General features: G+C 38.5%; 1 pseudogene; it reads right to left on the bottom strand.

Moving 5' to 3' along the window:
• Nucleotides 1-35,671: 35,671 nt before the first annotated feature.
• On the bottom strand, nt 35,672-117,690 carry LOC112413904 (uncharacterized; annotated as a pseudogene).
• Between the last annotated feature and the right edge of the window lie 26,489 nt (nt 117,691-144,179).

The raw sequence follows: 144,179 nt of genomic DNA, 5'->3' as shown, positions 1-144,179 counted from the left end.
ACTCTTAAGGCTTTCTTACGGTTGAAACGCTCATCATTTTGAGTACAGGGATGGTGGTAACTGCCCTACAAGTCCTAACGGAGTACTTAGAGTGCATTATGGCATCCGAAACAAATGAAGAGAAATTTATTCTCACCCAGTCAAACTTCAAAGACAAGTCATCTTGACTACCAGGAACTTGAAATCTCAGAAAATTCCTTTTCTAAGTCATGCCGGGTGTTTCCCCCACGTAGAAGCACAAAAGCCCTGGATTCTCATAACCATTTCTTCCTTTTAAACAAAAGGATCTTACTTTTGCATTAAAAAAAAAAAAAAAAAGGTTGCTCCTAACCTCTCTCTGCACTTACAGATTCTAAGAGGTACAAACACCACACCAGTCTGTCCTTTTCCCTGAAGCTGCCGTCTTTCCACTGCCTCAGCCACCGGCTTAGGCATCACGTTACTGCCAGGCCATTGGCACCAACGGCTCATTAAGTGTCAGCTGATGGGAGGATGGGGGACACCTGGTGACTGTGAAGTCGGCCCAAGACACTGAAGGAAATCAGCAAAGTGCTAAAAAGGCACAAAGTAAAACAGACATTGGGAATCCAGAGGGTTGAGTTTCAGAGGAAGGAGGCCCGAGCCAAGCAGGTGGAGCGTCTGAGGCCCCTGGGCAGCCTTTTCATTTCCTGACCTTTTGCTCTGTGAGCACCGCGCTGTGCAGGGAGAGAGAGTCCTAAGGAAGCAAAGGTACATACATTTTCTGCTGAACAGCTCCTTCCTGCAAAGCCAGTGGGACCTGGTGAGCCTTCTGCAGGTACCTGTTGGAGAGAAGACTGTTAAATTTCTGAAAGGGCACGTGTGTGTCCAAGTTGTGAGCTGGATCATAGCTTCTAATTCTGTGAAGCATCTGTAGTCAACTGTTTATCATTTCTGAAAGCAGATTCAGACTGAAAGACCTAGTATAACCTGCAGACATATGGCCAGAGGGCTGTGCTCTGGAAGACTGGGCCTCAGAGAAGCCCATGAAGGGCCCCAGGCCAAAGTGAGGACATAAAATCCTAGACATGCTCCAAAGAGCCTCAACGGTCAGTCAGATGTCCTCTTCTCAGCCCAGAGTTACTGAAAACCAGCTGCCACATGTTTAGGTCATGGTTTCAATTCCCAACAGAAAGAGTTTGTGTTCTGTTACACCTCAGCCGGCAATACGCAAGTGCATTGAAAGCATTAGTAGTGGTGGTCTGTGAACCTTCGCAGAGTCACTTCAGAATTTATTGTGAATAGTTAATTAGAGCCATTTGTACAGAAGTAGTGTGCAGTTATTAAGAGAATCATCTCCGGGACAGAATCCTGATTTCATAACTTACTTGTGTGACTATGGGCAAATTAATGTTTTTCTGCCTCAGTTTCCTTATCTATAAAATGGGATAATGATAGCAATCTATCTAATAGGGTTGTGGTAAAGACTACCTGTACCATATAAAAAAATAAAGTCTGGCATAGAGTTAACTGCTATACAAGGCCTTGCTATTATTATTGGAGAAGTAAGATTGTTTTGAAACTTGCTTTCTTTTTTTACCCACAGAACATAGAAAGCTAATTAAAGAAACTGTTAGGATCAGCATTCTGCATGGATTCCAGGACCCAGGGATAGAGGTCTTCTATCTTTCCACTTCCTGCCAGGTCTTCTTTCCCATTACCTTATTATTTGACTCCTAGCTTCTGTCAGAGAAAATGAGAAAAAAGAAATCTATCTAATGATTCTTTCCTATAGTGTCTTCCTTGTCAGCACCCGCTCTATCACGAGTAGATATTGATGTATTGAAGGTTCCCTCAAGTTTGTTCAAACAGGGAATTAACTTTAATTCTCAGCTATGAGAGGGGGCTTAGTTGGAGCCAAACTAACTTGTTGCCCTTAAAACTAAGTCCGGACCCTCACAAATGGGATAAGTCAAGAGTCTCAAACCCAAGGGTCCACAGGGGCCAGATAGGTAACCTGAAGGGGCCAAGGGCTATCAGCCTCTCTTCTACTCCTCACGTTGGATAAAGGTGTGGCTACAGGCATATATTGTCCTACTTGTAGGCAAATAACCGTGCAAGTGCAGTGACTAACAGCCATTCACACCAGATCTCAGGTTGGGAGAAGATGACAAGTGGTGGAGAACTGGCAGCCCTATGATCTCCAGGGGAGCTGCTACTCAGCAGCCATGAATTCCTGCCAGATGAGCCCAACGTTGCCTGATTTTCTAACATTTGAAGAGGCCCCCAATATGGATTTTTTTTTAAAGTGAAATCTCCAGATTTTAAAAAATATCAGGTGAAAATTTCATAGGTCAAAACATGGAGGGGGACAAATATAACAACATGTTTACCAGTTGAATCTGGTTCATAGACTTCAATTTGGTGTTGTCACCTGCACTTCGATCAGTCTCTAGAGCAGCCAGTAAGATATTCAGAAACCTGCATGTGCATGGTGGAGGGCTAGGGGCTGAGGGAAGAGAGAAAAACCTTTACGTCTTGTTCGAGAGAGATGAATCTCAGGCAGGAGGACTTTTTCACTTGTTTCTTTTAAGTTTTTATTTTGAAATAACTCCAGATATACGAAAACGTTGCAAAAGCAGTACAAAGATTTCCCACATACCATTCACCTAGATTCTCCAAATATGGTTAATATTTTACCATATTTGCTTTCTTATTCTTTCTCTTGTTCTTTTTCTGTCTTCTATGTATTGTGTACGTGTGTGTGTCTTCTTCCTGAAACATTTGAAAGTTGAAGAATCAGTGTCCGTTTACTTCTAAATAGTTTAGTGTATTTACTAAAGGCAAGGATAGCCTCTTACATTCCACAGTGTAATGGCCAAATCAGGAAATTAATATGAATATAATCTTATGATATGATCTGTAAAGATTACTCAAATTTTACACCTCAATTTCTTTATAGCAAAAGAAAACATTTCAGGTCCAAGATCCAACAGGGTGTCACAAGTTGCATTTAGTCTTCTGTTTTGCTGGGGGTGGGATGAGGTGGGGGAACAGTTTCTCTTTGTTTGTCATAAGAAAAGACAAATGTCAGGACTTCCCCGGTGGTCCAGTAGTTAAGACTCCGTGCTTCTACTGCAGGGGGCACGGGTTTGATCCCTGATCCCTGGTAGGGGAATTAAGATCCTGCATGAAGCATGGCCAAAAAGAAAACAAGAAAAAGAAAGGACAAATCTCTTGTGTCTCTTATAACATTCATATTTTAGAAAAGAACAGACTAGCTTTTTTTTTTTTTCTGGTACGCGGGCACCTCACTGCTGTGGCCTCTCCCGTTGCGGAGCACAGGCTCCGGACGCGCAGGCGCAGTGACCATGGCTCACGGGCCCAGCCGCTCCGCAGCATGTGGGATCTTCCCGGACGGGGGCACAAACCCGTGTCCCCTGCATCGGCAAGCGGACTCTCAACCACTGCACCACCAGGGAAGCCCAGACTAGCTTTTAATTTGGGTTTGTTTCATACTTCCTAATGATTAGATTCAGGTCACAATTTTTGGCAGGAATACCGAGAAGTGATGTTGAGTCCTTCTCGATGTGAGAAAAACACAGTGGGAATATTTGAGGAAGGCCATCAGTTTGCTTTGGGAAGGGAAGCATTCACTGTACAAGTATTTGCCCTCCAAACTGGCATTTTGCTATTGTTTTTTTGTTATTTTAGCCTCATTATTAAAGATCCTATTCAAATTCTTTCCATCTTTATGAGGGTTTCTCTCCTTGCTTCTCTTCTTTCACCCATTTTTGTTTTCATAATGGGTTTTCTGGGTTTTCATAAACCCAGACTCTTTGGATCCATTTGGTATTAAGATTGTATGCAGGCCTGTGAGGTTTTTGTTAGCTGAAATGACAGCAAAATAAAGCAGACGGGACTCACTACTGAATTTGGTAATAAGAACATGTCCCCCTCCTCAGTCCCTCAGAAGCTCTAAATATAAAGCAAGAAGTAGACCATGGATTATAAACAGAGTGTAGAGACGCCTAATTACATCATCTTCATTTTAATAGAAGGAATGAGTCCTTGAATTTATAAAATTTTGAAAAATCCTCAAAGCTCTATCGTATTTATTTTTCTCCTTTTTAGAAGAGAAAAGAGCACACAGGCAAAGATTTTAAAATTTTAGCACAAGATTGTCTTGCATTGGAATCCTAGTTTTGTCCCTTAGGACAGTCACTGTGGAGATGCTTTATGAACCCCTGAAGTTTGAGCGGCATCAGAGAGCAGCAGCAAAGCACGGGCTTTTGAATTAGCAGGTCCTAGCTGGAGCCCCAGATTTATCATCCAATATTTGTGGAGTCTTGGACAATTTGATCTCTGGAGCTCAGTTTCCTCATTTATAAAATGGAGGATTATCTTGCCAGACTCTCATGAGGTTTAACAAGATAAACAAAAGAAAAACATTTCACTCAGTGTACCTGGTAGACAAAGTCCAATAAATGTGGCTTTTCTTTCATATTCCTTTTTATCTTTGTGTGTTCAAGGGTTTACTAATTCTCTCCTTTTTATAAAGTCCATTGGGGCGAATTTCAGTATCTAGAAATACTGAAAATTTCGGAAGATAAAAAAGAGGCACAGGACATTTAAAATAATTTTAACCATTTGACATATTGGACACTCTCCTTACTGTCCTAAAATTGTGAAAGCAAATATCAGTGATTGGGAAGATTTTACATGAGCATGAGTCATTAAACCAAAATATTTGCAGGATCAATTAGGCAATTTCAAATGGGAAGCCACTGGGTCTTACTTCTGTGTAGAAATTCCCTCTTGGTAATTAATCGCTCAGTACAATTGGAGCTCAAGATGACTGTGACAAAGTCTTTCAAGTATTGAAAGGAGATTGTCAGGGACTGAAGGAACATGGTTCTCTGTAGAGGAAATTGTTACTCTTAAGTTGTCCTGACTGCCTGGTGGGTGCTAGTGGACGTTTAAGCTCTGGCTCCAAACTCAGTGGCACACACATCCACTTTTGTTCACTTTTGATTTTCACAGGCACATGACATCATAGTCTAGGTAAAGCTGAAACAGCCCTGAGTTCCTATTTTCTAATCTCTATAGGAAGAGTTCCCTTGTATGTACAGACATTTCTGTTTTTCTCCTATATTTGTAAGGCAGTTAGTCATCGGAAATGGGGTGGGGAGCAGAGAAGTTACAGATTGGATGACTAGAGACTTCTTTCTTAAGGAAAGAGAACTATAGCCTCATTGTCACTTTTTTAAAAAACACTGCTTATTAAAGGATGACTTATCATCCAAACCAGGGCACTTTTGAGAGAGCAAGAGGGAATTATTAGTAATTATACTGAGACAGAAGGAGTAGACTGAGAGGGACTTAGGCAATCAAGGCATATGGTCATGCTGTCTTTCAGGGCTTGGGTCAGAAATTAAAATTACTGTGAAGGTTAGACTTGACTACAGTGGTTAAATAGGTTATACTCTCAATGTCTGTAATTCCCTTTCTCCTTTCAGTGTCTTTCTCTTCCAGGCTGTCTGGGCTTCTCCCTTACCATGATTCAGGCTTTGATTTTTCCTTAAGAACATACCTAGCCAGCCAGGGCCCCATTTTCTCATGACTCAATTCAGAGAACTGAAGTTTCATTTTACAAACTCCTTTATGATAAGGTGGCTTTTCTAACGATCTTAGTATGGTAGTGTTCTTGGGCGAAGGAATTCATGGTCATGAACAGCATGGAGAATCTAGAGCTAAGATATTTGGAGAGGGGCTATTTTTGTTTTAGGAAGAAGGTTTTGGTTTTTTGGTTTTGGGGTGTTTTTAACCATGTGGGTAGAAGGCTTCTTCCCCTCTGCTTCACAAGGTCTTTTACTTGTGAACGATAAGGGGGCATTTCAGACTATTTATGCGCTTAGGTCAATTGTCCCTCTGAAACCAAGCAAGACCCTGTGGGGCTCCTGGGCACAAAAGCCTCTCTGTGTCCACTTCTCTGAGTTCCAAAAGGCAGGTTCAAACAGTTGCTAATCAGGGAAGGGAAGGGATGCAGAGACAAGGGAAGAGCGGTCAAGAAACAATAGTGCAGCCTTGGGGCAGGGTCCTGCTTGCTCCTTAAGGGATACACATAACGTTATCTTTGAGCTCTTCTGCAGAACTAAAACCCCACCCAATGGAAGAGGTTAACTACTTGATGAAGCATTCTTCGTTCCAGAGGTCACAGTTTGCCCATCATCACCTGAGGCCAGATGATCTCTGGATTGAAGGGATGTGGGCCCTGCACGGCACCCTGATCCTTATCAGCAAACTGCCCCTGGACTATAAGACTCCTCACAGGCTCCCCTGGGTACCCCACACCCACTGGGTTGGGACAAACAATTTTGAGGTTTCATTAGCCCATTGTGGCCCCCTTTGCCTGGTAAAGTAGTAAAGAAATTCTTTTCTACTTCACCCAAAACTCTGTCTCTGAGATTTAATTCAGTGTCTGTGTACAGAGGCCGGACTCCCATTGTGGCCCCCTTTGCCTGGTAAAGTAGTAAAGCCATTCTTTTCTACTTCACCCAAAACTCTGCCTCTGAGATTTAATTCAGTGTCTGTGTACAGAGGCCAGATTTGGCTTTACCTCCCCACAGAAGGAGCAGATGGTCTCTGTAGGGTGGCTTAGTCATGGAGCACAGGCTTTCCATTTTAAAGACTAGAACAAATGAGATCTGGAGAAACAAAGTGAGATGCTCATTGTCACAGTAAAAATTAATGTATACATTCTGGTTTATCCCAGGATATTGAATGTAGGTCCCTATGCCATGCAGTAGGACCTTGTACAGCAAAAATTAAAACAACACTGTAAATCAATTATACTTCAATAAAATAAATGTAAAAAAATCAATGTATACATAGGCTAGAATTTGAGATTCTTGAATCCTGGTCAAGTACCCTTTTCCCCATACAACTTTTCTGAGCTAAATAAATTTGGATCCAGTCAATGGAGTAATCACAGGCTTTTCTGAATTAATAATAGGGATAATATAATAATAACAATAACTAATCCTATATTGCTTACCATGTACAAGGCACTGTTCTAAGTGCCTAATATGTACTAACACATTTAACATTTTAATCAATGTTTAAAATTGAATCAACATTTAAAATTTTCCCTAGTGGTGAATGCAAAATTTAGGGATTTTTTTTTTTCTTTTCGCGGGAAACAGAATTAATTATTTGTAACACATTAGCCATGTTTTGTTTTATTTGCCTAGAAAGCTCTGGGTAGAGTTCCCTCGTATAACTTAGTGCCTTTAACTCTTCCATTGTACATTAGAGGAGTATTTTTCAGGATGTATCTTGCAGCTTTTAGTTCAAGGCTGAATGCGGCTTTTTCTCGCAATGTTTATATTTGTGCTAAAGTGGTATGGACTCATATGATTAGGTAAGGTTTGTTGCTAGAGGCAATATTACTCAATTGCTTAAAATCTAACTCAGTTCAGATGGGTAACAGTCTTCAGTGGCATTTAACTCCTGCTTTGTGTTCATTTGTACTCAAGTACTTCAAGACAGGAGTTTAGCTAGCTTCCTGGGGTGACTTTCTGCCTGATATTGTTTAAGCTACATTTCAAATATAGGGGGAAAAAGAAAGAAAAAGGAAAAGAAATAGCATATAGGACACATTGTCATTCATTACCCATTAAATGTCTAGGAGGGTTTTTTTCCCCTAAATATGAACCAGAGATACAATTAGCCTGAAGGGCATTGCTTTCTGGGTAATCCAGAGTGGGCCTCCCTTGTGAGTGCCGGATACTGAGTGTGTTTGGCTATATCATCTCACTCCTCATAGATGATCTTTCTTGGAGTCCCAGCACCGTACTTGGCACTTAGTTAATGCTCCATATATAATGAAATGAAGGGATCAAAATTTAAGGCAAGAACAGAAATACGAGAGAGTTTTAGGAAAGGTATTTTTTTTTGGCAGTGCTGGGCAGCATGCGGGATCCTAGTTCCCCGATCAGGGATCAAATGCAGGCCCTTGGCAGTGAGAGCGTCCTAACGCATGGAGTCCTAACCACTGGCTCACCAGGGTATTTCCAGGAAGAGGTTGTTCTGTGGGTGAGGACGTGTTTCATCTCAGGAGATGCCGGGGTGGGCTCTGCTATGGATTTTGTTTTTTTAAAGGACTGATAATTATTTATGGTAGCTATGGCGCAGGAGGATCCAGCTACCAACCCCAAGTGAGAACTTCTACAGCATGGAGGACAGCGCATTTCACAACAGCCAACTCCCAGAAGTAAGAACCCACAGACCTCCCCCATCTGCATCTTCTACGGGTTTAGAGTCGCCGAGTAGGACTCAACACTCAAGGCGTTAGTCTGAACAAAGCTTTATTCACAGAAAAGAGAAGAAACGTAGCAAGATCAGCGTCTGCAGAAAGGTCATCGGGTCCCTCCATATAGTCAACTCAGGGTGGTGGGCTGCAGGCAAAGACCCAGTTCTCCTCCCAATGAGGGCAGATGGACTGGGCTGGGGGACTGGGGTTAGGTGTCATATACCGCACAGGCTTAAGCAATGCCGTGACCACTCACTACATACACAGCATAGAGGAAAGATTTCTCCTAATGAGGAAGAAGAATCTAGGAGTGTGTGACAGCTTGCTCCCAGTTCCGCATAGGGGAATGTTCCAGGCCCAGAACACAGACTGGGCAATCCCAAAGTGGCAGATGGAGTGGTAGCTGCTTCTACAACAGTAGGGAAGGGACAGAGGAGAGTGAAGGGTCAAAATGGAAATTTCTGTCCTGAAAATAAGAACTGAATGTGACTTTCTTCATCCCTCCCCTCCGTTTTATGAATGGTAGGCATTGCTAGTCAATCGTGGAAGTCTTCACAAATGAGTTAGGTTTCAGAGTCAGAATTACTTTTCTTTTTGCCCTCAGAATCCTTTCCAACAAATTGTTTTCAAGTGGCCACTTCCAGCTAGATGGAGTTAATGTATGATTTGATATTGATGTATTACAAGACTAAAGATACTGTGAAATTAAAGACATGTCAACTTTGAGGTAAGAAGGGAGTGGAGGAGGGGTATATTTATTGAAGCAGACCTGTGAAGTGCAGCCAGCTACCAGAGGAAGAAGAGAGGATCCCAGCAGGGGAGAAATGGATCTCATAAACTCAACTGGGTTGGCATGGATGGATGAATGAATGAATAAATAATGAGAGGTACATTTGAATTAGTCAGAATGTCTGTATTCCCCTCATGGCATTTCCTTCATTTTAAAACAACCTTGGGCAAGCCCCATATGTCAGATATTTCCTAGCAAAGCAAAGATGGGAAGTGTGGCAATATCCTGATAATTCAGGCAAAACCTCCACTTCTGTTTAGGGTACAGAAAATACCATTGGGAAAGAGAAGTCTAAATAAAAACGTGTTTTTCTTTTATAACAGCATGTCATTATCATCTTTATGAATTTATATGACATCTTTTACTTAGGAAAGTCAATGGAATTCAATTAATGTTTATAAACTATTACAGAAAGAACCATGCAGTGTAGGCTAGCGTTAAAATCCAAAGCACATGTAAGAAAACTTGAGTTCTTGTTCCTCAGTCATTGGGCCAAACTCCTTATCAGTTATATTTAGACTTACTAAAGCATTCCAATAAAAAGTACAAACTTTCCTAAATGTATATGGAAGAACAAAATATGCAACCAGCAGAGAAGGCCTTCATTTTGTATTTTCCTAAAGTTATTAGGGGTTATGTTCACACAGTTTCAAACCAGATATCTTGGTGTCCCTCATGATGTGGGGCTCACGATTTCACTTCTCTGCTCCTTGCTTCAGCTTATCTGTACATCATCATTTTCTTTTGAACTCTTGAATATAATTTTAAAAGAAATTATATTGTATGTATTTTAGTTGTCAAAAACTTGAAAATCTGTAAAATTCTACAACCCAAATTCACCCCTGTTAACATTTTGGTAACATATACTCTTTTAAAAAACACAGAAGAGATTGTTTTTATGGACTCTTTTGTAAATGTCTTTGTTTTTCCCCCAGTATGTTGTGCGAGACATATCTTCTTTCTATATCAATAAATTTTTTTTATATAAAACATATAGATATATCATTTTTCATAGTTTCATAATGTTCTATTACATGGGTTTAACACATGTTAATTACCACTTCTTATTTTTGGATATAACATTCGTTTCCAAATTTTTGCAGTGTTGTGAATACGTGAGATAATATCCTTGAAGCTAAATCTTTGCCTTCATCTTTAATAGTTTATTTGGAATAAACGTTGGAAGTGCTATTACGGGAACAAATTTCAGCTGTAGCTTGACGAATTGCCTTTTAGAAAGGTCACAGATGTTTCCCCTCTGAATAGCTATGTGTGGAAGCCCCGGAACCCTTGGTGATATTCTTTTTCTTTCTTCGTTTTTCATCTTTGCCAATTTGATAAAAGTGTATATCACTTTAATTTGATATTTTAAATTGTATTAGTGAGTTTGAACATATGTTTATTGGCCGTTCGTATTACTTGATTTGTGCATATTCTGAGTTTTACCATTTTTTTATATTAGTATTTTCTATTTCTCATTGATTAAAAAATAGCTGTTTATTAAATATACAAACCCATGGGACTGGATGGATTTCATAATTTTAGTACATTTCAACATCCTCTATATCAGGATTTTGAATTGTAAATAAGAACCCACACTGATTCCTGCTTTCTTAAAGTGTTCTCACTGCAATGAGCGCTAGCAAAAATATAATATTGACCATGGCAGAAAGTGGTCTGAATCACCTTCTCAATGGTCTTTAATGGTAATGAACTAAATTGTGCCTGAGTAGAGAACAAAACAGCCCGTCCCAAAGTAAAATTAAAAATTGACTCAATTATTTATACTTTGCAGCTAATAGTAAGGTCATTTTTTCTTCATGACCTAAATATTCTGGACTAAAGTTAGGTTTGCCTCCTGGACTTTCTTTTTCCTTCTGATTTTCCAAATGACTTCTTCCATTCTTCAATGCTTCATAATGCTAGTGTGGACATAACTAGAGTATTAATGATCTGAGGAGTCAATTTCAGATGAAACAGCTGTCACAGATCAAAGTAATTTTGCCTTATGGGGACTCGAATCCAGGGTCAAATGCAGGCTCTCGGTAAGCACTTCATGAGGGATGGTCTGAGGAGGAGATAGGGTGGCCGAGTCTTCACCAGCCTTGCAGAAAAGCATTGAGTCTGACGCCCATGCTTAAGAATCATCACAGTACATCGTGCTTCTCCACCAAGCTTAAATCTCAGAGCCTCATCTTTGATTCAGCTGGTACAGTGGGGATGGATATTCATATCTTTATAGACATGTCGCTTTTCCACACTTAATTTTTTTCTTTGTGGTGTTTGGTATTAGGGTGAAGGGCGAAGGTCACATTTGAACATAAGTCAGGTTTTTTTTTTATTTTATGTGGGGGAAAGCCGGGGGCATTTGCAGAACTTAAAACAGAAATCAAACCTTTAAAAGTCGACTGTATGTGTCCTGCCACTCATATTCTCTTCTGGCTTCTAACTTTCCTTAGGCTTAAAATATATCTGCAGCTGTTGGTTCCTTTGTTCTTTGGAGAGTTCATTTCTTATGCTTTCAAAAAAAAAAACCCAAAAAACAAATTTAAAAAACCCAACAAAAACTCCACTGTTGGTTTTTTTTTTTTTTTTTTAAGGATAACAAAGTTTTCATTGATCATAATTTCAGAGCCTGGTTGCTTACAACTCTGCAGAGTAAAACAGGGCCTGCTGTTATTTCAGGAGTGTCATGCTGCACTCTAAGTGGCTGGGATTCTCAGTGGGTGGATATTCCTGGGCTCAGTGGTTTACTGACTGTGAAATTAGGAGAAATTGGGGTAGGAGAGGAGGCCACCTCACTTTGAAATGAAGACAGATGAGTAAATCCATCTGGAAAAAATGCTAATGTAATATTTCCCAATATCTTCTTTAATAAACCCAGCTGCAAAGTTTGGCATCAAACCTTCTTTTAGTCTTGTACCTCTTAGTAATTATATCAGTATACATATTATAGACTGGATGTTTATAGTTCATTAAAGCAATTGGTTGAATGCCAGGAATGCTGTTTAGGAATTTCTGCCACCTCTTGTACCTCTTAGTAATTATATCAGTACACATATTATAGACTGGATGTTTATAGTTCATTAAAGCAGTTGGTTGAATGCCAGGAATGCTGTTTAGGAATTTCTGCCACATTCAGAATGTATCATTAAAAGATAAGAATAAATAAATTATTGACTTATTATTCTACAACATGCATATAGACTAATTCTTTTTTCACCATTGTTTTAGTTAAATGTGTAAGTAAGAGCTGTCCCAGGCTACTGTGAGGAAAAAAAAAACTGTAACAAGGTGACTACATTTTCTGTATTAAATAGGTTTTCAACTTTCATTTTCGATGGTAAATTTTAATTAAGTGAACACGTCTGTTCTCTTCAGTTCTTAGGAGAAATAAGTATTTCTTATACATGCACATTTATCAGGCTTCCCACCTCTGCTTAGAGATTCGCATCTCTCTCTCTTCCTCTCCACCCCACATTCCTAATTCTGCTCATTGAAATCTCTGCCTTTCTCATTAATTCATTCTCAACGGCTACACGCTGGGGAAAGAATATAAGCCCAAGCAAACCAGCCCCCTGTCATCCTTGAGTTTACAATCTAAAGAAATCTGCCTTGATTTTCTTCTGCTGCAATTTCTTGTGCCCTGATTAGAAATACTTGTTTTCCTTTCTGTAGTTCTCTTAACACTTCAAACCTTACCATCGTTCTTTCTCCCCTTTATTGGAAGTTGGGTGCTGATCAATGAAATAGTACCCTTCTTCTCACCCAAGTTTTGAACCGAGACAAACAGTAAGTTGAGTGGGATATAAAATATCATATTTATTTTTATAAACTCCAAGTGGGCAGTAGGCAGATGGGCTCCTAATTCTGAACTCCAAAATTAGACAGTTACCCCCTAAAAAGTACCCTGAAAATGTAAACTGCACCATGCCCAACACTATCAGGTGTGGAAGACCATTAGAATGAAGTTTCAACAACCCCTAAAACTCCCAAGGGGGAGCAGCTTGGTCCCAGGAAAAAGGGTCAAGAGAGGGAGAGGCTATCCATGCCCAGTTTGTCCTTTCAAGCTGGACATGAGTGAATGAGAGGCGTAGAGTTGAGCTAGATATGGGCTCCCTCCACATATAGAGGGGGAAGAAGTGTTCCTATCCCAACACACTCTGTTTATTTCCCTTACCAGTTGAGCCCTTTTGAATTTATTTTTTTAATCCTATAGAGTAGCTGGAATACAATAAGTAGCTGGAATACAATAAGCATTTTCTAAATATTTATTAAATAAATTTATTAGGAGATAAACTCATTTCAGGAATTTATTCCAAAACAAAGAAATGAACAAACAAACATTCTTAGACTGGGTAAATTCCAGGACTTACTGCTTTGTTCTGTCTCACGCATATTTTGACAATATTTACAATGTCAAGATGAAAGTCTCGATCATTTAGATTCAACTATATCCAGTCTTTTTTTTTTTTTTTTTTTTTTTTTTTTTGCGGTACACGAACCTCTCACTGTTGTGGCCTCACCCCTTGCAGAGAACAGGCTCCAGACGCTCAGGCTCAGCGGCCATGGCTCACGGGCCCAGCCGCTCCGCAGCATGTGGGATCTTCCCGGGCCGGGGCACGAAGCCGTATTGTTCGTCCGCATTAGCAGGCGAACTCTCAACCACCTCAGGCTCAGCGGCCATGGCTCACGGGCCCAGCACTGAGTGAGATAAAAACATGAATGTGAGTATCTTTTTTTTTTTTTTTGCGGTACACGACCCTCTCGCTGCTGTGGCCTCCCCCCTTGCAGAGAACAGGCTCCAGACGCTCAGGCTCAGCGGCCATAGGCTCACGGGGCCAGCCGCTCCGCAGCAGGTGGGATCTTCCCGGGCCGGGGCACGAACCCGGATATAACGTCCGCATTAGCAGGCGGACTCTCAACCATTGCGCCACCAGGGAAGCCCGAATGTGAGTATCTTTAAAAAATTCTCTGCGGCATGTGGGATCTTCCCGGACCGGGGCACAAAACCGTGTCCCCTGCATCGGCAGGCGGACTCTCAACCACTGCGCCACCAGGGAAGCCCGAATGTGAGTATCTTAAAAAAATTCTCAATAAATATGGTGCAGTAAAAATCACTGTAGGCTAAATTATGTTAGGAAGGTCTGAGAAGATATGGTGACTGTAAGAGGTTTTTAGAAATCTTAAAACTTTTTATAGCATCATGAACTGAAATCTGGGATGTGGTAGAAGGGAGGAACTATATGAGGAGAAATTCAGGAGATAGGGAAACTTTGGTGACTTAGCTTAAGAAAGTCTGATGCTCTTTCACCCTTACATTTTAAATATTCTTAATTATCTATGTCCCCATCTACCAAGCATGTGATGTCAGTCTTTGCTGATGGTAGAACATCTGCTGACTTGGTCAGGGAAACAGCCCTTCATTTAATCAGGGATATGGCTTGATTTCCTTAACAACAAAGTTTGCCTTAGGGTTTACCATTAATTAATTGCGTCTAAATATTAACTGACATCCAATCTAGGGTTTGAGCAAAACTCCCCTCCAGGTAGTTTCCCCTCTTTGGAAAATTTACCATTTCCATTATGAAAGCCAAGGGAATGAAATACTCTTAGAAATGTGGCAGTTGAGAGCAAATAGCTCCTACAAATTGAGGACGGAGAAGAGAAAGACTAAGAGAAATGACTCTAGGGAAGGGGATAGCTAGAGAGCTGATTAATGCCAGCTTTCAAAGTAATTGAATCAAAAAGAAGGAGGAATGGCAGGTTTGCTGAGGAGTCTTCTTGTATTAGAGCTGTAGAGACCAAGGAGCTATGGAGTAGTGATGGACTGGAAGAACTCTTATGAGAACTTCACCTTGGAAATGCTTTTCCCCCATAGGGAAGAGGTTTGTCTGCAAGAATAACTAAAATCTCATGGTCTCAGGCCATAGAGAAGAGTTATATCATCTGTTTTCCTTTTATTTCTAGAGAACTGATTCTAGCTTGAGATTAAATTACAAAGTAAGGGAAACCGTTTGCCTCATGTTCAAGAACTAAATAATGTGCTAGATTTGATGCTACAATTTCTCATCCCTCACAAGGAGTGATTTTGTTCTGGGGAAATCTTCAATCAGAATCTTTTCTCCTTTTGGTCATCTCTGTGACAACTGAGACTGTCTATGTCAACATAACTGTTGGCTCTTTAAAATCCTTACCCAGGGGCTTCCCTGGTGGCGCAGTGGTTGAGAGTCCGCCTGCCGATGCAGGGGACACGGGTTCATGCCCCGGGTCCGGGAAGATCCCACATGCCGCGGAGCGGCTGGGCCCGTGAGCCATGGCCGCCGAGCCTGCGCGTCCGGAGCCTGTGCTCCGCAACGGGAGAGGCTACAACAGTGAGAGGCCCGCGTGTCGCAAAAAAAAAAAATCTTACCCAGGGAGATCAAACTGTAAACCAATAGTAAGTTCACTTTTGCTTCAGGTTATTCTTGTACACCAATTTAGTCAGGCAAATATTGTGCTCACCTGGGAAAATAGCTAAATAAACAGGAAAATAGATTACTCACCTGGACTGAGTTTATTTATCAGGACAACAATCAGCTCATCAACACTTGCTTTAAGACCCTTGCCTTGCTGTGTCTACCAACAGAAAACTACCATGTCACACACTGCCCAGTCCTAACAAGCAACATCTTGAAAGACCCATCTTAAATCACTTGAGTCAAGATCCCCACATCTTAAGAAAACCCTCCAATTTCTTTCCTCTTTGGGGATGCTATTTGGACTCTACCAAGATAGTGATTCCCCATGCTGTGATAAGTTTAATAAACTCATCTTTGTTTGACCAATAAGATTTAGTGGTCTTATTGGGGAATAGAAGTTTTAAGTAACTGAGGGTCTGGTGTGTAGGTAGAAACATCTATCCACATGGATACTTAACACTTTCAGGGTGTTGTCCAGATTTTAGTGTAGAGGAACTTAGGCTTTGGAGCTGTCAGTGAAATTGGAGAGTAGGGCGACTAGATTGAGGAGACAAAGGAGGTGCTATAGTTGAATAACAAGAGCCTCAGGAGAGCAGATCTGGGCTTATTAGAAGAAAAGTAAAGGTCTGGGTGCAGGACTAAACACCAGTAATCAATGTCCTTTCTTGACTTTGACATCTGTGCTTTGTGGGAGAATGAGGTTCCTCTTCAGATTCAGATAGTATTCCATAGGGATCAGGGCCCACGGAAACTATTTGAGAAGAGAATAATACATGGTAAGAGAAGTTTGTTATCATTCATCTGCCACTGTGTTTCAAACTAGGTGACTCAGGCTTACCTATGCTTATGGCATCAGTAGCAGAAGAGCAAAGTCATGGGCAGTTTAGGTAAAGGAAGTATAGGAATACTCTTTTTTGAGTTTGAGGCTGGCTAGAAATTTCAGTGGAAATCCAGAAAGGCATTTGAAGATTTAGGACTAGCTCTGAGGAGAGGACAATGTAGACATGCAGATTAGAGATTTTGTTTTGGAGAAGTGAATGTTGAAGTTTTGATCAAGATCTCTGTCGAGCCAAGCAATTCTCCCCAAGACAGCCCCTTCTTTCCTTTCTATTTGCATTTTTAAAAAAGAAATTTTAATTTTAAATTATTCTTTTAGTGCTCAGAGAACTCCTTGCCATGCAAAGTTTGTAAAGTTCCATTTTATTGTACATTTAAAACTGTCATGCATAGATGGTACTATTTTTGTTATACCGATAGGTCCTTTTGTGACTGGTGGGTAAGGCACATTTTTCCTTTTTGACAGTTGGCTTGCAATTTTTTCCTATATATGCTGAATTGCTTTCTTGCTGTTGCAAATATATTCAACATCACTGTTCTTCCACATGACAGACAGAGAAGGCCCTGGCAAATTCCAACCTCAGGAAGAAATTATGTCTATTTCCATAGTACTATCCAGAGAGTCATGTGTGTCTGTCAGGGGACACCTCTGAGTTCTTAGTGCACTTCCATTAAAAGAAGGGCATGTGATGTGATATACTTTGATGTCATTTTGCTCTATTGAATAATTGTGTTTTTAATTAATTTTTAGAGTGTTGACTACAAATTGGATTCTGACTGTTTTTTATGATTCCACAGATATATTTTAAAGTAAAATGTAAGGGTTGATGATGATTGGATTCGATGATTACTTGTGAAATTTGGGATATATAAGCAGAAAATTGTATAGTTCAAAATATTAATGAAATATCAAGTTTCTGGTGATGTAGATATGCAAGTAGATAAAAACTTCTAGAATGTGTGAAACAGTATACAAATGCTGCAACAGTTTCTAATCTATTTTTGTTGCATTTTACTCAGAGAGTCTCATCCTCCTTTGGTACACTATGACATTGTCGATTAAAATTCATTATGACTACTCTATGGCAGGGGTCCCCAGCCCACCGGGCCACGGACCAGTACCAGTCCATGGCCTGTTAGGAACTGGGCTGCACAGTAGGAGGGGAGCGGCAGGCGAACAAGTGAAAGCGAGAGCGAAGCTTCATCTGTATTTACAGCCGCTCCCCATCGCTCATATTACCGCCTGAGCTCCGCCTCCTGTCAGATCAGCAGTGGCATTGGGTTCTCACAGGAGCGCGAACCCTACTGTGAACTACACATGCGAGGGATCTAGGTTGCGCGCTCCTTATCAGAATCTAACGCCTGATGATCTGACGTGGAGCTGAGGCAGTGATGCTAACGCTGGGGAGCGGCTGCAAATACAGATCATCGTTAGCAGAGAGGTTTGACTGCACAGAGACCATAATCAATCAATTGCTTGCCAACTAGAGCAAAAACCCTATCAGTGAGTGGCAAGTGAAAACAAGCTCAGGGCTCCCACTGATTCTGCATTATGGTGAGCTGTATAATTATGTCATTATATGTGACCATGTAATAATAATAGAAATGAAATGCACAATAAATGCAATGCGCTTGAATCATCCCCAAACAATTGCCCCCCCGCCCCCGGTCTGTGGAAAAATTGTCTTCCACGAAACTGGTCCCTGGTATCAAAAAGGTTGGGGACCACTGTGCTATGAGACTTCTCTGGCAGTCCAGTGGTTAAGACTCTGTGCTTCCCATGCAAGGGGCACAGGTTCAATGGGGAACTAAGATTCTACATACTGGCCAAAAAAAAAAAAAAAATCATTATGACTACTCTACAGAATGCAAGATTTGCCTGTTGTTTCTTTCTGAGACTGTTGTATTTGTTAAAACCCTTTTGATGTTTCTTCTGAGAAACTTATTTAAATTTGCTCAATGTAACATGTCTGTACATACATACACACACACACAAACATCATGAATATACATAATATTATATTCAGCATCTATTTAATATCCTTAATTATTGCAAGCTCCCTGAGGCATTTCTCCCCTCTGTACCACATGCAGTCATTTCTATATAGTTGTTATATGACAATTGCTTTTTGTATTGTTTCTATTCCAGTGGAGCTCAGTTGCCCTTATTTAATCCCTCATCTCTATCATCTCTTGATGACCATTTCTGTGTATATATCTCTATTTGCTAAATTCCATTCCTAGACTTTGGATAATCAATATTATCACTTTATAACTGTTATAATATTATTTCAATTTTGGGGGGAAAAAGTCAACTAAATGATGTCACCTTTATTTGCAACCAGAAAAATTCTAATAATACACAGTACTTAAAGTCCAAGAAGTTTTTACATTGGGATGGGAAACCGAGGATTTACAGCTCTTAGCAATTATTTCAGAATAGACCCATCATACATGTCTAGTGAAGTACACTTTGGTATCTGAGTAGATATATTGCTCTAGCTATAGCTATGTGATCATAGACCCTTATCATGTTGTTTCAGATCATATGTTCTTTCTGGAGTGTAATGCCCAGGAATTTCCAGGCAGGGTCCGTTTTGTCGTGAGAGAAAATTTACTTGAGTGGGATGGATATTAGACTAGTTGGTCTAGAGCCATTGTTTGTAGAGCGTGTTCCCACACAAGCAGCATTGGTATCACCAGGGAACTTCTCAAAATATAAGTCCTCTGGTTTCATCCCCGACCTATGGTATGGGAATGTCTGGGGGTAGAGCCAGCACTCTGTGTTTTAATATGCCTTCAGGTGATTCTGACGCACAGAAAAGTTTGGGAACTGTTGGGCTAGAGAGTGGCTGATGTCTTGAAGAAGTCATCCAACACTGAGACAGTATGAATTAGAGGACTTGGTCATATGCACAGCTTTGGGTCTCAGCTTTCCCATTTATCAGATGAGAGGTTTGTACAAGGTAACAGTTAATCTATTTTACTAAACTCTGGCAGTATGGTTGCCTCTCCAAACACAACTGTTGAGAAGGTTTTCTCAGGTTAGTCTTGTGGCTGCTGTGTAGTAAATCATTTCTTGTTTCCCTTCTGGTAATTTGCCTTGGTATTCAAAGATTAACTTAGATGAAACAAAGTAACTTTACAACTTTATGCCTGATTTATTCTTACACTTCAGTAGCCTTTTGCAGTGGGAGGCTTACGGTACTTCTTGACTTCATATCAACACACCTATTGTGTGACACTATGGGACCAGTTCCTGGCTTCAACCTGCCAGTCCAATACATTCTGGCAGAAAGGATCACTGGGTACCAATGGTTTCATGAAATTCATCTCTATTGTCCTTCCTCCTATACCTTAGAGAAAAATGGTGGAAGTCTATGGAATGAGACAGGCATTTGATATCCTGTGAAGTTAGTATATTGGATATTAAAGTTTTTAGTCTATAGATGTGGGTGTCTAAAACGAGTTCTAAAAGCTAAATTCAAACTTTTATATAAGCTCTAAAACAAATACAGTTATTCTTCTAGTCGCCTAGGTACAAAAACATGGAATCTTCGAATAATTCATTTCTCTTCTTTATCCCAATGGTCATTGCATATTGTCCTATCAATTAATTTTTCACTTACAATGTTTTGAATTAATCATTTCCTCTGTATTCTCCTAATTACTGCCCTTGACCTCAGAGTCCATGCATGAGGTTTTTGTAACCTATATCTCTACCATGACAATAGCTTCTTAACGGTGTTTGGGCTACATTCTCCTCAAATCTAAATAAGGGACAAAAACTTAGCCCTCAAGAAGAGACACTTCCTATAAGCCATTTTTGCCATGAAATTTAGGGCTCAATAAATTAATGTCATTACACTTTATTGAACAAAGAAAGAAATAGTTAATTCTTCTTTAGGTGCTGCCTCTGCAAGATGAATCTAATTCGGGGAGGTCAGTTTAGTGGAGATTTTAATTGATGCTCTTCACATTGTGCTAATAGCATATAGGAATATATAACTTGACTGTCCCAGACTGTCTGTCAGTCTGGCACTTTCTCCAAACAAAATATTATCTTTAGGAAAAAAAGATCTGAGGCCAAAAATAAAACAGGAATAAAATTGTGTTACAGTTTGTGTAAATGATCTAACCTCCTTTTAGTCACCTGAGTCTGGAATGGCTGCTTTAGCAAATTTCCTACTCCATCACCTTGTTAAAAATACAGACAGTTGTATAACTTTGTCTAGGCTCATGCATTATTGAGCTGATAAATCATAGTGGCTTTGAAAGAGCCAATATGCTCCAGCTGCCTCTTATGCAAATTAACTGCATGTGCTAAACTCCTTATGGAAATTTCAATTGCTAAAAATATTATGCATAATCAAAATCCAATGTGATTTTTGCTTTTTCCCTACAATATTTCCCCAGTTAGCAGACATTTTAAGAGGTTTTCAATTTTGATGACTTCTTAATTTTGTTTTATTTTAAAGAAATAACTCCCCCCAAAACACACATATATACACACCCACACACATACATATATACATACACAATCAATTCTCATTATTAGCAGTGATTATGTTCTGTGAAATCACCACAAATACTAAATTAGCAAATACTAACCCATTGCTCCTAGGGGAAATACAGGGTTAGGTTCCTGTGAGCCTCTGGTCTCATTTCGGTTAACTGACCAATACATAGCTTTGTTTCATGAGTGCTTCTGTTTAAAGACATTTCTTAAAATATATACTGTAGATTCATCAACATTGGATATGACCAACAACACTGTAACTTGTGTCTAAATAAAGCTTATCTCATACACATATTTTCTCCATAAGGCACATCACAGCCTTCTTGTGCTTGGGAACTATGGACCACTCTTCATTATCACAGCTGAGGCCCATTTGAAACAGTGAAATCCTTAACAAAAAGCACAAAAGTAAAAAATCCTTGGCAGTAAATATACTATGAGCAGGACACTTGTTTACAGCACAAGAACTAAAACAAGAAGGCAGACTGGGAATGTGTACGTCACAAAAGTCAAAATTTTTGCCATTGTACACATGTACACTAATGACCATGAGAGCTACCACGAGTACTGATTGATTGGAGGATTACAAATACATTTTAGCACTTAGGCAAATTTATAAACATGGGATAAAAAGAGGATCAGCTGTGTGATAATTAGATGCAAGTAAAATGTGTCAAAAATTTAGAACCCTAAACCCAAAATAAAACAAGTCTAGGGAACCTTAAATACGGTGGAGGAGTAAGATGTGGAGATCACCTTCCTCCCCACAAATACATCAGAAATACATCTACATGTGGAACAACTCCTACAGAACACCTACTGAATGCTGGCAGAAGACCTCAGACTTCCCAAAAGGCAAGACACTCCCCCATGAACCTGGGTAGGGCAAAAGAAAAAAGGAAAAACAGGGACAAAAGAATAGGGATGGGACCTGCACCTCTGGGAGGGAACTGTGAAGGACGAAAAGTTTCCACACACTAGGAAGCCCCTTCGCTGGTGGACACAGGGGGTGGGCGAGAGGGAAGCTTCGGAGCCATGGAGGAGAGCGCAGCAACAGGGGTGCAGAGGGCAAAGCGGAGAGATTCCTGCACAGAGGATTGGTGCCAACCAGCACTCAACAGCCTGAGAGGCTTGTCTGCTCAACCGCTGGGGCTGGTGGGGGCTGGAAGCTGAGGCTTGGGCTTCAGAAGTCAGATCCCAAGGAGAGGACTGGGGTTGGCTGTGTGAACACAGCCTGAAGGGGGCTAGTTCACCACAGCTAGCTGGGAAGGAGTCCAGGAAAAAGTCTGGACCTGCCTAAGAGGCAAGCGACCATTGTTTCAGGGTGCGTGAGGAGAGGGGATTCCTTCCCTGACTGCCCACAGAAGGCAGAGCACCGCCTAAATGAGCTCCAGAGATGGGAGCAAGCTGCAGCTATCAGCTTGGACCCCAGAGACGGGCATGAAACATTAACGCTGCTGCTGCAGCCACCAAGAATCCTGTGTGCAAGCACAGGTAACTATCTACAGCCCCCAGGGGTCTGTGCAGCCCACCATTGCCAGGGACCCGTGATCCAGGGACAACATCCCTGGGAGAATACACGGTGCACCTCAGGCTGTTGCAATGTCATGCTGACCTCTGCCACCACAGGCTTGCCCCACATTCCAATGATAACTAGCCTACCCATCTCTTCCCCTGGCCTGAATAAGCCAGAGCCCCATAATCAGCCACTGCTTAAACCCCATCCTGTCTGGGTGGGAACATATGCCTGAGGGTGATCTACAGGCAGAGGTGGGGACAAAAATAAGGTGAACCCCAGAAGATGTTCTCTTCTTTGTGCGAACAAAGAAGAGAAAGGGAATTCTCCATGCAGCCCCAGGAGCAGTGGACTAAATCCTCACAATCAACTTGATGTACCCTGTATCTGTGGGATACCTGAATAGAAAATGAATCATCCCAAAACTGAGGCGGTGGACTTTGGGAGCAACTGTAGACTTGGGGTTTGCTGTCTGCAACTGAGTTGTTTCTGATTTTTATGTTTATCTTAGTATAGTTTTTAGCACTTGTTATCATTGGTGGATTTGTTTATTGGTTTGGTTGCTCTCTTCTTTTTTTAAATTATTATTTTAAAAATTTTAATAATTATTTTAATTTTTAATTTATTTTCTTTCTTGTTTTCTCCCCTTTCTTCTGAGCTGAGTAGCTGACAGGGTTTTGGTGCTCTGGCCTGAGTCAGCCCTGAGCCTCTGAGGTGGGAGAGCTGAGTTCAGGACATTGGACAGCCAGAGACCTCCCAGGCCCACATAATATCAATTGGCAAGAGTTCTCCCAGAGATCTCTGTATCAACACTAAGACCCAGGGCCACCCAACGGCCAGCAGACTCCAGCGCTGGATGTCCCATGGCAAAAAACTAGCAAGATAGGAACACAAACCCACCCATTAGCAGAGAGGTTGCCTAAACTCATACTAAGTTCACAGACACCCCAAAACTTACCACTGGATGCAACTCTGGCAATAAGAAAGACAAGATACAGCCTCACCCACCAGAACACAGGCACCAGTCCCCTCTACAAGGAAGCATACACAAACCAGTAAACCAAACTTATCCAATGGGGCCAGACACCAAAAACAATGGGAACTATGAAGCTGCAGCCTGCAAAACAGAGACCCCAAACACAGTAAGTTAAGCAAAATGAGAAGACAGAGGAATATGGAACAGATGAAGGAGCAAGGTAAAAACCCACAAGACCAAACAAATGAAGAGAAAATAGACAGTCAACCTGAAAAAGAATTCAGAGTAATGATAGTAAAGATGATCCAAAATCTTGGAAATAGAATGGAGAAAATACAAGAAACGTTTAACAAGGACCCAGAAGAACTAAAGAGCAAACAAACAATGGTGAACAATACAAATGAAATTAAAAATTCTCTAGAAGGAATCGATAGCCGAATAACTGAGGCAGAAGAATGGATAAGTAACCTGGAAGATAAAATAATGGAAATAACTGCTGCAGAGCAGAATACAGAAAGAAGAATGAAAAGAATTGGGGACAGTCTCAGGGACCTCTGGGACAACAGTAAACACATCAATATTCAAATTACAGGGGTCCCAGAAGAAGAAGAGAAAAAGAAAGGGACTGAGAAAATATTTTAAGAGATTATATTTGAAAACTTTCTTAACATGAGAAGGGAAATAGTGAATCAAGTCCAGGAAGTGCAGAGGGTCCCACACAGGATAAATCCAAGGAGAAACATGCCAAGACACATATTAATCAAAATATCAAAAATTAAATACAAAGAACAAATATTAAAAGCAGCAAGGGAAAAACAACAAAAAACATACAAGAGAATCCCCATAAGGTTAACAGCTTATCTTTCAGCAGAAATTCTGCAAGCCAGGAGGGAGAGGCAGAACATATTTAAACTTATGAAAGGGAAAAACCTACAACCAAGATTACTCTACCCAGCAAGGATGTCATTCAGATTTGACAGAGAAATTAAGACCTTTACAGAGAAGCAAAAGTTAAGAGAATTACGCACCACCAAACCAGCTTTAAAACAAATGCTAAAGGAACTTCTCTAGGCAAGAAACACAAGGGAAGGGAAATATCTACAGTAACAAACCCAAAATAATTAAGAAAATGGTAAGAGGAACATATGTATTGATAATTACCATAAATGTAAATGGATTAAATGCTCCAGCCAAAAGACATGAACCGGCTGAATGGATACAAAAACAAGGCCAGTATATGTGCTGTCTACAAGAGATCCACTTCAGACCTAGGGACACACACAGACTGAAAGTGAGGGGATGGAAAAAGATATTCCATGAAAATGGAAATCAAAAGAAGGCTGGAATAGCAATTCTCATATCAGACAAAATAGACTTTAAAATAAAGACTATTACAAGAGAGAAAGAAGGACACTACGTAATGATCAAGAGACCAAGAAGAAGATATAACAATTGTAAATATTTATGCACCCAACATAGGAGCACCTCAATACATAAGGCAAATGTTAACAGCCGTAAAAGGGGAAATCGACGGTAACACAGTAATAGTAGGGGACTTAACACCTCACTTTCACCAATGAACAGATCATCCAAAATGAAAATAAAAGGAAACACAAGCTTTAAATGACACATTAAACACGATGGACTTAGTTGATATTTATAGGACATTCCATCCCAAAACAACAGAATACACTTTCTTCTCAAGTGCTTATGGAACATTCTCTAGGATAGATCATATCTTGGATCACAAATCAAGCTTTGTAAATTTAAGAAAACTGAAATCATATCAAGTATCTTTTCTGACCCCAAAGCTATAAGATTAGATATCAATTACAGGAAAAAAAACTATAAAAAATACAAACACATGGAGGCTAAACAATATGCTACTAAATAACCAAGAGATCACTGAAGAAATCAAAGAGGAACTCAGAAAATACTTAGAAACAAATGACAGTGAAAACACAATGACCCAAAACCTATGGGATGCAGCAAAAACACATCCAAGAGGGAAGATTATAGCGATACAATCCTACCTCAAGAAACAAGAAAAATCTCAAATAAACAACCTAAACTTACACCTAATGAAAATATGAACAGACCAATCACAAGCACTGAAATTGAAACTGTGATTAAAAATCTTCCAACAAACAAAAGCCCAGGACCAGATGACTTCACAGGCGAATTCTACCAAACATTTAGAGAAGAGCTAACACCTATCCTTCTCAAACTATTCCAAAATATGGCAGAGGGAGGAACACTCCCAAACTCATTCTACAAGGCCACCATCACCCTGATACCAAAACCAGACAAAGACGTCACAAAAAAGAAAACCACAGGCCAATATCACTGAGGAACATAGATGCAGAAAATCCTCAACAAAATACTAGCAAACAGAATCCAACAGCACATTAAAAGGATCATACACCATGATCAAGTGGGGTTTATCCCAGGAATGCAAGGATTCTTCAATATATGCAAATCAATCAATGTGATACACCATATTAACAAATTGAAGGAGAAAAACCATATGATCATCTCAATAGATGCAGAAAAACTTTCAACAAATTTCAACTCCCATGTATTATAAAAACTTCAGAAAGTAGGCATAGAGGGAACTTACCTCAACATAATAAAGGCCATATATGACAAGCCTACAGCCAACATTGTTCTCAATGGTGAAAATTTGAAACCATTTCCTCTAGGATCAGGAACAAGACAAGACTGCCCACTCTCACAGCTTTTATTCAACATGATTTTTGAAGTTTTAGCCACAGCAATCAGAGAAGAAAAAGAAAAGGAATCCAAATCAGAAAAGAAGTAAAACTGTCACTGTTTGCAGATGACATGATACTATACATAGAGAATCATAAAGATGCTACCAAAAAACTGCTAGAACTGATCCATGAATTTGGTAAAGTAACAGGATACAAAATTAATGTACAGAAATCTCTTACATTCCTATACACTAACAACGAGAAATCTGAAAAGGAAATTAAGGAAACACTCCCATTTACCACTGCAACAAAAAGAATAAAATACCTAGGAATAAACCTACCTAAGGAGACAAAAGACCTGTATGCCAAAAACCATAATATAAAACAAAAGTAAACAAATGGGATGTAATGAAACTTAAAAGGTTTTGCACAGCAAAGGAAACCATAAACAAGAAGAAAAGATAACCATCTGAATGAGAGAAAATATTTGCAAACAAAGCAAGTGACAAAGGATTAATCTTCAAATTTTACAAACAGCTCATGCAGCTCAATATCAAAAAACAAACAACCCAATCCAAAAATGGACAGAAAACCTAAATCAACATTTCTCCAAAGAAGGTATACAGATTGCCAACAAACACATGCAAGGATGCTCAACATCACTAATTATTAGTGAAATGCAAATCAAAACTACAATGAGGTATCACCTCACACCAGTCAGAATGGCCATCATCAAAATATCTACAAACAGTAAATGCTGGAGTGGGTGTGGAGAAAAGGGAACCTTCTTGCACTGTTGGTGGGAATGTAAATTGATACAGCCACTCTGTAGAACAGTATAGAGGTTCCTTAAAAAACTAAAAATAGAACTACTATATGATTCAGCAGTCCCACTACTGGGCATATACCTGAAGAAAACCATAATTCAAAAAGAGACATGAACCACACTGTTCAATGCTGCACTATTTACAATAGCCAGGACATGGAAGCAACCTAAGTCTCCATTGACGGATGAATGGATAAAGAAGATGTGGCACATATATACAATGGAATATTACTCAGCCATAAAAAGAAATGAAATTGAGTTATTTGCAGTGAGATGGATGGACCTAGAGTCTGTCATACAGAGTGAAGTGAGAAATAGAAAAACAAGTACCGTATGCTAACACATATAGATGGTGGACTTGAGGACACTGGGAGGGGGAAGGGTAAGCTGAGACAAAGTGAGAGGGTACCATTGGCATATATATACTACCAAATATAAAGTAGATAGCTAGTGAGAAGCAGCTGCATTGCACAGGGAGATCAGCTCGGTGCTTTGTGACCACCTAGAGGGGTGGGATAGGGAGGGTGGAAGGGAGACGCAAGAGGGAGAGGATATGAGGATATATGTATACATATAGCTGATTCACTTTGTTATACAGCAGAAACTAACAGAACATTGTAAAGCAGTTTTACTCCAATAAAGATGTTTAAAAAAATTAAAAACCCCCAAGAAACCAAGTCTACAAGAACACATTAAGTCTCAAAGATCCCATTTTGAGAATTCCTATTCAATGAAATTTATTTTCAAGTCTTCATTTCTCATACATTTAGGTTTTAATAAACAAACACCATTACATTTTATTGAATAATGTAATAAAATTTCATTTTATTAAATTTTAATTTGTTTTAGCTTTTTTGGTATCTTTTATGTAGTATACGCAGCATTTGGTCAACCACTTGTAGTCGCACTGTTAATCCACATTCTCTCCAGAACTGTGGCTATGCCAAATCATCTAGTATATGACTCTCTAAGCAGAACATTCTCGAAAAAAATGTACACTGAATTATTGATGGAATGTTTTCTTTCTCAATCCAATGTAGTTCTCTTAAATGTAGTTCTCTTAAATAAACTTCCATGCATTGAAAAAGGCTTGCTGTGGTCTTCTTAGACAGCAGAACTCCCTATCATTTGTTACCTCCTCATCCTAAACAAGTTTTCAGTCACTTTGAAAATAATAAAGGTTTTGACGTGTAGGAGTAGATTTTATTAGAAAAATGAGATTATTATAAATCAATGATTGAGTTGCAGAGCACTGAACCTTTTAAAAAATTATGATTGAATTATTTACATGGCTGTAGAATGAACTACTTTGATGCAAAAATAGTAGCTTTATAGATAATTAGATGCATGTGAAATATGTTAAGTATTTGGAAATCTAACCCCAAATAATACAATACATCTACAAGTATGTTCTTAAAAGTTTCAAAGTGCCCCATTAGAGTACTTTGTTCTGTTCAATGAGCTTGAATTTATCTTCAAGTATAGTTTTTTCTCATATATTTTTACCATATTTTGTTCCTGCTAGTTTTTGCTTCTGTATACATTGCCTATTATTTTGATTATCAAAACTGGTTATTTTCCCATGGTTCTTTGTTTCTTTGCTATTGATGTGACTAATTAGTTATATCTGTTTAGACAATTCCAACATTCAAATGACATTGCATGATCTCACTGAGATACAGTTTATGAGTTGCCCATGATCTTTACATGAATTGAATTTCTATAATTTATAAGTAGATTTCCTTTTTTTCCCCTCTTGAATCCATTTCTCAATATAATGTTCTTTTAAAACAAAGTTCCTTCTTGTCTGCTTTGAGCATCCCTTCTTTGACTCTAATTGCAGCCTTTAAGAGAATATAAACTAGAAAAATCAAATAACTTTCCAATTCCTTTTCTTCATAAGCTGGGTCCCTTTAGATGATTACTTACGATAATAACTCTTTTTAATCAAAAGTGTTACCTCTTTTTTTGAAGCTCTCCAGGTTTAATATGGAAGGATGAAACCTTTGATCTCTATGTGATATTATTCTAATTTATTGTGGTGAAAGTATACAGACATGTTATTTTAAATTTTAATTTCATATCTTCAAATAAGAATTCAAGAATAAGAATACACATAAATCTAACCATTAGTGAATTATTTAGGTATTGAATATCACATACCTCTTTTTTTTTTCCCCATTTGACATTTTCCAAGTGGATAAAATGTTTACATATACTAAGAAATCACCAGCATTTCATAACAGAATATGTATTTCAAGATTGGTTGAAACTAGTTAAGTTGTTATGGAAGACTAATTTTTGTTGTTTTCTTCAGAGGAAGTTAGATTTTGTTGTAGATGTACATTTTTCATTGGCATGTTCAGTATCTAGAGTGTAACCTATTTAAGAATGTTCTGTGTGAATTTGAAGCGAGCATTTTCTGAGCTCCATAGACCAAGCTGAGTATTAACAATGCAGTACTCATGGTGTCATGTTTGTTAATGGCTCAGTAGGAGGGAGAGACATGAAACAAGCATAGATGTAATTCACTCTTCATACTATCTTGGTCTTGTAACAAACCAAAAAGATGAAAATATTTGTACAAATGATGTGCCTTCTGCGATGTGTAACTTCAACCTGCCTTGGAAGTCTCCAGATTTTTAGAATATTTGTTTTGGTTATGTTTTAAGTCAGACAAACCCCTTTTCTATGTTTATGTGATAAACTAGCCCTATGTTTGCCTAGACCTAGATTTACATGTCAGTAGGAAAGCCAAATAATAGTATTTATGAACCAATGAGCTCCTCAAGGACAAAAGAACCACAGAGAAATCATAATAATTATGAGACAACTAGAAGGAAATTAGGGGACATTTTTGCCTACCCCATTTATTTCTCAAATGAAGAAGAGGTCATTTTTAGCCAGAAACTAGAAAGAACTTGTACACTGTCAAAAATAATTGTCTCCTCCTGTTCCAATTTTTGTTTAGATCGAAACCAATTCTTTCATAGTCACATAAGGTAACATCATAACAACGGTGGTACATCTAGCCCCTTCTGAGTATTCATGGTACTCCAGAGGTGGGAGAGGAAGAATGGTATTTCTGATGAGAGAAGCCAGGAAGTGAGCCTCTGGGGTTTCTGAGTCCAACATGAGCAGGTTAACATTCTAGAGAAGAAAGTGGTTACGTGGTTCACACAGCAAGAGTACATACTTGGCTCTGAGGCTACAGCCAGGGAGAGAGAGAGAGAGAGAGAGACGGCATACATTTTAGGAATAACAACACCGTTTTCATAAATACGTTCTTTTAGTTTCAGCAAAATGACATAATTTTTAAAACTTATTTTATAGTCTTTACTGTATACCACTGAAGTTCACAGTAAAACTCTGGGTATATTCCATTTTTCCCATGATTGCCTATATTCATTTTAAGGATTTGAATTCAGAAAGACACAAAGCAACTTGCCCCCAGTCCTGTGAAATAAGATCATTTATCAGCTCTCTTTATTTGCAAAAGAAGTTTCAGTTGCCCTTTATATTATTGTTAGAGCTCAAGACAATGTTTCTTTACTTATGAGCAGATGTTTGAAATCCTCCAGGAGGCTTCTATAAGACTATGGAAATGAACTTGGCATGGGTACTGGGCTCCCAGGTGGAGCAGTGCACATGAGCCTTCTTAGAAGTGTTAGATCAAGGCTAGTCAGGGAGAGCAACAGAACCTAGCCACCAAAAGCCGAATGCTTTGGTGAGTGACAGGTACAGGCTCCTTCTGAAGCATGAAAAGGAATGCTAAATGATCTCCCTGACAGAATAAATCTTCTGTTTGTTTGGTCTGGACCAGATGTGCTACAGGCTGATGTGGAAATGTCTGCTCATGCCAATTTCACTTTAAATCACAATTTGGCAGGCCTGTTAGTTTTGAAAGTTGCAGCCCATTTAGCACTTTAAACAGAAATGTTTTCTAATGGTCTTTTCAGTTAATTTGCAAATCCATACCAGGGCCTAAATAGGGCTGTAAGAAGCTGTTCTCCAGAGACGTGGGTCACTAGATCAAAGCATTCTGTCTTGAGACTGAACAGGAAATATGGCTTTATTTCCTGAGCTCCACAGAGGGATCTCTATGTATAGATAGAGGAGCTCTGTGTGTCTAGCCCTGTGCTAAGTGCAGTACACAGATTTATTTCTTAATGCTATTTTACATACAAATTGCTTTCATAGTTGAAAAACAGGAGAAAAATGCTGGTTACCATGTTTTGATTATTCTGAGTAGTTCTCAAAATCTTGACTCAGGAAAGATCTAAAAAGACTCACCCTTCTGAACATGTATTACGGACTTTAAATCTAGGGACAGTCTTAAGAATCATCACAGATATGGTCTCTATAGAAATCTATGGGAAATATAGAATTTTAGGAATATAAAAGATTCTCCTTTGAGAAGTTCCTTCTTGAAGTACTTGAAAATATAATTGTCTTGTCTTCAGTTTTCTTTATAGAAGTGATCTTTATAAGCTCAGGGATTAATGAATAGAAATTTTCACTAATACTCTTATTCCTGATTCTGTGAGGATAGGAATCTTGATCTTTTTATTAATTTCTATATCCTAAGTGCCTAGAAAGAAGCCTGGTACATAGTAACTGTTCAATAAACCTTTATTGAATAAGTTAATTTGGATAACAGAATGCACTTTTATCATTCATTTGGTGATTAGAGGAAGAGTTTGTTGCTGAAATTCCAGAAAGAATATTCATTTCTGTGGAATTAGTTGTAACAATTGAACTCTTATAGTTCTTCATGCAAACGTCTCCAAAGACTTCCCATCAATAATGGGAAATGAACATGATATTTGCCAGTGAGATCTGGGACAATGAATCTATTGCTCCATTTAAAAATTTTAATTTGGACTCAGCCTTATGAAGAATTATATTAAAAAGTTACCATTTGTTTTTATCAAGCTCCACTCCACCACCTCTATGAAAAGTACTACCAGAATACTAAAGTAAATTAAACATTTTGCTATAAAAACACTATCTAGATATAAAGACATCCTCACTTAGGATATGGAAATTAATAAAAAGATCAAGATTCCTATCCTCATGGAATCAGGAATAAGAGTATTAGTGAAAATTTCTGTTCATGAATCCCTGAGCTTATAAAGATCACTTCTATAAAGAAAAATGTAGACAAGACAATTATATTTTCAAGTACTTCAAGAAAGAACTTTCAGAAGAAAATACAGGAGAAGCCTTTTACTTTGGGATTTGGTTTTAATATTTATCTCAAATGAAAATACCTTACTAAGCAAGACCCAAAACTCAGAGGCCATATAAGAAAAAAATTTTAATTTAAATGCAGATATAATAGTTTCTTCCAGGTTAAAAAAAAAAAAACATAAACCAAGTCAAAATACTAATTGCAAAGTAGGAAAAAAGTTGCCACATATTTGAAAGCTGAGGGCCAGTTTCTTTAATATATAAAATCATCTCAAATTAAATTAATAAAAAATATAAAGCATAAGGTACATGAGCTCAAATTTAATGAGAGGAAGGTTAATTTAAACTCTGTCAAAATATCATATTTTTACCTGACAGACTGACAAATACCGAAATAAGTTTGATAATACACCAAATATAGAAGAGTGAAGAAAGAGGCACTCTCACACATTATTGCTGTGAGTATAAATTGCTGTATCCGGTCTCAGGGCAATTTTGGAATACTCCTTAAAATCAAAATCAAAATCACATGCCCCTTGACCTAACAATTCCACATATAGGAATTTATCTTATGTACACATGTATAAAAGTGTATTTTCAAGGATAATCAAGAAAATTTTGTGTGATATTGCTTGTAGTCGCCCAAAACTGAAAATAATCTAATGGTCTATTGGTTGGAGACTAGTTAAGTATGTTATGGTACACCCATATAATGGGATGCTAGGAAACCATTAAAAAATGAAACAGCTCCATATGTTCTAAAATGAACTAATTAATTTAAAAATGAAATGAATGAATAGCATTTAAAATAAAATGCCAGTTTCTATTATTAGCTCCACATATTTAAAATATATTTTTAATATACTTATGGTATCTAGAAATATCTGATAATACATGTGTGATGTCAACATATATCATGGAGAAGTTAGTGATGGCTAAGTAAACCTCACTTAACTGTCTCATAAAGCAATCTGTAATATAGCCCTAACTTTTAGTCATATTTACAGACATTGGTATTTATCTAGAGATTTTCACTGATAGGGTGTTTTATTTTCAGACCGTAAAGAGAATATGTAAAAGTTTTTCCCATATGCGGAACTTCTGGGGCCATTAAAGTGTCATTTTGTAAAATGACGGTTCTGGTGCAATAAATGTTGCCCTGGGAACCTGAAAAAGCTTGTTATCCTCCTAAAAAAAGGGATATTTTAGTTTTTAGTCACTGCAAGAATGAACTTCATAAACTGAAGGAGTTTAATGGGCTCACAGTGAGCTTAAATGGTGGAGTCCACCTTTTCAGTGCCTTTTACCTGCTGCATTGGAGGGGCAGCTCCCACGTGACTCTCCACAACCCTGAACTCCACTAACTGTTTGGCTGCTACAGTTACTGGCTGAAGGAGAAGAAGGTACCTGTGGAGGGTAGGTGGAAAAGCGGAGGCACCACTGGATACCTTAACAATTGTGTCCTAATGTTACAATAGTAAGTTATTCTCAATCATGTAAGCTAAGCACAAATGTTGAAAATGAAATTTCAGATGAAAGGAAATGCAGTTCTGGAAGACTTTTTTCTCCGTTTTGGTATAACCTAAACCTGCACACGGATGCTGGGAAAGGGTTATGTTGCTGGCTGTAATTCAGCTCTACAAGAGGTCTCTGTGGCTAATGAGCATGGTATGACAGTCACCTTGGGTGCGTTAGTAAATTAATGCATATGGATTGGCAACCTGGTGCAGGAAGTGCCAGGTTTCTCCTTGTTTTGGGTCATGTGGGAAGGAAGGAAGTTAGAAGGAATGGATGAGGGTTGAGCCTGAAGTGTTACCTGTGGAAATTAACAGAACATTTTGTGATGGGTGAGTGGAAAGAGATGGTTTAGAAAACAGGTTGTGTAAATGTATTTAAAATATCTGTCTGTGTTTAGTGTTACCTTTGGCATAAATAGGCAGTGAGATTTTACTCAGTTACTCATCTTCATTGTTTCTCAACCTAGATTTCCAGGATCCTACAAGAATTCAGGATGTCTGTGAACCTTCTGGAATTGAATGGCAGGTTTTTCTTGTAAGTTTATTTTGCCCCCATTGCAGAACCCATAGTATTCACCAGATTCTCAAGGAGATGAATGTAACTGATGCATATAGGTCTAGCTTGTTGACCTGCACACAAACATTCAAGCTAGTATATATCCTGGCAACTCTTCAAAGGAGTCTAAAAAGTCTGTATAGAGTGCATATTTATAGCGGGGGTGGGAAGAAAGGCTCAGAAGTCTTTAGAAAGCCTCCAAAGCTGTGCTTACATGGTTTCTGGGTTATATAGACAAAGGTGATGCTTACCAGTGGAACAAGACACAGATGAATACAGACACACATTACAGAGTACACCTGAATATATGTAACATGTTTACCCTGAGGACAATTCCATCGAGGACTTCCTGGTCTGGAAACTTTATTTACAGGAACGCTTTATTAAGCTACCCCTAAATGTATGATCATAAAATGTTAAAACATTTTCTAGAGTTAAAGCTTCCATCTTCGTTACCTTTCTGACTTTGTCAGTAAAAGCTAGGGATTGAATATCTGATACCTCAAATTCACATCTCAATCATTTCCTTGAAAATAATAAGAAAAACAAATGGGAATTTAGTGCACATAGGATTTATTTTCTATTTGTTCAGCAAGCATTTGTAGAACACGTAGCATTTTCTAGCAACTGAGTTTGTGGCTGGGAGTACAAAGGGGGACACGACACAATCTCTGTCTTTATGGAGCTCCTAGATTAATGAGTCTGGGGGTTGAAGGACACAGTGTCTACTGTTTTATATCAAACTCTCTTATCAACCCATGTTCGAGATTGGAATGTAAACAAGTCTGTTTACAGTGGAAGGTAAACACGTCTGACAGTGTTCAATCGGTGGGTATTTTAGTGATTTGCAGCCTTTGGTGCCCACTAAATTACCCTGTAGCATTTTAAATATACAATTGCCTGGGGCTGCATGTAGACCTAATGAATCAATAGTCCTGGGGATGGGGTCCTGGTGTGTACATTTTGAAGAGCTCCACAGTGTTTCTGATGTGCCCTAGATTGAGATCCTCTGAAGTTTTATGAAGTGTTTATTATTTGATCAGAAATATGCATCCATCACATCAGTATTTAACAAGTCAGCCCAGTTACTGCGAGCCACAAGCCAGTTAGACTTTTGTCCTCTCCCAGTATCCTGCATATTGTTATGTGTATTAAACCTTAGATCAGGAACAGACATGCATTTATGGTAGTTTTGTAGCTAAACTTTGTTTATCTGAGCTGATTATATTGTACCCGGTTACCAGAATCCCGTTTACTCTAAAGGGAAGATAAACTGTGTCAACTGTTAGAAAGTCATTAAAATATACCTCGAGGAATAAAGTCCTCACAGAAAACTGACACCTGTTTTGTACAGCAATCCCAAGTCGAACTCATTCATTTTCTTTATTTTTTTTCTCTCTTGTTCTTGGAAGATGATTTCTATGAAAATGAGATCTTTACTTCTTGAGAGTTCATCTGTTCCTGTTGCTCAGAGGGAAAAAAAATGCTTAAAATTTAAGCTCGATGAGTTGAATTAGAATGCTTCTCGGCATTTTCCACAAGGATCCGTAGCTTTTTGTGGTCTACCCGGAATTCAAGCCTCCTGCTTACCAGCTGCTGTTGGGATGTAGGCTTGCTGGTGCTGTTTTCTTGTGGACGTGTTGGTCTCAAGAAGCTCCTATGACTGCAATTGGGGAAAAGCTTATACTCCCTTCAGTCTCTGTCCTTAAACTTTACCCTCATTCCATAATCGGGTGATACGTGCGTCTGATAAAAGCTTTACCCTAGCATTAAGTTCCAGGTGATGGACATAAGTTTATAAGCTTGAGCTTCTTTTGATAATTCTTTTTATGTCACTTTCCCCTTTATTTTGTATCCCTTTCTAACTACAAAGTAAGTACAATTGCAAGGAAAAGGAACAGAACTTTTATAATTAGTCACTGTCCTAGTTTGGCATTCGCACAGGTACTGACTAACATTTAACTGTTTTCTTCTTGGATTCAGTATACGAATGGCTGAAAAAGCCATGCACTACTTGCTCTGACATTCTAAGTTCACTTAGTATGTGACAGGAGGGACGAAAAGGGCTATGCTTATGTAAATTGTAATTCATCCCTTGGGATTTGAATGGAATTGGTGATACATAGATTAATTTCTTTAACAAAGGCACGTGAGATTCTAGAAACCACATGTAATGGTTGTATTTTAATAGAATTATTATTTTAAAAGAATTTCAAGTACCAGAGAAGTTATGGAACACAGCAAAAAAATGAAGGATAATATAGTCCTATCTTTAACATCTCCCACGTACTTAATCATTATCTTCGCCCATGTGGAATTTATAATAAAGTATTATCAAAAATGGAACTCATCGTTCAAGTTACGTTATGAATTTTCTTTAGTTAATAAAATAATATAATGAAGATATATGTTCTGTTTTACAATTTTATTAGTGAGGAGAAAATCCATTTTTCTAATTTATATAGCTAAGGTCCTGAGACAAGTTGGAGAGAAACTTGTAAAAAAGCACCTGATCTTTGGAACCCTCCTGAATCTCCATCTTGCATTATTTATTCCTTTGCTATAGCTGACACTGATGGTTACATGCCCCAAAGCCCTTCTTCTCTGTCTTTTCCCATTGGCCAAACACAACTACTAGGAGAGAAGATGAAAATACCAGATATTTACTATCCTGATTTCCTTCCAGCTAAGGAATACCATGTGACCTAGAACTGGTCAATGACACATGAAGGGAATTATGCTGGGAGCTTCTGGTAGAATACTACTCCTTGATAAAAGGAGAAAAGTAGGATGTATGAATGGTAGGCCCTGTCTTCCCTTAATGACTTTGCAAATGCATTGTGTGAAGATGTAATATTTGGAGTTGCTGCAACCATTCTGGAACCATGAGGAGACATCACTGACTTCTTGAGGATGGCAGAGCAGAAGGACGAGAGGATCCTGGGTATTTGATGACATAATGGAGCCACGAAATCGACCCTGAACTGTCTACCTCAGCATTTTTGTCATGTGAAATGGTAATAAGTACCTAATGCCTGAGTCGTGTTCACTTAGATATGCTATCCCTTTCAGTCAAAAGTATCTTAACTGATAACTGGCAAATGCTGCAAGACTTACAAAGGAGGTTAGATCTGTACATTTAAGAGAAGACTCAAGATTTGAAAATCCTCTGGTTTTATTGAATCTATTAATAATAAAACTAGATAAACCATGAAGGAAAACTCAGATGATAGCTGGAAATTCTGCAACCAACAATTGCAGTACCTAAAATAGGTTAGAAGACCATATCAGTCAAATTTGAATAAGAATAAATATTACATCAAGTGTGGTAGTTCACCCCTGGTATAAATACTTGTAGTCAGAAAAGCCAGAATCTCATAATGTGAAAGATCAAGGGGAAATGGCATGTTAGACACTTAATGGAAAAGATAAATTGAGGATTATGTGCTTTATTAGGAAATTAATTCAGCCAGTATTTGTTTTCCAGCTTATTGGAATGGAAGAAGAATGAAAACCTGGTAAGGACAAAGGACACTTGATAGATTACACAGGTGGGCAATGCAGTTCAGTTTGAAAAAGTTTGAAAATTTGCAACTTTTTAAAGCCAGGATTAAAGTACATTCAATGTGATGTAAAATGTGATTTTTCAAAGGCATGATGCTTTTACATGAGTAGGGAAGCCAGGGAACACACTTGACCAAAATTGAACTGGAAACCTACATAACAATACACGTATTTGAAACTACAAGTAAATCTGTGGATTCTGATAGAATTATATGTTGTTGTCAATAGACAAGAAGAACTTGACACTAGACAGAGTCATTCAAGTAATTTAGAAAAGAAAAACCTATACAAACTGAATGAAATATGAGGCCAGAAGTGAAGCTGAGAGGCATTATTTAGGGTATAGTCCAAGTTACTATAAGGGAGATACACAAATATAGTGGCTTAAACAATTTAGAAGCATTATTTCTCTCTCACATAACAGAACAGTTAGGTAGTCTAAGCCCGGCAAAGTCTTTGTCAATCTCACAATATGTCTTCTATCCCAGGATCCAATTCTTGCAAAGGTAGATAGAGAGGACAGAGGAAGTTCATTCTTTTTAAGGGCACAACGTGGAAGTGATAAACATCAATTCTCTTCCTATCTCCCAGACAGAAGTAAATCACATGGCCACATCTAATTGCAGTGGGTGCTGGGAAATGTACCCTGTAGCTGAGGGGCATGTGCCTTTGTAAAACTCAAGAGCGCTCTTTTTAAAGGGATGGAGAATGAGTATTGGGGGACAATAGTCGTCTCTGATCCAGGAGGAGTCACAGGGTTGGAAAGGATAGTGGGGCTGTAAAGCCTTAGCTTTTAACCCTGATGTTCACCTTCCCTTTGGGGAAATCTTCCTGATTACATCTGTGGTTTTAGAATTGGTCTTAATTGTGCCTCATTTTTAATGCTCTGGTGCCAATGTAGACCCTGAAGATACCAGATTGGGACACTTTTGTCTTTATTTTAGTAATTTTAAAAGCTATCAAAGTAGTACAAAAATAATTCTTACACATGGTTAAAAAAGATCATAGAAGACAGATGGACTTATAGGGAAAATTGTAAGTCTCTTGCTCCACGGTGCCATTCAGAAAAGGGGACACCTATTAAAATTCCTGTAACTGTGTCTTCTAACTATAATTCCTATCCAAAACACTATCATGTCTATGTGCTTATGTTATTAATTTTAGACATGGTCTGTTGAGTTTTATCTCACTTACTAGTAATGGCATACCTCTCAATATAATTATATTAAAATTTTAGTTCCTCTACTCAGTGTCTCTATAATTTTAAGTAATATGTTTACATATTCATTTCTTATTTGGTCAATTATAGACAGTATTCCTTGATTCTCTACTTTGAAGGTGAAGATATTAGCACTTCTAACATTTCTTTCAGCTTTCATCTTCCATTCTAACCCAAACTTTTGTCTTCTTTATTTTTCTAAGTCAAACTTGATAACATTACATTGTATTCATTAACCATAATTATTTTATAATTTGTTAGAGGATGTTTCTAACCACTGAAAAATTAACAAATATTGTTTATATTATTGTGGGTAGTTCAGGAAATAGATTAGCACTGGTTTGTATGCTATCCTTCCTACCCTGGGGACACTGTGGTGGGGGAGGGAATTGAGGGAAGGAAGGAAGAAGTAAAGCATTTTGATGGAAAACTTGGAATTTACAGATTTATGAACCAAGGCCTGTTGGAAAATTCAGTGTCAGCTATGTCACAGTTAGAGTATGAAAAGAGAGACATTTTATGATGGAAAGGGCTCCCTTTGAGTAGGTGACGCATTACTTTGAGACCCCATATGTTAAATCCAAGCCAGGATATTTCCTAATGTTGCAGGGAAGGAACCAGGCCGAGTTTTTGGTGGTCCCAGACTTCTTCGTGTAGCTCTGTGTTTCATAGTTATCAATATTCTTAGAATTAATACTAAAATTTGATACTAGGTAAGTTAAGATGTCTGTTCCTTGAGAGTCTCATCTGACAACCCAACAATGTTTACTCTCATCTATTTCTTTTTTTTTTTTTAATTTATTTATTTTTGGCTGCATTGGGTCTTCATTGCTGTGCACGGGCTTTCTCTAGGTGCGGCGAGAGGGGGCTACTCTTCGTTGCGGTGCGCAGGCTTCTCTTTGCGGTAGCTTCTCTTGTTGAGGAGCATAGGCTCTAGGTGCGCGGGCTTCAGTAGTTGTGGCTCGTGGACTCTACAGCGCAGGCTCAGTAGTTGTGGTGCACGGGCTTAGTTGCTCCATGGCATGTGGGATCTTCCCAGACAAGGACTCGAACCCATGTCCCCTGCATTGGCAAGCGGATTCTTCACTGCGCCACCAGGGAAGTCCCTACTCTCATCTATTTCTTACAGATCATTACAAAAACAGACAGTATGCCGTGAATTTTTTTCTTTTTTTTGGCTGGCCATATAGCATGTGGGATCTTAGTTCCCCAACCAGGGATTAACCAGTGCCCCCTGCAGTGGAAGCATCGAGTCTTAACCACTGGACCACCAGGGAAGTTCCAATATATTTTCTTTTTCATTGAGACTTTTTTTCCCTTGGAGTTTCTATGTGCCTACTTTTTCATTCTATATATTATATATATTATTAATTTCAAAATATCATTATATTTTTTAAATCATATACTCATTTCTCTGCAGTATGCCTTCTTAAGAAATGTTGAACGGAAAGTACATTTTTTTGGGTCCTCGGATACCTAAAAGGATCTGTATTGATTTCTCACATTTGATTGATCAATTGTCTGCTGTAGAATTCTAGCAAAAACAAGAACTTTCCCTTAGAACTATGAAGGCATTATCGCACATTTTAATATTTGATATCAAGTCTGAGGCCACATCCTGTATCACTTTGCCAAAGGTCAGTAGTACATCTCCTTAGTACATTTCACAAATGACTTTATTTTAGAAACTTGATTTCCATTAGCTCTTTCTGAATGAGGTCAAGAATTGCCTGGGAGTCATCTGAAATTATGCAAATCCCCACACCTTTTCGTATCTCAGTTTTCTCATCTAAAATTGGGGACTGGAAAACTCTTTACGTTTCCTTCCAGTTCTATCAATGATAATAATAACAAATACTACTTTTTCAAAGAGATTTTGTATCTATTTTTTATTGTCCTAATTTGTTGTCACAGATATCTGAATAGTAGATAGGGTCATTTTATTATTCCATTTTCTTGCTGGAAAAAAACCATAACAAAGTACAAAGACATTAACCTGCTAAAGGTAGAAACAGCTTTGTTTTATTTAAAATATTATTTTAAATGTTGTTTAAAAGATGCTTAAAATACAACTTTGTTTAAAATGAAGTGTCCTGTGTTAGTATTTTGCCAAAAATATTTTCTTATGAACATAGTCCTCTAAGGATTTTTCTCTCATATCATAAAACAGTAATTGTGCCCTGTATCCACTGAGGAGGTTTTTAAAATTGTAAGCCACTGATGGATTTATGAGGATGAACTATGTGATCAAAACACATACACACACACTCACACACCACCAAGGATCATGGTTTAATGCTGTAGAATAAAGCAGAGGTTTTGACAAGATTTTACTGAGAAATACAGAAAAAGGAAAGATCAACATTTTGTATCTTTGGTGCCTGATAGTGGGCTTTCAAATTATACTTAAATCAGATTTTTGTTGTAATGATTTCATGTCATAGAATATTTGAAGTGTATTTGTTTGTGTTTACCTATCACAGGTATATGCAAAGCAATAGAAGGCTAGTTACTTGGTGCATAGCAAAGAAAAGAGATCCTGTAAGATGGGAGTTTTTATTTTTGTTTTTTAAATGAGCTAAAATTTAATTAGATTTCAACATGTACTAGGCATTGAAGAGATGATGGAGTTACATTTAATCCCTGTGTGAGGCTTAAAGGTGGAAGTAAGCCTGTAGAGAGGTAAAATGAGAATCATCTTCCTCTTTCTGTTAATAATAAATTTTTCCTGATTCTTATGGTAAATTCATGTGTATTATAGAAAATTTTAAATTACAAAAAAGAAGAAGACAATATATCACCCAGAGATGTAGTTAATATATGTCACATTTACTTTTTTCTTTCGTCAAACTTCATTTTTATTGACAGAAAATAAACACTTATTCCAGTTTCAAAGTTGTTAAAGTTGTTAATAAAAAATGAAGGTAAAATAGCCACTTAATAAGAATAATAAAAATGTTTAATTCAATAATGAAATTTAAAGTAACCACTTAATAACATCCTGTTTTGACTAATACCATGAAACTGTGGCTTAAACAAAGGTATTCAGTACCACTGACTCATACATAGGTCTTTCAGAATTTTTTCTTAAAAGTTTCGAGAACTTTCCTGTCTGCAAAGTACAGGAATCGCTGGGCTACATGTCCCCTCTCTGGGACAATCCATGAGAAGTGAAGCAGTCATTTATAAAGGGAGTCCGTGTGCATTCAGCATGGTACCTTGGAGATACACCCATCCCATCCTCTCCCCTGTAGGAACATGCTTCTAAGGTATGAAGTCAGGCTGTTATTTGCTGTTAGAATTGTTCTTTCCAGCTACTAGTAAATCTCTGGCATAGATGCTAGTGATCCTTTATGTCCTGTGATTTTAGGAAATTCTGTAAATAGTTTGGATTTCATTCAATCTATTCAGAAATCAAACACGTTTAGTTCACTACTCTGCCAGTGTAAATGTCTGCTGGTTCAGTATACTTGTAAGAGCTATAGATAACATATGTAGGTGAACCATAGTCTGAAACCATCCTTAGAAGACTGCATTGTTTAACCCCAAATCTATTTTAACAAAATGTCTATAGTTAGAAGCAGCTGATGAAACTATATCCAAAGTTATGACAAGGAAGACTCACTTTCACTAGAGCTGGTTTACTTAGAGAACTTAAAAAAGCATGGGCTCATCCAGCTGTTCAAGGAGAGGTAAGGAAGATCATCACCTCACTCTTCGATTCCAGCTGGGGTTGGCCAGCTATTAGCATTTCTAGATATTTCAGAAAAGTCCAAAGAAGTGTTAAATTAAAAAGTCTTTTATGCAAAAGAATGTCTACATCAGTGGGCAATAGTGTGCTTCAGAATTTCCTACAACGCAAGGACAAAGGCAAGTCCATGCACTTGATCAGCTGTCAAAGGAACGAGAGGTGGACCATTAGGTCAACCCTTAGTCGGAGCTTCTGCTATCTTTTTTACTGTATATACTGTTCAACAATGTGAGTAAAGTGTACATTGGGAGAGAACAGTGTTTGGTGGCCAGGACCTCTTTTGGGCATTTCTTCTTAAGTAGAATACACAACAGATAAGGGAATAGGGGAGGTAACACAGGGATACTACTTGTTCCAGCTCAGAAAGTGTTGATGAAGCCCATATATGTGTTCACGAAGCCCATGGGATCCTCTAGCTGTGGGCCGTGGCTAATGTGGTCTTTCAGAATGGACACTATGGACTGCAGCTATGCAGTCCTGTACAGCTCCAAAAACTCTGGATAGGGATTTCTGGGATCCCTTTTCTAGGTAAGTATACACTTTCACCTCCCAAGTTGAATTCTTATTTTATACTTTTTTTTTTTTTTTTTGCATTACGCGGGCCTCTCACTGCTGTGGCCTCTCCCGTTGCGGAGCACAGGCTCCAGACGCGCAGGCTCAGAGGCCGTGGCTCACGGGCACGGCCGCTCCGCGGCATGTGTGATCTTCCCGGACCGGGGCACAAACCCGTGTCCCCTGCATCAGCAGGCGGACTCTCAGCCACTGCGCCACCAGGGGAGCCCTATACTTTGTTTTTTGAATATAATATTATACAGTGAATACTTTCCAATGTTACTAAATGTTCTTTAGAAACATGATTTAATGGATTATATACTATTTTATTATATGGAATAAAAAACTTCTTCATTGTTTACATTTAGTTTGTTTCTAAATCTTTATTGTAACTAATGCTATAACAAATAACTTCACCCAGAATAAATCTTTGCACTCATCTCAGGTCATTTTGTCAGGTATTTTATGTAAAAGCAGAATTACTGTTCTAAAAGTATTGACATTTAAGAACTTTGATATTGCCGGAGAGACTTTCAGGAAAGCTATTAGCATGTTTTTTTTATGAGAGGGTCCAACAGTGTGTGGCCAGCTCTGTGTTGCTGTATCACCACCAGCATCAAGCGCTGTGATTTCAGTAAGAATTTGTCAACTTGTCAACCAGTAATTTGTCTATGTTTCTTTGGTTATTGATTGAGCTTCCATTTTTCACATGTATTTACCGATTGATTTATTTTTATCTGTGAGCTGTTACTTCACATTTTTTCTCTACTTTTTTCAGTGAGGGTGATTTTAGAACAACTCTTCACACATTTAGGAAAAGATTACTTATATTTGTGATATAAAGTTTTCTAGAATGTCATTTGCCTTTCATTTATTTATGGTGTCTTTTGACATATGGAAGTTTTAAATTGTTAGGTAATCATATCTGAGGATATTTTCCATTGTGGTTTCTTCCATTGCTTTTACGTGTAATGATCTTTATCCCTAGAACAAGACTGCTAGACTGTAAAGATTGTGGACACAGCATATTAAATAAGGTGTCCTTGGTGTACTTGGTGTCTTCTTGATCTTACAGGTAGAGGGATCTTTAAAATGCAACAGTGAGCATGTTATTGCCCTGCTTACAACCCTTGAATGGCTTCCCGTTGCTGTAAATTTAAGTTATAACATCCTTCCCTAATTCTCTACAGTCCCATAGTGATAGATTCCATTCCACCATGGATGAGAGATGATCTGTTGGAGTCTGTTGTAGCATCGCTGGTGAGAAATGACTGGTCTGCAGCAGCTTTTGCAAGAGATGCTTACTCCGTATCTCCTGTAACCGGTAAGCACTGGAGAGAAGAATGAGGAAGTGGGTGTGGATGCAGTGAGGTTTGCAGATTCCAAGGTAGAAAATAAAGGGGTTTCCATCTAGTAGTTGCTTCCCCCCCACCCCTGCTTTTATCTAGTCAAGGATCCAGCAAGCTCAGCTTTTCTTTTCTCCTACATAATGGTGTCTTTCACTCTCCCAGATCATTGCCATCAACCTGTAAAGCTACTCTAAACAAAAAAAAAGATGCAACTTAAAAACTTTCTACTACATTTTTCATTTTACAAAGCAAAAAATGCTACTTTACAAAAACAAAAATTTTACATAAAAATGCTACTTAAAAATTTCTACTATATTTTTTCATTTTTTGAGATTTTATTTGGTTCTTTTAAATATCAGTCTATTTTCTTAATTATCTCTCTTTGAGATTTTATTCTCTCCTGTAGCTCTTTGAACAGTTTAAACACCCTTATTTTAAAGGACCTTTTAGACTGTTCTGATTATACAAGATCATTTATGTGGTTATTCAAGTTCCTTTGCCTGACCAAGCCCTGCATCATTACCCAGTTCTGAATTGGTTTTACTTATGTCTGTGTCTCTGCTCAGGGTTTCAAGCTCTGCACTGTGTGGGGAGTGCAAATTTGGACCCCGTGTCTATTTGTGGTTGAATTCCAGATTCTCATCCTTCCACTCTTTATTTGGGCAAAGCAGTAAGATGCTGTAGTCCTATGCCAGGGAGTAAAGATTTGTCCTGGTGCTTATTCTTTAGACTATGATTTCCTAGTAGAAAATTACCTCTTACAAAGCAAAACAAAGCAAAGCAAAACAAAACAAAACAGGCTATAGTCTGAGTCTCCCGGGTTGGGGCCATATTCACGGCAGAAGCAAAGCAAGGATCAGACTTAGTTTTGTTTATCTATAATTTGCCCATAATGGAAAGAAAACCACTTCTGTGTTTTTTTTTTTTAATTAAAAAAAAATCTTTTTTAACATCTTTATTGGAGTATAATTGCTTTACAATGTTGTGTTAGTTGCTGCTGTATAACAAAGCGAATCAGCTATACGTGTACATATATCCCCATATCCCCTCCCTCTTGCAGTCTCCCTCCCATCCTCCTTATCCCACCCCTCTAGGTGGTCACAAAGTACCAAGCTGATCTCCCTGTGCTATGTGGCTGCTTCCCACTAGCTATCTATTTTACATTTGAAAACCACTTCTTTAAGGTTTTAGTTTTCAGTGTCGTCCCTGGAGCAGCATAGGAGGGACCTATACCAGGCCGACTGGCTAAGAACCTACATTTCAACAACATCCCCTTGGTAATTTGTATGTACTTTCAAGCTTGAGAGGCACTGCTTTGAGGCCTCTGAGACTAAGTTCCAAGAAACCCATTTAAAAATTTTAAATTTCTTGCTCTATTCATCCATTTTTAAGTAAAAACAAGCTATGCAACAGTCATGTCATGGTCAAAGCAAGAGATAACAATGCACTTTCTTCCTGATCTAGAATACATAAATTAAGATGAGGAATCTTAATTAAGATGAACTATAACGTAGTTCTGACCCCAAGAATAAAATCACCCTTTGGTATTGCCATGTTCTGTTTAATAATACTCTATTCCTCTTGTATTTTCATGTTGCTTTTGAAGTTTCCTTACCTCTAGAAGAGTGGTCTGTGAGAGGACATCCTTTTTCCCTCAGTGGGTTCATGTAGGTCTTCATTGTTTCCATGGTAGATTCTATTCTTCACATCTTTAGAGATGATTATCTCTACTATGGGATATATATATATCTGGTAAAATACCATCAACATGTGACTAGTCACCCAGGCAAACAATGTGCCCTTTTAGAAAAGGATACATCTCTTGAGGCAAATGCTAGCTCATGTTACAAATGCCAAACCAAGTTGAATCTTCTCATGGGGAGGAAACTGGGTGACTGAGCCCCATGGCCCTTCCAATGATTTACAAGCAATGTTTTCCTTGAAGAGAGAAAAAGAGAGGCTAAACTGTTTCAAAATCTTAAGTAGGAGAAAAAGTTTTCTTTAAATCTAGCTCTTTTTAAAGGCATATAATATTAAAACATATGAAAAGTCGATACATTAAGGTTTTTAACTTTAGGATTCCATAGGCTTACCATGCAATATTATTAATAGTAATTAAGGACTAGCATTTACTGAGGTTGTCCTAAGCACTGAGTATGGGATCTGGCTTGATTCTTACGTGGGAGGCAGACACTATTTTTTTCATCATTATACAAAGTAGGAAGCAGAGGCCCAGGACTAACTCCTTCACAGTCTCCCGGCTGGGAAGGAGTTTTCAGTGAGGCCTGAACCCAGGCAGTATGGTTTCAGAGCTCTGGATTGGAGCCACCGTGTCATACCAGAGAGGTTTTTGGTCCTGAGGACACAACTTGAAAGTCTTCCTCCGGCCAAACATGGGACAATTTGAACGTCAGTAAGGATAATAACATCAATAGATTTAAGCACATTAAGTGTTTTTAAATCAATTGTGTTTAAATCCATGTGTTGTTTGTATATACCAGAAAAATTTGTCATCATTAGAGGGTGTAGTATTTTAAGAGTTGATAAAGGATAGAACTGAGCATTTATTTTGCCTATTCTATACTGAGCAAGTGAATGGTAGATGAAGGGATATTTCTCTTTATAGAAGTATGTTACCTAATAAATGAAGAAGGAATAATAAAATTAAAATATCAATATTTTGTAACGTCAATGAATTCATGGATCTAGTGGTTGAATTCATGGTATGTTAGTGGTTACTAACATCAGAAAAAGAGAGACAACCAGATATCACAAGACCCTTAATAGAGAGAAGCATCATCTACTAGGAAATATCCTTGCCAAAGATATCCTTCCTAAATCTAATCAAACCTTGAGTTTTAACTACAAATTTGCAAGAAATGTAGAAGTCAGGGGGACAATTTTTAAGAAAAAGAAAACAAAACCAGAATTTCACGGGGATGCAATCAGAAAACTCCAGACTCTGGGAAAATCTACAGAACAAGTACCTCATTTTGTCAGCAGATGGATATAAATGAGATGGAGAAGGAAAGCTATAGACTAAAGGAAACTCAAGAGGCATATTATCCAATTGTTTTATGTGGATCTTATTTAAACGCCAATTCAAAGAAGTAATTAAAAAAAGAAACTTTTATAACACGATGGGACATTTGAGCATTAACTGGGTATTTAAAAATATTAATGCATTATTGTTTTTAGGTATTATAATATTTTGGTGGTTATGTGGTTTTATTTTTGAGCAGCATTAAAAATTTTTTTTTTATTTTAATTTTTATTGAAGTATAGTTGATTTACAATGTTGTGTTGATTTCTGCTGTACTGCAAAGTGATTCAGTTATACATATATATACATCCTTTTTTATATTCTTTTCCATTATGGTTATCACAGGATATTGAATATAGTTCCCTGTTCTATACAGTAGCACCTTGTTGTTTATCCATTCTCTATACAATAGTTTGCGTCTACTAATCTCAAACTCCCAGTCTATCCTTCCCCCATCCACCTCCCCCTTGTTTTCAAAAAAAATTTTTTTGAGGAGCATTTTTATCTTTTGGAGATACATGCTAAAATAACTGCAGGTGAAGTGATATATTGTCTGGGATATGCCCCATAATAATATGAGAGAGAGAGGAAGTGTATGAAACAAGACTTTCCATGAATTGATAATATTTGAATCTAGGTGATGGGCAAATTTTCTTTTTAAAAATATAAATTGTACTGATATTCTGTCTACTTTTATACTGAGCAATTAAGACTTAGCTTAGAATGAGAAAGCAAAAATCTTCCTGGCTGTTCATTTTGTTGAGGTAACAGACCCAGGTAATGCCAGCTGTACGGTTATCAAGAAACAATTTTTCTCCCAAGGACATGCTGCAGCTCTTCTTTAAAAAAAAGCCTATGAAGTTGTTACCATTACTACCTCAGAGGAGGAAACTCCCTAAGACAGAGGGAGATAAAGTGAATTGCCCAAGATCATACACTATGGTTTGCCATAGAGATGGCTTCCATATTCAGGCACTCTGGATTAAAGGGTCTATACATGAAAATGTATATCCCTGGGCTGAGGTTTTCACTGGGGTGTTGTGACCCAACATAATTGGCAAAGTTTTCTTCATATGGAACTTACAAGTAACTCTGTGGCTCATCTGAAGTGTGCAGATTCAAAATTAGGTCTAGGCCAAAAAATAAGGCCATGTGAAAGCCAAGAATCAAGACCGTGTGACAGTGCCGATGCCTTGTGTCTCCAGATTCCCAGTACTTACGAGTTGAACTTTTTTGGTATATGGAAACATGTAGGAATGATTACAACTCTTCCATAGGGAGTGAGAGTAGGAATTTTGGAGATGGTAGGTATGGTAATCATTTTATTGTTCCTTTCATCAATATGCAAAATAGGGAATGAAAATATTTCCTTTAGTGGTTGAGAAATGCTCTCTGTTTCTAAGAGTGAGAATTGAGAAAATATTTTTTCCATTGCCTTGGCTATAGTAAAATTATTCAATAGTTTCAAGCAAGATAACTGACTCATAAGAATGAATATAAAAAGAACCCCAGCATATTAAAAATCTTCCCTATGCTAATGTGTTCGGATATTAGAAACAAATTGATTACATCTGTACAATAAAGAAAGAAAGGAAAAAAATGATACCCTCCAGGATGCAACAGGGAGAATTTAATAAGCTGCCTTAAATCACTCAACCTACAACACATCTAAAAGGTTAATTAAGCATCTTTTTTTTTTTTTTTTATCCTCACCTCTGCTCTGCTGGCTTTAGTAAAATCCTGTCTGCCAGCATTACTCTCTACAGGTACCTCCAATTCTGTTTGAAGTTGATGATCTGGGCTTGGCTCATAACATTCACAGTAGATTTACCAGAAAGATCAATAAAAGCATGTTCAAAGCTAGATTGGCTTCATAGAGCCCAGGATTTTTATTAATTCATATAAACTTCCTAAAACTTTCACTGTAGAGAAAAAAGAAGGAAACTTGAGAATATTCACATTGTAAGAAATTGAATTGGTATCATGGAGTTGCAGAATTGGTTTGGAGCCCGTGATTCCCCTCACATGTCAGAATTCGTGGAGGCACCAAATGCTGAGTCTTAAATCTAGGAGGTCTTAGAATCATCAGTCACATCAAAAAGTGTTTGATAAGCACCAACCTCTCTGTCCTGGATGCTGTGCAAGGTTAGTAACATGGATTTTTGCCCTCCGTGAACAGACGTCACTGAGCTCGTTAGATGATGTGTGTCTAGGTGTTAACTACATATTTTACTAATTCTGTGGAAGAGTTGGAGAGCGTAGTGTGAAGAAGAAGCTGAATCAGTTAAAGAAGGTATGCAGATGCCATGTGGAAAATTGGAAGAGACTGGGTCCTTGGACCTGGGAAAAGAAGGGAAGGTAATATTTCAGGAGGCATCTAGTAATGGAGTGAAATAAAGTGGGCGTATTGGAGCCAGATACAAACCTGGCTGGAGTGGTCTCGCACATTTTCTATCTCCTTGAAACTCAGTTTCTCTATGTTAGTCAAGAATAAGAAAAAAATAACTGTGTGATTTAAAGGAAGGAATCTGTTTTCTCATTTGTAGAATTAAGGATTTTGAAAAACTATTCTGAAATAATCCCTCTTGAATTATGATTATATACCTTAAACAGTGGGAGGTGCTTGAAGGGGAGAGTTTTATAACATATTCTGGGGTTGGGAGAGTCTTTCATGGAAATAGTGGTATTTTTGCAGCTCAGTGTCTAATGTAAGTGTTCTTGACAAGTGAAGAAAACAGGGAGTTCCAGCCACAGGGCATGGAGTGGGATAATTAATGTGTAATTTGACTAGCATTTATCATTTCCTGGAAAAGTGATCTTATATAGAGACAATTGTTGTCTTCTCTTTGTTGGGGAGAGGTAATACTCTTACTTTTTCAAATTTAGATTTTTTTTTAAAGAAGGTATGTTTTGACTAAGAATGTGAAATTAGGACCTAGAAACTAATCAACCAGCAGAGAAGCTTTGATCTTTAAAATGCTGGAATTATCTTTAATCAGAGGAGATTTAAATTGGCTAAATAGTGGAATTAAAGCAAAATTATCATCATTTTGTTCACTAAAATGTTGATTCTTTTTCTACTAATGGAAGCAATTCTCTGAGTAAAAACACAGTTTTCTTTTTTAATTAAATGATCCATTGCTTTCTAATTAGTTCAGTTTTTAAAATTATTTTATCCTCTTAACAGTTTTAATATCCGTATCCAAAATGGTGAAATATAAATGTTGACCTAAGATTTTGTTATACTCACCAATGTTTCAACTCTTTTCTTCTAAGGAGTACTGCCTGTAATTTATGTGAAGAAATTTTTTGATCACCACTGTTTATTCCTCTAGAGAAACATCCTGTTATCTGAGCATGGATTTCACCATTTATTCTGTAGGATCCCTGTAAGGAACTCCATGAAAAGTTGATTTGAAATTTATTTTTTATTTATATTTTAAAAATCTGTAACAAAAACAGTATGCCTGCTCAGTATTGTCACATAACATATTTTACTGCCAGTACGTTAACATATATTATGAGATTAACTAGTTTTGTGATGATCGTAGAGATTAGAGTCTCCTGATATATGCGTATATTTGGTCGTCTTGTGTGTCATTGATTATTTATTCATTCATTAAATGATCACTGATCAGATTGCAGCTGGGTTTTATAGGAGCTGGATATGTGTGTTGGTGTCCCTAATTTCAGGGTAGTGTTTTTTCTCACGCTGGCCCCCATACACAGACAGCGAGGGGAGACCAAAGAAAGAGGGAGACTGCTCTGGATTGGTAGGTGACAGGTTTAATAATAAGAAGGGAACTTGCATACCAGGCTTGTCTCTGGCTGCAAAATAAGTACATCTTTGAACCCACCTGCCAGAATCTTAAAAGTTTATACAGTATAGAGGCCTTACCTGGGTTCAGTCACATATGCTGTCCAGATGGTCTCAATAACACCTTACTCTCCCAAGACTGCATCCTTGGGACAGCTTCTAGCATGGGGAAGGCAAGCAAAACACACATTCCAAGTCAGGGGAGTGGTGAGAAGCCTCCAACTGCCAGGGGCCAGCCCTCAGGTCAACCACAGTCACATTGTCTTAATGACTCCCTCCAACAGGGAGGAAATTTTATTGTCTATTTATATGCTTGTTAAATTTATCTTTTTAAACGAATGCTGCTATCCATCTCTCAGGTGATAATTCATTAATTCATTATTCATTAGACATTTATTGAGAAACTTCTTTGTGCCAGATCCTAGAATTGCAATAGTGGACAACACAGTGACCCTATTCTTAGAGAACTTGCAGCTAGTGGGAAAGACTTAAATGATAAGCACACAAACAAACAAACAGTTATGTATTGAACACTTGCTATGAAGGAAATGACATTAGAGCATTAGGAGAGTAGAATGGGCAACTTAATTTAGAAATGAGGGCCAGGGGAGATGCTCTTTCTAAAGGGGGGTTTAGACTACAGCATGGAGGCTGATGAAGAATTAGGCAGGTGAAGTGCAGCTCTGCACAGAGGATCTGAGAGGGCCAGCTTCTGGACTACTGGAGGACCTAAAGAAGGCCAGCATGGCGGAGCGAAGCAGGTGAGGGTGACAGGAGACAAAGATGGGTGAAGAGGTAGGTAGGGCCTGATCATGAAAGGTCTCAAAGGCACTGACAAGGAACTTAGATTCCATCCAGGATCGGTGAGAATCTACTTACAAGTTCAAGTAGGAGAGTGAGAGTGTATTTAAAAGATGACTTTAGTAGTTATGGAGGATGAATTTGAGTTGGACAAGAATGGTATTAGGGAGACCTGTTATGAGGCTAGTATGAGTCCAGATAAAAACTGATGGTGAAATACACCAGGATGGGGCCAGTGGAAGTGGAGAGAAGTGGGCTGGGTTAAGATCTACTTTGAGTATGAAATTGACATACTTGATAATGGGTATGAGTGTGTGAAGTGTGATTCCTGGGTTACTGGTGTGAGCACCTGGGTGGCGGGTGGTCAGAGACAGAGGGCAATAGAGAAGGACATATTGTGGGGAAAGATAAAAGAATTCTTCTTACCGTTAGTATGATACTCATTACATTTAGCACTTGCCATCTTTAGAAGGGCATCAAGCAAAGCCTTTTACTTTTTTTAATTCACCTCCCAAATCTGTCATAAAATGCAGGTGTTGTTACTTGAAATATAGTACAAGCTCCTTTAGGCCAGGAACTGTGTAGCACACATATTTGTAGTCAGTGCTTGGCTCAGCAAAGTATCTTACAAAATGTTTTGGAAATAATGTTCATTTGTTTCATTTGATTTAACATTTTGCTCTGGAGCTCCATGTACCTTATGGGGGATGAAGAGCTATTTCTACAAATAAAAATAACTTGATCTTTTTTGACTTAAGACAGTGTCTTACAGATAAATACTTAGTTTTATTTGGGTAGGTTCTCAGTAAATGTAAAGTTCACACATACTGAGAGCTGTTTCTCTCTAAGGGAAACTTCCTTTCCTGTCTTCCTCCTCAGCATGGTGTCTGGCACAGAGGGAGTTAATATACCCTGGGTCCAGGGGCATAATCCACATACATCTTTCTCTTCCTTGGTGTCAGTTAAGGTGAGGCCACTTTCGGATGGTTAGTCTTGCCTTGTCTCTGGGCTTCTGACACTAGTGTTCAATAATGGGTGGCTGATGTCACTAGTTTCTCTTGGACATTGTCCCCACCCTTGTTGCTAAAGCACACAATGGCTGTCCTAGTCTCTGGTTGCAAGGTTTCTGAGAGCTAATAGCTTGGGATCTACCCTGATCCTTGACTTGTTTGTGGACTCTGATTCTCCTAGACTTGCCCTGCCCCTCTCAAGACTGTTACCTCTGCATCACTCTGGAGTTTCGAGGTTCAGCAAGGCTCACCTACCTAAGCAACTACCTCATTTGTTTGTAATTTTCACCTGCTGCCATGGTGGCTATGGCATCATGCCCAGTGCTTGCCTTCTCAAAGATGTTTGCTGTCTTCCCTATGCCATGTCCATGGGACCCTGTCACTCATGATCTCAGATTTTCCCCAGATCCACTTGGATGTTTTCATATCCTTAACATCTATTCTCCTTACAGATGCTCATGATGGATCTCTTGTCTTAGCTTTCTTCTGTCTCCTTTCCATATCTCCACTGGAACCAGAATGCCTTTCATCATCTTCTGTCTCTATTCTTTAACATTTATTCTTCCAGTCTTATGGTAGTTACCTGTTTAGATTTTTAAGGAACTGCCAAACTGGTTTCCAGAGGGGCTGTACCCTCTTGCATTCTCACCTGCAGACTATTCTACTCTTATCCTGTTCTGATGGTGGCAACTCTGGATAGAGATTCTATAAAAATGGGGTTCTGCTCCAGGTTTGCTCATTAACTCATTATAATAAATTTCTTCAATGACACCGTTTTTTCCAACTCCAGTTTTCCTCATTTACATAATGGATGTGAAGAGACCTACTGTCCTTTGACTTTTGTGAATGAACAATGAGATAGTATATCTAAAATATAAACCACTGTTTATATGTTTTTATAAAACATAAAACCTCTCATGTTTAAATAGGATTTTGTGTTCCAAAAAGCTTTTGAGAATTTATCTCAATTAAAGTAAAAGAGTGATCTACAATCGAAAAGTGTCTATGTTTTTTTTTTTTTTTTTTGAGTTCCACAGTGTGAAAGTCATTGGGAAATGGGCTAAATCTAACATAAAAAATAATGTCAAATTACCTCATAATTTGCTTCACATATGTTTAATAATCTTTTTATTTTGAGACCGCTGTAGATTCACAGGCAGTTGTAAGAAATAATATAGAAACATCCCATGTATGCTTTGCCCAGTTTATGCCTTTGGTAATATCTTGTGAAACTATAGTGCACTATCACAAATGGTGTAGTGACTTTGATAGAGTCAAGATATAGAACACTGCCATACTGCAAGGATCTCTCATGTGGTCCTTTTATGGTCACACCTACTTGCCTATCCCCACCCCCTCCTCATCCTTAACCCCCGGCAACCACTCTTATCTATAATTTTGTTATTTTACAAATAAGATATAAATGGAATCATACAATATGCAACCCTTTGGGGTTGGCTATTTTCACTAAGCATAATTCTCTAGATATTCATCTAAGCTGCTGCATGTTTCAATAGTTTGTTCTTTTTTATTGCAGAATAGTATTCCATGGTATGGATGTACCACAGTTTGTTTAACAATTCAACCACTGACGGATATGTTGTTTCCAGTTTAGGGCTGTTAGTTACGTTATTTTCTTTGCCTTTAGATTTGAGAAGTTTGACTATGACATGCCTTGGTGTGGATTTCTTTGAGCTTATCCTGTGTGGGATTTGCTTAGTTGAATCTATAAGATTATGCCTTTATTCAAGTACTTCTCCACCTGCCCTCTTTTGTTCTTCAGTGACATGAATGTTAGATCTTTTGTTATAGTCCAACTGCCCCAGGCTCTGTTCCTTTGTTTGTCTGTTTGTTTCTTCAAGTATATTTTCTCTCTCTTTTTCACATTGGGTAATTTTTATCTTTCTGTCTTCAAGATCACAGATTCTTTTTTCTGTCCCTTCCATCCTGTTGTTAAGACCTTTCATTGACTTTAAAAAAAAATTGCCGTTGTAGTTTTCAGTTCTAAACACTTCCATTTCTTTATATCTTTTTCTTCTTGTTTTTAATTGAGACTTTCTATTTTTTCATTTATTTCATGCATATTCATAATTGTTTGTCAAAACCTTTTTCTCGTGGCTACTTTAAATCTTTGTTAAATAATTCTTATGTCTTTTTCATCTTGATTTTGTTCTCTATCGATTATCTTTTTTTCATTCAAGTTGAAATCTTGGTTTTTGGTGCAAAGAGGGATTTTCATTCGACACATGACATTTTGAGCACCATGAGACTCTGGATCTTATTTAAAACTGTTGTTTTAGCTGCTTCCACTGTCACTGCTCTGGCAGGGCTAGGGTTGGAGTGCTGCTGTGTTATTGACATTTCAGAATGGAAGTCCAGTTCCCCCACTAAGCGTCTTTTGACACAGATGGGGAGGGAGCAAGCTGGGCTCCTCATTACTCCCCTATTAGGCCTCCACTGTCATCATTCTGGATGGGAGGGCTAAGACTATTTGTTATTACTCACACGTTGCCCTGCTGGTACCACAGAGGGTGGCCTCATTATGGCTCGATGGTGGTGAAAATCTTGACTCTTTACTAGGCCTTCTCTGACACCACTCGGGCAAGGAGGGTGGGCTGCCTGATTATTAGGGGCTGGAGTGGAAGTCCACATCCTCACTTGGTCCTCGCTGAAGGAACTCTGCTGTGGGAGAGGCTTCTTAGCGCTCAGAGTTGATGAACATCCTGGATCCCTACTCAGCCTTCCCTAAGACCACCCCATTAGGGTGGGAGGGGGTGTGTGTGCATGTGTGGTGTGTTGTGGGGAGCTTTGGCACACCTCATGATAGCCTGGTAAGGGTAGAAGACCAGGGTCTCTACTAGACCTTTGCTGGTATGGGCAGAAGTGGGACCACAGTGTTTTCCATACTGTTTAGATGTAATAAAGTGGTTAATGTCTAAAAGTTTTCTGTTTTGCTATGCTGCCTTTTCCTTTGGTTAGAGAGATTGGGCTTTTGTTGGAGATTTTTTGGTCTGCATACTTTGACATTTCTCAGTTACCAGCATATTTAGCTCCACCCTTTTGTCTGTTTTTTTGGTCCTGAGATCCCTAGCTAGTCTGCCTTCTTTTTGTCACCTTTCAGAATTTTCTTATGTTTGTTTCTTATGTTCAAGGTTTTTAGTTGTACTTAGTAGGAGGACTGGGGAAAAGTGTATCAATTCCATCTTCCCAGAAAGAGAATTTTGATTTTTTTTTTTTTAAAGAAAACATTGCAATTTGGAATCTCCCTGTGAATCCTCTCTGGCCTCATTCCCTTCTCTCTGGTTTTTAATTTCTATTTCTCTATGTATTTTTGCCTATGTAATTATACTCTGGTGATTCTTGTCCCTTGATTTGTTAATTTGCTCCAAAATGGTTTTGAAATCTATCCATGCTAACACATGAAGTCTAAGCTCATTCAGATTGATAGCTACTTGGGGTTTTGGATAACAGAATAGGAAATTGATGCTGGGTTGACACATAAGGGTCAGTGAAGTGGGTTATGTATGTGCCATTGTATGTGGCCAGGAAATAGCTTTGACATTAATTAACAGGAGTTGCTGTGAGAAGAGGAGGCTATACCTGGTGGATCTGGGAGAGAGGGCTGGATTGTCTCCCAGGACTGCATTGTCAGGCCCACAGCAGCACCACCACTGGGTTTTGTTTTTTTGGGGTTTTTTTGAGGTACGCGGGCCCCTCACTGTTGTGGCCTCTCCCGCTGCGGAGCACAGGCTCCGGACGTGCAGGCTCAGCGGCCATGGCTCACGGACCCAGCCGCTCCGCGGCATGTGGGATCCTCCCGGACCGGGGCACAAACCCGTGTCCCCTGCATCGGCAGGCGGATTCTCAACCACTGCGCCACAAGGGAAGCCCTACCACTGGGTTTTGTTTTGTTATTTATTTATGTATTATTATTATTTTTAAACATTTATTTTAGTTATTTATTTTGGCTGCACCGGGTCTTAGTTGCAGTGCACGGGATCTTTGTTGCAGCATGCGGGATCTTTTAGTTGTGGCATGCAGACTTCTTAGTTGCGGCATGCATGTGGGCTCTGTTCCCCTGCTAGGGATCAAACCCAAGCCCCCTACACTGGGAGCGTGGAGTCTCACCCACTGGACCACCAGGGAAGTCCCACCACTGGGTTTTGGCACATCTTCCTGGGCTCATGAGGTCTTCTAAGTGTGGGTTGAAAGATCTGCAAATGTGTGCTCAGGGTTATAGGAAGGCACAGGATTTCCTCTCTAGGTGATCTCATCAATCGACTACAGCAGGGAGGCGGAGCTTAGTCCCCAGAGCACATTGCAATGGCTTCTTTATGAAACTATTGGTGTATGCCTCCTCAAGAGTGGTTAGATAATAAGAATTAAAAATATACTTCACTTGCCTCAATGGCAATTAATGTAGGTGACCAGGGTCTCTTGAATTCTTTGTGTTTTTCTGGGCTTTTTCTTGGTTTCCCGGAGGCCAGTTTGGACTGAACTGAAAGATGGTGAGATATTCCTGGCCTTCTGGGAAACTCAGTGACATTTAAAGACTACTGAGACCTAGCTTGTGCATATCTCAACTAATTAAAATCAAACAATTATTGTAGGACTTTGCTCTATAGAATTCTAATCAGCCTTGAAGCTAATGAACCGTTTAAAAAAGTTCTGTGTTGAAACTTTCTTCACAAATGAGAATTGTATTTTTTTCCATCTGGGCTTATTCCCAGACTTCTTTGGGATCTTAAGTATCATGATTTTGTGTGATAAACTCTTATTGAGGGTGGCAAAATATCACAATGAAAATCTTGTTATATTTTCGCTTACATTTTTCTAGCCATTTCTTATTTCTATAATATGATGGCTAGGGTTTCTCTACTGTTTTTCTTCTTCTCTTTCATTTTATATTTTCATTTTGCTAAGTTTACATTTAGGTACATTTGAGCAAAAGTATTATTTGAGCCATATGACTGAGCTAACATTACATTTAGACGTTATTTTATTAGGCTGCACTTTAAGTTTATTCCATTTGGCCTCATTAAACAACTGTTTGTCCCCTCAGGCATTTTAGAGCTAACTTTCTGACTCTATATTGGTTCCCAGGCTGTAAAATTTTAAGCTTATTTGAATTTTTTTGTTTTTTCTCCCTAGGACTCTTTTAAAAATACACACGAGAAAATCAACTTGAGAAATTCTAAATATTTTGTATGTATACCTGTTTTGGTATTTGTTTCACACTCAAGAGATAATACCCACAAATGATAAGGGTAATCTTTGAGTAAATTATTTTCTCTAACTAAAAGGGATATGTGTATATACATAGATATATGTGTTTGTGTGCATGTGTGTGTATATAAAAATATATTTCCCTAAAAGGGATACATGTGTATATACATATCTATATTTATGTATGTACAATGTGTATATTACAGTGACTATTTTCTGGCTAGGATGAGGTGAAGTCAGTGTGCCCCTGTGGTGTTCAAACACCATCGTTAAGCCCCCTCCACCCACCATCCCTCTGTCCTTTTCTTCCATTTCCTCTTCCCCTTCTGCAGTTCTTCACTGGAGAAACTGAAAGCAACAGGAGTAGGGATGCAGAACTAAGGAGAAGATGGTGTGAGCCATTCTTACAACCCTGCGTTGAGGACCCGCATTTCCCACTGTGCTCCAGTTGTACATTTCCACTGCTCCCCTCCACCCTTCTCCGGGTGGCAGAGAATCAAGACATCCGGGTCCTGCCAGCTTGAAATTAATTGTTACAAATTCTGATTGCATAGAAGTCATTCCATCTTTTTGGATTTCTTGTGCAGGCATTTAACAACCTCTTTAAATTCAGGGATGGATCTTGTTCTTTAGCATCCTTTTCTAGATTTAAATCTGTAATTTATTTTTAATTTTCTTTTTATCAGCCTCTCTGTACCTTAGACTTTCTCATTTCCTATATCTGACTTCTTCCTCTCTCAGAATTTTTTTCCTATGAAATTATTGTGGTAGAGATCAAGATCAGGACCATACAAGTAGCTGAAAAGGTTTTTTACCAGTAACAAAGGAGAAAAGTTTCCTTTCTGTTGTCCAAGCTATTCAGAATTCTTTGTTTTCTTTATTAATGCCATATTCATGATGTGTTAACTTGTATTATTAGTTTTGTACATTTTCTTTTTACTCTTCTTCACTGGAAAGGCAATATCAGTAAGGGTGGAAGACAATTTCATTAACTAAATTCACAAATAACAAAACCCTCACTTCCAACAGATTCAATTATTTGTCAACTAGAGGAAAAAACAGCTATGTGATCATGAATTTTATAACTTGACTTCAGTTTGATATATTCTTTGGTTGCTACTGAATTTTTAGTTTGGAAAATCCTACTAATTAAGAAGATGTTCATAGTGTAATAAATTTCTCAGCCACGTGATTGAGAAAAGGAAAGAATGGAAAGTGACCTCGCTGAAGACCTACTGTGTGTCAGATACTTGACTGGGAGTAACACAAATGTAAACTCTAAGTAAAGGTTGGTACAGAAGATGTAAAAGCTGAATAACTGCTTAATTATTCCTGAATAGTTACAATATAGTTCTGCCCAAGGGTAGAAAGTTCCTTAATCAAATTTCAGGATGTCTAGTGTTCCAACACCTTAAACATTTTGAACCCCATCATAGACAGCAATATGATAAAGTAATGTGAGGTAATGTGTTAATGGTGAAAATGTACATTTCATGGCCAAGCGGGCTAATTTATTGGAAAGAAAACTCCTCATGGCTATTCTCCATTATAATCATGTGACCTCGGGATCATCTTGAAGAAGTCTGAAGCTCCAAAGCTCACCTGCAAAATGGCGAAGCAGTGGTATATACACAGTGGTTATATAGGTTATATACTAATTGCTTTCTTATCTACAGGACAAAGATCATGGGCAAAAGTAATTGTTCAGATATTCTTCGAATTTACTATTATTGCCACCAACTAATCTGGCTTATGCGTCTCTTTCAAGTAGAAGATTTGGCTCTCTGATAATTTTCTGGAAAAAATTATCCTAAAAGGTTCATATATGGAACAAAAGCCTTGACTGCATTAAAAAAATGGCAATATGAAAGAACTTTATTTTTGTTTTTATGTGTGGGAGAACACGCTTTAATTATGTTCTAGAAAAAGAGGAGCTGAGACTGTCACTCAAATAGGGTTCAAGTCCTGATGGTATCGTATGGATGTCAATTAACCTCTCAATTTCCTTGCCTCAAAGCAATGGTGTTAATACATACCTGCCTTGCCTAGTTCATGGTGACATCATTAGGATTAAATTGATTTACATTCAGCGTTTTTTCTCATAACACTGGGTGAGATCATTTTGACGTAGAAGAGTTGGCGGGTTGCTCTGCTATGTGAAACATTGCTTCTGAGTGTAGTTTTTTTTTTTTTTCTTCTTAAGATTAGCATCTATCAGTTACAAGTTTTGAAAATTTACTGTATCTTACAGAACACCTACTTGCTTTATTACTTCTAACTCTAGACTCAAGTTCTTTTTTTTTAAACAAGTAAAATATGTGTAAAAAATGTGAGGATATTTACAGTTTGTTCCAGAATGACATTCTGATGCATAGGACTAGAAAAATAAGAGTGATTTGGTTGGGGCTGACAGAATTTTATGTTTTTTCCTTTATTCACAAATGTTAATGAAACTTTCAAAAATGTCAGTTTTCCAAGATAAAAATGGATAGTTTAATTCCATCTCATTCCAAATCTTGTTTTTGAACATTTTCGTATTTGTTAAACTGAAGTGTCTGTCAGTAAATAATATTCAACCATGCTTCTTGCTCCTTCTTTTTAATGTTTTGAAAAATTTGACTCAGAAGGAAAAATACTGATTAACTATTCCAAAACTATTTTGATCATATTCCAAGACCCAAGTGGTACATGAATAAGTTCTTTAAGTTTTATATTTTAAAAATAATTGGATCTTTCTAACCCTAAGTGTCTGTATCCCATGTGTTAGCTGGCACGGAACTAAGTAAATAACCCTTTTCGGTATTTGCATTTTAATTTCCCTTTAACGGTTTTGCAATCTATGTTTGCATACAGAGAATACGCCTGCATTATAAATAGATGTCACTTGAGCTGTCATTTCAAAGATCTATGGTAGGAATCTGAAAGTCTAGAGATGATGTTTAAAGGGGCAAATTTATTTAGAGTTTTTGAAACATTTTTAAACCTGTTCCTTAAGATGGAAATGTATATAGCCCTCTAATTGATAATCACAACTTGTGGCATGCTGTTTATTTATATGAATTACATGTATGCATCAGTTTGAGTTAAAGTTTACAAGATAGTTTTTAAACAAAATTATACATACAGCATAAAGCTGGATTATTAACACACCTCCCTTTGATTGTGTGCATACATAATACATACATACATAAAATCTCATAAACACATTCATTCAATACAGATAGAGTTCTCCCAAATATATGTCCCTCTTCTAGTAAAAATTAAAGACCTTTGACGAAATTCAAAAGATACATTAAATAAATGTAGTAAGGCTCTGGGATGTTTATTTATAATAAATGCTTGAATTAACTGTGACCATGGTGAATTTTTCCTATGAATTGTATTTTTCAATGGCTTGTATCTTTTCACGAATTATATTTTTAAATGATATTATATTGTTCCTGTTCCTTGTTGAAGTATACTTTGCAGTGGGAAATATTTTAAACTAAATACTTCCCATCTGGCCCTGCCAAGGTGAATGTTTCCCTCACAGGCTTGACTTGCAGTTGAAGCTGATGTGAGAGTATGTCATGGTTGTTTTGACAGTCCGGTCCTCCTAATCCAGGGATCCGATCCCTGTGGTTTGTCAATTATCCTGCTAACCCTACAGCGAGAGCAACACTCAAGGCACTGAACTGTCAACCAATAACCAAGAAATAATGTCAGGAGCCAGAGAGGCAGAATTGAGAGGGGAGGATGCTTTTGACAACAGAAGTCAGTGTATTATTCAGCATTTATTTTATTTGTGGGGGCTTGTAACAAATTAATTACCGGAAATCACATGATGAAATGTCATCCATCACTTTGGACACTTCTTTGTGTCTAAATTTGAAAAGCAAGGATTTGACTGCTTGTGTAAGTTTTGCTAACATAGGATTTTGGAACGTATCTCTATGCGGAAAATGGCTAGACCACCTGAGCTTAATTTGATTGTTAGTGATTTTTTTTCATGTTTACTGTAATATTTTAGGGGAAAAAATAATGCACCTGGGGACTACGTGTGCGCTCATAGAAATAATTTTGAAAGTTACTAGTAGTAACTAGGGAAATCAGCATAAATATGGGTGTGTGTGTGAAATTGTGCCTGTGTACAACAAAAAATGCCTTCAAAACTAAAAATTTCAAAGGGAAATTTGTTTTTGAACAATTCATGATTGTTAATAGTTTAAGGGAAAAAATAGAAGGGACTTTTACGTTGCATGGTGCCTGTCTTAAAATGAGAAAATGACAACAAGGCTTTAAATCTGTCACTGCTCTTGATTGTGGCTCAGTGGAACTCAGTGACATCAGCTAAAATCTACATAGGCTTTTATTCTGCTCTAGTTCATAGTCTGTGTTTCACGTGTGTGTACCAATTCAAATATTTGCTATATACATAAACTAAGTGATGGCCCCTAATTAGCAAATACACAAGCTTGGGATCTTCAAATGAGCACTCTCTGGTTATACCCAAATGAGACTTTTTACTTACAGGTGCTTACCCAGGAAAAAGTTGAATGATCCAAACTTCCAGCTTTGTAAAGTGCAAAACAAAAATTGAAATTTAAATGCATTTTGTGAAATTCCAATAAATCAAACTGGCTCCTGGGGCTTAATGAAAACAAAACATATTTTTCCTGGTTTGAGAAACTATAAAGTCACTTGTATATTAATGCCTATTTATTTTGGACAATGCCCCCCAAGATAAAGAAGAAAGATATAAACATAACACATTCATAGATGTTTACTTTTAGAATATATATATAATACATCACATTATATAGATATAGATATTTAGTGTTTTGTTCCCAACTTTTTCATTTAATGAGAATTCTCATATCATAGCAAATTTTATAAAAATATAATTTTATGACACTATGATATTTTAATATATAAATATACCATAACTCACTTAAGTAATACTCTAATGTTGGATTTCATATTAATTAAATTTGAAAAGATAGTAAATGACTCTGCAAGGAATAACTCTTATCTCTGAGTTATTTGAGATTTTTTTGTGATTTTTATTTTAGGATGAATTTGTTTTAGGTAAAATTACTAAGTCAAAGGGTATCAATAATTTTGATCATCTGGGAGAACTTCAAATCTTATTTAAACTTAATAATCAGCATTAGAAATTTCCTTAGCTCCTTAATATATTGCTAATTTCTCTCTTTTTTTTTAAGGCTCTTGCAAGGGTAGCAGACCTGTACTTATTAGTCATTAGGTTTTCTAAAAAGCAGGAACATGTCATGTTGGGGTGAAAAAATATTTATGTTTTGGTCTAAGCATTGTTTTCCAGTTCTAGTGGCTTAATCAAAAACTAGTACGGTGGATTACAGATTCCAATTTTGTGGGTTTAGACCCCACTTTTAATTCATGCTGTACTCTCAGACAGAATACTTAACCTCTGTGTTTTAATTTCTCCTTCTATCAAATGAAGGTGATATTATTGCTCCCATCTTTGGGTCATGGAGAGGATTAAATGAGGTAATGTACATCATCTATGTCATGCAGTGCTTGGCACATAGTGAGCCTCCAGTAAATGTTAGCTGCTGCTATTACTTAATTACAGCCATTAGCAAATACAAATGTATTAGGGTTTTACAAACATTGCATTTCTTGTGAGGAAGTAAGGGATGGAAAATATTTTCATTACGCACATAATGCCTGGTTAAACAAACTTTTAATGTAGCAATAGAAACTTCTAAAAAGGTGTAGTGCAATATAGTAGTAATTATTCTCGCCTACTGGGAACAACAGAGAGGTTAGATACTAGTGTCTCTGTTTGGGTTGTGCGTTATGTGTTATTAGCGGTACATGTAAGGGTGCTACCTTGGTATTATGTGCTGTAGCCCAGAGTTTCTCAAACTTTAATGTGCGTATGAATCATCTGGGGATCTTATTAAAAGGCAGTCTGATCTGGTATGTCTGGGGTGGGGCCTGAGATTCTGTGTTTCTACCAGATCCCAGGTGTGCTGATTGTTGAATGGCTGCATTGAGTAGCAAGGGTTTAGAATAAAAAATGAAGCTATTGGATTTTAATAACGAGTTTTTTAATTATTTTTTTTTCCTCTTTAGCACTTTGCTTTGGGCATTTAGTGTATTTGCACATTATGAATTTGAGTCTCCTCAGTGTTCTGCAAATTGGGAAGTCAACAAATTTATATAAAGTTAATATTGTCAAACAACTGGCAGGTAGGAGGAGGATAGAATAAAAGACAGAAACAAAAACCTCTCTATCTTTGGCTGTCTCTGAGAATGTGATATGAATATTTGGAGCCAGGTTGGAGCTGCTTCTCAATGCCATGATCACTACACAATGGTCTGTGCTGCTCCTTTCATCTGGCTGCCACCAAGGCACAGAGGCAGGAATCAGGTCCCACCAATGTCGTTTGATGATGACCATGGTAAGGACACATCCCTCCATCAGAATCTATAATACACTCTGACTGCTTTTCTCAGTGAGCCTCACCTGATTATCCCAGACTGGGTATGCAGCCAAAGGGTATATAAAGTATTGGACAAGTTTTCCAAGTCTTTTTAGAGCATCCATTTTATTCAAAGACTTGGAAAATTCCATTAACACAAACATGGATCATTTATAGCATTTATAGCTTAACGTTTGTATGCATTTAATAAAATAATATAAGAGCTTATAATAGGCCACCTGTGGCTATATTCCTATACCCCATTATTTTGCCATTAAGGCTTATTTCAAGGGGAACAGATGAAAGCTCTTGGAAGTGAAAAGAGCAAGAGAAGAAACCCAGGGAGGCACTATAAGAAAATTGACATAAGTCAAAACACTTAATTTCTAGTCCTTGCTCTGCCACTCCTGTCCTTTATAACTCTTTATCTCTCTGGTCTCCCTCAGTTTTCTCATTTAAAAAATGAAACAGACTGATTTTGAGGTCCCTCCAAGCTCTGACATTTTATGATTTTATGATTGTATTATTCTTTTCTTCTGAGAATTTTACCCTAACTCATAGGTGGCCAGTTGACTATTTTGTATGGTAGAGCCTTCCCCAGCCCTGGGTCCTATGGTAGTCCCCATCTGTGACCAGAGCTGTCAATCATTCTGTGATTATTTCCATTGTTTTACAGAGTCAAAGACCTTACCCTAGAGACGGAGTTTTATTTGAAATACAACGCAGTGCACATGGTGCTGAAAAAATGTGTCACCCCACATGCTATGGGGTAAGTCTTTAAAGAATTTACCCCCAAATGTAGGGTATCAATGAGGCAATGTAAACCACCAGAACAGCTACTTGACAATTTGTCACTCAACTTCAGCAAAACTGTAGAGGAACAGCACAATGAATTAATGAATAGCAACAAATCCCCATGACAACATGTTAGTTCATTAAAATTTTATCAGCATTCTTCCTAAGGAAAGTGTGCCTTCTGTTCTATGTTGAGTTTCTTCAACATTGTTTTACAGCCAATTCACAGCATTCTGGTGCTTCAAAATTAGTTCCTGTGGAGAGTGAGATACACATAGACTCTATACTGTGTCACACATGGGTCTCCTGGGTGTCACAATGAAATATTGCCTGCTTTTTTGTGTATCTTATGGCTTAAACATTAACAAGTATTTCTCTACTGCCTTTTTTGGAGAGTAGGTTAATTAAGTGAAAATCCACCTCTGTGTTAATTTTTAGCAAATGTATTAAATTGCATTTCATAAATGTCTTTCTAATATTCAACAAAAAGGCATCAAATAGAGGGAAAACAGCAAAATATTTTTGCTTGCTGCCACAGTGGCATGTTCCCTCTGGCTTTGGAAAACAATAATAACACACAAGCCTTGACATTTGCCTTGGATTATTTTCTCTCCTTGAAAAAAAATGTTTTAATGCGTAACCCAAATGCCAGGGGTCTGGGTTTTCCCAACTCTTCCAGCATAATAGCGACACACTTCCCTTTTATAATTTAAAAAAAGTCTCATAATCCCATCCTACAAACAATAGGAAAACCAGCATGGTCCCCAATGTTTTTGAGGATTTTTGAGGGGATTACATTCTTTCTATTCAGTGTCTGCTATTGGGTCTGCTTCTACTGAATTCTAAGTCATACTTATGTCTTTCCTTTTATAAAAGTACCTAAATGGACATCTATATGGGAGTCAGCCCTTTTTATATTTTATTGACTTGAAATAGCACACATTCCCCAATTAGAGCAGTTTAGCAACCTCTCATTTAGCCCCACAAATTGAGGATTATGATCTCGCTAAAGATCACAGACTTAGACCTTTCGTCCATATATACCTTGATCTTTATTTTTCTGGCACAGAAATTGGAGAAGTGATTTTCAGCATGCCATTAAATGTGTTTACAATGGACACTATGAATTTGTTAATTAGTGTAACTTTTTATTGTGAAATTTAGCAAAGGATATCAAATAATATTGCATATGTCCCTTGACCTGAAAACTGTTTCTAGGATATGTGAAAAATAATCAGACATTTGTACTAAAATTTATGCATAAGAATATTCATGACCACATTGCTTATAGTAGCAAGAAAAATGGAGTTAATCTAAATATTTGATAAGAGATTAATATAATTTGTTAAATCCATAGATTTAATACTAGTTAGTCATTAAAAACAATGAGGTAAATCTTCATTTACTGACATAGTGGATTATTCACAATAAATTGTTAAATTACAGGAAAGTATAACATGGTTGGTTTTTTTGTCCTACAGTGTCTATACCAATGTGAATATTTGTGTGAGATGAAATCTATAAGAAAAGACACCAGAAAGTTAATAGTATTTATCACTAGATTGTGAGATTTAAGGTGACATTTTTTCTTCATGCTTGTGTTTTTAAATTTTTCTGTGATAACCATGTAATATTTTGTAACTTCTTAATACAAGCAAAATGTTTTTAATCATAAACTTTAGACAAACCAATTGTAAGAATTACTTTTATAAGATAATTAAATGCATAAAATCAAATTAGTTGCATTATTTATAGCAGGATTTCTCAACAGCTTCACTACAGACATCTTGGGCCGAATAATTCTTTGCTGTGGGGACCTGTCCTTTGTATTGTGTGTAGACTGTGAGATATTTAATAGCATCCCTGGCCTCTACCCACTTGATGCAAGTAATATCCCCCAGTGGTGACAACCAAAAATATCTCCAGACATTGTCAAATGTCTCCTGGGGGACGCAAAATGAACACCCAGATGAGAACCTCTGATTTATAGATATCACTTAATTGATTGATACCATGTACCATGATTCTTAATTCAAGCGTGGAACATTTACCTTCTCTCACATGTTCATCCTTCTTGTAATATTTCCTTTCTTCCTGTCTCCGTCTTGAAGGAGAAGTTGTATTGTCTGCTCTTCAGAGGAAGCACCAATTCAGAGATTGGAATAGAAAAATTGACAAGTTGTGACTGGCTTAAGCCAATGAGTCTGAAAGGATTATCTGTTAATGTGGTCACCGTGACTAATTGCTCAAATAAAAGCTAACAAGGGAAGACTTGGGCCCCCAAATCCACAGGCCCTAAACCTTATGTCTACCTGAACAACAACAACAGAATATTTAGTTAGATCATTCCTTAAGTCCCACATTTAAAAAATAATTAGTCTAAATATAGATATATTCATATTTTCAGTAATTAGGCTGAGTCTGGAAAAACATATGATTCCTAAGACCAGAAGATGTGACTTTGAGCTCTGAGCCTGCCACTTACCTGCTAACGTGACCCTGGACGAGTCTTTTAACCTCTTTAAGCTGAAGTTTTGTCATTTAGAAAATAAGGATAATATCAACAGCCCTACTTAATTACTTGATTGTAATAAATAATGAGTGCTTTTATGGCTTGAAAGTGCTGTGTAAACTGCCAAGGCCTCCGTTCCCATTGGGAATTCATTTCTCATGGAGGTTATTGGTGGCCAGGGTTGCTATGGCAACGTTCTGGCTTGTAATGTTCCCAACACAATGCCTAATACATACCTGCCATCTATTTACATCTAGAAAGCAAATAGAAATAATTAAGGAATTTAAATTTGTGTTTTTAAACATGTTTTCTGAATGTCTCAGTTCCTTTTGTCAGTGTTTCAGTACGCATAGTAGAAATTAAATAAACCTTAGATGCTGGTGAATATGAAATATAAAACTAAAGAAGATAAAAGGAAGAGAAGTAAAATAAGGTGAATTCTTAAAAAAATAAGAACATCACAGAAATTAGGAAACACGGGTTTGAGCTCATTTCAAGAATTACCAGTGTGAGATTTCCTCTGATAGTTGTTTTCTCAGCTTTATTCAACACTGTTAAAATGAATCAACCAATGGGGCTTCTGCCATATCCCCCAGGAACCTCTGCTACACTGTAATATAACTAAACATTAGAATATCTTTTTCTGATTAGTTGTCTCACAGCTTCTCTCCAAAACCTCCCCTGTGGATTTCAGAAAATTATTGCAAACTAGCATCTGAACAAGAATGGAAGATATGCCAACTCCTTTGCCTGATAACAACTATCCCTGCTAAGCTCAAGATTGTACGTTGACAACTCCAAGAAAGCAATAATAAAATGGATTAAAAGGCACACACTAACCAACCACTTGATTTGACTTTCATTTATTCTCACTTTCAGTTCTTCAAAGTTCAGATATAAGGTCAGACTTAGATATGATGCCTGAACAGAAGGTGACAATAAATACTTGAGTGAAATATGGGGTGAGTGAGTGTGTGTGTGTGTATGTGTATGCATTGAACAATCTCTGAAAAAGGACAAAGTGGTGTGGATAGCCCCAACTTGGAAGACATGTACAAGCTAATATTAATTTGCTGTCCACCATGTGGAAAGATAATATTGCAAGACTTCTGATTAGCAAGAAATGTATTTCAAATTATTTTCTAAGAACTTGGAATAGATTTGGGATTACCTTCTTTTGTTTAGGTTTGTTCAGTCTTCATGGGGAGTGGACACATTTGAGAAATGAATGCTCTGTGTAGGCTTAGATCAAGGAACAGCTTTAAGAGAGTTAGTCATTAACTTATAGATATATAGACCTGGAAGGGAGTTAATGTGAGTAACGAGATGAGAGAAATGGTATGAGAAAACTCAGTTTGTCTGGGGAAATGATTGGATCCATTTTGGATGGCTGTAATATGTGCAGGATATGCATATATCTATGTAGTCATTCAGCAGTTAGTGGAATTGACAATATCATGTCCAGGAAATAAATTTATGGTAAAAATAGATAGATATGAACTTGATTACTCACACTAGTTGGAAGTTAGAAGAGTGGATGAGATGACAAAGGTCAAGGAGCAGATGCATGAAATTGTTAAATGTCACAGTTGTTATTTAACTTTTAAAAAATTTATTGTCTGTCTTTCATGCTAGACCTTAAGCTCTGTGAAAGCAAAATCTCCAATAATCTTGTTTACCATCATATTCTATCCTAGCAGAATGCCTGGGACATGGTGTCACTGAATGAATGCACAACAGTAGAGTTTATTTGTAAGTTAGCACAGAAATGAATTTGTGTTTTATTGTTGTTATTGATTTTTAACTGGAGCAATGTCAACAAGAAAAGGATTTTAAGGTAATTTTCCACTCCCCTCACATAGGCTTCTGTATTCTTTACTTGTGGATTGGTGAGTGGTATTCGGGTCAGGAGGAGGAAATTAAACATATTTCTCTGTTTCAGGCTGGGTAGGGGTTGTCTGTCATGAAGACACGCTTCTTACTTTGTTTGAAGGGTCTGTGTTCCAGCAGGGATTATATAGATTGGATTGACTTGGAAGAAATCATTTGTTAACCGTGTCTCACCCATATCTAATTCTAGAGGATTTTCTTTTATCTAGTCTTTCCAAAGATTCAACTTTCAAAAAAAAACACCTTCTTTTCTTTTTACTCATATTTCATTAGTATATTCAATATTTAATAGCATGTTGTAATTACAATAAATTTGAGATGAAACACTGATGACTGTTGATAATAAAATTGTTAAACTAGACAGGTCACATTCAGTGTGTATGGTTACCAGTAACTATGCGTTACTGAGGGCATGAAGAGTATCAGTTAAAGTGGAAAACTGGTAACGTACAGATCAGCCAAGATAACTCATAACATAGCTCCACCGGCTGGCTTGGTTTTACATGCCCATCCTTGACATAATCACTGTGGCCAAAGGAATATATTACAGATAACCTTAGATGGTTCCTCCAAAGTGATTTTCAGCAACCTCTATTTCCCTTGGCTTTGTTGACCTGAAACAAATAGACTGCCAGATGATATTTCTCCAGCAAAGATGAATTTGGGATCAGCAGACACTTGCAATTTGAGGTCTGCAAACGTGGGGGGCCACATGCAAGTTCCCACATGGCAAGGGAAGGAGAACATTTTTAGAAGGGGAGAAAGAAGTTGGAAGAACTGTAGTAAACAAAGAGTCCTTGGCTTTTTATTGGCTGAGTCCTTGCAGGGAAAGCAGAGGAGTATGTCTTCTTCCTGTTGGGCTCTGCTATCATCACAGGGTGTGAGAGCGGCCCCTTCTGGTCTCCCAACTCTATTTAACTGAGGTTTCTGTTTATTAATATTTTACAGCATCTTCACCTTCTTCCCGCCATACAAGCAGAATAAGCCAGACACTTGATTTTCTATTCCTTATTGTAACTAAGGATAGCCATGTGACCTAGCTGTAACTATTTGGTAGTCTTCTGGGGAATTTCTGGGGTAAGATTTCTCTCCCTGATAAAAGGTGAATGAGTATGAGAAGAGTAGCTTTCTCTTTCTACCGTGACATGCACCTTTCCCCCACTTCTTGCTTGTGGATGCAGTCATGTGACTATGAGGGAAAAGCAAAGAGAATCTTAGGGAGGTCTACCCGGCAGCTTGAAATTATGGAGCTGCTGAAATAACTTGAAATTGGTTATTTAATTATGACTAGTCACTTTTAGTTGGTTTCCTCTTACCTATAGATGAATGCTTCCTTACTGATGGAGAATGAAATCTCACTCCCAGGGATAGGGTGTGTATGCGTTGAACAGTCATGGACTGAGGATGGGGGAGGGTGGTTTACCCAAAGGGAAACAAAGGCGCTGTTATTAAGAGAAAGTAGAATATTACTCAGCCATAAAAAAGAATGAAATAATGCCATTTGCAGCTACATGGATGGACCTAGAGATTGTCACACTGAGTGAAGTAAGTCAGACACAGAAAGACAAATATCATAGGATATTGCTTATATGTGGAATCTAAAAAATGGTACAAATGAACTTACTTACAAAACAAAAATAGACTTACAGATGTAGAAAACAAACTTATGGTTACCAAGGAGGAAAGGGGGGGGGAGGGATAAATTGGGAGATTCAGGTTGACATATACACACTACTATATATAAAATAGACAACAAAAAAGGACCTACTGTATAGCACAGGGAACTTTACTCAATACTCTGTAATGACCTATATGGGAAAAGAATCTTAAAAAGAGTGGATATATGTATATGGATAACTGATTCATTTTGCTGTACAGCAGAAACTAACACAAGATTGTAAATCAACTATACTCCAATAAAAATTAGTTTAAAAAAAGAAAGCAGAAAATGAATCTTGGACAAAAACAAGAGGAGTCCATCTTACATGGGCATCAAAAACACTCCATATTTTCTATATGGATCTAAAGTAAAAATGCAGATGTTAGATGTTGTTTCTAGAGAAAACTAAGTGCTAAACTCTACCGCTCTGCTTTCCTAAGCCCTGCTAACGTTTCCTTTCCCCTCTTCTCCTAAGATGTTAGTCACTGTTAAATTAGAATTCCATGTGGAGTAGGCAGCTAAGTTGACTTGAGCTAGAGTCAAATGAAACTGTCAAAAGAAGAATGCCAGTCACTTTAAGCTGCTGTCTGAAGTCTGCCTGCCTGTCTCTTTCCTGTAGTCTCTGTAAGACAGCTCTTGTTAAAGGTGTATGTCATGTCAGTCAAACACCATAGGAGGTGTTTGGAAATTGAGGTATTGACAATAGGTATTTGCTTTTGTCTTACATAATCCCATCTCAAAGGTGTGTGGTAGGTACAGATAACTCTTGAAAGAAAGGGGACCAAAAACGATGGATGAAAAATTGTAGATAGATGGTAGCCGGTACTATCTATTATTCCCTGACTTATCAAATGGATACTACATTTAACAACATTTTTTCCCTTTATTTGAGCACATGATCATTCTCATGATGGATTTTATAAAAAAATAGTAGCTTACTAGAAAAATGCATGGTTTGCATAAGCCTCAACTCAATAAAAGTTACTGAGAGTCTGCTAATTTTAGGGTATAGTTTATGACATTGCAAAAGATAATATAAAAATTAGAAGACACAAATTCCCACCTTTAAGTGATTTACAATGAGGGTGGAGGTTGGGGAAGAGGAAGGCAAGGTAATTATATAATTATAATTCAAGGAAATTAATTAAGCAGTAGAGTAGAGCTACAAAATATAGGTGTTCTGAATTGACATCTGGTTATAGGGTCAGGGAGTAATCAAGATGAGGATGATAGTCAATATAATATTGTTTTTCTGGACTGTGAAAATGAATTCTATGTTAAGATAGGAACAACTGTGTGTTAGGCTCAGACCTTTAGTAAACTAGAAAAATCTTACCTTTATTAATTTTTGGAAAATTAATACCTGGACAAAATTTACCTTTATTAATTCAGATTCATCTCTAAGATGAAGTGTTTTATTAGTGATAATATTAGCCTGGAATATTTATGTTTCTTTTTTATCTAGGGAATTGATTAAATTATTACATAATATGTATGTAAGTATAAGACTTTAAATACAAAAGGGTAATAGAGTGGTAGGCACTTTTATAATTAATACTTTTATAATTAATTTACCTTGATTAGCCTGAGTCATGAAAAACCGCCAGTCATTAGAGAAGTATTGTTTGTCCGTTCTATTCTTACTTCAATGGAAAATTGAACTAATATATTTTTGGAAAATCTTTGACAAGAGTTCAAACAAAATGATTTTTCCTGTTAATCTGGAATTAAGTAGAAATTAAATTAACCATAGCTCTGCATTCCTTGAAAATTCAAGCTTTTGCAAATTTTTCTGTGAATATAAGTATTTAGATACTTATTGTTCTCTCCCTCATACAATGTATTCAGTTCCACCAATAAAAATTCCTATTAAATGCAATATTATGATAGAATATATAGAAGAGAACATATCCTTTGCTGTAAGTCAAAATGCCCAATTCACATTTGCTACATTTTTAATTGTTTTAAGTCCAAGGAATTTTCCGTATGACAGTGATTTTGTATTTTTAATGACGATATGATTTATTTATTGAGCACGTACTATTTGCTGGAAAAAATACATACAGTCTAATCATTTTAATACTCTAACCAGGAAATGGCTACCTTCAACTATGAGAGAACTGAGTTTCAAAAGTCTTCAGTCAATTATCAATGTTCTATATATAATTGATATCATTCGAAGCCAAGACTGGGATCAGCCTCTGTCCACCGAATTATACTTTTGCACAGAGACCCTTGAAAAGAAAGTTCCACTGCCTCTCTTCATTAGGCAAATTATCTCCATGGGTAACACAGCTACGGGGTGTGTTTTCTTATGATCAACTTAACTGTTCTTGAATTTTTTGGAGGGGTGTTATTCGAGCAATCGTTCTGTCAACTGAGGCTTTGATAATTTTCTATGTCCTGCATAGCAGGTCATATAAGAGTGATGAATGTAAAATTTTTCCTTACACTACACATTTGGTCTCTTTGCTCTGCTGAGTTTTTTTTGTTCGTTTGTTTTTAGGAGGTGTAACAACTGAAACTTTAATAGTAAAAATAGATCTCATTCCCTTAGGAATTCAGGAGAATAAGTCTGAAACCTAGTCTGGAATTGGCACTTCACAGAGACTTCGTAGCCAGTTGTCTAATTCTACCTAAGTAGGTTTTAACTTCTGATGTAGTATTAACATATCTGTAACAGGATCTATTGACCACTACAAATATGTCTCATCTTTCTATTAGTATCTGATCTAACATCATTGTTTAAAATTTAATAGTTAAGAGAGGAGTCCTTGAAAATGTAAAGTTGCAGTTACCAGCAGACATTGTTTTGAGAATGGCTAGTGGCATCCCGAGTCTGACATAGCTCAGAAATTCAGGTTCAACAACGTACCTAGTCTGGAATTGGCACTTCACAGAGACTTCGTAGCCAGTTGTCTAATTCTACCTAAGTAGGTTTTAACTTCTGATGTAGTATTAACATATCTGTAACAGGATCTATTGACCACTACAAATATGTCTCATCTTTCTATTAGTATCTGATCTAACATCATTGTTTAAAATTTAATAGTTAAGAGAGGAGTCCTTGAAAATGTAAAGTTGCAGTTACCAGCAGACATTGTTTTGAGAATGGCTAGTGGCATCCTGAGTCTGACATAGCTCAGAAATTCAGGTTCAACAACATAGGAATGCAGGGACTTCCCCGGCGGTCCAGTGGTTAAGACTTCTCCTTCCAATGCAGGCGGTGCCAGTTTGATCCCTAGTCGGGGAGCTAAGAGCCCACATGCCTCGCGGCTCTCATCACCCTCTTGGGCATCAGCACAAGGTGGGAATCAGCTGCATTCTTTATTTATCCCTCTGATTTTTCTGGAACCTTTCCTTCTAGAAGAAATCTCTGGGTTCTGTGGGAACTGTGAGTGGTAACCATCAGGTAAATCTGAGACCAGACCAAATTCAACCAAAGTAGTTTTCAGAGACAGTCTATACCAAGAAAGGTAGGCACTGGGAACACGAATTCATGACCCGCCCCCAACTCACTAAAGGCAGAAATATCAATAACAACAAAACAGAACTCTACCTTGATGATGTAGGAAGCGCTGGAAACATTATCTATTCACTCAGGAAAAAGAGAAATTCTAATATAAAAGAGTAGGCTGCTTAAAGAGTCCCTGGAATGAGATCTGCAAAGGAGGGGAGGAGGGAGAGAGAGCTATTGGACATATTTACATCTTATTTTGGCACACGTTCAACTAGTGTTGCAAATAGATTCCCCTAGTCTCACTGCTCCTCCTTCCACTTGTTTTTGTCATTTCACTAGCAACAAAATGTGTTTATAGGGGCTTCCCTGGTGGCGCAGTGGTTGAGAGTCCGCCTGCCGATGCAGGGGACACGGGTTCGTGCCCGGTCTGGGAAGATCCCACATGCCGCGGAGCGGCTGGGCCCGTGAGCCATGGCTGCTGAGCCTGCGCGTCCAGAGCCTGTGCTCCGCAACGGGAGAGGCCACAGCAGTGAGAGGCCCGCGTACCGCAAAAAATAAATAAATAAAATGTGTTTATCATTGCTGAAACATTCAAATGAGTTTGGATTTGGAATATGGAAGAAAGTCTGGGACAAGGATATGGGGTTTTGAGGAGATTATATAGGGATGTAAAGTGAAGTTGTGGAAATGAGAAGACCATGAAAGAAAAACTGAAAAGTAGACTAAGAAGAGTTGACATAGGAAGTAGTCTGAGTATAGTCTGCATTATTTCTGATCCAGAAGTGGGTGCTTCTTCCTCCTTGTGTTGGGAATGCTTCAAAGGGTGTATCTCTCCTTGAAAGTGAAGAGCTTCTATTGTGTCCTGGTAGAAGGCTATTCTTAGTATTTTCTGAAATGATAGCTTATGTATTAGTAAAAAGCAATGCTAGCTGCTGTAAATCTTTGGGGCTTAAGACAACAGAAGTTTCTTTCTCTCTCATGTAACGTCTAAAATGGGTTCATGATTGATGAGTGCTCAAAAAAAGTGAGTCTTTTTTGAGCAGTGATGAAGGTATCTAGCCTCCTTCCCTCTTGTAGTTTTGCCTTTTCAACTCCTCGCTTTCAAGACCACTCTGCTATCTGCCTTACATCAGGGGATGGAGGATGGTGATCATGCATGAGATTTGTGACCAGGCTTGAAAGTGGTGTACACTACTTCCATCCTGTCCACACCTGACTGTAAGGTTACTGTGAGCTTTGCAGGAAGAAAAACCTGTCTTGGTGAAAGAATCTGTCAAATTCAGGGAAAACTTTCAAGTAAGTATTCCAGTGTTCCTCACTGATGTCTGATATTCTACTCTAAAGCATCTTTCAATTGGTTCTTATCTCTGTTGACATATAAATTACAGAAGTAGGAGTTTGGGACATTGATGGATATTTAGTCTTTATTATAAATTGTTGCTTTTTAATTTGTGAGCATAACCCATTAGCAGGTTTTGACATCAATTTAATAAGTCAAGTTGTGACCTGCTTTTAACAAAAATGAAAAAGAACAGAATAGAATAAAAAATGTCTCGGTGCATTACATAAAGTACAGGAAAGTATTTTTGTATAACTTTTGTTTCAATTGTATATATATTTTTCCTTTATTTTATTTAAATTTTGTTCCAATTTTATGTATATTAAATACATACATTATATTATATATGCAGTATATAATTTCATATAACATATAAAATACCCACTAATATATAATTGAAACAAAAGTTATATGCTGTCTATCTATACATGTATATGTGGATTATTGTCTGCTGTAATATGTTTTTCTTCCTAGGGTTGCATTAAAAAATGTAAAATAGTAGTGTAACTAGTTTACCATACCTTTTCATACAAAGGTAGGACTTAATGTGGATTTGGGGAATAAAATAAACCTATCCTATTTCACAATTTTGCTTGGGGTTGTACAGAGGGAGTGAAGTAGAGTGTCTACATAAAGTTCCAATATAACCTGAATTTTCTTTTTTCTGTAGATAACAATGACAGGGCAGGAGATTTGTGAAATATCCTAAGAAATTATCACATTTCTACACAAGGCAAAGGATGAGTCAGTAGCAGAATTACAAACTTAACTCCCAATCTGTTTGCCTTCTGTCGGTTTTGGATAGATATTTGTTTTTAAAATTGTCATTTCAAGAAGTATCAATATACATGCATAATATCAGTCCTGTCATCTAAAGTTCTTTATATAAGCAGGTGGTTTTGGACCTTGCCTGCAGCAATAGCCTTTGATCATTTAGGGGCTACTGATGTACCCTAGACAGCTCCAGTTAAACAGTTGTTTGTAGTAATTTAGTTATATACCTTTACACTGTAGCTTTAATCTTTTTGCACTTATAATAGGCTCACAGTATGAGAATATTTGAAAAGATTTTCCCCCCACAGTTACACTTCACCTTTTTTTTCTGGGGACGTACGTAGTAGTTCTTTTCCTGTATGAATGTAATTGAGATTATACATAAGGATGACTAGTTGATATATACAATTATAGATAAGGCTAGTAAAATCATCTGAGATGGTTTTTTATTAGAAACTAAATTCAACTAACTGTTTTTATTTGGATCTAACTTTTGAACCTAAAATCTAGAGTTCTTCAGGAATCCCAGAACGATAATGATATTTATTTCACTCCATGTATGGTTCAGAAAAAATGGAATATAATATAAAAAGTGGCTAAGGAGGAGGAGGATACAAAACCAAAGGACTGGGCTTCGCTGGTGGCGCAGTGGTTGAGAGTCTGCCTGCTGATGCAGGGGACACGGGTTCGTGCCCCGGTCCGGGAAGATCCCACATGCCCCGGAGTGGCTGGGCCCGTGAGCCATGGCCGCTGAGCCTGCGCGTCCGGAGCCTGTGCTCCGCAGCGGGAGAGGCCACAGCAGTGAGAGCCCCGTGTACCGCAAAGAAAAACAAAAACAAAAAACCGAAGGACTGGTCAGTTTGCTCTCTACTCTTTTTTTGACATTAAATCTCAGATATTCCTAGTTTTTAGGGATGGGACAGCTATAAAACTACTGATGCTACAATGAATTCCCATGTGGTATCTGAATGAAGGGTGGGTCTCAAATACACGGCTGATTCTGGTGGAGGGTGCAGGGTGAGTTCAATAAGAAATTCTAATCTAGTGGCTGCATGAATTTGGAGAAAAACATATCAGTTTTGGACACAAAGAGAAATGCTCTTGAAGCCTGGCTCTGCCATTTATTCTAGTTGTGACTGTAGGCTAATTATTTAACTTGTCTATGCTTAGGCCTTCTCATTTATAAAATAGGAATGATGATACTTTATCAATCAGGAATGTTTATTGTGAGTGACAGAGATCCCAGTTCAGGCTGACTTAAATGAAAAGAGAATTTTGGCAAGGGGATGGGGGGCACCTAATAGAAAACCCAGAGACATACAGCATCAGGGGAACTGTTTGATTTAGGGTCATGTGTCTTTAAGGTTCCAGCTCTTTCTCTGCATCTCTCACAGTTTTGCTGTTACGTACTTTTGAGCTTGGACATCATACAAGATGTATTAATGGTAGCAAAAGTGACTGGAAAACATCTAGGCCACACAATTACATCCTAAATGAAGCAGGAAGAAAAGAGCACATTTTAGAAAATAGTTTCTGTAGAAAAGTCGAAAACTTTCTTACCTAGAAATCTCCCATAAAAAGCTCTTCTTGCCATAAATTTGATCATATGACAGTCTCTGAAACAATCACTGCAGCCATAAGAGTGGGATAAACTATTAGGGTCCAACCCTGAAATAGAGGGTCAGTATATCTGCAAATAAATTCTGGCTGACATGGGTCTCCCAAAGAAATCTAGGTTTTGTGTAGGAGAAAAAAGATGCCGCGGAGGCAAGTATCTGCTACCCTCTGCTTGACTACCCTACATCCATATGCATTCTTCTTCCCATCAAGATATGCTGAGGCTTATGTGCCTGCCCCGTCTCCTTTCCAAGGAGAGCCTCCAAACTCGCTTCCCTGAGTGGGAAAGAGTTAACACACCAGGCCTGGTCGTTCAACATTAGCATATTATCAGGAGGGCCTGCTGTGTGACTGAGCCTTGGCCAACTCCTGGAGACATGGCCCTTGGAATGTTCCCTCTGTTACTAATTAATAAGGTTGTTTTATATGCCTGAGACACCCAACCGTGCTAGACCAACTTGTCCAGATAGTTTATGCCGACACTGTGATTTCTGGTGGACACTGGTTTCCTTCTGGGGTTCTGGAGATGAGGAAATCATGGCTGGCCACGCAGGTGAATGTGCTGACTGTAACCAGCCCTCAGTAAGAGTCCTGCAGTCTGAGATGCAGGCGTGTTTCCTTGGGTGGAAACACTTTGCCTGTGCTACAGATCATTGTTGGAGGAACGGCGCATCCTGTGTGACTTCCATGAAGGAGGGCTTTAGAAACCTGTGTCTATTTCCCAACAGACTCCACTAGGTGCACCTTTTCCCCTTGCTGATCCTGCTTTGTATCCTTTTTGCTGTAATAAATATTAGCCTGAGTATAACTGTTTCTGAGTTTCGCAAGTCCTAGGGAATCATCGAAAGTGCGTGTGGTTGTGCTACCCCTGAAACAATCACGCTGCTGCACCCAGAGCCAGAACCAGGATTCTCTAGGTTAGGGGTAGACAACTATTTTTTTTAAAGGGCCAGATCTTAAAACACTTTATGCTTTGTGAGTCATAATGCCTCTGTGGCAATTAGTTAAGTCTGCTAGCTATGGTAATGCAGGGTGAAAGCAGCCACTTAGACAACTCATAAACAAATGGGTGTGGCTGAGTTTCAATACAATTTTAGTCACAAATGCAAGTGGGGGAAGGGACAGGTTTGGTCCACACTGTAGTTTGTTGGCTCTTGTTCTAGGTAGTGAGCCAGATTCTTGGTTTTATCCAAATGTAGCTTCCTGTGGTGTGATGATCTGACCGAATTTAACTGGGAAGTGTTAACTTCTTACAGTAAAATCAATATACAGTGGCGGGTAACAAATAAAAATATATATTAATCAATGGTCTGTAAGACATATATTTCCTGCTGCATTAGAGTAACACAGCCTCCTTGACCTGGGAGCAAAGTAAGTTCCTAGCGGATCTGGTGCTTCTACATCCCCTTGGAAGTTATCTCTTATCTACTGGCACTGTGATCACAGCTTAGATAGGAATTTGGGTGGTATTTACCTTTGGGGCTTCAGGCAGTACTCGTTCTCTTGGTCTGGGGCCTGAGAATTGCCTTGGGAATAGAGTCATCAACAACCTTAATTCCTCATTAACTGGTCGAAGGTTTTGCCCTCAAACTGTTTCCTTAATACTTTAATTGAATTTTAAGCAGACTTTAAACTACTTTTATTGAACTTCAAGGGATAGTAAACAAAGCCTGGGATGTTATTAGATCATAGTCTTTGAGTCTATAACATGCCCAGAGAAATTTGTTTCTCAGAAATAGGTGTTCACTTAATGGCCTCTGCCTTGTTCTCTTCTAGGGAGCAATTCAGAACAATAGGCTGATGGAGTGGGGTTTGGGGGAGTCATTCATCTGCATCTTTGCAATGTGAGGTGATGACCCCCTTTTCCTGTACTGAATACACAAGACGTTATTTGGGAGGTGCCCAGGCAGTAAAACTTGTCTCAGGCTCTAATTTTATCACTTGATAATTTTTCTTCTCTATGATTTTTATTACAACTGATTTTAGCATGGGGCTGGATAATTCAGTTTTTTTTCTACCTGTGCAAAGACATCTTCTAGTCAACTTTAATTACTTGGAACACATCGAAAGAATCACTCTGAGAAAAGTGGATGTTCTTTCTTTGGCCCAGATTTTCCTATTTTCTATAGGTCTGGTTTCTCCTATTTTCTTCTATAGAAGACTACTTCAGTTTCCTCATCAGTAAAATGGAGATCATAATTTTTTTTTTTTTTAAATGTTGGGGTTAGGAGTTTATTAATTAATTTATTTTTTGCTGTGTTGGGTCTTCGTCTCTGTGCGAAGGCCTTCTCCAGCTGTGGCAAGCGGGGGCCACTCTTCATCACGGTGCGCGGGCCTCTCACCATCGCGGCCTCTCTTGTTGCGGAGCACAGGCTCCAGACGCGCAGGCTCAGTAGTTGTGGCTCACGGGCCCAGTTGCTCTGCGACATGTGGGATCCTCCCAGACCAGGGCTCGAACCCGTGTCCCCTGCACTAGCAGGCCGACTCTCAACCACTGCGCCACCCGGGAAGCCCGGAGATCATAATTTAATACCTGTGCCATCAGGTATTAAATGAGCTAATACAAGTAAATTGTTAGTATAATGCCTGGTGCATAGTAAATAGTTAATATATGATGGCAAAAAAAAGGCTGTAAGAGGCAGCTAACACACAAATATCTTAAAAATTTCCTACTAAATCTTTTAATGCTTCAGATTCAATACATGGTCTGAGCCTAAAGCTACAAGTGCTATTTTTTGTTTGTTTTTGTTTTGTCTTTCTGGATCTTAGGTGCATTTATTCTTATACAATCATTACAAAATCAGGTCTGGGGTAGTTGCATGCCCTCACCTCCACCCCAGTGTGCAATGGCTCACTGCTAGCGGCCTTCTCCAGGAAGGCCTCCAATCTTCACCTCCAGGCTCCAGAAGAGCAGGGTGCAAACACACCCCACTGAGGACCAGCAATAAAGTGCCTGATGCAGAGTGAGGGGATAGAACCCGGGCCACACAGATCCTGGCTGGCCCCCTAGAACCTTCCCAGGCCCAGTTTGGGGGAGACTCTTGGACAACTCCTGCAGCTGCAGATAAAGGTGCTGCAGGAAATCCCAGACTAGCTGGGATCCCCCACTTTCTCAGCCCCCAAATTTCCTCCAGCCGGCGGAAAACCTCATTGCTGGATGGCCAAAAAGGGGCTTGGCTCTTTAAAATCCCAGCTAATGGCAGCTGAGGGGAGGGGCTAAGGAAAGAGCTGAAGGTTTGTCCCTTCTTATCAGAGTCCCCCAAACCAAACCCTGGGGGAGTCTATGAAAAAAAATAGCCTCAAGTTTCTAGGAGGAGGTTGGGAAGGTTGCCTCAGACCCTCAGGGAGCTGAGCCCCCCAGCAAGGAGTGGTGTGGCTGGAGGGGCCAGTCTTATGGAGGACAGACCCAGGAGGACAGACCCAAGGTGGTTGGTGGGAGAGGTGGGAGGGTTCTCAGACATTAGAACCTGACACAGGCAGAGGGATGCTCGGAGAGGGGGCAAGGGGTTTGTCCAAGGCCACTCAGGGAAGAGCCAAGCCCCAAACACCAGCCTCCCACCCCTGGGCCCTCCAACCCCACAAATGTCCCAACCTGGCCTCCAGATAGCTCCCACCTCCACAAAACCTCTTTCTGGCTCTGGGAAGGGAGGGGGCAACACAAAGCTCCCAGCTTCTTGGAACAGGACCCCACTGTCCCAGCCAACGGGAAGTAATTTGGGGTCCATCCTGGGGCTCTGGAAAAAGAAATCATGGGAAAGGACATGTCCTTAGCCTCAGATTACTCAGAAATAACCTGTCTATGCTCAGACCCTGACTGGACAAGAAATACCCACAACACCCGATTAACCACATAGAAGCCCAAATCCCTGATTTGGCCAAGAGATACCCCCAGGCCCTGAATGGCTGGAGGATTCACCCACTTCAAGGCCCAGATTGACCAAAAAACACTCGGACCAGCCTTGATTAGCCAGACATGGCCCTTGGTCGAGAGGCTGGGTGGAGAGCCACTTCTCCTGTGTCCCTTGTGAGGGTCCCACAGGCAGGGTGACCTAGGTCCAGGAGGGGTGTGGGAGAAGGTGATTCTGTACAGCTGGGCCCAGGATGAGAAGACCCTCTTCTCCGTGATGAGCCTGTGATGCCCTTGCTGCTAGGCCCATTCCAGATGTAGGTGATACTCGTCCAGCCCCTTGGGCTCGTAGTAGCCGTAGGGCATGCACTGCAGGCGGGGCTGCTGGCTGCAATAGTTGGGGACGGGGTGCAGGGCGACCATGCTATAGACGTGCAGTCGCCGTGGCGAACCAACCCGTGCTCGACAGCGAACGGGACTTTTCCCTGACCTTGCCTCTCTCAACCTGGAAGAGGGCCACAAATTGGCGCATGCGTCCGAGAGGGAGCGCACGTGACTCGGTGCGGGGCGGGGCACGCCAGGCCTGCGCACTGGGTGACGCGCGCCAGGCTTCCCGGATCCTGTTTGGGGAACCCCAGAAGATGAACAGAGTTTCGGGGTCCGGCTGGCGAACTCCGGGGGCCTCCGCAGCACACAGTATACACTGGAATGGGCCGTCACGCGGAAGGGGGTTTCGTTGCCCGCGTCGGCCGAGGAGCCCCAGGTGGGTGCCTCGTTTGCGCGGATTGTGCTCGCTGGATCTCGGGCCCAGCTTGGTGTCTAGCAGGTGGCTGAAGCTGGTGACAGTCACATACTGGTGGCACCGGGAAAGCCTCGTTTTGTTGCCAAGAGTGGGGCTGGAGCCATCAGTGATGCTCCACTTCTACAGGCTGACGGATGCGGCCCGGGAGCGTTAATGAAAGACCCCACTGGCACTGTTGGGAGTTTGTTGCTACTGAGGGGCAGGGGACAGAGTCCTGGTGGCAGCCCAGGGGCAGGGGTGTGGGGCTACACTGGCTGAGGGGCCTCCGGAAGTCATGTGACGTCTCTGAGCCTCCGTTTCCTCATCTGCCCCGGGGAGCGCCTGGCCCCTTGTAGCCCCCAAGCCCCCTCACAAGGCGCGGGGAGCCGAGAGCCAGAGTTCGCGCCGCGCCGCTCGGGCCGCCCAGGCTCAGCCGCAGCCTCCGCCCTCCAGGTCCTAGCGCCGCCGCTCACCTCCAGGGCCCAGCCCTGGGCGGTGGACCAACTGCTATTGTGTTAACAAGGAGTTTTCATACCCTGTAACAAAGGTTGCCAGTTTTCTCAGCTCCAGATGACAGAGTCCTCATGACCTTTTTCCCTACTTCAATGTAGACAATTCTGCATAAGTTAAATCTTTTTCAATACCCCATTTCTGGTTCTAAGCGCTATGTGAATAAGAATCATTTAGTTGACAGAGATGGAAAATCCCAATCAAGATGGCTTAACCCAAAAGAAGGTATATTGGCTGAGTTAACATAGCAGTTCAAGGAAGACGGGATTCAGGCATGGCTTGATCTAGAGGTGCGTGATGTCATTGGAGCTCTAGTTATATATTTCTCTATGAAGTCCCTGGCTCTGCTCTTCTTCATTGATCAGTGTCATTTTCAGGCTGTCTCCCTTCAAGACGGTGAAATGGCTGAGAGAAGTTAAAGACTCACCTGTACTTACCACACTATTCAGAGAGTAAATCCGTTCCAGTTGCTCCTGTTACAAGGATAAACTGAGGCATATTACAGTATTTAGGAGTTCATTTGAGCAAAAACGGATTTGACTTGGGCAGCACCAAAACGGAAGTGGTTAGTGCTCTATGGACAGGGAGAGACTTTCCTAGAGAAAGGGCAGAAGCAAAGTAAGGAAATTATTGATTGGCTGCAGCTCTAAGCCTAGTTGGCTATTTGTGATTGGTGATCCTTGGCATTTTGATATTGTAACCTTGAGGCATTTACAGGCTTAGATTTTGGTTTGCTTATGAAAGCTGCCATGGTAATAGAGTCGCCTCCATCTAATGGCCTCCTCGTTTAATTAGTTTGTCACTCATTAGGAGGAGAGGAGTCTCCTTAAGAGGACAGAGATTCAGTGTCACAGAAGACAGAGATTTCATCTACCCAGTTGACTGCTTGTGACAGATACTGCAGACTGGATGCAAAAGCTCCATTCTTAATCCTCTGTAATATCCTTCACTTCACTTTTGAGACAGGGACATTTAAAACAGTTTCTAAACTTCTTTTCAGATGATGTGTTTATGCCAACAAAGCCATCCATGTAAGATTTGCAAGGTGGAAGGAAGCCAGTCTCTACTGTATTGCTTCAACGAGTTCTGAAGGTAAGCACAGTTGTGGAGATTTTGGTCTTCCTTTGTTTGCTTTTTCTTCATCAATGTTATTAGAGTTTCCAGTGTCCAATCTTGTGCCAGGAGGCAGGGCATAGGGCTTGAATTGTAGTCAAGGTGATGTGATCTTAGGGCCAACAGCTGGCTTCCTCATGCTGGGATCTTGAAGGAAACAGTGTGATACTTGAGTCAGCAATTGAACCAGCAGCTTCCTGATTACCCAGCTTTCTGGTAACAGGGAAGACAGCTGCCTAATTAGGCGAATTCCTTTATGGTGTTCTGGGAATCATTTCTAAAGACTGAGGCTTGGTCTGGCTCCTTCAGCTCCTCCAATGATTTTGTAAGCTAAGGACCCTGTACTAAATGCCTTTCAGCTTAAACTATCTAGAATAGTTTCTGTCGTCTGCACCTGAATCAATGCCCCCCTGTATTCTAAGTGTCTAGAACTATTGTTGATACATTGTACATATACAAAAATTATTTGTCACCTGGCTGATTTTTATCCCCAGAAACATCTACCCCCAAATTTCCTGTTTTTTTTTTTTTTTAATTGAATGAAATAAGATACCAGTTACTGCCTCAAATTTTAGGACCTGGGTGATGGACTACACTGAACCCTGGAACTGAGGGTAGAGCATAGTAAACCATATGGCTGAGACTGAAGGAAGAAAAATTCCCTAAAGCAATTGAGGTATTTTTTGTGGAGAGCAGGAAATACTACCAGTGGAGGCAAACAATGAGTATGTACTAGAGAAGTCTGCTTTTAAATAATTGTGTGCGTTCCAGGAGATGATACTTGTTTACCTCAGCCAATTCTGTTTGTGAGACAAAAATACCACAGAGGGAATACTGAGAGAACAATAAAAACAAATTGTTTGAGACAGTGCTATTTACACACCCTCTTTCCCCATTAGCCACTCACCCCTTCTTCAGTAGTGTCAGAATCTCGATTTTTAGCCTGGCATATTGCTGCCCAAGTTAAAGATTTATTTCCTAATTTTCTTAGCAGCTAGGTACAAACAGGTGACTAAGTAAGGCCAATGAAATGTAAGCAGAAGTTTCGTGTGTGGCTTCCACAAGAATTCCTTACAAGGGAAGAGGCAAACAGCATTTTGTCCCTTCCACTTTTTCACTTTGCTGGCCTGCAGATGTGATGGTTGGAATTCTGGCAGCCATTTTGGATGATGAGGTGCCCTTGATGGTATAATGGAAAGAGTGGGTCATGATCTCATTATAATTTTGGAGCCACTGTGACAATTCTGGGCAGCTGGTTTTCAAAATCCTTTTGTGATCGATAGGAAAACTTCTAACTTGTTTAAACCAGTGCTGTTCTGGAGGTTTTCTGTTCAATGCAGATGAACTCAATCATATCCAATACCTAAGGAATAGGGATGTGACTTTAAATTCTGTAGGGGGATGCACATTATAGACTTAGGAAAGAAGACAGAAACGGAAGAATTGAGCAAAATCAGAGATAAGAGGTGAAGAATGTAGGACAGTTTTCACAGTGGCAAACATTAATATCATCTTGTTGTTAGTATTTATCTTTACAACTTTCTTTATAGCATCTGAATCTCCTTCCATTTTGTGAGTGTACTATACAGTCATCTAGGCTGAGCCAATCAGACCACTCACCCTGGATCTTAAATCAAAAGCAAATGATACCAGGAAGGGAGAGCAGTAGAAACTTCTTGGTTGTGCCAGTCGAAAGTGGTGTCACCCAGCGTCCAGTGCCAATAATGTGGGAGGGTGCGATATGGGATTAAGAGATTCGTGGTGGCAGCAACAGGGTTCCGCTTGGCAGTAGCTCTCCGGTTGGAGTTTGGCTGTGGTTCGGGCTGTGTCGTTGCTACATGATTCCTTCTCTTCTCCAGGCTCCTTAGTGATTCAAATCTGGGTCCTCCCCTTATAACATCTTTTAAAAACTCCTTTTTATTTGCTTACATCAGCCAGAGTCAGTTTGCGTCGATAGCTAAAGTGAACTCCGTCTGGTACCCATCTTCTAATAATCATGCCGTATGTAATACTGCAAAGACAAACTTTGATTTAAATAAGAAATTTCAACCTGTCTTTTTTCTGAATTGATTTTAAATAACATCCATATGTTTCTCCAGGGGTGAGAAGTCTTAGGTGCTTCTTTGATTAGTCTTTCTGCCTTTCTAAATTCATGTTTCAAAACCAATTCATTTAAACTTGAAAAAGATGAATTTGGATTGAAAGAATGAACCCATATGTTTCAAATGGATTTTGACTTTACCAAGAATAAGACTCCTTAAATCCACACTTGATAAAGACCCATCTAAACCTGTTACAAATGTGACATTAATGTGTGTGTATAAAAGGAATGCAGAATAACTAGGACATAGTATCTGTATTGTCAGTCTTTCCAAAATTTTGTCCATTTGTCAAGGAAACTTCTATTAAGTGCCTGGCTCATAGTTGGTCCTTAATAAACGTTACTGATAATTGAATTTGGTAAGAATAATAGGATGACTTTTCTGGGATTCTGTTTATGTAGAATTCTTGTAGCTTAGAAAGACGGAAATAATTTAGCAGCAGGAGGGTCGACAGCCGTAGAAAATGATATGTGAGCTGTAAAATTTATTACGCTGATTACATGATGGCTAGTAGATGTTTTAAACAGAGCACAATTCTGCTTTCTGGTTATTTAACATTTCAGTGTTCATTTCCAAGTGCACACCACCTCCTTCTCACTGCCAGAGTCAATAAGTATTTACTAAATAGGCATACGTGCAAGTTACCTTATCAGGTATACATTCATAGTTTGTACCAAGCATACTGTATTTCATCCCTTGAAGGACCATGCTTCCTGACTGTGCTGTAGGTGAGGTATCATTATTTATTGAATGTCATGGTTCATCTCCCTCATATACCTATAGCTTGTTATGTGGATTAAAATTTGTCCTTCGTTTCTTTCAGACATACAGGTTGTCCATGGTTATAATAAAATGTCCGAATGTATAACAAAATAAGGTTTGAGAATCACTGTTTTGAGAGCTTTGTTACTGAACAATCATTTTACATATTTTTTAACATTTACAAATATTTTTATTTTCTTTTACATTCTTTTTAACGAAACTCCTTTCATCTTTACCCCTCCCCCATTGTTATTAAAGGAAAAATCTGTACTTTTTGCTGTGTTTACTTGTTGGTGTTCCCTCCAAGACTGGGTGCTTCTCAAGGTCAGGGCTGATGGCATTTTTCTTTCATTATCATCTTGTCTGCAATATATTTGTAATATAATTGCCACTTAATAAAACTGTATTGTGTAGATATAACAGATGGAAATGGGCTTGAAGCTTTTTACTATGTGAGACAGTGCACTTAGGTGGAAAGAACTCAGACTTTGGGACCAGAAACATAGTTTCAAATTATTCCTTTATTAATTATGAAATAAATTATACTACTTTCTTTATTACTTATGTAACGAGTAATATTACTGGCTCTTACACTCCTAGTCTTCAGTTAGAAAAAAGAAATGATGGGGGATTGAGAAGATTAATGGAAATTATTATATAATTTATTTAGCTCAGTGCCAAATGTACTATAGGCACACAGTAATGTTTGCTCCCTTTTTTTTTTTTTTTTTTTTTTTTGCGGTATGCGGGCCTCTCACTGTTGTGGCCTCTCCCGTTGCAGAGCACAGGCTCCGGACGCGCAGGCTCAGCGGCCATGGCTCACAGGCCCAGCCGCTCTGCGGCTTGTGGGATATTCCCGGACCGGGGCACGAACCCGCATCCCCTGCATCGGCAGGCGGACTCTCAACCACTGCGCCACCAGGGAAGCCCTGCTCCCTTTTTTATTGGCATTAATTCCAGGCAGTGTCAGGTATACCATTTTACTTAAGTAGAGAAAGCACTAGGTAGACAGTTGAGAAAACTGAGTTCTGAAATTCATTTTGACCTTGCATGAGTTTGGATAAAGCCCCTAAACATTCTGGGTCTCAGTTTCTTCCGTCTAAAATGAGAATAACATCAGTCAAAGGATAGAAGTTATTAAAGTTAATAAGATGAAAAGCCTTGGAAAAATTTCAGTAACTACACACGTAAAAGGTGTTACTATTTTTGTTTCTGTTTTAATTGTTCACAGCTCAGTAAATTATCATTTGTTAAAATTAAATTATATATATACATGTATATTTCTTTTGAGGCTAAGAAGATGTTACTAGTAGGTCACTGAGGGTTCATAGAAAATGTTGATTTAAAACATTGAAAAGTAATCTTAAGGAAGAAAGTACTGTGGTGAAACAAGAGATTTGAAAGATGATTTTAGCTGTAAGATTTTGGACAGATTGAAGAGAGGACTAAGACAGGTGGTGAGGAATGGGTTTTGGAATACCAAATGTGAAATGACAAGGACAGGGACAGAGATTTAACCGTGGAAAAATAATAAGTCCTAGAAATGTATAACTGATTTTCCAAAAGAAAACTGTTCAACTTGTCTTTGGGTGTAGAATTTTGCAATAGGGTCTTTTATATACAACTAACCCTTGACTACTAAAGTGGGGAGACACGTGTTTATTATTTTTCTTCATCTGGTAATAAACCTGTTGTTGTATTTTGCTCCATTGCAGCCAAACTCTCAAAGTTCTCCATCCAGTGTTTCCAGTTCTTCACTGCCACTCTTCAAGACATTCTTTTTAGTAAGCGTTTCACACAAGAAAATTCTGTAAATGTTTGAAGAGGAAATCTTTATTTGTAAGAAGCATGTTAACGACTGTTCATTAGACTTTATGTTTAGAAGTAAAAACTCAGGCAGAGAGACATCCAAGGAAAACGAAAAGTTCCAATTTGTGGGGTTTACACCCTAAGTACTTAAATACCTGCAAGCCTCATTGTCATTTTTTAAAGGAAAGTGCAGGGTATTAGGGCTGTCAACACACACTCTCTTTCAGTCATGTTGATAATTTTGAAAAATGGACATTAACTTCTCAGTTTCTTTTCTGGGAACTTCTGCCCACCTCTTAAAGGTTGGAATTCACCAAGGGTTTTTCTAGAGCCCCTTATTTCGTGCTCATATTCTGTCTGAGTGATCCTGGCTGTTCTCATTATCTCTAACCTTTACTAAAGACTTCCAAGTTGATGTCTCTAATCTGGGCCTCTACAGTATAGTTACACAGCCCTTTGCTAACTAGACCTCTCCACAGGATGCCTTATAGGCATCTCTCTCAATACTTCTGAATATGAGCACTTTTGTTTCCTCTTAAAAAATTTCCCTCACCCTGTATTTTCTATCTTACCTGCTGATATTACTTTCCATCCAGCAGCCACACAAGAAATGGCTGCAGACCCCACCTTTCTTGCACACCCTACCATACATACCATAAAGTATTGCCAACTTTCCCACCTCAATAGCCCTGGGACAGATTCTTTTCTCTTTGTCCTTGTAACAAGGTTTTGGTTTAACCCTCATCATCTCATGCAGGAGATTCCAAACTCAACTGCCTGCCTCCGGTCTTATCCCATTATGACTAATTCTTCATCCTGCCACCAGAGTGATCTTCTTAAAACTCACATTTGACCATGTCACAGATTGGTGTGTAACCCTTCAGAAGAGTCCTAACTTCTACAGGCTAAATATCAAACCCTTTAATGTATATGCTGATATCAATATATAGCATATAAGGAACTCTATCATTTAGCACCCGCCAATGCCACCCTCACACCCTTTTCTGGTAGTCACTTGCCTAGCATGCCATTTCTACTTTCTTAGCCTACTGGTCTATGTGGAATTCCTGCTAATGTTATGAAATTCAGTTCAGATTGCCTTCTCCAGGAAGCCTTCCGGACTCTCCTACTTGCTGTCACTGTGTTCCTCAGGAAATACTTTGCTCTGAGCTTTTCTCACAGTTTTGCACATCTGTCATTGCCTTCACTGCGTTTCATTTTGATGACCTCTTTGTGACAACCTTCCAGGCTTGGTTGTGGGTGACTTGAGGACAGGAATCATAGCTTGTTCTCCTTTACCTCCAACATGCTTAGCACCAAGAGTGTACAGAATAACAAACTGTGTTTTTTTCAATGGATATATTGAAGGGCAATGAAATTATAAAAAGAGGAACAAATCTTTAAGACATTTCATCTATGTTTTCCTGTTTGTTCTTCCTCAATTTTACTAATACTGTGATAGATAATTCACAGTGAACATAGGCAGTCTAAGGGGAAAAGAAAGGAGACGGCCTTTTAAGCTGAGAGGTCATTTCCTTGCATCTGTCTAGATCTGAGATCTAATTAGATCTCTGAAGTTTAAGCCTAAGTCAGGGTAATTTGAAAGATAGTGTATCTCTTTCTTACCTTTTCATTTTAATGGTCTTACTATTGTTGAACAGTTCCAAATCACTGTGGAAGTCTTTCTAAAAATATTTAGGTCATAATCATTTGAAGACAATTTTGATCTATTCTGTGGATCTGAGGATAGATGGCCTTATTGCCTTTCTGTATTTTTTGCTTCGTATTATTTGTTTTTTCTCCAGCAAGTTAATTTGCTGTACTTAATTCTATATTTAAAAATAGAAGATACGTTTAAGTTGTCAGTCTAAGTATAATATATTTAATGAAATAAACACAAATATTAAAATAAGTAGTCAGATGCCACCTTCTGGCTCTTGAAGAAAAGAGGAACGTAAATCAATTGTTGTACACAAACTGGCATAGTGAAGGTGACTGTCGGTTTCTTTGGGTTGATTTTGTCCCCCACTCGTAAACACATACGGTGTATCATGCCGTATCTTCAGGCTGTGTCAGCTACACATAATATAGCAATGGTAAGGAAGAAACACAAAATGCAAGACTTTGACCTTCAAAGTTACCTAATTTGCCTTTGCTCAAAAGCAGTTGTTAGAGCTACAGAGTTAAAAAGCCTTCTAAAGAATGTAAATGGCCGTCTGTGCAACTTCAGTGTCAGGCATAAATCCAGAGAGCCAGGAAATGCTGTCACCATAAATCCAAGTGGCAACATAGGTCCACAGAGAGAGGAGAGAATCGTATTTCTTTGGTAACTAGAGTTTAAGCTGGTTTCCCCCTAAGAGGAGGAAAGACTCTTTTACTTTCCTTCTGCTTCTTTTCAAACTCTGGGTACTACAAGCCCCTATCTTCAGGAAGGTGATTAAAAGTTATTTATATAAGGTGGTACAAGAGTTGCATTTGAAATCTGTGCTTTATGTATTCTCATCCAATTGATAATACAGCTAAGTAATGAATAGATTTTGTCAACAAAATGGGTTTTTGATGGTTGGGGAACAACTCTAGGATACCAGGATTTTTTGTTTGTGCCTATAGTTGTTATCAACTGATGTTTCAGAAAGATAAAAATAAGACTCAGGGCATGTAGGATCTTGCCGTAGACAGCTGGAGGCAACCTTCCTAAGAATTTGTAAACCAATTTCAAAGAGCCCTCAGTTGTTTTGCTGTTAAATATTGGAAATTTAAAGTCAACAATCCTTTGTTTAGCAGATCATCTTCATGAATTTCTGAGTGTACAAACATGAGCCTGGACATTATTTGGCTAGTGGGTGGAGAGCTGAACTGCACTGCATAAGAAATTACTGGATAAGGTCAGACACTATAAAACTCTTAGAGGAAAACATAGGCAGAACACTTTATGACATAAATCACAGCAAGATCCTTTTGGACCCACCTCCTAGAGAAATGGAAATAAAAACAAAAATAAACAAATGGGACCTAATGAAACTTAAAAGCTTTTGCACAGCAAAGGAAAACATAAAGAAGACGAAAAGACAACCCTCAGAATGGGAGAAAATATTTGCAAATGAAGCAACTGACAAAGGATTAATCTCCAAAATTTACAAGCAGCTCATGCAGCTCAATATCAAAAAACAACCAACCCAATCCAAAAATGGGCAGAAGACCTAAACAGACATTTCTCCAAAGAAGATATACAGACTGCCAACAAATACGTGAAAGAATGCTCAACATCACTAATCATTAGAGAAATGCAAATCAAAACTACAATGAGATATCACCTCACACCAGTCAGAGTGTCCATCATCAAAAAATCTAGAAAGAATAAATGCTGGAGAGGGTGTGGAGAAAAGGGAACCCTCGTGCATTGTTGGTGGGAATGTAAATTGATACAGTCACTATGGAGAAGGAGGTTCCTTAAAAAACTAAAAACAGAACTACCATACAACTTAGCAATCCCACTACTGGGCATATACCCAGAGAAAACCATAATTCAAAAAGAGTCATGTACCACAATGTTCATTGCAATAGCCAGCACATGGAAGCAACCTAAGTATCCATTGACAGACGAATGGATACAGAAGATGTGGCACATATATACAATGGAATATTACTCAGCTATAAAAAGAAACGAAATTCAGTTATTTGTAGTGAGGTGGATGGACCTAGAGTCTGTCATACAGAGTGAAGTAAGTCAGAAAGAGAAAAACAAATACTGTATGCTAACACACATATATGGAATCTAAAAAAAAAAAAAAGTTCTGAAGAACTTAGGGGCAGGACAGGAATAAAGACGCAGACGTAGAGAATGGACTTGAGGACACGGGGAAAGGGAAGGGGAAGCTGGGATGAAGTGAGAGAGTGGCATGGACATATATACACTACCAAATGTAAAACAGATAGCTAGTAGGAAGCAGCAGCATAGCACAGGGAGATCAGCTCGGGTGTGACCACCTAGAGGGGTGGGATAGGGAGGGTGGGAGGGAGACGTAAGAGGGAGGAGATATGGGGATATATGTATATGTATAGCTGATTCACTTTGTTTTAAAGCAGAAACTAACACACCATTGTAAAGCAATTATACTCCAATAAAGATGTTTAAAAAAAAAATTACTGGAGTAGTGAGTTGGAGGCTATCTGGTAGAGACAGGAGAAGAACACAGAGAGTTGGGTCCAAAGTAGGCCATGATTGATGAGAAATTCCTCAAGGTAGGAAATGCTCAGTTGAATGTAGGGGAATGGTATCTAATAATCAATTTTAAGATTTTAAAAACAATTATATAGTTGGGACTTCCCTGGTGGCGCAGTGGATATGACTCTGCGCTCCCAATGCTGGGGGCCCGGGTTCGATCCCTGGCCAGGGAACTAGATCCCATATGCCTGCTGCAACTAAGAGTTAGCATGCCACAACTAAGAATCCTGAGAGCCACAACTAAGGAGCCCACGTGCTGCAACTAAGGAGCTGGTGAGCCGCAACTAAGAAGCCTGCAAGCCACAACTAAGACCCGGCACAACGAAGTAAATAAATACATATTTTAAAAAAATTGTATAGGAAACTTGGCACCCTTTGTTGCCTAAAACCTTTGGTAAAAATAGGCTCTCTGTAGATAATACAGCCTTGAGTTAGGCATTTTAGAGAAATGAGAGAAATCAGAGGAATGTTACACGTGATTTGAAGTAATGTAGAAGAGGAACAGGATAAAGTGAAACTAAACTTTTGACTGACTCAGGAAAAAGGAGTCAGTCTTAACTAGAAAAAACATAAGGGCTTCCCTGGTGGCGCAGTGGTTGAGAGTCAGCCTGCCAACGTGGGGGACACAGGTTCGTGCCCCAGTCCAGGAGGATCCCACATACCGTGGAGTGGCTGGCCCTGTGAGCCATGGCCGCTGAGCCTGTGCGTCCGGAACCTGTGCTCCAAAATGGGAGAGGCCACAACAGTGAGAGGCCCACGTACCAAAAAAACATAAGAATGCCCGGAGAAATTAATGAACCAGGTTAAAGCCTTTTTATTAAAAATTTAAATGACTGGTTAAGCCCAGGAGGTGGGAGAACTTTCAATTTCAGGTAACTCTATGGAAACTTACTATCTCACATGTAAACAAACCCTTTAAAATATTTTAGGTAATTCATGAGTGGTACTGCTTTCACAATAGTAACGTCTAATGAAGCCTGGACAAATGAAAAATAGATCCACTTGGATTTGCATTTTCTTCTATACAGTATATGTGCTTTGAGAATAATTGTTTTTAAATTTAAAAATCCTGCATTTTGTCCTCTGGCATTAGTATTGCTCACCCAACTTCACCAATCCTCTCAGCCCCAAGTGTCCAGCCTTATGTCTCATCCAGCTGTGGGTGTACATGTGGTCAATCCAGGGTGCATCACAGCCCCTGAACTAAAAATCAACAAGACACAGGCACCCCAAAGTTTAGGGCTGCTCTTTACAAGAACCTCGACTTTGGTACACCTTATATATGCCAGGAAAGAGAAAAATGGATAAAGAAGTTGTGGTACTTTTGTGCTCTGTCCCCCATTCTCTCTCTGCTCTGCCTCCTGAAAGCCTGTAACTCATTCAAAATTCCTTCAGCATTGCTTCTCCTATAACCACAAACTAACCCCCCATAGCTGCTCTAAGAGGGAATGCTACTCACTCATTCTTCTAATAAGCACTTATCTTTGGTTTTGGCCTTGCTGCGCAGCTTGTGGGATCTTAGTTCCCTGACGTGGGATCTTAGTTCCCCGACGAGGGATCAAACCTGGGTCCCCCGCAATGAAAGTACCTGAGTCCTAACCACTGGACCACCAGGGAAGTCCCTTAATAAGTACTTTTGAAGAGCTTCTCGTGTGATCAGTTTCAAGCAATGCAGATGGTACTTGTCAAATCATGTTATGGAAAAAACTGAATTAAATTGAAATATTGAAAAAGAAAATCTGAGCAACATTCCATCATAGAACACTTCACGGAAGCCTAAATGTTATAGAAAATCAAGGTGATCTAAATGCCAATGCAGACTAGAGTTAGATTAGAAAAGATTCATAGAGTTAGAAAGAACACCTAACAAGGAGTCAGAATGAATTTACCAAGAGCAAAATGTGTTGGGCCATCTCATTTCAAAGTTTTGTCATTGTTATTGAAATGAGAGGTCCAAAAAATGATGTAGACATACTGTACTTGGAATTTTGAAGGCATTTTACAAGGTATCTGACAATTTTTTTATGGATAAATAAACTATAAAATGTATATGATTACAGCTTGGTAAACTTATTAAATGACAGAACCCAAAGGATACTGATGATGGGTCTATATAGGGAAAGTTCTATGCTTCTCCCCTCTTCCCTTTTATATTTTATCATTTTAGTTATTGACTCAAAGGGACACATAAAAAGCAAGCTTATTAAATAAATGTGAAGATAACACAAAGCTGGGAGGATCCCTCCACCCCAAAGGTATGAATCTCCTGGACTAATAAATCAGATACAAAAAAAGATAAAAAATTGAGTATTTATTAGTATAGTGGTCTATACTATTGACTGTAGGCCAGCTGCCCAAATAAAGGGTGGAAGTGAGGGGCTTGCCAGCAGCAAATTGTGAAAAGGCATGGTTTCCAGGATCCACTGGGTTCAAGATTAGTTAGCAGTGTAACGCAGCTCCCAAACCCAGTTAATTCTAGTTTATTGTCAAGGATTGAACTATGTCTCCCCTTCCCCCCTCATTCTTATGGTGAAGTCCTAACCCTCAGTGTGATAGTGTTTGGAGATGAGGTCATGAGGGTAGAGCTCTCATTATAGGATTGTGCCTTTATAAGAAGAGATACCGGAGAGCTTGCTCTCTCTCTTTCCCTGCTTTGTATGGACACATGGCAAAGGTCATCTGCCAGTCCGGAAGACAATCCTAACCAGAACCCGGTGATGCCGGCACCCTGATCTTGGACTTCCACCCTCCAGGACTCAAACAAAATTTCTGTTGTTTTAGCCACCCAGTCTTTGCTATGTTTTCATGGTACCCTGAACTCATACAATTAACCTGCACAAATAATATTCTTTGATCTTAAAAAATTTTTTTTTGTTTTGAAAGCATCTGATTACATTTAATCTGTTCATTTTATTTTTGATATATTCTTAGTTGTTCATGGCTCATAATGTCCTTCTGAAATTGAGCCCCTAGGGGAACTCAAGTCACTAATTATGTAGCAAGCTCGCCCTCAGACTTACTCTCTGGAGATGAGAGTACAGATTTTTAAAGGGGCACAAGTCAGACCAAATAACTTGACCTTAATGTGCAGGTCTAATATGTCCTGGTAAGCACATTTATACTATTTATAGTTGACAAAAAATTTGTTTTCTTAGCCATGAAATAGAATATAGACGCCTCTCGAGTCACAGTCAAACGGGTACTGGGGGATAGGGGTTGAGGATAAAGTTGCACCTGGAAACAATGGAGAGTTTTCATGGATGCAGGGTCAATCTAATGGTTTGAGTTTGGGACCTACATGTTGAGAACTTGAACTTTTTCTTCAACATACGCACTTGGACTCTGATCTTCTGTAACAGCGAATGAACCAAATAAGTTGAAGAACTATTTCTGAAATCCATCTTCATATTCATTTCTTCAACACTTGTGAGAATGTCGTTCATGGCACTTGATGAATTTCTGCGAATTCCCTTTTTTAATACCTTAGTAAGGAAGTGTGAAAGAAACCATGATGAAATTAATGCTAAAACATTTCCATAGGCTAGAAAAAAATCTGCCTAGAGATCAGGCCTGGAGGAGGAACAAGCAGCCCAATGTGAACTTTTGGTTGCTGTTGAGTGTTTTTGTTTTTCTAAATGTGGGCCTGCGAAGGAGAGGTGAGAGCCGTGGTCTCTAAGGAAATCCTGTGCTTCTTGCTGTCTTGGCGCTGGAGTGTGGTAAATTGCTAGAGGTGGTATACAACATACGGAAGAGGAATGCGTGTGATGAGACAGACATAATTTATCTGTCTTTCTCATTTCTCTGCTATTTTCCCACTCCTTCCTATTTATAAATATTGTCAAATTTCATCTACTTCCCCTCTCTTTCCTTCTGGATTTGATAACATTGATGTCTCCTAATCCTTATTAATTCTGATTTGATTTTTAAATTTAGTTTGCTTTTGAGGAAAGAGGAAAGGAAGCAAACAGGTGCACTAAAAACCATAGAAGTTGATATAAACATTAATGCAATGGAATAGTGGGGTTCAGACTGCACTCAAGCTAAAGAGAGCCAGAGATAAATGGAAAGGAGGGAAAAAACATCAAGGTAGTGGGTCTTCTCATCAGATTAACCTCCAGCTATGGTTTGCATTTCTCAGTTAAGATTCTAGAGTTAACACATGCAAGAGGACATTTTCGGCTATATGGAGATGCACAAAAAGGCTTCCTCTGGCATATTCTCTGAAACCTTTATCCCACCATAGGGAATTTGACCCAAAGAGCATCTGATCCACAGAGCAGGTGACCTGTAGGGTTTCTGCAAAGACTCACGTAACAGAGATGGAGAGTTGATTTCCCCAGTGCTTTAGAGAACCTCTGGTGACTGGCAACAAAAAACCAATAGTTTAGCCAATGTTGGATATTCTTACCCTAAATTCAAAATATTTCTGTGCCTTATTCATTTAATATTTGAGACATGTACCACACATTCTTCAAGGAAAGCCCCGAAATGTTTTCGCGTGCCCATTTGTAGTTAATTACTGCTCCCACCCACAACTCAAGGCATCAACTGACCTGCTTTCTGTTTCTATCAATTTACCTTTTTTGGGCATTTCATATAAATAGAGGTAGGCAATATGTAGTCTTTTGTGTCTGGTTTCATTCACTTAGCATAATGGTTTTGGAGGTCCATCCACGTGTGGATAGTTCATTTTTCTTATTGAATAGTATTTCATTATGCAGGTATCCCACATTATGTTTATCCGTTCACCAGAGGGTGGACATCTGGATTTCTACAATTTGGGTTATTGTGAATAATGGTGCTATGAACATTTAAGTCTTTGAACGGACATATGTTTTCATTTTTGGGGGGGTAGCTTTCTAAGTGTGGAATTGCCAGATCATATGGTAAGTTTTCTTTTTTTTTTTTTTAACAGCTGAATTGTTCACATTTTTTCTCAGTTTTATCGAGGTATAATTGACCTACATATTACCATTTTTATCTCAGGAAAGCAAGCATTTTATTTCATCTAAAAAAATAATTGACATAACAGCACTGTGTAAGCTTAAGGTGCACAGAATAATGATGTGACTTACATGTATCTTGAAATAATTACCAGAGTAAGTTTAGTTAACAGCCATCATCTCATAGAGGCAAAAAAAGGAAAAAAATGGTTTTTTTTTTTCCTTTTGATGAAAACTCTTAGGATCTACTCTCTCAACAGCTTTCAAGTATACCATATCGTGGTGTTAGTCATCATGTTGTCTGACAGCCCCAGTGCTTGTTTATCTTTTTTTTTAACAAGTGTTGCCTTGATTTTATTTATTTATTTAAATTTTTATTGGAGTAAAGTTGATTTACAATGTTGTGTTAGTTTCTGCTGTGCAGCAAAGTGGATTAGTTATACATATACATATATCCACTCTTTTTTAGATTCTTTTCCCATATAGGTCATTATAGAGTATTGAGAAGAGTTCCCTGTGCTATACAGTAGGTCCTTATTAGTTATCTATTTTATATATAGTAGTGTGTATATATCAATCTCAATCTCCGAATTTATCCCTGCCCCCTCCACGGTAAGTTTTTGTTTTACTTTTGAAGAAACTGCCCAACTCTTTTCAGAGCGGCCATACCATTTTACATTCCCACCAGCTGTGTAGGAGAGATCCAACTTATCTACATCTTTGCCAATACATGGTTTTGTCTTTTTATCGCAGCCATCTTAGTGGGTGTGAAGTATCTTATTTTGCATTTATGGATATAATTTTTTTGTGTGTGTGTGTGGTACACGGGCCTCTCACTGTTGTGGCCTCTCCCGTTGCGGAGCGCAGTCTCAGCAGCCATGGCTCACGGGCCCAGTCGCTTCGCGGCATGTGGGATCTTCCCGGACCAGGGCATGAACCCGTGTCCCCTGTATCGGCAGGCGGGCTCTCAACCACTGCATCACCAGGGAAGCCCTCAGATGCTTTTATATCTGCCACATTCACTCCTATATTTGCCAGTCCAACTACAGAGCCAGGAAGATTCTAAGACCTGACCCTGATACATATTCCCAGAGAATCTGCATTAAACATGCTTTTGAGATACAGGGTTCTCAGAAAGAGAACAGGTATATTTTAATGGGCCATCTTTAAATATTTTCTGAATGATAGAAAAACAAAACCTTGTGAAATATAAAGGTTTAGTATAAATTTGAGTAGATTGGAAAGTAATATAATGTACACCTTGACTAGCTTCCTGGTAATAGAAATGCAGTAGTAAATGGGAACATGAATTTGTTGGACTTAAACTCTATAAAACAACTTGTATAGTATCAACCTACAGAGATGTGAGTAATTTAAAAATTGTGTATTTTCTGTTGATTCCTTTATCCTATACTGCTTTACTCATAGTCTTCTATTTTCACTTCCCTAAAGCTAAACAACTGGTGAAATAAATATGATTAGAATTTATTACTATTTGGTATAAAAAAAAATTATTCTCTAGGTTTTAAGGGATAACCTAAATGACAATGGAATGTGGTGACAATCATTAGGAATTAAAGATACTGTTTTAAAAATTTTAGTGTTTCCTTAGAGCTCTAAACTTTCATTATTGTATTTCCAATGTATTAAATTAGGTATTTTATTTTCAGAATAAAATTTCACAACACCGTGTTTGCAAGTATATCTTATATCAGCACATGTTCATCATCAACATCAATCAAATTATCTCGAATTTAAAAAATGCTTAAAACATGATACTAGTATTCATACCTTATAAGAAACTCCATAAAGTTGTGAAGAAGACAAAACTTTGGAGTCAGATCTGAGACTGAGCCTTAGTCATTCCACTTGCTTGCTGTCTCACAAGAGTTTTATAAATATTAAATGGGATAACCTATATGAAAGCTACTAGCTTAGTGACAGGAGTTCTTGTAGATGCTCAAAATAATTTTCTTTCCTTTTTCATTCCTCTTTTTTTCTATTCCTTATTATCTTTCCCCCTCCTTTCTCTTCCATTTTTAAAAATCATTTTTCTTATCATTTCTTGCTTCTCTCAGATTAGCCTTTTCTGTCTTTTGTTCTTTTGTAACTCATTTGAGAGCTTCAAGCTCACGTCCTTAAAGATATAAGTACAGTAGAAAAGAGCCTTTCTCTACGGAAGTTCCTCTCACAAGTTCAAGGATTCACTCTGATTGGACACTTGGTGTCTACTCCTAAGACAATCAGTGCTTCCAAGCGATGTGGTGTGCAGACCGATACAACCTGTGTCATCTAGTGCAGCAGTGAGAATGTGTGGGAAAAACAGGGGATAGAATGATTCCTTAAAGGAAATTTCAAGTATTTCTATCAGAAGAAAATGATTGGAAGCTGGGTAATTAAAACCCAACAAGCATTCATTACATTTTAATCCTTTACGGAGCTCACAGTTTAGTTGAAGTGACAAAATGCATCGTATATACATCGTTCTTCAGTTCTTTTCTGAGCCACTTTCTTTTCCCAGTCTATATAGTTCCTCACCTTCTCCTGTGACTCCAAATATAATGCATGAGCTAATGGCTTCCAATCTATATTTCCAATACAATTCTCTCCTGAGAGAAAAATCTTTATATACATCTGCCAACACCTCCAATCAGATACCTAGAGGGAATTAAAAATCTCAACACATGTAAAATGGAACCATTTATCTTCCCCAGCAAACCGTTGCCTCCTCATGTGTTCATTACCATCTACTCAGATGCTGATCCCAAATTGGGTTTTCATCCTTATTTCCGCTATATCCCTAATTTTCTAAATGTCTTGGGTCTTTCCACCTAACTACCCTAGTGCCATAATCTTGTCCTGGCTGACATCTTTCCCCCTCTGGATTCCTATAATTGCCTCCTAAATGATCATTCTGACTCCAGGCTTGTTCCTCTTTAATCCATTATACGCAGCTTTTAAAAATCGTCCTCCAAATGACCAAATGTGGTTATACTACATCTCTGCCTGAAGGTATTCAATGGCCCCAACTTCCCTCAAGGGAAGCCCAGATTGTTACAGGCCTTCATTATGTGCTTTCTGCTTTCATCTTTAGTTCCAATTTTATATTACTTCCTCTCCCTTACCCTGGTTTTCACCACTAAACCCTATTCTGCCCTCCAGGCTTTTATACCTGTTGATCCCCTCTCCAGATTATTTTTCTTCCCTCTTTTTGTTGTATTGACACCATTAAATCATTTGTTCTTTGATTCTCTCTACTCCTTTGTTTCCATTTTACTAAACTCACTAGATTTTCCACATGCTTCAGGTACCAATTTTGTCTCCTTTAAGGGCTCTTTATCTTCTAAGATCAAGCATGTTGTTGACTTGTCCTGGAATAATCAGTAGGAACCTCAAGATTTCCCAGCTAAAGGTCTGCATCATCTTCCCCATGCACTTCATTCTCCTTGGCTGTCTCCATTTCAATTGATGACCTTTCACCCACTCAGATGTCTGTATTAAATTCTGGGAATTATCCCTGATTCTTCTTTCTTTGTTAGACGCACATCCAATGAATCTCCAGAGTTTCCTAATTCTACTACCTAAATATTCCTCAAATGTCATCATGTTTCCTCCCATTCCTACTACTGCTGCCTTAGTTTAGATCCTCATTATGTCTGATAACAAAAATAACTAATGTTCATTTTTGTGGCCAGCACTCTTTTAAGTGTTTCCATAAATTATCTTAGTTAATTCTCATAGAAAATTCCTTTGAAATAAAGAGTACTGTGATTGTCTCTACACAGTTGAGGAACCGGAAGGTTGAAGAAGTTTGGCAACTTGTCTAAACACACACAGCTGCTCTAGGGTTCTTGCATTTTTATAGGGGCTCTAAAATACAAAGGCTAATGGAGTCCTTGATCTTGTAATAGTTCCTCTTAAAATCAGATACTTGTTTTTAAACACTTTCTTGAATTGTAGTCATAATATGTCACATGGCTTGCCCCAAATCCTGCGTTTTATATTGAAATCATTAAAAATATTTTCTGTGACTCTTTCATGCTGACATTGAGGCTACCTTTCCAAGTGAATTTGGGTCAAAAGAGTAATAATCAGAAACAGCTACTGAAGGCAGAACACTTTCTTCTCTCTCTTCCCTTTCTACAGTGACGTAAGCTTCCTTAGAGCTTTTAATCCTCAAACTCTGGAAGGACTTCAGCAGACTTAATATTTTGTTTTTTAACCTACCTAAAGGAAAACTCAAACAGTGCTTCTCCAAATGACCACGTTCTCATTTTCCACCTTAGCCTTGCTAGCTCATTAGATGTCCGCTGCTCTCCTCCCAAGCAGCTTTCCTAATGATGTCAGTGGTGCACAGCTTGCCTTCTTAAAGACTGTGTTTTGTACTCCATTCATGCCATTTCACTGGAGAGGAAATCTGCATCCATGCTCCAGTGGAAGCCATAAGGTCACCACGTGAAAACTTGGAGGGCAAAAAATGTTGTCAGTAATGAGATCTTAGGCATTTGGAAAGTTCACAGGGTCCTTTGTACAACACGGAAAAATCCCTCTGTTTCCTCTGGTGCTGTTTCATGCTAATTTCAGAACATCAGCCAGTATAAGGCATCTCAACTGAAACTTCAGTTCACTGTGGAGCCCCTTTTATCCTTTTTTGCAGCTAGGCAGTTAGATTTATCTTGTTGATCTTTGGGAAAAGGGAAAAAAGAAAAAAGAAACACAGTCACATGAATATAACAGATGGAACAAATTGAGGGGTTTGCTCCTAACACTTTTCTCCTGATTAAAATGAAAAGGGAAAATTGTTTTTCAGTGGGGTACACATCATTAGGGTTATTTAATATTTGAAAATTATGTGACATGCTAAAACTCTAAAAGTTGCTGATAAAGGCTGAAAACAACAAATAGATTATGTCACAATTACAGGGATTTTCATCACTTTGCCATTGATTTTTGCCCTGTGACTCCTCTGGTTATATCCAGTGAGGGAGCAGAAGGCCAAATTCACCTAAATTTCCCTATTTGTGACCTGTTTGATCCTACCACAGAAGAGAAAGAAATAGAGATGGAGTAAAGGAAATAATTGACTCTCTGACCTCCTACTGTGTACTATGTTGCCACTGCATCACATTTAAACTGTGAAATTTGATTTGAAAACAGATATGCTTGGGAAATTCTGGAATTGTACTCCCAGAGAGTCGCCTCATTATATTTTGCATTGTCCTAGTTCTAAAACGTTGTGATTACACTTCTAGGAATGTGCTTTCGCGGTACAGGAAAGAAAGAACACAGGTAAACTTCATATTAGATTGGGCTCTAACTCCCCAGCCCCAAGTATTTGCATTGTAGAATCAAAGAAATTCTAGCAAAATTATCTAGTTTAATTCCCCACCTGTAGGCTGAAGAGTAACTAAGATTCTTGCTCTCTGCTCGTTCTTCATTAGTCTTTTTTAAAAAGTGTTTTCTATTGAGAAATGAGTCCTAAATTTGCCAGTCTTACAAGTGGGGAATGAACACCAATCCTGTGTCCCCCATGCTCTTACATAAGGCAGTCAGCGAAAGATCCTTTGAAACTGAGAAATTGTTTTATAGAGCACAAACCATGGAATCCACTGTACCGTGTTATGATTTAGCAGTTATGTTGGTTTAAAACACCAAATCATCTATTTTTCAACCTTGTTGATGTCATCCTATAGACAGGGCGTTAGTATAAAACCATTTGTGAAATACTGGCATATAAAGGGTAGTATAAATCATAGCTTGAATAAGTGGTGATTTTTATTTAAGGATCAAGATTTTACCTAGTTTCTTATTTACTTATGTCATTTTCACTATTATTGGACAAGGTTAAATGCTGTACTTCTCCTCACTTCCTCCTCTTCTTACCTAACTACCTACCTAACTTTTCATGTTTCCAGTGTGGCCTTATATATTATTTTTTTGGAGCAGCTTTATCTGACTTGTCCCCTGACCCCCACCATGTCCTGCTGATACCATTTTACATTGCATATTGTGCTTTCCTTTGTAGCCCTTGTCAAAGGTGTAGTTATATACAGACTTGCAAATTTACTAGTATAATGTTGGTCACGCCCAGGAAACTGTGAGCCTAACCAGGGTGGAGCTGTGTTTATTTTGTTCAGTGTCATATCCTGTAGTGCTGGGCAAATCTGTAAACGATTTCGGAAACTCTACTTAGCATTTGACTCAATGCTTTAAGCAGAATTTATAACAAGAAACTCTTTCACTCAATTCTAAAAATTTGGAGGGAAGAATCACAAAGGCTACCTAGGAGAAGAAAGATGTAATCTGCAAAGGACCAAGAGTGAAATTAGCAAGATTTATTAATGGGCGCAAGAAATACTAAAAGTAAATTATGCAATATTTCAGGAGTTTTGCAGGAAAAATATTTTAAGCCTAGAATCTCATACTCAGCCAAAATTGCATTTAACTTTGAGCATAAAAGAATACATCTGGGGATATTGATAAATTCAGAAGGTTTATCATTTGCACACTTTTCCAACAAAGATTACTGGAGGATATACTTTACTAGTCCAAGGTAACTATGTACACACACATATACACTGTATGCCTTTCCTCTATGCCAACACAGTCATGCAAAAATCACTAGTAAACCTGGAAAACAGAATCTAGGATCTATACCTGGAAGGTGTTTGAACCAGACAGTGGCAGCTATGGGCAAACTTGGGGATAAGGGGAGAGAGAAGTTATAGATATTGCCTCAATGTTGGTACTGTTTTAATGAGTTTGCTCAAAATTTAGTCATAACCATCGTAACGTATAGAAGGAAAATTTCTATTTCACCTCAGGAAAAAGAAAAATCTCTCAGTGTAACAAAGGGAGAAAGAGGGGGTAAGCACAATAGGGTGAAAGGTGTCAAGATAAGATCAAATATAGTGGTAAGTAAAATATTTAAAAGGGAAGATGCAGAGAATGTGTTCAAAAAAGATGCAGCTCTACAGTGTTAACAAGAGATACACCAAACTAAAAATAAATATAAAATTTAGAAATAAAGGGGCATAAAGAATGTATCTGGCAATGGTCAGAAAACAAAGCGTATGTAGCACCTTTAATACTGAACATGGAAATTAATACAAAAAACTAAAATCCTACTAGGTGAAGGGTATATTATTTTTAAAAGATATAATTTACCGTGATGTGAATCTTGATTCTTTATATTAAAGATTGAGTCTTTATATTAACATGGTAATCTTTATATTAATTATTTCATTAACAATCTGTATAGTAATCATGTTAATTAATAACATTAGTAGGCTTTATTTGCTTCCCTATACATTTTTCATACCAGAAGAGTAAAGAACTTGGTATAAGTCGTCATGGATGGCAGAATGTGTCTGGAGGGCTCCAGAGCGGGGCTCCAGGGTAGCAGGAGCCATCTGAACCCAAGCACCTTGCTCCCTGTTCCATGGGTCAGGGGGAAGGGTGGTCACCTTGTTGTCCACTATCAGTATCATTCTTTTTTTTTTTTTTTTTTTTTTTTTTTCCGGTACGCGGGCCTCTCACTGTTGTGGCCTCTCCCGTTGTGGAGCACAGGCTCCGGACGCGCAGGCTCAACGGCCATGGCCCACGGGCCCAGCCGCTCTGCTGCATGTGGGATCTTCCCGGACCGGGGCACGAACCCGTGTCCCCTGCATCGGCAGGCAGACTCTCAACCACTGTGCCACCAGGGAAGCCCCAATATCATTCTTAAATGGTGGAGGAACAAGTTATGAATTGACTTAAACACATTTGAATCTTTCACCATTGTGCTCTCGTTTCTCACACTACTAGCCTGTTAACTCTAATTAAAGAAATACTGAGGCCATCAAAATGGAAGCTTTTGAATAATAACCTACCCTCTCTGTTTATGATTTAATCCTTCCTTTAGAACGGCATGGACAGCTCTTTCGGTGTTTGTTTCTAGATATACACATGTAACCATAGAGGACAGTGAATCATCAACTATCCATTGTTGGATAGTTCTAAACCCAAATAAGGATGAGGATGACCAGGCCTTTGCTGTTGCTTTATCACCCATATATCAGTAGGATATATTTTTTTTAAAAAAATGAGCCACAGAAGTACAGAGCTCTAAGTGTATACAAATAAATGAAAGATTTTAGAAGTGGAAAGTTTTATGCTCAGAGTGTTGAGAGAGAAATGATCCTGACAACAACTTTGGAAGATTTTTAAAGTGAACTATACAATTAAAGAATGGCTAGGAAGCCTGAATTAGAGATCATGTAACACTTTCTTAATGAAAGTGTTAATGAAATAATTTTTCCAGCGTGAGTCCCAAGAAAGTATTAGAATGTAGTTTTCAAGTTTATGAGAAGTAAAGACATATTTATGCTACATTTCTTCTTTATTTGCCCTTCTACTTGATTTAGGGCACACAGAAATAATATTAGAAACACTTCACTTTTTAAAACTATAAGATATCTCTATAACTTTTTAAAATATAAATTAGAAAATGCTTCTCTCCAGTTTTTTTTTGTCTTTGAATGACTGTGAAGTTTTTAGATTTGGCCAAATTAGTCCACTGAGATAGGAATGTTTGATTTACTTGAATTGGCATGTACCCACGTAGTTTTGTAAAAGACGTGGATACGTGAGAGGGAGAACAATAAGAAACTTCTAGAGAGCTTTATATCCCCAAATTGCACAAAGTACAGCATTTTAGTCAACTGTGGGATGATTTGAATATTTAGTTTCTGCACTCCCTGTTCCAGGCATGTTTTATCGTCTTATCTGCTACCTTTCTGTAATAAAAGAGAAGGGGAGGCTTGGGGTCACTCTTGGTTTATTTGAACTGGTTTCCTCTCTCAAATAAACCCAGCAGGTAACAGTTGATACAGATGGAGAATCACGTTATAATTACCATCCATAGCATTGCCTTCTCCACCCTGCCCAACGCCACGTGTTTCTGGCAGGACACTCGGAGCATCTCCACTCGGAGGCCTGCTTCTGCCTAAACCATGTGCATGCCTTTTGATATTCCCACAGCATGCACAATGTACCCTGGAACACACACCTCTCAGGGTAATGTGTCTCTAATGCGATGAAATCAGTGGGAACACAGCCTTTTTTGCTTGACAGTATTGTCAGAGTGTATTATCTGGTTTAGGCTGTGGCTTCAGTTCATAGCAGTAGTCAGTTAAATTTCCCTTTCTGAAGCTGAGCAAAGTGTGGTAATGTCACAGCCACAGGCGACTGCCGTTCATAGGACGGTTACCCGAGAAGCATAGCCTCCTGGCTTGTCACACTGTATATATCTCAGGGTCTTCTCTGCCTTCCTAGTCAGAGGTTTCCAAGAATGTTGCCTGGAGCAGTCATGGGATGCAAAAGAGAGAGATTTTTGTTCTGCACTTAGCAACATTACCACACTTCACACTCAGTTTCTGAAAAGGGAAAATTTAACTGACTTGCTCTGAACTCTATCTATCAGATAATACATTCTGACAGGGCTGTGGATAAAGGCTAGAAAACCTACTAATTTATATTTCATTATCTTTGCACTTGGCTTAATCTGTTATCTTTTGCTAAGTGTTACAAAGATAACCAGGAGAGCTGAACTGAAAGGGGAAAGGGGAACCCTGACCCCACAGGGGATGCAGGAAGGCACACTAGATACTCAGCCTCCTGTCTGAAGAAGGCATGTGCCAGGGGATACACTTTGCAGCTGGTGTCAGAGATGAGAAGAGGCAGGGCAATCTTGCACAGGTGAGGAGTAGATGGGGCATTCCTAGCATCTGCTGCTTCTTACTGTGCATCAGAAAACAACCCAAGGGTAATGGAATTGAGAAATAGCACATGTTGATGCCTGGGCTCTTGTTGACCCATATCTCAGGTGGTACCACTCACGAGTAAGAATAAAATGATCTTCCCAGAACTTAGCCATTGTTATTGAAAAAGACACTTGTACTTAAGAGTGTGTCGGTACTTTCATTGGAACTGATGAACTAATAGGGGTGTTAAAAGGACCCCTGTTTTGTTCAGGGACAGATCTGCTCTCCTCCAGGGTAGAGGATGGCCAGTTGTCATAAACACCGCTGGAGGTGGAGGGCTGGCGGTTAACGTCCAATTCCTAAGCAGGAATGTAGCAGTACAATTTGGCACTTCTTTATAATATGGATAAACCTACACTGAAGTTGTCCAAGCTTTGAAAAGAGATTATAAATTAGAGACAATAAATTCAAGGACTCTCTGGAAGTATGTTGAAGGCTACTCTATACATTCAGTAGTATTTATTTATAAGGCACTAGGTCAGACACTGGGAATCCAAACATTTACAAAATTTTCTCCTTGGAGGAGAAAGGAGAATCAGAGGTCACCTGATTCTCTTTTTGATCTGTGTTGACAAGGAACATACAGGAAGGAGGGTAGATACAGGAACATAGACTTCAGTTCAAGGTTAGCTCTGTCTGTAATTTATTCTAAGAGGCATTATACCTCTCTTGGGGGCATATGCAAAGCAGAGAGTTGTGAACTAACTGTATATCTTTGCTCTCAGAAAGGCCAAGCTGCATTTCTCTATCTAGAGCAGACGATTCCTACACTCAGAGCTTCTGCCTCCATGTGGATGAAGTGGAGTGATGGTGGGGGGAGTAAGAATGCAGGCTCCAACCGTATTTTAGGGATGAAAAGTGCCAAAAAGAAAGTGATTATAATCACAGGATTTTAGAACTCAGAGGAACCACAGAGATTATTTAGAGGAAAAGAACCAAACTAGGAGTGAGAATCTGGGTTCTAATCCCAGCTATGCCATCCACTCCCTGCGTGTCTTTGGGAAAACACTTTCCCTTAAAGTCTCAGGGACATCTTCTATAAAATGAGAATATGTGAATAGTTTACCTCTAAGAGACCTTTTTACTTTAATTCTTTACAGTGGTATCTAGAGAAGTGGGAATCAGCCAGTGTTACAAAGGAGGCTGATGAAGTAACCAGTACCAGAATTTCTGATTCTCATTCCAGTGTTTGTCTTTTCTCTTTTTTATGTCATGCTCTTTGTTTGTTTTGTTTTTTGTTTGTTTGTTTTTAAAGTTTGTTCAGATCCTTGGAAAAGTACCTTAAAGATTCAACACTGGGTCAAGAGTCAGGATACATAAATACTAGCTGTTATTGTAGAGAAGCTTCTGACCAAGTCTTTAATGATCCTTAATGCTATGAAGCAGCTACTGAAATAAATGACGTATACAAATTTCAAAGTATGGTACTGAGATGCTCATTGAAAATACAAGAATAACTGTATGTTATCTTTAAAATATGTCTTTGCCTAATGATGCACCCCAAATATCTGTGCAAAGGTAATGTCAGCTCCCAAGTTTTTCTGTTCACTCAGAATATGGTGTCCTGATTTTAGGCCTTGCTGGGATCAGCTCTCAAAATTCTGCCAAACTGCTTTTGACATAAGCTGGCTGAGAGGCACTCAGTTGTTTTGTCAATTTCTCCAGGGAACTGCTACAGTCACCCCTAGGGAGGTGGTGATAAGGGCTTCATCATTTTGAATTTTCTCCACCTCCCACACACAACCAATTTTGGTTCCAGGTGTGTGTGTGTGTGTGTGTGTGTGTGTGTGTGTGTGTCCTTAAATGCAAATTGGGAAATGGCTTTCTTGCTCTTACAGGGCCCTTCCTATTAAATTTTGCTGTGCTCAACTTTCTCTTCTTCCGGGGAGCTCTCCCACCGACATTAGTAAATAAAGTAGATCCTGCAATTCCTCATTTAACTTACAACCTAATACTCAATTTTGAGGTACTGATGAAAGCTGTATGTTATTTGTGAGCACTTCATTCCTGTTGTGTATCTTTTCTGTAAAGGGAGCTTTGATAGTGTAACTCCAAGTCTCTCTCCAACTCATTATTTATTTCATCCCTGGAGGGATGAAAAGAATTACTTGACTAGCAATATGGGAGTAATAACTGGGCAGGCGTGGCTTAGCCCCACCTTTTTTTTTCTCTTCTGTCCACTGTCCCTCTAGTATTTCTGTTCCCTGGAGGGGGAGAGGGAGTGTGAGGTCAGCTTGGGCTCAGTCTTGCCTCTGCCTTGGGGTTAATTCTGTCTAATTCTGGGATTCAGTCATGAGGCCCCTTGGGCTCTCACACTGAAGTTCACCCTCCATCCTAGTTCTTATTGGTAATAATGGTGACATTATCTTTCATGTTGTTCAGCCCTTGGGTAGGAAAGAGGGGAGTTAGTTGTTGAAACTCCCTCAGAGACACTACCTCTGACAGGAAGAAGGATTAAAATGATGAATTATCTCAGTTGAGTGAACAAACCCTTAGTGATCATATACTAAGTGCCTGGCATGTCATTAGACATTGGGGAAATAAACATGAGTTAGACATAGTTCCTTTCTTAAAAGAGCTCAGAGTTCAATGGAGTAGATTTGTGGGGAAGACTAGGGACACCAGAAAGAAGGGGACACATTAGGACACACAAATGTTTATCCCTGCCAAGCAAGCCTAAATTTACCTAGGAGTGTGGTTGGGAGCAGGGAAAGGAAATAAAGGCAAAAGATAAAAAAAGTTTGTGGGCTTCCCCGGTGGCGCAGTGGTTGAGAGTCCCGCCTGCCTATGCAGGGGACATGGGTTCGTGCCCCGGTCCGGGTAGATCCCACATGCCGCGGAGCGGCTGGGCCGTGAGCCATGGCCGCTGAGCCTGCGCATCCGGAGCCTGTGCTCTGCAACGGAAGAAGCCACAACAGTGAGAGGCCCGCGTACGGCCAAAAAAAAAAAAAAAAATGTTTGTAAGTGGATTTCACGGATGCTTCATTTATCAATAGCAAACCATTTCACTTTTTCTTGTAGTCATCTTTTAAAAAATTATTTCAAAAAATACAACTCTTCATGAAAATATAAACTTTTCTGTAGACCAAAAAACTTCAGTCTAAATATATAGCAAATAGACAAATGAAAATTGAAAAATTAAAAATGTAATTTTAAATTACATGTGACAAATTAAATGTCTTGGTGCCTAATATGTGCTTTTCCATGCCTGAACAAATTAGCCTCATTTACAGAGTAGGAGTCACAGCAGCCACCTTGTGGGGTTTTTGTAAAGATTAGCATTAATGAATTAAAGGCCTTGGTGGGAAGTAAATGAGTAATTAATAAATGGTAAATATTATTATTTATATTGTGGCAAACATCTAGTTTGAATTTGATTTGAGTAATTCCTTGAAACTGAAGTTCATAAATATCTCTTTCTGTTGCATAGGGGCATAATGCATACCTCTTAACCTCTTAGATGTGTTTGATGTTATGTAATCAAAGTGGAACATGATAGAAATTTAGATAGGCTTAGATTATGTTGCGGCTGGGGTCTGGGGGCTGAGTAAAATAAATTGAGGAAAAGGCAGAAAAAAAAGAGAATGTTAATTTATAGACAATCAACAGTCAATTGTCCCTTGACTTTTTAAAAACAGGCTGTTTAGAGCAATGCTTATCATTTAATTAACTATGTCTATTGACTTGAAACAAATTATCTTTGCTTCTGCAATTTTTAGCAAAAATTACTGACCTTGCTTACTTCTATTTGAAAAATCCCACAAAGTACTAGGAGTTATAGAAACAAGTGTTAGCATCTTGGAGTCATTCTGATTAAACAAAATTTTCTATATTCTGTGGAATCTGAATGAAGTTTTTTTTCCCGATTGTCACAGTTTAATATCAGAAAAAATAAATATAAATTACTAAAACCTCCTTAGAAGATTTTATTTGTTGGCCGTGATTCACTGTAAAGGCATATGCTATGTAGAAATAATACTGTGTTCCTTTTTTTCCTAGTTCTTCATGTTGGGCTAAATTGGAGATGGTGGTGACTGGTGGAGCGAGGGGTGGGGGGAGAGAGAGAGAGAGAGAGAATGAATGAATATCATTTTCACTCTGAAAGAGCTGTCACAATACTGTTTCACTCTGTGCTTTCTCCCTTCTGTATCCCCCCAAATTAAGTAGTATTTTACTTTGAATCTCTTCACGTTCACTCCTTTTTTTTCCAGGTTAACCCACACTGAGTAGACATTACATTTTCTTTCCAGTTCTCAGGCCTATTTACATTTCGAGCCCACTGATTGTTGGGGGGGACTGTATTGTTCACTGTGAGATGTTTAACAGCATCCTTGGCTTCTACCCACCAGCTACTAGTGACATCTCTTCAGCTGTGAGAATCAAAATGTCTCCACGTATCACCAAACATTCCCTGGGGTGGGATGGGGTGGGGGGCAAAATTGTTCCTGGTTGAAAATTATTGAGTTAGAATGAAAAAGTAAAGGATGTGCAGAGCTCTTTCTATCATCTATCTATCTATCTATCTATTTATCTATATCAATCCATCTATCTTCATCCATCCATTATCTATCTATCTATGTATCTATGTATCTATGTATCTATCTAATTTATCCAACTATCATCCATCTATCTCTATACCTACTGACCTACCTGACTTAAAAAAGGAAAAGTACTGCCTGATGAAGCTTCCATGTTCCCCTGTTTTTTATCAGCAGCCATGAAATGGAATGATGACTGCTTTCCCTCATCACTAGTTGCTGGAAATTAGGGGCTCGAGACCCTCGGTCATCTCTAGTTTGACCTTCCTGTTGTTAGGCTGGTGAGACTTTCCAAGGAAAGATTATAAGAAGTTTCCCCTATACAAGAAAATCTGGAATTTGCTCCTTTTTGGTTATCTCTTACATGTCTCCCAGTCACCAAAATGGCCTATAGGTTGTAACACAGTCCTTTAGGTCAGATACCTCTTCTACATTAGACATGCTAGCTGGCAGAGACTGGCCATATTTCCTGCATTTCCAATCTCATGATTGCTTTCTTGGACTCCCTACAGTTTATTGCCCAAAGCAATATTGTAGAAGTTTTCAATTGGCTGGTCTTCACTCATTATTCATCATTTTAGCAAGATCATAGTGTGATTGGCTGCTCTCGATTTGCCTTTAGATCCTGATGTTCCAAGGAGACAGGCTGATGCACTGATTGTCAAATCTCAGAATTGGTTCTCAGCTTTGGATATTGTCTGATTCATCTTCCCAACGTATCAGTCCACTGTCCTTCTTGGGAGATTAGCCTCTTTGACTGGGTTGGAATATGGCTTTATGTTTGGTTTTCCTCTTCTTTTCTAAAACCATTTCCCTTTATTTATAAAGGAAAGATCTTATCAGAAAGACCAAATGAATTGGTCATGCCCTGTGGCTTCATCCTCGTGTGTGTTCATAGCCTCTTCATTTGCTTCATGGAGATTTACAGGTTTATACTTCCATCAAATACACTTTCAAGTAGCACAGACAGAGAGATTAAGTTCTTGCTATTTACCTTTACTCAAAAAACGTTTTCAAAGAATTTCCCTGCCTTCTTAAGCAAATATGCGCTTGATTTGTATTTCACTCAGATTATGTCTATAGGTGGTGAAACTTTGAATCTAAATTTCTATGAACCATATTTAGACACTGTTCCATTACTCTTTCCTTTGATAAAAAATAATGATAGATCCGTGCCCATTATCATGTGACATGTATGGGAATTATAGAGGTCCTGCCTCCATAACTTTATGCTTGGCCATGTGATATGTAGGTGATGCGTTTCACTCAATGGCTATGCGTGAGAAACTTGAAGGTCTTGTAAAACAATTTAGAAGGTCTTGTACAAGTGTGCCTAGGCAATACATCACATCATAAGTTAGTATGAAAATAAAGCCATAATTAATCAAGTGGATTGACTTTATTCTTTGATTTTTGGTAACATTATCTTCCCTCAAACATTAATAAATAAGGCATTTGGTTTTGTAGAAGACATCCAACTATCATTATATATCAATTGTGTACCAATTACTAATTGCCACATGTGTATGGACATTAACCTTTTATGTGTTACTTAAGACTTAAAAAAGATAACTCTCTTTGGATGTGACAATTTTAGACTCACACAAACAACCCAGAAAGCACAGGTTAGACATGGTTTTCTTGTTGACTAATACTTGTTTGTTCATTTGTTTGTTTTGAAGGATGACTATTCGTTGAGCACTTATATGAGTGGGATATATTGCTAAGGAATGTGCCTTCCCTAGTTGGAGCTTCACTATCTTTGTGTAAGATAGCTTCTGTTATTTTATACATTTTCTAAGGAGAGAACTGGCTTTGTAAGGTCAAGCATCTTATGCAGTTTTATAAAGCTAGTCAATAATTAAGTCAGAATTGACTCATACATTTTTCTCAGATTTTAGAGCTTGAACTGTTAACCACTACTGCACTTTTTTTTTTTCCGGTATGCGGTCCTCTCACTGTTGCGGCCTCTCCCGTTGCGGAGCACAGGCTCCGGACACGCAGGCTCAGCGGCCATGGCTCACGGGCCCAGCCGCTCCGCGGCATGTGGGATCTTCCCGGACCGGGGCACGAACCCGTGTCCCCTGCATTGGCAGACGGACTCTCAACCACTGCGCCACCAGGGAAGCCCCCTCTTAATCTTTATAAGATCTCTTGCCCCCCTCCACCATTCTCCCCTTCTTATATTACATAATATTGCGTTCTTGACTAAAAAAGAAACTTGAGGGTTCTACATTTGAGGCTTTTATTTGCTTTACAATTCTCCTCTTTCAGTTCACATTTTAAAGAGCATTCTTTTTTAAAAAGAAAACATGTTATGTGAGTAGTCTACATGCCCAATGAGTGTCTATACCACTTTAGTAATGTTGATCCTTTGCCAACAGCCTTCCTAAGAACAAGCCATTTCTTTCATTAAATGAAACTATTATAGTTTAAACTGAGCGACTAAATAGTCTTAAAGATTTTGTTTTCCTGGGACAATTACACTGCCTTCAATGAATGTTAAATTTAAGCCAAAATCTAAACAAAAATTGAATATTTAAAGTGAAAGACAACTAGGTTATTTCTTTTTAAAATACCAAGTTACTCAATAAAGCATCGTCAGCAGGCATTTGCTTTATGTTTTCATACTGAAACTATTTGAAAACTTTTCTTTCAAAATAATTAGAGTGGCTCAGAAGAGGAGAATCTCACTTTGGGACCATAACAGCAAATATAATATTAGATAGTTCTTATGTGGCTGAGAGAGAACTTTATAAGTTGACCTGGATCTAATAGACTTTCAGTTTGGAAAATATAATTTTATTTGGAATTTTGAGAGATTTTTATCTTTTGATTTTTGCCCTTAATATGATCTACTTGTAACCAATGGGATTTTTTTTTTTTTTCTGGGTCCAACTACTGATACTTCAGTCTATGGGCGATAGTACCCAACAAATCTTCAGTCAGTTTTGTCTGCTTTAGTGCATATAAGCCCTGAAAAAACAAAGCAAAACAAAATAATTTGGAACTTAAATAGAGCTAGAAAAAAATTAGTAAAAATGTATTATTGAGTACTGATGAAGAGATGCAAATAAAACTACACATGTTTTAATCATAAATGCTTCGGTTGCATCTCAAAGATACGGTTATCCAATAAAATGAAAAAAACCCCACAAAACCCCTTTTGAGAAGTTCCTTTTAGATGAGAAGATCCTATAGTAAGTCAAAATCTGTAACAAGTTTTGGCCTGAGATAATCCAGAAATCATATTTCATAACTGGTTTAGGGATACTTAGTATTTTAATAGGAGATATGCCTTCTGAATTGTTTGCTTAAGGCAGATATTCAAATTAATCTTCATTCCCTGACGCTCAGCTGAAGGATTGCAAGGAGAGTGAGCTAGAAGAGCATGAAGGATTGGTTACAGATCATCTAGAAGGTGGTTAATCCACAAATAAGAATTTAATGAATCAACCATATAAGAGTTATCTGAGAGCCTATAAAACCAGGGCTCTTCTCACAGAATCATAGAAAGATTCACACATATACTTAAAGTATACTTATCCGCCTATTTTCCAATGAAGAGCCCAAAGTAAACCGTATCCTCGTTCTTACTAGCTGAGAATCTTCCTTTTCACTTTAATTCAGGTCCCGAGTGTTGGCACCACAATTTTGCTCTTAAACTACCTCCACGGTCTCACAAGCTTTTCCTTGACAACCTTTCGCTGATAGGCACATTTTAATTGTTTATGTTCTGACAAATGCTGACTCCTGTATTTCACTCCAGTCTTCTTTTTGTTGTAATAGTCTATCAATCAGAAAAATGTTCAAGTTTGATAGCTGGTTTTCAGAGGGAATACCATCTTGTATCTATGGACTGCATTTTAAGGATGATTCCATGAAGAGTGAAAAATGTCCAGAAGCCAAATATAGTACACTGTTATACACAACCACTCGTGTTGGAAACACAATTACTTTAATTTTATCTAAGTTTCTATCATGTTCCATAAAAAATTAATAAATTTGATAGGAAACCAACATTAATTATACTCATTTATAATTGAACTGTTGAATCTTTAATGTGAAACTGTTTTGTTTTGTTTTTTTCTTAATAAAAAGCCTCATAGGATTCACTAACCTTTCTCACATCTGTGTCATAATGAGGGCAATTCTCAGGAGAGTAATTAGCAGAGGCCTGGCTGCCATTTACATATTTAGTACACATCTTAATCTTTGCGAAGTCTAATTTGCATTGTTTGGCTTTCTTCATTTTATCCTCTAGAACTTCAGTAATGGTTCTCCATCTGAATAGCTATAAACAAGAACCTGGCGGATTAACTTACAGGATCATAGATTTGTGTTATCATAAGGCTTTGCCTGATCTCGTCCTTGCCTAATGTTTAAGCATCTTCTTACACTACCTTCTTTTAGTTTTCTACTCCCTGCTACACTAGCCTACTCTTGATTCCTAGGACCAATGAACTCTTCACTGCTTTAGGTACTTTTCAGTAGCTCTTTCCTCTAAATGGAATTAATCTTCTCACTAGCTGTCCTCAAGTCAGGTTTACTGTCATACTTGGTAGTTTCAGTGTCACCTTTGCTGAGAGACCATTCTGTTTACTCCACCTAAACTAATTCCCTATCTTTGCTCTCCCTACCATTAACCTATTTGTGTTCTTGTAACACTGTTAAGGGTCTGTGTTCATCTTCCCATTTTATTTGTCTGCTTGTTCTCCAGACATCTTCTCCATTAGAAACTGTCAGCATCCAAGCACTCCAGTACAAGTGACTCAGCAGGAACGACAGCCTTAGCAACCCTGTGTGTTTAGGAATCATGGGTAGTGGATTCAACCTAACAATATAGGGCAAAGGATAAATCAGATGATAACATGGGCATGGCTATTCAGTGCCTTTTTTACCCCTCCTGCAGCCTGTAGGGTAAGTTTCACAGGTCAGAGGAGGACTGTCTTTTTATTCTGACAACCCAGGGTGGGCCTCATCATCAACAACTTAATCAAAAACTGACTCTCTAACTCTCACATCAGATGTATCCAAATGATGGGGTTCCAAAGTTTGTCTATACACAGGACCTAAGGTATTCTAACCTAAGACTTACACGAAACACAATTTTTCAGTCGTGGGCCTTCCACAAATATAAGATGTGTGAGAGCAAGAGCTTCGTCTCTCTTTACCACTTAAACGCCAAAGATCAATGCATGCTTGGAGTTTAGTACATAGACGGTAAAATTAATTGTATGCATGTGTAAATAACCGAATGGACAGAATGAATGGAAAAGTGAAATAACCATATGTAGCATCCATCTTTGGGTGTCTTGTAGACATAGGTTTTAACTTTTAGTATTGAGAAACCTACAGTTTGTCTTTCGGCATTAAATAATTATTTTCCCACACGCGGAGCCCTTTTCACCTCTTCTCACATCCTCTCCAAGAATCAGGCATATGCTGAGCCAGGAAAAGAACACTTTGCCTCAGTGGGTGGGCTGTGTGCTTCCAAAATGAAAACTGACGCTTTATAAGTATTGCAAAAAAAAAGCAAATTATCAGGGTAACAGAAACGGACTCAAGCAATGCCTTCTGCCAGATTCTCTCCAGATCTGGCCCCCAGTAGGAGTATGTGCCTGGGGGTGTGGAAGTGGGGATGCTGTGCATGCAATGAGTCTGCAGCAGCCTTTCACACAAGCACAGTGAAGAAAGGCATTCGTGTACTTCTATTTCTCTTCTCCATATCCCTCACATAACCCCATACAGGACTTCCATCCATGGGTTTAATTAAGTAAAATACACTCTGAGCTGTCAGTCAGGGACTGAGTTCACCTAGGGCACTGACCTCCTCTTCTGAGGTATCCCAGATGAAGCTGCCAACTTTCATCCTGCTCTGATTAAAAGTTGTGAAAAGTTTTCTTGCTTGTTTATTATTTTTCTCTTGAGTATATTTGTAATTTTATTATTTAGGCAGATTCTTGAATTGCCTTTGGAAATACTATTTGTTTCTTGAGACAGTCATCATTTATCACATGGTTTAACTTATTTCTTAGTATTGAATTTTTATGTAAAAACCATTATTTCCATCAACAACTTAGAATTATAATTCAATGTATATTCTTTATCTTTTACCCACCAAATTAAGAAAATAGTTTATCTTTACATTATTTCAGGGGTAATTCTTTGCTTTAGTGTGTCCTTCTGCTTAGGTCACTGTTATCACCATCAGAGTCATCTTAGTTTTTGAATACAATCTGTCATACTAAATCATGCTCAGTTTTTTCATTTGTAAAAAAACCAAAAAAATTTTTTAAACTCCTATCCCAGCATATCATGAAATACAACTAGAGAGGAAATACTTTCCCATGTAGCTTATTCTTAAGCTGTGAAACATCATCCCCAGTTATATGCTACAAATTTTCTGTGTTGGTTAGAGTTCACTTTTTGGTGCCCTTTGTTTACATTTCAAGAGATAGGAAAATAGGGCTTCCCTGGTGGTGCAGTGGTTGAGAGTCCGCCTGCCGATGCAGGGGACACGGGTTCGTGCCCCGGTCCAGGAGGACCCCACATGCCGCGGAGCGGCTGGGCCCGTGAGCCATGGCCTCTGTAAAAAAAAAAAAAAAAAAGAGAGAGGAAAATAAATCACTGACATTGAAGATTACATTTTCAAACCAAAGAGTTACAGTGATTGGTCACGGGTAGTTGGGTAGAAGTTTACCGAGCTGCTTCTTCACATACGAGACCTTTCCGAATAGAAGGATTCTGAAGACCCAATGTGATGAAGTCATAGTGACTCATAAGATAAAATTTATCAACAGTGTGAAAAGTTACCTGAACTACTTGCAACTTCCTGGCAGTGTCTGTTGTAGTCTACTGGCATGCCTATCACCTATGTCTGCACTTACTCTGGGGAACAGTCCCCACCCAAGTTGGACGTTTCAAGAATTTTAACTGGACCAACATTCTTTTATGTTATTCATATTGGGCCCCATAATCTCATAACCAGTGGCTTATGTATATTAATATTGGACTTCATGTTTTCTTAATCTTTGATAATTTCATTGTTGGGTAATAACTTAAAACTTCACATATCAGTAGAGTGAAATTTGCCCACTTATTTCATATGAGAAGCTTTGGATAAGTCTCTCCAGCTTCCAGACAAGGAACTCAGGTTTGTAAGACTTTCATCCTTCTATGCACTTAGTGTACATTTTCAGGCTCTTGTTTCCCTTGTGTTTCCAGATCCTTTCATTGACCAAGTTCTAGTGTAGTCAACTTTTTATCATCAGGACTTTGTGTTTTATCAGCTGAAATAATAAATAAGATGTATTCAGTTCCAAAATGCAGTCTCTTACTACTATAAAATATTATCAAGTCTCTCATTTTTTCTTATTTTCCCAACATTTATGCATTGTGTTTAAGATCACACTGAGTTGAGATAAATACAGAATGTTAGAATTGTGTCATCAATAAATATTCTCATAGATAAATATTTTGAGACCTAAAACTTGCCTAGCCTTACAAAGACATGGAGAAAGAAAAAAATAAATCTAAGAACGTTGTTGAGATAATTTTTATTTCATAATTTAAAAGCAATGTGGAGTATCTCTTCATACAATGCATTAAAAACAAATTGCAGAATTAAGGCAATAACCATAGTATTTTCCACTTATAAATAATATCCTGAAAATAGGTAAGAAGAAAATAAAAATCTGATATTAAAGAATATGGTAAAAATTTATTGGATAAAGACAATAAATAAGTACACTCCTAAGAATTTAAATGGGTAACAATTAATAAAGAAAAGCAATCAATTACTCTAGGAGTCTAGTAATGAGCTGTATTTCTCAATGTGTCTTCCACACTGAGAAAGTTTTAAGAGCTGCTACGTCTATTGGTGAGATGGAAGAAAAATGCTGTATCAATCAACATCCTTAGTTGCAAGCACCTAAGACTTGCTCTGGGTGATTTAAACAGAAAAAGGAATATATTTGAAGACTATACTGTAGCTTCTAAACTAGCCGAGGAGGCTGCAAAACCAAGCTCAGATAATAGACAACAAAAAAAGGAGAAACTAATTAGCAGACACAATCACAAGTAAAATCATAAGAGAGGACCTGACTGGTGAGGCTACCACCTTGCACCCTAGGTATAGCTGCTATGGCCTCAAGGGTGATTCTCCAGTGCTTCCCCTAATGTGTCACTAGGCTCCAGATTCAAAGTCCAAGGTGGGTCCATCTGGCTGATTAAGTCTAGTTTACAAATGTGAGCTGCAGTGTTGATATTCTGGCTTCCTGCCGAGGGTCAGGAAGAAAAGTCCTTTCGTGTTGCTGCGATGAAGAAACCAGGACAGTAAAACTAAGGCGAAATAAAGGATTATGTATTGACTGGATAACTTCCAATAAGGATAAATCATTAACGTCTTTACTTTTGTTCATTGTAATTTGCACAGTTACCTGATTTTGGTTCTGTAGACATGGTTGGAAGAGGGAGTATTTGGAATAGTTGGCTGTTTAATTTGGGGTTCTGACCCACATCAAAGGAAAGTAAGAAACTATATATACACAGGAGGTTTCCACAAGTGACTATAAGATGAAAAAACTAAAAAGTAAAGATTGGGTCTCAGCAGTGGGATGGTGAACATTCCAATGAGAAGTTCTTTTCTGCTCCATTATTTAATTCTTTTAGCCCAGCAATCCAGTTCTTCATAGGAAAGAAAGGAGTAGAGATGTGAGCTGGGTGGGAGGCAGTTTCCAGCAGGAGGTCCACCTGGTACAGAATGTCTGGATCATAGGGAGAAAAACCACTTGGGTGCAGCACTGAAGAGGCAAGGAGAAATGGTAGAGCAAGAAAAGAATCCAAGTCAGGAACAAGCAAAGACAGTAGAATGAGAATTCCCAGGGGAAAGGTCAGAAAATGTGAAGCTAGCTTGAAGCTATGGAAGGTTGGAGATTTGTTCTATTCCACCTGTGGATATTGAAAGCCCCGAAGAAGCCTCCTAGACCTTCAGAGTTTGAACAAAAATTCTACACACCAGCTGCCAATCCTTGTCCACACATCTGTGGTGTTACTTTGAAGGTAGTCACTGCCTCTTTCCCTCAGCCTCTCTCCTTACACTCACTCTTAAGGGCATCTGGGTGCTATATAAACATTAACCCTGCCTTTGTGCCTCTACTTTTATTGCTCCCCAACAAACTTTGCTTTATTTAGCATAATGGTTTTGGAATTTTGACTACAAAATAAGAGACCCCTCATTTCTCTATATAGAACCATGGCCGTATGTTTAGACATGATTGCAAAATACTCTTCTTCTTTGTTAGTTTTCTCTCTTTCCACATACTGACTTCTTGAAACAGTTTGGGAAGGGTTCCCCTCCCTCCGCCCCGGACTAATGCTGTATCTTTCAATTGGGTTTCTTCCCAATGGGACTTCTGTATGGTGTCCATGAGAGAAGGTTTGATTGCTTTAATCTTTTTGGTTAGTAATCCCATTCTGACATATGGGGCAAGCAATTATAATCTGAGAAAATAATGCTGAATTATAAATGTGCTGCAATTTATTTTTTTTAAATACCCCATGAGAGAGTATATCAGCAAAACACATCTATATCATCAGCACTCTAACGGCTCTATGTTGATTTAAGGTTATGACTCCTTGCTCCATAGTTCAGGTAGTATGGTGTGTGTGTATGTGTGTGTGTGTGTGTGAGTGGGTGTGTGGTGTGTTTTAAAGAGTTAAAGGAAAAAAAGTCACTTTTTAGGATTGCAGAAGAGCTGTTCATTCAAATTTAGAAACACTGATTGGTTTAAAAATTATGTAATGGTTTATAAAATGAGGAGTTTCTAATTATACTGCCCTGATATACTTGGAGTCTGTCACCAAAATAGGAAGGACCATAATAGATCCAAGTATGTTTGGGGGAGGAACTCAAGCCTATGTGGTGAAAATATGAAACCTCATTATAGGAACCTTGAAATCAAATAAAAGCTAAAGTGCCAGAATGTAAAACCAATGGAATTCAATCATCATGCAATTCAGATTAGTATTTTCACATTTTTTTATGTCAGACTCCATACAAAGGATGATATAAAAAAGAATAAGAGATGGATCCTGCCATCTACAAACTCTCCCATTCATTTATTCATTTTATTTATTCATTCAATCAAAATTGAGCACTTCATCTATGCAAACCTCTTTGCTAGAAGAAGGAAGTCTAATAACTCTAATTCATGACTGATTATCATACCTTTTGAAACACACCTGGGTAAAGAAAATGAGAAGACCTGGCACGTCAAATCTGTAACGCCCATGAAGAAAAGTGGAATTTCTGCCCAGAGATGAAGTATTGCTGAAGTGAATCAAATAGAGCACAGAGGGTTTTAGTCTGTTTTTCAATCCTTTTTCCTTCATGTGCTAGGTTTAGGTATAAGAGTCCAACATCAGTCATTTAAATACAGTGGAAGCTGCATGGAAATGACCATCCCCCCTCCCCCCATACACACAATATGGTGGGCTTGTAGACTCTGGTTATCTTGACCTTAGGGAGGTCTCCATCTCTTCCTGATACAATGCACAGTGTGCTTTCTGGGAACTCCTACTGTGGTTTTCCACACATGTGTGACTCCGTACTGCACTGGCCCTATCATTACATATTTTCACAATTCTGGGAGAGAAAAGAAAATGCAAGGGAATGAAATCCATGGCTGTGCTTAGCTCTGACCTGACCATGGACTTTAGAATAATTATTTTCTTCTTACTTTGCCACAATTGTCTGTAGGAAATAAAAGCTCTTCTGTATTATTATTTGTATAAAATTAATATTAACACCAGCTAACCATTTACTGCATACTTACATATCCTAACCCCTGTGTTTTGCAAGTTACATACATTGTTTTATTTAATCTTACACAGGCAGTGAGATAAGGTGGATTATCATCATTTTCCAGATAAGGAAACCTAAGACTCTAAGAGAAGTTAGGCAATTTGCCTAAAGTAGCATAAATAATAATTAGTGAAATCGGAAGTGATATTCAAATCCAGGTTTTGTGCCTCCTTTGCCTAGAATTTACCTCTATTTCTGACTCAGTCTTCTTTATTTTTACCAGTTCAGCATTCTTAATAATCTAGTGCCACCACCAGAAGGAAGTGAGAGCTTCACACCAAAGTCTCAGGGAGTCCATATGAGGTCTGCCCGCACCCTTCCCTTCAGGTCCCATTCCCTTGTTCAGGTAACCCTTGCTTTGGTTTCGTTTTGTAGCTATCTTCCAGCTTTCTGCCTTTTGGGTTGGTGCTTTTGGGTGGACTCTGGTTGGATGGATTATGGCTCTTCTCAAGGCTCATTATTTTGGATGGTGCTTGGCTCTACCCTGGCTTCAGCCAGAGGGCCGTCCTGACATGCTTTGCCCACAGCCTGAGTACTTGTAGCCTACCTCCTCGGATCTTTTTTTTTTTTTTTGCGGCACACGGGCCTCTCACTGTTGTGGCCTCTCCCATTGCGGAGCACAGGCTCCGGACGCGCAGGCTCAGCGGCCATGGCTCACGGGCCCAGCCACTCCGTGGCATGTGGGATCCTCCCGGACAAGGGTACGAACCCGTGTTCCCTGCATCGGCAGGCGGACTCTCAACCACTGTGCCACCAGGGAAGCCCCCTCCTCGGATCTTTTAATTTCACCTCCTTTGCCTTATTTCCCTCTCGTTGGTATCCTTTCAACTCAGGTTTACGTAGAAACTCAGTTCTACGTAGAAACTCAGTTCTACAGGGAATGCTTTTTTAGGCAAAACGTCAAGTGGAAATGTCATCTGAGTAAGGACCTAAAAAACAGACCAGAAGAAATGCATACTAATTTACATTCTTGGGTTTAAAAGTGATGAGATAATATGCATAAATTATATAAACAAAAGCCCATAAATTAATGGGCTTTGATTTAAGATTCCTAATATTTATCTACTCTTTGAGAAAATTACTCCCATAGCTCCATTGCTGATTGTCTTTTTGGCTGGAAGTAGTGGTCTCTATATTAAGAAATATGTTCCTGGCACAGAGCTGGGTTCAAGGTAGAGAATCACAAAGTTTTTGTTTAATTAAACGGTGAATGAATGCACAGGTGCTCCAGAACTCATTTGATGGGCTTCCCTGTTTTATAGATGGTATAGTGTAGATTTGAGCATTAAAATTAGATATTTTAAAAGGAGTAAAAAAAAAATCAAATATGTCATTTGTTGTCGAATAAACTCTGTTTGCAATAAGCATTCTTCACTTTCCACTCCTGAAATAGAGAAAAACTTGTGCTATATAAAAGATACCTTAGTTAACTTAGGTATAGTCAATATTCTGTCTGTTGTTGTGCATACCTTTATTAATTGCAATGTTCTCAGTTTGTCTCTTCAGAGTGAAAGCATAAGAAGTCAGTGGTTATATTTAATTTATTAATTTAACCAGCTCAGTGTTTTGTACATAGAAGAGGTTGATGCATTATTTTGCATGCTGGTGTTTCTCCTTTGCAAAGAGATCTTTATTTGGTCTGCATGGTGAACTTTTGACAGTTGGCTATGGAAAAATAACTGCAAAGATTCTAAGTGGTATTGCTGTATGCAGCCTAATTAATTTACTTCGATAACTTCCCATTCTTTCCGTTGAGAACAGCGCCCCCTCTGTCAGCCTCCCCCCCATAACTGTTTATTACAATCTAGTAACCTCTGGGAAACTGCATTCTCTAAAATGCCTTTCCCTGTGGCTTAAAGATTTTTTTAAATAAATAAATACAGTTTATGTTGGGCATCTACCACTTGAAGGGCTAATGATTATTGACTAGCCTCCAGCAGGTATCAGGGAGTCTTGCCTCAGGGCCTTCCAACTAGCCCCCAAACATGCCGAATGTTAACACATGTTTCTGGATTCTGGCTGGGATTGGACACAAACAAGGCAGTCAGAATGGACCATTTAGTGTACAAGTCAAGATGACAGATCTCTGCTTAATACAAGGAAGAGAAAAATTCGTATCTTATTGAAAACGGCAGAAGAGCCCCGGGTGCTTTCACTTTGTGATTCTGCAGCAAAAAAGTGGGTTGTGTCAATATAAGTTTATGTCACCAGCTCACAGCTGCCACCCTGAATTGACCCTGTTCACGGCAGACATAAAGGCCTTCCATTTCCAAATTCTCTCTCATGCTCATCTGTGAATGGGAGCAGAATGTGGAAAAAAAGCCAACAAGTCTTCTTAGCTATAGGCGAAGAAGAGAGACAGAATTGCCTTAATGCAGCACAGCGATCTGCGGTGTGATTTCTGCCATCCGGCAGCTAAACCAAGAATACTCCAGCTCTGACAGCAGCAGCTCATGCTTTGCAAATCATGAGCCAGAAAAATCTTCGTACCCTTCTAGATTCTTCTAAATGGCACAGGGCTGGATTAAATAGCGCAGGCCTGTGTTTCAGAAATGGGTGGTGAAGATGGCCTTTCTCAAATGAGGTGCTACAGAATGTATGTGAAATGTCAATAGGAATTCTTGCAGAGGGTATCCGTCATCAAAATAATTTTTTGGAAAGGCTTGGATTTAAAGTGATTATTAAATTTTAGGACATTTCAGTCATATTTTGGGCCCAAACTATAAATAGCTAAGAAAGATACATAAATTTCATAGTTTATTTGAAGGTGGAGATTTTTTTCTGAGGAAGAGGTTTAAAGTGTTCTATGGACCACTCTTTAGGAACGCTGAACTACAAGAAGAAGCAGTATTGAAACTCCATCATCTATTATATTAGTGTTGCCAAATTAAAATATACCTCTCCATGTGTACACTACTGAATGTAAAATAGTTGGCTGGTGGGAAGCAGCAGCATAGCACGGGGAGATCAGCTCGGAGATGACCTAGAGGGGTGGGATAGGGAGGGTGGGAGGGAGGCTCAAGAGGGAGGGGATATGGGGACATGTGTATGCATATGGCTTGCTTTGTTGTGCAACAGAAAACAGCATGGTATTATGAGGCAATTATACTCCAATAAATATCTATTAAAAAAATAAAATATACCTCTCACCCCAATATTTTAAGTTAATATGTTCATTTCAGCAAATATGAATTAGGTACCAACTACATGTAAGGAATTATATCACATATTGTGGCATGGAATCAAAGAAAATAACAAGGTATGCTTTCTGCTATGTGGAGCTAATGATTTGATGATATTATAAAATACTGAGTAGTTTTGGAGTAAAACTAATATCCTCCAGGTTATACTCAGGATTTGCTGCTTTTTGTTATTATTTTTAGAATAACATAGCCATAAAGTAATTGAAAGGGAAAAATCTTATTCTAATAAATTGGAGAGGACACTTATTCTGTCACCCTCCTTGTAGACAGGGCTATCTATAAATCATCCCAAATGTTTGTTGTTTCTGAAACTCATTGGACTTGCTCTTTTCTCTAGTTAATCTAGAATTCAGCTTCTCTTACAGGTAAATCTCTAAAAATTTGGCCAATATTTTGTTTGGTAAAGAGTAGGAAAGAAAGACATGTGTTCAGAATTAACTAAGATGGACTAGGTGAATGCTTTAATTTGTCATATTGGGATTCTTAATTGAACATAAAGTTTCATGAAGAAAGGAGTTTATTTCAATTTCAATTGAACCATATACACACAGTGCAGACCCCATGCATTCAGAGCGTGAATAACCATGGTGTCCAATTCCGCCTTCAAATGTACTGGGATTCAACTGGATTTACCTTATTACTTAATTTGATTCATATATTGACAGATAATTTTAAAAGGCAGACAAAGGAGTAAGTCTTTGTACAGTGTAGTCGGAATAGCAAATCAACAAAATAGGCAACAGAAACAGACTATTTCTAAATATGTTTTTAGTAGCATTAATACAAATTATGACTAAAGAAATACTGTACCTGGCATGATAGTTAAAAAAAGATTTTAGAATTGGCAGAAATAGCAATCTTTTTACTCTATTATTTCTTATTCTTATGGTCAAAAATTGCTTTAATCAGTTTGATTATTATTATTATGTACCAAATTTGGCTCACAATTGTTGGCTATTTTCAAAAAGGGAAAGCTGCCATCAAAAAATGAACATTTGCCATTATTAAACACATTTGTTAGAGCCACAACTCAAGAAAGATAAGCCAAAAATGTTCCTTTGTTCACTTGGTAATTTGACAGTTATTGGCAGACATACTATATGCCGGGAACTGCATTATATATCATAGGTATCCAGAGGAATAAAAAAAATTCTTGAGTGCAGATTATTCACAAATGTTAGAATAGTGGAACATTGCTAAGTTAAATGTAGAGCTTTCCAACCTGACTTGTGTAAAGAGGTAAAAGTTCATTGGATTTATAAATTCTTAGAAGTAGTGTCATTACCATCTTCATTAGCTGACATCCTCTTAAATAAAGTCATATATATATATGAATGTTAAATGTGTTTATTTGGTTAGGCATCATGATATGAGTAAGATAGTCTCCACTTCAAGGTGCTGATAATTCAGAAGAATTGAAATGTGTACCAATGTCCTTATATTATTTAACCATGGCATGCAAATGATACAAATAAGGGAGTTATAGGGGTTCAGAGAGAGAAATCAGTTTCAATTAATAGAATGAGGAGCGGTTCTATTGGTTTGAGAATGTTCTTGAACAGTGTAAATAAAGACATACAAGTGGAACACATCACTTGATATATGATGGAGTGTTGATAGAGAAAAGGCTATTTTGGACCAAAAGGTGAAGATAGCTTGAAGTCCAGAGTTTGGACATTATCCCTTCCTTCTTCCCTCCATATTCTCTCTCTCTCTCTTTCTCTCTTTCTTTCCATAGGTTTTGGGGCAGAGGGTGCAGGGAGTGTCATGGAGGATGTGGTGGAGGATGTGGAGGATGGTGATGGAAAACAAAAACAGGAGATAGTTCAGGACATTATTTGCAGGTTTAAGAGAAGATGATGAAGAATTATATAGGACAAATGTTGTAGAGGCAGACTCAAAGGGACTTGTCAACTGATGCTACACAGACTTAACAGAAGGATGAGTCAAGGATAATTGATTCTTCAAGCCTGGAGCCATAGGAGTAGAGAACATCAATAGGGTATGTAGACAAAAGCCCAAGGGTCCAAGGAAAAATAAGGAAGAACACATAGGAAGGCTTTAATGAGATGGAAAGAAACAAGGAACCATCAAAGACGCAATCAAGGAGTGATCAGTGAGATGGAGAGAGAAACAGGGTAATACAGGGACCTGGAACACAAGGAAGAGGATTGGGTTAAGGAGGTTTTTTTTTAAAAAATATATTTATTGGAGTATAACTGTTTACAATGGTGTGTTAGTTTCTGCTTTATAACAAAATGAATCAGCTATACATATACGTATAATCCCCATATCTCCTCCCTCTTGCGTCTCACCCCCAGCCTCCCTATCCCACCCTTCTAGGTGGTCACAAAGCAACGAGCTGATCTCCCTGTGCTATGTGGCTGCTTCCCACTAGCTATCTATTTTACATTTGGTAGTGTATATATGTCCATGCCACTCACTCACTTCGTCCCAGATTACCCTTCCCCCTCCCCATATCCTCAAGTCCATTCTCTATGTCTGCATCTTTATTCCAGTCCTGCCCATAGGTTCTTCAGAACCTTTTTTTTTTTTGTATTCTATATATATGTGTTAGCATACGGTGTTTGTTTTTCTCTTTCTGACTTACTTCACTCTGTATGACAGAATCTAGGTCTATCCACCTCACTACAAATAACTCAATTTCGTTTCTTTTTATGGCTGAGTAATAGTCCATTGTATATATGTGCCAAATCTTCTTTATCCATTCATCTGTCAATGGAGACTTAGGTTGCTTCCTTGTCCTGGCTATTGTAAATAGAGCTATAATGAACATTGTGATACAAGACTCTTTTTGAATTATGGTTTTCTCAGGGTATATGCCCAGTAGTGGGATTGCTGGGTCATATGGTAGTACTATTTTTAGTTTTTTAAGGAACCTACATAGTGTTCTCCGTAGTGGCTGTATCAATCTACATTCCCACCAACAGTGCAAGAGAGTTCCCTTTTCTCCACACCCTCTACAGCAAATATTGTTTGTAGATTTTTTGATGATGGCAATTCTGACCGGTGTGAAATGATACCTCGTTGTAGTTTTGATTTGCATTTCTTAAGATTGCTTTGGCTATTTGGGGTCTTTTGTGTTTCCATACAAATTGTGAAACTTTTTGTTCTAGTTCTATGAAAAATGACATTGGTAGGTTGATAGGGATTGCGTTGAATCTGTAGATTGCTTTGGTTAGTATAATCATTTTCACAATGTTGATTCTTCTAATCCAGGAGCATGGTATATCTCTCTATCTGTTTGTATGATCTTTAATTTCTTTCATCAGTGTTTTATAGTTTTATTCATACAGGTTTTTGTTCCCTTCGGTAGGTTTCATCCTAGGTATTTTATTCTTTTTGTTGCAGTGATAAATGGTAGTGTTTCCTTAATTTCTCTTTAAGATTTTTCATCATTAGTGTATAGGAATGCAAGAGATTTCTGTGCATTAATTTTGTATCCTGCTACTTTACCAAATTCATTGATTAGCTCTACTACTTTTCTGGTAGGATCTTTAGGATTCTCTATGCATAGTATCATGTTATCTGCGAACAATGACAGCTTTACTTCTTCTTGTCTGATTTGGATTCTTTTTATTTCTTTTTCTTCTCTGATTGCTGTAGCTAAAAGTCCAATACCTATGTTGAATAATAGTGGTGAGAGTGGACAACCTTGTCTTGTTCCTGATCTTAGAGCAAGTGGCTTCAGTTTTTCACCATTGAGAATGATGTTGGCTGTGGGTTTGTCATATATGACCTTTATTATGTTGAGGTAAGTTCCCTCTATGCCTACTTTCTGCAGGGTTTTTATCATAGATGGGTGTTGAATTTTGTTGAAAGCTTTTTCTGCATCTATTGAGGTGATCATATGGTCTTTCTCCTTCAATTTTTTACTATGGCTTATCACATTGATTAATTGCATATACTGAAGAATCCTTGCATTCCTGGGATAAACCTCATTTGATCATGGTGTATGATCCTTTTGATGTGCTGTTGGATTCTGTTTGCTAGTATTTTGTTGAGGATTTTTGTATCTATGTTCATCAGTGATATTGGCCTGTAGTTTTCTTTTTTTGTGATATCTTTGTCTGGTTTTGGTATCAGGGTGATGGTGGCCTTGTAGAATGAGTTTGGGAGTGTTCCCCCCTCTGCTATATTTTGGAAGAGTTTGAGAAGGATAGGTGTTATCTCCTTTCTAAGTGTTTGATAGAATTCACCTGTGAAGCCATCTGGTCCTGGGCTTTTGTTTGTTGGAAGATGTTTAATCACAGTCTCAATTTCAGTGCTTGTGATTGGTCTGTTTATATATTCTACTTCTTTCTGGTTCAGTCTCAGAAAGTTGTGCTTTTCTAAGAATTTATCCATTTCTTCCAGGTTGTCCATTTTATTGGCATAGAGTTGCTTGTAGTAATCTCTCATGATCCTTTGTATTGCTGCAGTTTCAGTTGTTACTTCCTCTTTTTCATTTCTAAATCTATCAATTTGAGTCTTTTCCCTTTTTTTCTTGATGAGTCTGGCTAATGGTTTATAAATTTTGTTTATCTTCTCAAAGAACCAACTTTTAGTTTTATTGATCTTCGCTATCATTTCCTTCATTTCTTTTTCATTTATTTCTGATCTGATTTTTATGATTTCTTTCCTTCTGCTAACTTTGGGGTTTTTTTGTTCTTCTTTCTCTAATTGCTTTAGGTGTAAGGTTAGGTTGTTTATTTGAGATGTTTCTTGTTTTTTGAGTTAGGATACTGTTGCTATAAACTTCCCTCTCAGAACTGCTTTTGCTGCATCCTATAGGTTTTGGGTCGTCGTGTTTTCATTGTCATTTGTTTCTAGGGATTTTTTGCTTTCCTCTTTGAATTCTTCAGTGATCTCTTGGTTATTTAGTAGTGTACTGTTTAGCCTACATCTGTTTGTATTTTTTACAGATTTTTTCCTGTAATTGTTATCTAGTCTAATAGCATTGTGGTCAGACAAGATACTTAATATGATTTCAATTTTCTTAAAATTACCAAGGCTTGATTTGTGACCCAAGATATGATCTATCCTGGAGAATGTTCCATGGGCACTTGAGAAGGAAGTGTATTCTCTTGCTTTTGGATGGAATGTCCTATAAATATCAATTAAGTCCCTCTTGTTTAATGTGTCTTTTAAAGCTTGTGTTTCCGTATTTATTTTCATTTTGGATGATCTGTCCATTGGTGAAAGTGGGGTGTTAAAGTCCCCTACTATGATTGTGTTACTTTCAATTTCCGCTTTTATGGCTGTTAGCATTTGCCTTGTGTATTGAGGCGTTCCTCTGTTGGGTGCATAAATATTTACAATTGTTACATCTTCTTCTTGGATTGATGCCTTTATCATTATGTAGTGGGCTTCTCTGTCTCTTTTAATAGTCTTTATTTTAAGGTCTATTTTTTCTGATATGAGAATTGCTGCTCCAGCTTTCTTTTGATTTCCATTTGCATGGAATATCTTTTTCCATCCCCTCACTTTCAGTCTGTATGCGTCCCTAGGTCTGAAGTGGGTCTCTTGTAGACAGCATTTATATGGGTCTTGTTTTTGTATCCATTCAGCCAGTCTGTGTCTTTTGGTTGGAATGTTTAACCCATTTATATTTAACATACTTATCGATATGTATGTTCCTATTACCATTTTCTTAATTATTTTGGGTTTGTTATTGTAGGTCTTTTCCTTCTCTGTGTTTCCTGCCTAGAGAAGTTCTTTTAGCATTTGTTGTAAGGTGGTTTGGTGGTGCTGAATTCTCTTAGCTTTTGCTTGTCTGTAAAGGTTTTAATTTCTCCATCAAATCTGAATGAGATCCTTGTTGGGTAGAGTAATCTTGGTTGTAGGATTTTCCCTTTCATCGCTTTAAATATGTCCTGCCACTCCCTTCTGGCTTTCAGAGTTTTGCTGAAAGATCAGCTGTTAACCTTTTGGGGATTCCCTTGTATATAATTTGTTGTTTTTCCCTTGCTGATTTTAATATTTTTTCTTTGTATTTAATTTTTGATTGTTTGATTAATATGTCTCTTGGCATGTTTCTCCTGGATTTATCGTGTATGGGACTCTCTGCACTTACTGGACTTGATTGATTATTTCCTTTCCCATGCTAGGGAAGTTTTCAACTATAATTTCTTCAAATATTTTCTCAGTCCCTTTCTTTTTCTCTTCTTCCTCTGGGACCCCTATAATTCGAAAGTTGGTGCATTTAATGTTGTCCTAGAAGTCTGTGAGACTGTCCCCAATTCTTTTCATTCTTTTTTCTTTATATTGCTCTGTGATAGTTATTTCCAGTATTTTATCTTCCAGGTCACTTATCCGTTCTTCTGCCTCAGTTATTCTGCTATTGATTCCTTGTAGAGAATTTTAAATTTCATTTATTGTGTTGTTCATCATTGTTTGTTTGCTCTTTAGTTCTTCTAGGTCCTTAAAAGTTTCTTGTATTTTCTCCATTCTATTTCCATGATTTTGGATCATCTTTACTATTATTACTCTGAATTCTTTGTCAGGTAGACTGCCTATTTCCTCTTCATTTGTTTGGTCTGGTGAGTTTTCACCTTGCTCCTTCATCCTCTGTGTATTTCTCTGTCTTCTCATTTTGCTTAACTTACTGTGTTTGGGGTCTCCTTTTCGCTAGCTGCAGGTTCATAGTTCCCGTTGTTTTTGGGGTCTGCCCCCAGTGGCTAAGGTTGATTCAGTGCAGTGTGTAGGCTTCCTGGTGGAGGGACCTGGTGCCTGTGTTCTGGTGGATGAGACTGGATCTTGTCTTTCTAGTGGGCAGGACTTTGTCTGGTTGTGTGTTTTGGGGTGTCTGTGACCTTATTATGATTTTAGGCAGCCTCTCTGCTAATGGGTGTTGTGTTCCTGTCTTGCTAGTTGTTTGGCATAGGGTGTCCAGCACTCTAGCTTCCTGGTCATTGAGTGGAGCTGGGTCTTAGTGTTGAGATGGAGATCTCTGGGAGAGCATTCACTGATTGATATTATGTGGAGCCGGGAGGTCTCTGGTGGACCACTGTCCTGAACTCAGCTTTCCCACCTCAGAGGCATAGACCTGACACCCAGCTGGAGCACCAAGACTCTGTCAGCCCCTTGGCTCAGAAGAAAAGGGAGAAAAAAGAAAAATAAATAAGATAAAATAAAATAAAATAAAGGTATTAAAATCAAAAATTTTTTTAATTATTAGAAATGAAAAAATTAAAAATTAGTAAGAAAAAACTTTTTAAAAAAGAAAGAAATGAGCATCCAAACCAAAAAACAAATCCACCCTTGATAACAAGCGCTAAAAACTGTACTAAAAAAAAAAAAAATGGACAGACAGAACCCTAGGACAAATGGTAAAAGCAAAGCTATAGAGACAAAATCACACAAAGAAGCATACACATACACACTCACAAAAAGAGACAAAGAAAAAAAAATACATATTCCAAGTCTACAGTTGTTCCCAAAGTCCACCACCTCAATTTTGGGATGATTCTTTGTCTAGTCAGGTATTCCAGGGATGCGGGGTACATCAAGTTGATTGTGGAGATTTAATCTGCTGCTCCTGAGGCAGCTGGGAGAGATTTCCCTTTCTCTTCTTCGTTCGCACAGCTCCTGGGGTTCAGCTTTGGATTTAGCCCCGCCTCTGCGTGTAGGTCGCCTGAGGGCATCTGTTCTTCACCCAGACAGGAGGGGTTTAAAGGAGCAGCTGATGAGTGGACTCTGGCTCACTCAGGCCACGGGTAGGGAGGGGCAGGGATGCGGGGCAAGCCTGCAGTGGCAGAGGCCGGCATGACATTGTACCAGCCTGAGGCACGCCGTGCGTTCTCCCGGGGAAGTTGTCCCTGGATCACGGGACCCTGGCAGTGGCGGGCTGCACAGGCTCCCGGGAGGCGATTTGTGGATGGTGACCTGTGCTCGCACACAGGCTTCTTGGTGGTTGCAACAGCAGCCTTAGCATCATCTCATGCCCGTCTCTGGGGTCTGTGCTGATGGCCGTGGCTCGCACCGGTTGCTGGAGCTCATTTAGGCAGTGCTCTGAATCCCCTTTCCTCTTGCATCCCAAAACAATGGTCTCTTGCCTCTTAGGCAGCTCCAGACTTTTTCCCGGACTCCCTGGCTAGCTGTGGTGCAGTAGCCCCCTTCAGGCTGTGTTCATGCAGCCAATCTCTGTTCTCTCCCTGGGATCTGACCTCCAAAGCCCAAGCCTCAGCTCCTGTCCCACACCTGTCCCAGCGGCTGAGCAGACAAGCCTCTCAGGCTAGTGAGTGCTGATCGGCACCGATCCTCTGTGCGGGAATCTCTCCACTTTGCCCTCCACACCCCTGTTGCTGTGCTCTCTTCCGTGCCTCCGAAGCTTCCCCCCTGCCACCCACTGTCTCCACCAGTGAAGGGGCTTCATAGTGTGTGGAAACCTTTCCTCCTTCACAGCTCCCTCCCAGTGGTGCAGATCCTGTCCCTATTCTTTTGTCTCTGTTTTTTCTTTTGCCCTACCCAGATATGTGGGGAGTTTCTTGCCTTTTGGGAAGTCTGAGATCTTCTGCCAGCATTCAGTAGGTGTTCTGTAGGAGTTGTTCCACATGTATGTGTATTTCTGATGTATTTGTGGAGAGGAAGATGATCTCCATGTCTTACTCCTCTGCCATCTTGAAGGTCTCTCCTTGCTTATTATTATAAATTAAATTTTGAAACACTTTGTCAAAATCTCAAACATCTGTTGATATCCTGATTGGGATTCGGGTTAAGGAGTTTTTTTATGCTCTGCAAAAAACTGATGATGAGAGTAACCCATCATATTTCATAATATTAAATTCATAGTTGGCCTTCAAATAAATGGTATTAATAAAAAAATCCAAATTACTATGGAAACTTTCTTTCAAGAAAAATGGTGAAGTCCCCATGCAAACAGTAAACAGTCAGTAAATGTTAAATTAGTAACCTATCTGAAGGTCTTTTCTTTAGATAGGATAAGTTACTAAAACTTAAATATATTTCATGGAGAATGTAATATTTCCACAAACATTCAATGTACATAAGAAATGAAATGTAACCCCTACCTTTTAGGAATTTGTAGTCAAAAGGCAGAGTCCAATGTGTAGGCCTAGGTAAAGAATTATAGTACGATATAAAAAATTACAGTGTAATACCTTATTTTTAAAGCAAAAAGTTGTATAAACAATGCCAAAGTAAGTTAGAGAAAGGGGCAATTCCATCTGGAGAAGAGGTGGGCTTCATAAAGAGGGTAGCATTGTATCTGCTGTGAAGGATGTGAAATTGTAGGAGGAAAAGCCATTTCAGATGAGGGGTCAGCATGTGAAAATCACAAGAAGACGTCTTTGGAGTACAAGAAATTCTTGGGCATGTATGGAACCCAGCGTGAAATACTGATTATTAGTTTCATTTAAGACATTCTGATAAATAAGGTAAGACTGAATATTTGCTGTGCATGTATGATTATCATGACATTACTGTAGTATTGTTTTTATACTTGTTACTGCTTCATGGAAATGTTCTTCAATATTGAAATAATTGTGCTTAGTTCCAGTTAGTTATCTAACTGGATTATCCAGTATGAGAATATCCTGTCAAACGACAAAACGAAAACAATTTAGTAATGAGTTTGATACCCTTTATTCAAGGAAGAACAGTCCATGGATTGGGGGAGAACAGTGCCTCACAAGCAGTGGGGCAGAGTTCCCCAGGGATTTGCAGTAAGAGCAAGCTTTATAGAGAGTTAGAATAGGCAATGAGGAAACAGGGCATGATTGGGAACCTCATCCATCCTGTCCAGGAAGTTCAGGCTAGTGGGTCCTTATAAGGCTGGTGGGTCCTGTTTCCTAGGCTAAGGTAAGCTGGCTAAAACTGAGTTGAAGGATTGTGATTGGTGTATGTTAGGATTCCTTGATGGTGAGGTGGTTCCCCTAAGTGCAGGCTGACTTTGTTTATGATGTGGGTTGGGCCACTAAGGTGGCCTCCATTATGTGGGTCCCAATATATTGATTTAACTTCATCATAACTAAGCCCAAATCACCTTCCAATTAAAATGAAAAATTTAAAGCTATCTATCATCTCTCCTCCCCCAGGTCCAAGTTTTAGACTCTTTATTCCAGACAGGTGCAGTTGAGAGAACTGTGCCTCCCTTCTCCAACATAGCTCCCACTTGTAGGGCAGAAGCTCTACCTCAAACATAGGAGGTAAAGAAAATTGGTCCCAGATTGCCCTTGCCCCAGACAGTTCATAGGGTAGAGGTTCCATACTAGTAAGTGTAAGCTGAGGAGATCAGGACCTACCATTCCCACCTGGCATCTCATTAATGAAGCAGGAGTGTCTTTCTGGGTAAAGCGTGCTGCTCTCCCTTGTCCCAGCTCTGGTGCAGTGGTGCAGAGATTCTGCCCATGGAGAGAGGCAGGCAGTAAGAACAGATAGATTTGCAGCTCTCCCAATGGGGAATGATTTTTCTTAGAACAGACCCTGGGGAAGATTATCATAAAGGAGGCTGGTGGGTCCATGACACTACTATAAACATGCAAAACAGTAGACCAGCTAGAAGTATAATAGAGAAACCCAGAGAAAGAGATAGCAAAAAAGAGTCTTTTTTTTTTTTTATCAGAGGAAACTTTTTTTTGATCAGAGCAAATGACAAGCCCCAGAGGGAGAGCAGTACCCAAAGTTGCTACAATATATTATTTAAAATGTCCAGTTTTCAACAAGAACAACAACAAAAAAAGATGAGATGGACAAAGAAACAGGTAAGTGTGAACCATTCAGAGAAAAATATGAGGCAGTAGAAATTTGAGAAAACCAAATGTTGAATTTACCAGACTTTCAAAGTAGCTACTATAAATATGCACAAAGAACTAACGGAAACAATTTATGAAGAATTATAGGAATGTCTGATTGACTGTCTTATCAAATAGAGAATATCAATAAGGAGATAGAAATTTTTAAAAAGTGCAAATTCTGGAGTTGAAATATCCAATAACTGAAATGAAAAATTCACCTCAGGGGTGCAAAAGTAGATCTGAGAATGCACAAGAAAAAATCAGTGAATTTGAATATAGATCAATAATAATCATACAAGGTGAAGAACATAGGGGGAAAAGGATTAAGAAAATGCACAGGACTTCTGAGAAATGTGATACACCATAAATGTACAACATGTGTGTAATGAGAATACCAGAAGGGGAGAAGAAAGAGAAAGGAGCAGAAAAAAATTCAAAAAATTACAGCTGAAGTTTTCCCATATTTGATTTAAAAAAAAAATTAGGCTACATATCCAAAAATTCAGCCAACTCAAATCCAAATTGGATAAACACAGAGATCCATACCCAGATCCAGCAGAGTCAAAATGTTTTAAGACAAAGATTAAGAGAAAATCTTGAAAGCAGAAAGAGAAAAATGACTCATCACATACACAGGGAATCCCAGTAATAGAACAGCTGACTTTCTATCGGAAACAATGGTGTCCAGAAAGCAGTGGTATGACATATTGAAACCCTGGAGGTGGAGAGTGGGGAACCATCAACCATTTTCCAATAATTTTTCAAAAATAAAACACATTTTTTGTAAAACAAATATATTCTCAAATTTGAAAAAGAACTTCGAGAATTTGTTTATAACAGACCTACCTTACAATAAGTACTAAAGTTCTTCAAGCTGAAAGCAAGTGACACAAGACAGCACTTTGAATCCACATGAAAAAATGAGGAGCACTGGAAAAATTATTATGTAGTAATTATAAAAGACATTAATTTGATTACTTCTCCTTTCTTCTTTTCATTGATTTAAAAAACAATTCCTTAAAACAATATAATGAAATTGTGGGATCTGTAATATATAGAAATGTATTATATTTAAAAACAACACTATAAGGGAAGCATGTGGCAACAGAGCTCTAAGAGTCTATTATAAAGAAATGATACTAAAAAGTATCCACAAGAAGAAATGCAGAGAACTAGAAAGGGTAAACAGGCAATTAGTGTAATAAACTTTATAAGTATATTATTGCTCTGCTTTCTTCTATCTGCTGTTTTAAAAGATACACAGTTATGTAAAGTAATAATAAAAGTTTACGTTTGAGTTCTAAACAGATATAGATGCAATATGTATAACAATAGCATTAAAAAGGGAGGAGAAGCTTTGCTATATAGGAGTAAAATTTCTAAATCTCTCTGGAATTAAATTAGTATAACTATGAAGTAGTCTGATAAGTAGATGAACATTTTAAGCCCTAGAGCAACCCCTAGAAAGTAACTCAAAGAATAAATATAGTTAAAAAATCATGTAAGTAAATATAATTTTATATCAGCAAATATTCACATAGTGCAAAAGAAAGCCATAAAAGAGGAACATTTTGATATCTTTTTATACACCTGATATATAGGAATAGAAGCAAAATGGCAGTGGTAAATCCAGTGATATAAATAATATTAACTGTAAGTGGATTAAACAATCCGATTAAAAGACATTGTAAGGCTGATTAAAAAAATCAGAATCCAACTATAATGCTGTCTACAAGAGACAAAATTTAGATTCAAACACACAGATAGGATGAGAATAAAAGGTTGGAAAAAAATACACCATGCAAGCAGCCATAGAAGAGTTAGGGTGCTTATAAGAGTATTAGACAAAATTAATTATAAAACAATGTTACTAGAGATAAAGAGAGATATTTTAAAAGAATAAAAGGATTGATTCATCTGGAAAACATTATAATTATAAACATAGATGGATTTATGAACAGAACCTCCCAATAGTCTGTTTGGGCTGCTATAACAAAATACCATAGGCTAGGTGGCTTATACGCAACAGAAATTTATTTCTTACCATTCTGGAGGCTTGGAAGTCAAAGATAAAGTTGCTGGCAGATTCAGTGTCTGCTGAGAGTCCACTTTCTGACTCACAGATAGCTGTCTTTCTGTGTCTTCACATGCTGGAAGGAAATGAGAGAGTTCTCCTTAGTCTCTTTTATAAGGTCACTAATCTCATTCGTGAGAGGTCCTCCCTCATGACCTAATCATCTCCCAAAGGTCCCTCCTCCAAATACCATCATATTGGGGATTATGTTTCAATTTGTAAGATTTTGGGGGAACACAAACGTTCCATCTGTAATGAATAGTATCAAATAAAATTGATCTTAAAACAAAAAATGTTACTAGAGATAGAATGCTGAGATAGATGAACTTGGAAACATTATGTTAAGTGAAAGAAGCCAGACATGAAATAACACTTATTGTATGTGGATGTATTTATATTATATACATTTACATAATAAGCAATTATTTAGAGGCAAAAAGTAGATTGTTGGTTACCTAGAACTTGGAAAGGAGGTGTGGGGAGGAGAATAGGGAATGCAGATCAGTAGAAGGTTTTCTTTAGGGGTGATGAAAATATTCTAAATTTAGGTTGTGCTAATGGTTGCACAACTCTGTGAATAAATAAAAATAATTGAATTGTACACTTAAATGGGTGAATTGCGTGGTACCTGACAACTCAATAAACTATTTTTAAAAAGCGTGGGATGACGATGGCCATGAATTTGCTGGTAACCAATGCCTTAAGTAAGACTTAATTTCAGAAAAATTGTGACAAAGACAGCTAGGCTTCTCCTCTCCTGTACATATCCTTAAGAACTTTCCAGAGGCAGCTGCTTCTCTGGTTTCTGGTTCACTCAAGACCCCTGTCAGAGTGTCTTTCCCCATAATTCACAAGAACAAGAAAAGCAATATATTTAATAAGCAAATACTATACAGCATGCATGGTGTAATTGCTTTATATATATTATCTCTAATTCAATGTTTAGTCTTATGTAAACCATAAGATATATTTATTCTCATCTCACAGATGAGGAAACTGAATACACAGTTGTGTTAAATAACTTGTCCAAGCTATAGGATAATAGGGTCAGGTTTGGGAATCGAACTCAACACAAATATGAATGCACCGGGTTATAGAGTTTTTCTAAACGTAGTAGAATTTGATACTTCTTCCCTATCAAATCAATCTCTTATCTTTTGTGATAATTGCTTCAATTTACTGAGCATTTACTATGTGCTGAGCACTCTTCTAAGCCATTCGCCCAGCAACCTTATGAGATGGGCATTATTATACTCTATTTTGGTAACAAGCACACTAAGTTTCAGAGAGTTTAAGGAACTCACCCGATTGGTAAGTGATGTAATACATTTGAAATATTAGCACTATTTTCCCTTTGACTTGGCATTGGATCATTTTTATATATATGTAACTCAAGGTACTGCGTTCTTGGAATAAACCAGAGGCAGCAATGGTGAGGTGGCAAGACTGAATCATGAAAATGGACTCTTGTCTTATCTCTGCAGCTGGTATCTTGGGCAGAGCTTCTCATCAGGGCACCTGGTCCCTCTCTTTTGTGGGTGTCAGGCTCAAACGAGCAAATTACATAAAATGTCTTTGAACATGATAAAGTGCTATAAAAATGTAAGGCATTATTAATATAAACGAGGTCAGAATCAGTAAATCCATAAAGTTTTACAACACTCTGCCTGCTCATTAAGGTAGCAGTGTGGTTTCAAATCAATAATTTACAGCAGAGCGAGGCAGTGTGGGCTGGTGTGGGAGCGTAGAATGTCAGGGTCTGAAAACTCAGATCTATAAGTTGCTACCAGAGCTCAGTCCAACCTCAGGCAGGTCCCTTATCCTCTGCATTTGCGAAATTATGAACGTGTTACTGACCTATTTTATAGAACTTTCGTTAAGAGGCACTGATAAAAAGTGATTATAAAGCACCTTGCAAGTGGTATTGGATGTAAAACTGTTCTAGCATAGGTTATGAATTTTACTTGAACATTCATTTCAGTAGGTAGAGCTCTTTAAATTCTAAAGTTTAAACTTAAGTTTGAAAATTGATTATTGCAACTAAGGCAGGCTGTGGGCTGAGTTTTAGACCAATGTTTCCACCTTTTCAGTTGCCTGTGTTGGTGGCTATGAAAGTAGTTCAGTAATAAAGGTCTTACAACTCTATATCCTGTGGTCTAAATGATCAGATATTTTATAGCATTTGAAATAATGGAGCCATGCTTCATAGTGACTCATATCTCTATAGCGGGATAAAACAAATTATTATTGCCAGTAGAACATAATTCTGGAAGAAAATGTATTATGAAACTTTTAGTGAGGGGGGTAGTAAGTAAATTACACCTTAAAATAAGGTTTTCTGCTGACTCTCTACAATTCAGATGATCTACACCTGCTAATTGTTCTGTATAAACGGTTATGATAATAATGAAAGCTACAATTTAGTAAGAACCCTGTGTATCCTGGGTGCCAGGAAATTTACTTATATTTGATCCTCAGAGGAAGCTTAAGAGGAAGGTATTATTTTCCCCATTTTAATGACGAGATATCCAAGGCATATGGCAAAACACTCAGGTGATATATGAATATGGGTCTCCTATGTAAGAGTATAGACTTTGGTTTCTAAGATAAGGCAACATTTCTATCCTTTGTTAATCTCTGTGTTTCATCCGTTAACAGACTCTTCTGATGATAAGATAGATTCTACTTAATCCTGCAGTAATGATGCTCAACGCATGGTCCCTGGACCAGCAACATCAGCATCAATTGGGAACTTGTTAGAAATGCAGAGTTTCAGGCCCCACCCTGGACCTACTGAATCCGAAACTGTCTTTAATTTGCCTTCCAAGTGAATCTGCTACAAGCTAATGACTGAGAACCACTGTTATAGAAAAACTGTGGTTCCGGGCTTTCATTCATTCATTCAGTATTTCAAGCACCTACTAGATACCAAGCACACAGTAGTTTGGGGAGAGTGATTTTGGTGTTCATCTGATCAATTGATTGCTGCTGGACATAAGGGAAGATTCGAACAGGAGCCTTGGTATGATGAATTTAAAATGAGTGCTTTAAGAACCAATGGCTCATGAGGTGACATCAAGAAATAGTCCTCGATAAACACGAAGGGCAAAGTCCCCGTCGGCAGTCATATAGCTTCCTGGCAAACGTGGTGGCTACTGGGATTGGAGGGGATGAAATTGCAGGGAACACAGACGTTCTCATATATACGTCATACTTATAAAAGTACACTTTTAAGCCAAGAAGGAGATAACCTCATCCTAAAACTCAGAGGTAAGAGGTTTCATAATATCAGTAAAATCTCTTCAGATATATAAACCAGACTAGTCTTTGTGTCCTCTTACCTCACTCCAGGACCATACAAAGCCAGAACTATTGAAAGTTTTGTCTTGGTTCGGGTAGCACTTAGTATATGTGAAAACTGAGATTAGTATCGTGTTCTTCATAGGGTTGTCAAGGTCAGATAGCAAAAGGCCTGGCTTGTAAAGTTGCAGCAAACACTGCTGGCTACCTGCTGATATTGATTTTCCTTACTTTTTTTTTTTTTTTTTAAACAGTGGGATTCCTGAGGTTTAGAGGAGCACAGGGTCACCTGGCATAAGACTACCTTACATGGTCTCTCTTGTGGTAGATATAACCATGTTGATGAGTTCTGGACATAAATTGTGCCACTTGTGGCCATACCACTAAAAGAAAGGAATGAGCCCGCATTCCTCTTGCCCTTTCTCCTCCCGCAGCTAGAAGATGACAAAACAGCTGCAGATATTTTAGCCCTAGAAGCTGAGATGACTGCCCCTTCACTGGACTGTTCAGTGAGAGAAGCATGAATTCCTGTGTTGTTTA

This window comes from Neophocaena asiaeorientalis, unplaced genomic scaffold (genome assembly GCF_003031525.2).
Source record: "Neophocaena asiaeorientalis asiaeorientalis breed wild unplaced genomic scaffold, Neophocaena_asiaeorientalis_V1.1 scaffold46, whole genome shotgun sequence".
In the NCBI taxonomy this organism is placed as follows: Eukaryota; Metazoa; Chordata; class Mammalia; order Artiodactyla; family Phocoenidae; genus Neophocaena; species Neophocaena asiaeorientalis.
The sequence above is the reverse complement of the archived record's forward strand: the minus strand, read 5'-3'. Positions and strand labels throughout refer to the sequence as shown.